The 138,898-nt window shown below is 39.3% G+C and overlaps 3 protein-coding genes and 1 long non-coding RNA gene across 14 annotated transcripts; 2 read left to right on the forward strand and 2 right to left on the reverse strand.

The window, feature by feature from the left end:
- Window positions 1–39,145: 39,145 nt before the first annotated feature.
- On the reverse strand, window positions 39,146–41,807 carry LOC115604401. Of its 3 annotated transcripts, none has more exons than XR_003990266.1 (2): window positions 41,719–41,807; window positions 39,146–40,466 (listed from the first exon to the last, which is right to left on the reverse strand). It is a non-coding gene; the product is annotated as an uncharacterized LOC115604401 (long non-coding RNA). The 3 variants fall into 3 exon arrangements; XR_003990265.1 differs by having other exon boundaries at window positions 39,146–40,480; window positions 41,560–41,796; XR_003990264.1 differs by having other exon boundaries at window positions 39,146–40,480; window positions 41,719–41,794.
- Window positions 41,808–58,535: 16,728 nt separating this feature from the next.
- Window positions 58,536–90,948, reverse strand: AASDHPPT (aminoadipate-semialdehyde dehydrogenase-phosphopantetheinyl transferase). Of its 3 annotated transcripts, none has more exons than XR_003990134.1 (7): window positions 90,705–90,913; window positions 89,525–89,750; window positions 73,610–73,731; window positions 72,919–73,080; window positions 66,419–66,496; window positions 65,138–65,387; window positions 61,362–62,327 (listed from the first exon to the last, which is right to left on the reverse strand). XR_003990134.1 is itself a non-coding variant. In XM_030476937.1 (7 exons), exons 1-7 carry the CDS (start codon window positions 90,846–90,848, stop codon window positions 62,308–62,310), a joined length of 759 nt encoding a protein of 252 aa, XP_030332797.1. In that variant the 5' UTR covers window positions 90,849–90,907; the 3' UTR covers window positions 62,214–62,307. The 3 variants fall into 3 exon arrangements, 2 of the variants coding, with proteins under 2 accessions (XP_030332795.1, XP_030332797.1); XM_030476937.1 differs by lacking the exon at window positions 65,138–65,387 and adding an exon at window positions 63,129–63,135 and having other exon boundaries at window positions 62,214–62,327; window positions 90,705–90,907; XM_030476935.1 differs by lacking the exon at window positions 65,138–65,387 and having other exon boundaries at window positions 58,536–62,327; window positions 90,705–90,948.
- Window positions 90,949–91,026: 78 nt separating this feature from the next.
- On the forward strand, window positions 91,027–108,250 carry KBTBD3 (kelch repeat and BTB domain containing 3). 5 transcript variants are annotated; one of them, XM_030475938.1, is made up of 4 exons: window positions 91,027–91,288; window positions 98,189–99,418; window positions 99,688–99,929; window positions 102,630–108,250. In XM_030475938.1, the coding sequence occupies exons 3-4, from the start codon at window positions 99,706–99,708 to the stop codon at window positions 104,248–104,250; spliced, it is 1,845 nt and encodes a 614-aa protein (XP_030331798.1). In that variant the 5' UTR covers window positions 91,027–91,288; window positions 98,189–99,418; window positions 99,688–99,705; the 3' UTR covers window positions 104,251–108,250. The 5 variants fall into 5 exon arrangements, with proteins under 5 accessions (XP_030331798.1, XP_030331797.1, XP_030331794.1 ...); XM_030475937.1 differs by lacking the exon at window positions 98,189–99,418; XM_030475934.1 differs by lacking the exons at window positions 91,027–91,288; window positions 98,189–99,418 and adding an exon at window positions 91,494–92,042.
- Window positions 108,251–110,814: 2,564 nt separating this feature from the next.
- Window positions 110,815–121,184, forward strand: MSANTD4 (Myb/SANT DNA binding domain containing 4 with coiled-coils). Of its 3 annotated transcripts, XM_030475942.1 has the most exons (4): window positions 110,815–111,032; window positions 112,897–113,031; window positions 117,053–117,682; window positions 119,353–121,184. In XM_030475942.1, exons 3-4 carry the CDS (start codon window positions 117,221–117,223, stop codon window positions 119,926–119,928), a joined length of 1,038 nt encoding a protein of 345 aa, XP_030331802.1. In that variant the 5' UTR covers window positions 110,815–111,032; window positions 112,897–113,031; window positions 117,053–117,220; the 3' UTR covers window positions 119,929–121,184. The 3 variants fall into 3 exon arrangements, with proteins under 3 accessions (XP_030331802.1, XP_030331800.1, XP_030331801.1); XM_030475940.1 differs by lacking the exon at window positions 112,897–113,031 and having other exon boundaries at window positions 110,827–111,032; XM_030475941.1 differs by lacking the exon at window positions 110,815–111,032 and having other exon boundaries at window positions 112,884–113,031.
- The last annotated feature ends 17,714 nt before the right edge of the window (window positions 121,185–138,898 follow it).

A 138,898-nucleotide genomic window follows, 5' to 3' on the forward strand; every position in this document is an offset into this window, starting at 1 on the left:
TCTTAGATTGTGGGGCCCAGAACTGCACACAGTATATCCAGGTGGGTCCATGCCAGCATTGAATACAGCGGGATAATCACTGCTTTTGACCTGCTGGTCATACCGTGTTTGGTGCACCCCAGGATGCAGTTTGCCCTCTTGGCTGCCAGAGCCCACTGCTGACTCCTGTTGAGGCTGTTGGTGACCAGCACCCCCAGATCCCTTTCTGCAGGGTTACTCTCCAGCCACTCCTCTCCCGGTCTGTACTTGTGCCTGGCATTATTCCATCCTAGGTGTAGGATCCGGCATTTTGACTTGTTAAATTGCAATGTTAATGCAGGAGGCACTAATCACCAAGGTTTCTCCAAACATCTCCATGAGCACTCAAAGCCCTTAAGCAGTCACAGGCAAGCAGAGATAGCCTTTGCCTTTTAAGTCAGGTCACATTTTTACATATATGTGTGTGTGTGTTATTATTATGAATATGTGATTTTGATGTATATATTGTATAATACATATCTTTATAATGCATAATAAATAAAACCATAAAATATTAAATATTAGCAGCAGTCTTAAAAGGCATTGATGACGCTAAATAAGAAACCTTTGTGTTGACAGAAAGAAGAGGGGAAAATAACATATTCTGTGAGTGCATTATCATTTACAGATTATTTTAATACACCAAATAGTAGAGTTAGCATAGCAGGTTGGTGCATCCAGAACAATCACTCAACAAGAGTTTTCCTGACAGTAAGTGGAAGTTTTTTGATTCAGGAATTGGTTTTAATGGGTATAATATGGCCAGAAGGCTACACACCATTTTGAAAATTGGGTGCTTGTTATCAATGGTGCACTTTGCAGATGGATGATACTGCCACAGTATGTCTGGTTTTCAAGGGGCAAAAGAAACTGAGTGGGGTGAAACATTAACCGGCAGAATGGACACAGCCTATTACCACAGTATACTTTTGAGTAAAGAGTGAAAAAGGAGGAAATTAAAAAGCTTTCAGACACGTTGCCATGGAATTTAGGGAACTGAGACATAAAATTGTTTTTTCTTACATAGTACATTGCTATTTAGGGGTGACTGGGAAGCAAGAAGCACTGGGGACTTCTGTGTCTCTGAAACTACCTGAGAGAAAAATGGAGCTGTAGAAAAGAAATTACACTTCAGTGGCACTTGGGCAAACAAACTGACTACTAATAAGGCCCTAGAATTAGACTTCTGAAACAGGGCAACAAATCTCTTTTCTTTATAAATAGCAATTAAAATATGACTGCATTGCTTTCATAGATCAGTTCTGAACACAGAGGACAACACAACTGCACACTTTATTCTTTATATAATTTATTTGAAAGTAAAACTAGTAGAACCGTTACAGAATTTTCACAGTTAGTAAACTGTGTATCTCTACAATGAGATGTCATTGAGAAAAAGAAACCAATCCAGAAACAAAAAACCTTAAAGAATTGAGAGCATGTACCAGTAGCTTCAGGTAAAAGACAGGCATCAAGAATATAGTAGTTTTCCTAAAACAATCATTTTTTAAATGAAAAACTGAACATGTTGAAGTGTATGGATTCATAACTGAGCAACTAAAGGAATTTAAGTATATCATCTAAAGTTATAACAAAGAAAACAAATTATAAAGAATTACAGTATCTCTCCTTAAAAAGTAGTTCAGTCTAATTTGGTATCACAAGCACTAAAGTCTGAAAAATTTTTTGTTATACAAGTATTTCAAATGTCACTGAAGTCTGAATTAAAGATAAATTAAAGAAAGCCTAATAGGTCCACACACTGCTTCCTCCACACTACTTGGCAGTCTTTTGGATGCTGCTTTACTACCACACCTTTTGCTGTGCTCCTGCTCTCTGCTTAAAAAACTAGTCCAACTGGGCCTATTATATTGTAAATGGAATGAAACAATTTATTTGTACTCCTCAACTCTGAGACCAGAAATGATTGTTCTAAATACCTTATCTGGTTTCTTTTATACATAATCCATGTACGTATATTTTTCCCAGAAGCCAAATTAGAGAGTTGTGTGCTCTTTTCAAGATACTTAATCTCATTTTGAAGACTCCAGTGCAAAGGAAAACGTATCTCTTCACTACATAATCTCTCCAATAGGAAATTAACTTTATTGCTAGAAAATTACATCTGATTTCAAGTTTGAATGTGTATGACTTCAGCTGTAAGATGCTGGTTCTTGTTATTCCTTTGCACATAAGGGAAAAGAAAAAAGCTAGCAACACTGTGAAGCTACCTTTTCCTTAATACTGGTACTTCTGTACTACAATAAAATAATTTCTTACCCTTCTCATCGATAAAAGATGTAATACATGGAAACTTCATTACTGCAACTGTATCTTTAGAATCCCAAGTGTTTGCACCCTTTGTGATCTATCCCATCTTTTCAGATAGGGGCCTCTAGAACTGAGGGAAACATTGCAGCAATGATCTTCCCTGTGTAATGAATAGACCTGCACAGCTATTAGACAACATGGGATGGTCCTGCTCCCTTTCTTGACCTGAGGGGAAAATGACTCCTTGCAGTGTAGAGCCATTTCGGCTATCTTGACTTTTTGACATTGATCTGCATTATGGACAGAACTGAAAAACCTTAGTTATCAAGAGGGAAAAAGAAACAGTGACTAAACCCTATCTAAAAATACCTTAATGGGCAAAAGCGAACAAAGGTTTGTGAGGGTTTCTGTCAAGTCTGTATAACCATTATGAGATTAAATAGCTAGGTGCTGTAGCTAGCGCATTTAGAGTGGAAACAGCATCTACGTCTTTAACAGAGACGATTGTTAACCTACATGGTGAAGGATTCTCTAGTGGATATTAATTACTTGAAGTCATTAAAACAAAGAGTGACTCAGACTTTCTCATGAATTATCCACCTAAATTAACAGGTAAAATATTATGAGCTGCTTTATAGAAAGGCCCCAAAATCACAATACTCCTTTCTGACCTTCAAAACTATAAATCAGGGGGAAAAGATGACTAATAAACCCTACCCAGCAGTCAGCATGGACCAATTTACTGATGAATTCACAATCAATAAGGTGGAACTTACCTGCTGCTTAACTTGTGGGAAATCACAAAGTAAAAATAAACTAACAATAAACATGCAAATATTTCACTTAAGGTATCTTAACATGCCAAAAAGCCCTGTCTGTAACAGGCCAGCAGCCTAAATTCAGATCAAAAACCTTTGTGTTAGGAAGATGTGGAGCTGAGAGATTTCTGTCATCATTAAGGGATCACAGATCACAGTTTAGCTGCTGCCACTTATCACAAGACACCAAATGAAAACAGACTCCTCAAAACAAGTGAGAAATGTTCATGAGACCAAGGAGAAATATCAAATGACTTTATCTGTGTAATCTGCCCTGTGTGGCTTCCCATTGACTGACAGCTTCAGAAACATTGAGCTACTGAGGCATGAAGGCTTGGACAGCTTTTGGGCACAAAGAGAAGTTCTGCTGAAACATGCTGCTTAATGGGACAAAGCACCTCCCACAAGGGCTGAAGTAGCTCCTAAAAGTATCCTTGGGTATAACTGGTGGCTTTTAGCTCTGAATTTCACTACTGCTTGGAGACCACAAAGCTGCATAACATCCTGGCTGTAAACCTGGAGGAATGAGTTAGAGCAAAATGGAGTTTATGCAGTTTCTTTCCTTTTGCTAAGTGAAGAAGTAAATGTAAACCTGGTCCCTAGAAGTTCGCACTAATACTGTAAAGTAGTAAGATTAACACAAATAAAAGAAGGTGAGAATTTGCTAAGGAGATGTAGTGGGTTAAGATTTCTTGCCTTTAAAACTAACTCATGGTTCTGGTGGCTTGGTATTTTTTTCTTTCTTGGGACTCAGATTTTCCACTGTTTAGGGTTGTGATTTTTCCATCAAAATTTATGCAAAAACACAAGTGGGTTACATTAGCTTTCTGAAAAGTTCCTCAGTGCTTGATGAATCCTCTAGGCATGAAATATGGCAGCTCAGTAGGTGGCTAGAACTGATTTATTTTTCCTTTTTAAATGGCATAAACTTTATTTCAGTAGGAATAAAAGACAGCTAAAGTAGCATACCGATTTAGCAAAGCAAGAAGCATGTTAGTATGAGATGATTCCTATGGTACTAATGAGGGCATCTGGAAGACAAACCAGAAGTAGAAGTACACTTCTATACACAGTTAAGAATACACAGAATACACAGTTAAGGCTAGCAAACCTACTGCAAACTGTGAGGGGGTCCACACATAGTTTGAAAGCTATGTGTGGACCGTGCAGGTGGCTAGTACAGCAACTCCCTGCAGAGTTTCCTCTGTGGCTCTGGAAGTGGGATCCTCTAGTACCAAGGGTTAGAGTACTTCTGAATTGCTCTTTCACAGGTCTTTCAGCTTCCTCAAGTCCAGGAATATAACGAAGGAGTCCTGCTTGCCCATGTACTGTGTACACAGCCCACTGTCTCCAATGAGATGGTCCCAGTAGTTTTTTGCTGTTCATGTTTTCTGTTATGCTACAGCACGGGAGGCATTACTAGCAAGAGTGAAAACAGGGTCTCGGTGATGGGTCTCTGCAGCTCTCTAGCTGAGGCTGCAGAGTGAGGGGGTAATCCCTGTGCAATACACAGATGTGTCCTGATGGTTCATTGCAGGGGACACATAAGCCTCCTCACAAGCCACTCTGGGAAAAAGAGCATGCAAGGGCACCCTTCACAGAATTGTAGCATCATGGAATGGTTTGGGTTGGAAGAGATCTTAAATCATTTAGTTCCAAGCCCCTGCCACAGGCAGGGACACCTTCCTCTAGACCAGGTTGCTCAAAGACCCATCCAACTTAGCCTTGAAAGACCCTTGCAGACCCCAGACAGCAATTCCTATACCATAAGTGTGCAGCAGATCAACCCTGGGTTGACCACACCACACAAGAGCATGTGCTGCAGACAAGGAGATCTATGGCTGAGCAGGATCTGCTCTTATATGTTGCTGCAAGGGTGTCCAGGTTCTTGTCTTTTCTCTCAATTCTTTGTCATTCTTTTTGATGTCTTATTCTTTCTCCAAGTTGTTACATTAGGACCTTCCTTTTTGATTATTTTACCTCCTTTCCCATCTTCGTTATATACCCCAAGCACTGTGCAGGAGTAATCTCTTAGTCCAACGAAGGCTTTGCCACATCAAGCCTTCCTTCTCACCTCCTGTGGTTGTGACTGTTACATCGCCTCTTTCCTCTTCTGTTGCTTTGAGGTTTTAAAACTCTCACAAGCACATATTAATAGTGGATTGAAGTGTATACAAGTCACATTCTTGATTAGAGAAACAACTTTCTCTGTAGCTCCTAAGCTGACAGCTATCACGCAAAGTTATTTTGAAGCCCACGTACCATAGAACATGCACCAGAGCATGCAAAGTTTTGAAAGATTCTTTCTCCAGGCCTCCAGATATACACAGGGGTGATACAGAGAAGAAGGGATTTTCTTTTAACTAATATGGTGGTGATTTAATAAAATTCACATAAAAGAGGAAAGGAATTTACTTTGAGTTTTTATTATTTTCAGTAACAGAACACTGGAAGTCTCTTCTTAAAACCTTTCTTGCCCTAATGCCAGGGACAAATCTTATAATGGTAAAACTGCTGCAGAAATTATTTTACTGCCACTAATGTTGATGGATGTTGTGTCACTGATTCCTTGTACTCTCCATCTGCCTCTTGTCTTGGATAGTAAAGTCTTGGAAAACAGAATTTCATTTTTATTCTTTGAATAGCACTCTGCATCTCCTATCATGCCCATTCTAGGAAGAAGAAGAAGAAAAAGAAAATGTAAAAACATTAGGACATTTGTATTGGGTCAAAACAAAGATCTATCTAAGCAATTTTCCTGCTCCAACAACAGCGAACAGAGGAGGAATAGAGCAGAACACAAAAGTAGATCTAGTGTTGGCATTCAGACTTGAGCAATCTGAAGCTTTGGGACTTTCTAAGCTAGAGGTCTTATTTTTATTTTTAATAACCCTGGGTTATGACATTTCCCAAACTAAACTAGAGGTGTTCACATTATCCTGTGAAAATGAGTCCCATGGCCTAATTAGGCCGTCTGTGAGAAAGTGCTTCTTTTGTTTATCTTATACCCTGTTGAACAATTTTGTTCATGCAAAAACTGTGGTCACAACAAGGTCAGTGGCAATATCATCTAAGCAAGGTGTTGAGTTTGCAGTGTATGCTACTGGCCCAGACTGTTGTGCTAACTGGAACCCACTAATTTTGGTGGAAATCTATGAAAGTACATGGCCCAATGAGGTAATATGTAGTATGAGTTCATGTTAAAAAAATGCTGAGAAAACATTTGTTGTTTTAAACTAACATGGTGATGATTGATTGGAAAAAAAATGGAAAATTTCACTCTTGTGACTAAGAAAAATTAACTTAATCTTTTTTGCTATGAATATAGGAGCTTTGCAGATAAGGATGAAAATACAAAATACACAAAATTAAATAGAATTCATAGTTTAGGAGTTTAGGATTTTTTTTTTTTTTTTTTTCTTTACTAGAGATACCTAAACAACCTGGAAGTCACATAAAAGAAAAATATCTTTGAAACAAGACTGATTTTAGGACAGTGTAATGGTGACGAAACATAATTTTTCAGGTAGTGTTCTTTCCCCAGACTGGTCACATTTCTCTGTGCTCACCTCACAGGAACAGAAACAACGGATGTGAGGTGGTGTTTGAGGAGCCACAATTCAGTATTTCCACTGCCGTGCAGCTTGTTTCACATTAGAGAGCATCAGACAGTGCCACTCACTTCAGCTCCATCACCCTCATGCACATGTGGGCACTGGCAGCCTCTCACACGTGGGCACATACCCAGCCTAGCATGCCTGGAAAGGCAGATAAGTAAAAAAAAATTGGATAATACCATTATCAGCTGAACTTTGGAGGTCTCAAAGCATTCTAATTACTCAGGGGTGTGGGGAAAAAGATCTTCAAGGGCAAGATAAAATACATCTGGATGTGTCAATTGTCAATGGTGTTAAAATGGTCTATATCTGAGAGCATGTTGGAATGACTTCACTGGCATATTGGCCAAGTGTTTTAAACATGCACCATCTGCCTTTCCCTGCATTCCTCTTTCTGTTGAGAGCAGGCAGTTTAGCAGAGACACATTATGCTCTCAAATACTGTCCTAAGAAGTATCCAGGGCCTTGTGTTCCTTTCCTTGAGGAACACATTCAGAAGCATTCCTGGTGGCAAGAATACCTAAAGCCATATTCTTCTAAAAAAACCCCAGAATAAATCCAAAATCATTGGCTTTAGGAATACTAGAGCCATTTGGAGGCAGAACCTTTGTTTAAATCTTGATGAGCAGAAATGTATAACTCTGTAGTGTGTGTTTTTATGTGACTCTCCTGCCCAGAACAGTAGATATTTCAGATGCAACATTATCATAGAGCAACGGAATCATAGAATAATTTGAGTTGGAAAGGACATTTAAAGGTCATCTAATCCACACACGCCTCTTCAATGAGGGTACTCAAAGCCACAGAAACACATTCTCTTCGAATGTGGTGTCTATTAGCAATTGCTCTGCCAAAAGTTGTGCCATGAGAACTGAGACTATAGTCAGCTTCTGGCTCAATTAATATTTAATCATTTGTGCAACATGAAACAGTTCCAGTTAAAGTGCAAGTGAGAGAGCACAGCTGAGGGAATGTTTATTTGCTTGTGGTAGGCATATGTGAATTAGTTCTGGCAATGCTCTGAGACAGCAGATTGTGATCAAACTCTGATGCAAAAGTCTTCTGACCATCCTGCATCTCACCTCCTTAGAACCAATAACAATATTCAAAGAGAAAGAAATGGGTAGTGGGAATTGGAAAAAAAATAAGATCTAAGGGTTGATAGGTTGCATTGGAAAAAATAATTGCAATATATCTGTATAAAAGAAACCGTAGACTGTATAAGAATAAAAGCAATTTCCAGAAGGCTCTTGAAAAATCAAAGGCTAACTACATATACTGGAATCAAAAACTGTGGGAAACATTGTTTGATGAAGTTGCTTAAAAAAGTACATTGAAATGTCCCTAGATGTAATAGAAAGAATGAGTGGACTTAAAATGCAAATAAACTTTCAGGGAAACAATACTTGACTGCAGGACAGACTCAAAAAATAGCCCTGGGAGTATTAGTTTTATGTTAAAGTTGAAAAAATTATAGACATTTTTGTTGTTATATGAATCAAAATGGAACAAGTCTAATTTCAAGTCTTTGAAAACATCAGAAATTCTGTTTTCTCACTAAAATTTTCCCATTATTTTGATGAAAAGCTTACTTTCCCCATCAATTAAGTTTAGGTGAGCATCGGAATTAAACATAACTTACATGGAAAATGTCAAAATGAAAAAATACATGAAACTATTATTTTTTTTTTATTAAATCTTAAAAGTACAAGTTGTGGAGTGAAGACAGTGCAAAATATATAATATTCTTTTTGGTGCACACAAACGAGATTCTGTATTTATACTTTTTATTTACCCAGTTACCAAAGACTATTTCAACCCTTAATTTCAGTCAGATTGTCTTTAGACATCTAGGCAAAGCACTAGAAAATTATCTACCTGACGCCATGATCAGAGACAGGAAAATCAATAGACAGCTCTTATTGCTCTTTTTCAGCTTGCTTTGTGAGGTGAATATAGAGAGAGACTAGTGTCTTTTATAGGCCACACACAGAGTATTCCAGCACCGGGGTTGGCAGAACAGACCTGACATAATCCTTACCTGCTGTTGCACCCCTTCATTGGTGTCTGTATCATTTTGCCCCAGCCTCAGCCCAGAGGTGCTGCGTGGTGATTTCTGCCCTCAGAACAGGCACGACCACTACAGCCAGATGCTGATTTATTACGTCTTTCCTCGGTTTTCTTCAAAGTCTTTCAGATCGTGTTCACTTATATTAACCAATTCTATGACCAAAATGTCAAACCTGAATGTCTCATTTCGGCTAAGTGAATATATGCCGTAGATGTGACCATGATTTACCGGCAGACCTTTCTGAGCTGGTCACTTCATACAAAGCGTGGTTTTGCTGCTCCCACTCTGCCTGGTTATCAGTGCTGCTCATACTCACCTGGAAGTGGTTCCTGGTGGAGGTTATGTAGCTCATTTCATCTTTTGGAGCAAACAACAGTTGGTACCATTGCTTCTTTCAGATATCTTCATTTGATCTTGTCATTGTGCTATGAAGTTTTTTTGGCTTTAAAATTATTAGTAAAAAGTTGTTCATGCACACAAGATCTTTGGGAGTCAACGAGCCTGCTTAGCTACTCCACTAAGCTAGTTTTATGAAGATATGAACCAGTTTTGTTTGGGGTTTTTTCAGCAAAGAAGAAACAAACCAAATCTGTGCAAGCCTGTGATGGTAGATAAATTACTTGACACAGCAGCAGACGCAGACCACTCACTCGCTGCCCAGGGAGGCCAGACCTGTTGGCCAGGCTTCAACACAACTTCCCCCAGTTTACATACTGAGCATGATGTTCTATGGTATGGAAGATCCCTTTGGCTAGTTCAGGTTAGTTGTCTTGGCAGTGCTCTCTCTTGTGCCCCTCCTCACTGGCAGAGCGTGGGAGACTGAAAAGTCTTGATTTAGAATAACCATTACTTAGCTACAACTAAACCATTGGTGTGTTGTCAGCATTATTCTCAGACTGAAGCCAAAACACAGCACTGTACCAGCTTGTAAGAAAAAAAATTTACTCTATTCCAGATGAAACAAGGACAGATTCTTCACACAAGCACCATTTACTTTTTCGTGATCTTGAAATTTTATAGGCAGAATTATAAATTCATAATAGTTTTCATTTTCTCTTTTGGAGTATGAGTGAAATGGAAGATGTTCACAATCACAATTAGCATTTTATATTCATAAGAATGGCTCAGAGAAGCAGCAGCATTTGCATACAAAAATCCAAGATATCTGTGTTTTCCATAAGTACAGAACTGATTTGGTGTCTCTATTCTGTATTCAAATGTATTGTAGTCTTGGCCGACCATTTCCACCACAAATTATACCCTATGCAATTTTTCTATTTTTGATTAAAGTTTGAAAACAAAATTATTAACTTAGATCTGTTTTTTAATAATAGGTATGGTGCCATTTAGATACAATCAAACATTTAAGGTAATATTAAAAGGAAAACAAGCAAAACACCTGACACAAAATCTGGATTGTATGTCACAAAAATGAGATATATTTAAGACCATGGGAAGCATAATGGGCTAAGAAGACAGTGGATTAAAGATATTATTCAGCTTTTAAGGGTAGGAATTGGTCTTTTTAACTGGTATTCCATGGTCTTTTACAACAGCCTCAGTTCTTTTCTTTGCAGTCAGTCATGGATGGGATACGCAACGTACTAGCTTGCTAGATGAGATTTCTCACCAATAACTAACACTACTTCTATGTGCTCTGAAGCCCAGAGGTACTGGAATTGTAAAAGGACATGTAACATTGAAAGAACTCATGCCATCTCCTGTCCGTGAATCAGTTTGTGTCCCACAATCTGCTACCTGCCTGGACCTGTCTTAAGCCTAACCCAGAATGATTAAATTCATGGTATGAGTACCACAGCGTAGTAAAAGACTATGGAGTGCAATATAAACAGCAGTACCAATCCCTTCCTGTCTCTAAAAGCCATCTAATGTTCTCAGTCATCTAGCTTCCTGCAGCATTAAATTGTTCAGCCATAACCATAGTCCCAGTCCTAATGTGATATGTTCAGAAACTTAGAACTCAGAAGATCAATCCCCATTGTAGAAGACAACAAACAAAAAACCCAAATCTTTCTATGCACACGGGACAATTAATATCCAGTAAGCTACTCCTTGTCAAGACTGTTACATTCTTTAGCCCTAACCTTCACGTCAAGCAAAGCTTGCAACCAGGACAGTAAATTTCATCTGTAGATAGGAAGGGGAATAGGATTTATTTATTTCTTTACTAGGTTTTCCAGGGCTTTTTATGGCAGAGGTACATTCTTTCTAGCAATACAGGTGGGTAATGGAATCTGGGATGTTTTATATCCCCCAGTAATGTTAGATGGGGTTTTTCAAAAAATTCTGTCTTTATTCCTTTGCAAACTATGTGCCATTTCTCAGAGACTGAGAAGGGGTTAAAGTCAAAGAAATGGATAATTAACATAATTGAAAATCCTGCAGTTGTATCCCCCTGTTGGGGGATACAACAACAGCTTATTGAAAGGATTTTATTACTATCTTGCTTGTTTTATGCATATTCAGGATTTTTGGTGACCTGATCCAAACTTCGTGTGTCAACAATATACATACTTTATATTTTATGTCTCATAAATATAGAGCTGATTTAAACAGTTCAGGCTACAGATTGATGCTTTGTTATTTTTGTAAATATTTTGCTTATAATCAGTAAAATGTATTAATTTCTAAACCTGGAAATTTGTCAAGGGTGAGAGCCGTCCAGCAGTGTATACATATATACCCTACTGGATAATCTCCTTTGTACTTGGCATCTTCTTGTTAACAAAGTAATAAAGTAATTTATCATGAAGTTCCATTTGTTTGGGTGAACAGAAATACTTTTATGTACGTCTGTCACTGAAACTGATTAAAAAGTCTATTAGAATGAACACAGTTTTGCAAACATAGATGAAACACCGAAACAGAGGCAATTACAATACAGCTAATCCGAATAGGCAGCACATCTGCACAACAAGTCCAGAGTAAATAACTTCTGTTCGGCTTGTGACTAATGTTTCTCTTTTCACTGTCAATTGAGAATGCTAAGGAAAACTTTTGAAAAATTAGTATTAGAACAGATTATTTGAATAATCCAAGTTCATCCTGCAAAAAAAAAAAAAATCCAGGGTCATGTTGACAAAGAAACTGTCACCATGGTCTAGGATGACTTTAAGGCCCCGTCTATCCTGTCTCTAGACCTCGGTATTTGGGGTTATCCAGGCTAGACACTCAGGTACCAGATGTGAGTCAGATGAGGGCATGTGTAGTTACTTGGTTTGCTCATGGGCAGGACCACACTGAGCATTAACTCAAGTTTCAAACCAAAATAACTTCAAGATTACACTTTCCCATGTGAACTGGTGAACTTGGGGCTCTGTTAATTTATTGCTTACAAAACCACACTCCATTTCACACCTGTAGGAATACCCTAGATGCAAATACGCAAAATTCTCAAGGAAACTGCCCTACTGTTTTATAGCAATCTCTGAAAGGGAAATTGCAGCAGTATGTATCTCTAACTATAACCACATCTAACCAGTTTCAACATGGAATTGTCTTCTGGGAAAGATGATAGAATGATGATACTATCCAAGCAGGGGACTGGCGTCACTGATTTAGGAGCTTCTTTCTTTCCAGTTAGATGTGTACTATGGTGCTAAAACACAGGGGTCTTCAAATACATTTAAAGTTTTAATCATAGAATCAGAAGCTTTTATGTAATTTACATCATAGAATCATAGAATAGTTTGGGTTGGAAGGGACCTTCAAAAGTCATCTAGTCCAACCCTTCTGCAATGAGCAGGGACGTCTTCAACTAGATCAGAACTACACATCATTAACTTGTTTTTCTTGTTTTTGTAATTCTTAAATCTGTATTGGCTTCATTTTTTCCGCATAATTTTCCCCTATGTAAGAGTGCAATTCATCTCAGCTAATCTTAATTGTCCAAAATATATATGTCTAGTGTAAGGCAGTGGTCCCAACTTTTCTCACTGTGAAAAGAAACCAAAGCTTCTCCGAATTAGCCTACCCTAAAGCATTGTTCAAAATAGGTGAGGTGAATTAAATTTGGCTGTAACATATTTCTGTCCACTGACTTCATAGGAAACTAGACAATTATCTTGAAATGAAATGCTTAAAGTTTAAATGGTTGAAGTTTTAAATGGTTTAAATGGCTGAAATTACACAAGATTAATTGCGCCTTCAAAGCTCATTTTTCCTTTTTATATTAGCAAGTGTTTTATCAAATCAACTTTTTTTTTTTTACTACCACAAATGTCTCTGAAGACCTTTTGTATTTGATCTCTGTCCTTCTCATTGATGTATCATTGTTCTATTTATCACTATGTTCTTTACCTGTGCTTTAGATTACTATTGATAGTAATAAGAATAACCCTAATATTAACACATATATTAAACTATCTGTGTTCATACTGGCTGTCCTCCTGTTCTTTGCTTTGACCACATTTCAGTCTTGCTTGATAAAAAAATTTGAATTATTTGTGTGCAACTGGATTTGGGTGGTTTAGTACACTTCGGCTGCACTCCAGGGCTGTAGCTACAGCTTCTGCAGAATTACAAAACAGGTCAGATCAATAGAAAAGTATTGTAAGTATTCAAAAATCATGATCAGGACTCAGGAAATCAACTGGTTTCTATTTAAAATTGAGAGATTAATAAATACATGTTGTAAGATCTATTTGCCTCATGTTTTTTAAGTCTTTGAGAATTGAAATTCAGTGACTTTCTCCACAGCCTTATGGAAAATGTGAAACATTCATAAGTGCCAAAAAGAAAGAAGGAGAGAGAAAGAGAGAGAGAAAGAGGCAGTAGAGATGCTGAAGAATAGCATGACTACCAATGCTATGGCTTTAAATCTCGTTTCAAGTTAAAACAGTGATGGCAACAGTGTTTGAGAATATTGTTACCTCTCAGTTTTCCCTAGCTCTTTCTGTGGATGATAATGTTGTCAAATAATGTACATATTTACGTGAGTTCTCAAAATATACCCTCTGAAAATCCCATTGAGGTTCAGGGCTTCATGATATTTTCATATGTGCCTCAACCTGTTGAACCTTTTCCGAATGCTGGAAACATGAAGGTATGCAGGCTGGGTAATGAAGACAGCTTTACCAAATTCTCTTTAAGTGTCTGTCTTAATCTAGGTGATTGTTACAAAAAGAAATCCTCAAGAATAACAAAAAATTGTTTGATAATAATATAAAATCATGGGTTCTCTATGAATGTAAGAAAAAAATAACCCAACCGGTAGGTTAAGAGGCACACATCTGTTCAGACAGGCGCACAGGAATGGATCAGCCTGGCAGACTCTGTAGACTTTTGAAGAGGTCTTTCATTAGAGATGTTAGTTCTTTTTATCTATTCATGCTACATAGCACTAGGAGCTTCCTGCTGAGTCTTCAGCACCGTTGTGGTAAACATGAGCACAGCGCAAGAGAGTTGCATTTCTCCTCATGTGAGCAGGGAGAGGAGGCACTCAAAGATGAAACAGCTTGCTCTGCAATTTGGCAAGGGTATCTGAAGTGGAGCCAAGCTTGGACTCACTGCTTAGGAGGTGCTGATCTGCCACAAGGACAGTCCCTCTTTCAAACTGTATCATGAGCCTGAATTTTAACTTTGTTTTTTATTATTATTCTGTTTATTCTATCTGGTACAGGGATATATGTGGCTTAGCCCTTGGAGAGTTAAATCTGGGTATTGCAGGAAGGACAAATGCTGTAAGCAGAGTATGATGTTTCAGAGAGGAGTTACACTGGGCCAGTTGCACAGCTTCTGATAGCCAAGACACTTTGGGTGTTCTTTCATAACATTGTCGTTGTGCTGTGTTGTAGCTGTGTTGCAGTTTCAGGTTCGGATTCTCAAAGACTCTCCAGTAAGAAAGATAATTTCCATGACTTTTCTTTAAATTCTGAGCTGAATATCTGGAGCAAGTGGTGTACGCAGTAACTGTGCCTGAAATAGTCATCTCAAAGTTCCAGCTCATGGAAAAACCTAATTGTCTTTCTTACTGGCATTTCACTTATATTTGTCTCTCATTTTAGCCTGTTATTAGAGACTTTTGGAGAAAAGGAATGTTTCCCAAAGAAAGACAAATGAGGTAAGTTATCAAATTAGTTCATTTCAGATGCTTTTTTTCAAGTGACAATTCGAAAGGTCAGCAGCCTAAATGACTCAGAAGCGTGAGAAGAATTTGAGTATGATTTATTATCTTGACACCCATTATATAATTTTAGTTTTGTGCTGTACTCCAGAAACTGCCTCATTAAATATATTTCCAAATGTATTTGTACATTTCATTATTTTTTTACTTAACCCTATTTTTAAGCAATTTCTTATTCAACTTGTGAAGGTTTATTTTTGACAGACATCTGAGGACAGTTCACAGGATTTTTATACACGTTACCATATGCTGCATACACAGCAAAGGCACCTGTTTCAGAGTTGCTGTTTTAATAGTTTTTGTCAGCTTCTGGCCCTTACTTTTTTTGAGATTTGAGCTCTGGTGGCAGTTTAGTGTGAAATGCATTTGCTGACATTTTTGTCTTTTGATTCAGGTTATCCCAGGTCCGGTAATGGGCATAATTTTTAGTTTCCCTTTTTTCTCCCTGTCAAGGTCAGATTTTGCGAGCCAGACTGGCAGAGCTGAGCAACAGCATGCTATTTCCCCATGCCTCTGCAGGTTGCAGGGTGTGCAGGAAAAAAATACATCAGAGCTGCCTATGAATGACAGGCCCACATCTGAGACTCTTCATGACTTTTATCTGTGCTGTTTGAACTGAATCAAATTAAGCATCAACTTTATCCACAATTAAGCAAGAAGCTGAGATTAATAAGATCACAAATGGAGACCGCAGTGATGGCCTAGCATAACAAGATATAGAACAAGCCATTACAAATATTGACAATAGGCACAGAGATCAGAAAGTTAAATATCTTAATGGTCTATATCTTTAACCAGATAAAAACCTACCATATGCTTTGTATAAATGTTTCCTCCTCAGTCTAATTTTTTTCACCTTTGTTAAAAAGAGCACGGAAAAGCGGAGCATGTGCAATGATACGATTGCTACTTCACCATTAATCAAGTAGGTGTGTTTATGCTTATTTTACATAAGAATGGCTACAGTGGGTCAAATCATCTGCTTCCCAGTAGCGGGCACTGAATGGGAGCAGGACAAACATACATGTTGTTTTATTGATGATTTTCCCAGCCCATTACTACTTGCAGCTGAGGCACTTCCTGAGCTGGGAGTGGTTTCTATGAAATGGTTGTGGCTGCCGCATCCCTGGCAGTGTTCAAGGCCAGGTTGGAAGGGGGTTTGAGCAACCTGGTTTAGTGGAAGGTGTCTCTGCCTGTGGCAGGGGGTTGGAACTAGATGAGCTTTAAGATTCCTTCCAACCCAGCCATTCTATGATTCTACGAAATTAGCAACTCTTGCTGTATTTCTCTTTTTTAACTTTTCCAGCCTGTCCTTGGAGCCACGTAAGCTTTTACTGTCCGTAACTTGTGGTGAAGAGTTCTGCCTCTCAATTGCAATACCACCCGCAAGAAAAGTCTCTCTTTTGTTTTGAGCTTAATTTCTGGAAGCCTCATTCAATATATCTACTTCCATAATAAGGTGTGTTAGAGAGCTACAGTGGGAAAAATTCTGGTAATGGAATGCAGCACTTTGTAGGAGGCTGCAAGTGTTTTGCAAAGTCAGGACCCTAGCAAGAACAAGTGAGAACTCCATCCATAAAAATATCTGAAGAACATGAAAGTGCAACTATGCTAGTGAGGGGAAGGAATTTTGTCTCCTGTGATCAGAACTATTATGGTTAAATAATACCTCTTCTGCTCTTTCTGCCAGGTTCAGTATGCCTCTGGTCTCCTAGTTTGGGAAACCAGATACTTGCAAGGATTGTTACATTTAAATAAACATTTTAATACCTGTAATAATTCTGCAGCTATGTCATAACCAGAAAATATGAATTTTAATAATAGTAAGATTCACAGTCTTGCTGCTGCAAGGAATAATACATATGGACTTACCTAGGGAAAAGGACAGTGAAAAGCACTGTGGACAGTGGGTCTGTAGCCATCTCACTGCCGCTCCATGATCCATAGGTATCCCCTACCTCTCTAAGCCTCTCTGCAGCCTCCCTCCATCAAGGGACTCATCCAACTGGATCACCAGCCTGAACTGCCTGGTCATAAGTTTTTAGGTCAACAGGAGATGGCAAAGTAGCACCACTAACGACCAAGGCTGGGAGCCAGGTCGTGCAGGGGCCAACCCTTCCCCACCTGCCTCACCAGCAAAGGCTCTGGGGTGCCTTGTGGAGTGGTGTCACCAGCCTTCTTAAATCCCAGCTATCTTTTGTGTTTGTTAGCCAATAAATAATTGCTTCATATTCATAGGTGTACCTCCTTATGTAGAGCTAAAGATGTCCAACAGGACTCAGAAGGGCAGTGATACCTGTTATGTGTCAGATAGTTTCATCTCAAGCTTCTCTTATTTTGTCAAAACTTGAGGAATGCTCATCACTTGGTAACTTGTAAATGTTATTAAAACATCACTGCAGTCTTACTCAATGAGAAAAGTCAGAAAATGAGATGAAGGTGTAGGTCACACAGCTTTTCTCCTTGACCACCAAGTACCAATATTTGGTCTATTTGCACCCTGCTTGTCCTTGTCTTTCTCACGGTGTACCTTCCACAGGTTAATCTGAGCTTTCTCAGAAGTAAAGATGGATGTTGCTGCTGTGCTTAGATCTAAACCAACACAGTGTTTTTCCTCCCATGCAAAAGATTTTCCTGCAGAGTTGAGCTTCTGCTTTGACTTTCAAAATCCACAAGACAACCTCCAAGCCAGCCATTTTAGCTGCAGCTCAGAGAATCACCACGGTACTGACAGGTAATGTATGGAATTATCCTGTATTACACCTTTTGGTTTTAGTCCAACAATTTCAAATATTATTTATAATGAATTCTTAACCTTATATTCTTATATATGTACAATTCAAATAGTGAAGACCTAAAATAGGGGAAGCTTTGTCGTACTCATTTTTCATTAGAACAGTGTTTTATTATAGAACTACAGATAACTACTTTTGCAAGGGAATTTAGCCCCTGGCAGGCTGGATAGTAGAGCTCTGAGTTATATCCCATCCTCTGCACCACAGAACTGCAATGATGTGAACATGCCATGGTGAGGTTCAGCATGTGTAGTCTGCAAAAAGATCAAGTTGTGGACTCTTGCACTGTATATAAGATTCTAAATTGTTGTTCCAATAAGCATATTGAAAGATTTAATGCTTAAATATATCTTTGATGGACAAAAAGAAGCATTAGGTATCAGGCTTTGACATGATACTTGTATCAGCAAAACATAGCAGCAAATCTCAAACTCAGTTCTCCAAACATCTACTTTGAAAGAATATCTGCACAACCTCTTGGGTCTCTTCTTGTTTATTAATTTTATTCAGTGTCTTCTGAAAAACTCTGGTTTTAGCAGTCATTTCAATGCATTCCAATACACAAGACTGATGAAAACTCCAGTAGTCATGCTTACTTACTGGTGTCCGTAAGAAACTGTTCTCAGTAGAATGACCAGCATGAATGAAAACTTAATGGTGAGCAAACAGACGTAAGGAATTCAGTTTTTAATTTACTGCACCAGAGACTGAGAGACGCCCTTTGGGAATCTTTGGTAGGCAAGTCATTAGTCTAGTCCTGCAGGCTTACATGATTTGCTATGCATAATTGCAGATAACTAGATTTTCCTAAAGGTTAAGAACGATACTGGTGCTTAACAACACATTGAAACAGCTCATTCCTTATTGGCCACTATTAAATTGCAGCGGTGTTTCACTTCCTTTACTGCTAAAGTAAGTAACATATTTTCTGGAAGAGTTCTTTAAAGGTGGTGATTAAAGAGAAAGAAAGGAAAGTCAAAAGTTATACTGAAAGTTTCTCTAGTAACTCGGTTTTGTTACCAGATAGTGGTGGTGGAGGGCAAAGTGCTTCCTAGTAGTGAACACTTACAAATTTTATGGCACTTAAAAATATATGCTGAGAAATTCAAAAATGACCAAGGATTTTGGACATTCAGTTTTCTAAAAATTCACTGGGATTTATATGGAGGGAGATCCGAAAACCTCCACCACAGAGTTTATTGTCTAGGTGGCTCCTCAGATGGTTTGTGATAGAATCATAGAATCATAGAAGAGTTAGGGTTGGAAAGGACCTTAAGGTCATCTAGTTCCAATCCCCCTGCCATGGGCAGGGGGGACACCACACACTAAGACATGTCACCTAACACTCCATCCAACCTAGCCTTGAATACCACCAGTGGTGGAGCATTCACAACTTCCTTGGGCAACCCATTCCAGTGCCTCACCACCCTCCCTGTAAAGAACTTCTTCCTTATATCTAACCTGAACTTCCCCTATTTAAGTTTGAACCCATTACCCTTTGTCCTATCGCTACAGTCCCTAATGAAGAGTCCCTCTCCAGCATCCTTGTAGGCCCCAAGCATGGTCCAGGCAAGCACAGCACAGTAATGTTTGCATTTGAAAGCACAAGAAAAGTGCTTCCAGACAGTGTCCTGTTTTTCCTAGGTCTGTTTGCACTGCTGGCTGTCTTCATCTCCATTGCATGTCTGCCTGAAAGACACATCCTTACAGGCCCCCTTCAGATACTGGAAGGCTGCTATGAGGTCTCCACGCAGCCTTCTCTTCTCGAGGCTGAACAGCCCCAACTTTCTCAGCCTGTCTTCATACGGGAGGTGCTCCAGCCCTCTTATCATCCTCGTGGCCCTCCTCTGGACTTGCTCCAACAGCTCCATGTCCCTTCTATGTTGAGGACACCAGAACTGTACACAGTACTCCAAGTGAGGTCTCACGAAAGCAGAGTAGAGGGGCAGGATCACCTCCTTCGACCTGCTGGTCACGCTTCTTTTGATGCAGCCCAGGACACGGTTGGCTTTCTGGGCTGCAGGCGCACACTGCTGGCTCATGTTCAGTTTCTCATCAACCAGCACCCCCAAGTCCTTCTCTGCAGGGCTGCTCTGAATCTCTTCTCCGCCCAACCTGTAGCAGTGCCTGGGATTGCCCCAACCCAGGTGTAGGACCTTGACTTGGCTTGGTTAAACTTCATAAGGTTGGCATCGGCCCACCTCACGAGTGTGTCAAGGTCCCTCTGGATGGCATTCCTTCCCTCCAGCATATCAACCAAACCACACAGCTTGGTGTCATCAGCAAACTTGCTGAAGGTGCACTCATTCCCCCTGTCTATGTTGCCGACAAAGATGTTGAACAAGGCAAGTCCCAACACCAATCCCTGAGGGACACCACTTGTTACTGTTTTCCAACTGGACATTGAGCCATTGATGACAGCTCTTTGCGTGTAGCCATCGAGCCAGTTCTTTATCCACTGAGTGGTCCATCTATCAAATTGATGTCTCTCCAATTTAGAGACAAGAATGTCTTGTGGGACAGTGTCAAATGCTTTGCACAAGTCCAGGTAGATGACGTCAACTGCTCTGCCCCTGTCCGTCAGTTCCGTAGCCCCATCATAGAAGGCCACCAAATTGGTCAGGCAGGATTTCCCCTTAGTGAAACCATGTTGGCTGTCACCAACCACCTCGTTGTTTTTCATGTGCCTTAGCATGCTTTCCAGGAGAATCTGCTCCAAGATTTTGCCAAGAACAGAAGTGAGACTGACTGGTCTGTAGTTCGCTGGGTCTTCTGTTTTCCCCTTCTTGAAAATGGGGGTTATATTACCCTTTTTCCAGTCATCAGGATCTTCACCTGACTGCCAGGATTTTTCAAATAGGTTGGACAGTGGTTTAGCAACTTCATTCACCAGCTCCTTCAGGACCCGTGGATGGATTTCATCAGGTCCCATGCACTTGTGCACATTCAGGTTCTTGAGATGGTCTCGAACCTGATCCTCTCCTATGGTGGGCTTAAGGTGATCAGGAATGGAAGGAAATTGTAAAGAGAAGGTCTGAGGGAGGCATCACTAATAATGTCTTGTGGAGATGTCAGAAAACAGTAATTTAAGTTCTAGCTACTGAAAGGGCAGATCATTTAGTGTGACACCCTGTAGAAGAGAGATCTGCTCTGAACTCACTACCGTGAAGCACAGCTTCCTGACAGACCATTGCATCGGTGGTGGAGAGGCACCAGGGATGCCTACCCTCCTTCTGGAAAATGGCACCTTATCTATAGCCTGAATTTATCTGATTTCACTTTCCAGTCGCCAGATCTAATCGTACTTCATTCATCAGATTCAAGAGCTCTTGTAACAAGCCAAGGAAAAATGGAAACAATGACCTCCTCCTTCCAAAGCTTTCTGACGCCACTCAGCACAAGTGTTGCTCCTCTGGCTCTGACCCCCCTGGGATGGATCCTGATGTCCTTCTCCCCATCCCAGGCTTTTACAGTTCCTCCTGTTCATTGCTGTGGTCCTCGCAGTAGGTCTGGTGTAGGGTCTCTGCTCTCACAGAACTAGCCAACCAGGCACCTAAAGACAGTATCCAATCTGTCCACAGAAACATACGAAAACCCTATTTGGTCTATGGAACAGCTTGTAAGTTATATTTACTAGTTATGTGCTTGATGTTATGGACCTGATTATTCCCTGGGTTTCTACAATTTGTCATACCCATTGCCAAATCTTTTATCCATGTGTTTTAATTCCCATTTTCTTTGTTTCCGTCTCACCGGTATGAAATGATTCAGAAAAGGATGTAGCAGAAGAGTATTTCATGCAGCTTAACAAAAGCGTAAGAACTACCATTGTCCCAAAAGGAAAGCATGGATGAATCAAAATTTATAGGGTTGACGAGGTGAAGGAAACAATAAATGGCCTGGACAGTAATGCAGACATATTGAACAGGATGCTCTGGCCAAACACCAGATTCAGAATGTGAGTTTGTGCCTCTCTAGAAAAATCCATGCCATGTAAAGGGATTAAATCATACCTAGCCCTCAAAGCCCTAAATCCTGCTTTACAGCACCAGCTAGCTCTCCAGGAACATGAGGAACTCACTGATTTATCCCTGATGTCTGAGTTACCCATGAATTTAATGCATGTGTTAGCTTAAAACCATCCAGAACTAGGGTGGAAAAATTTGCCTGTATATAAATTCTACATTACTTCCCAGGGAGGACAGAGAATTTAGACACATTAACTTCATGGCACTGCACTGATTTCAACGCAAAACATTGTCATACTACCTCCTTTTTTCATTATAACCTAATGCTTAATGCCTTGGGCTCCTCTTCTACTGCCATAGGATGAAAGCACAACACACAGGAGGCAAACTGACTGCACCCATGGCAAGCTCACCCAGCTAAGAAGCAGCAAACCCCAAGGATTTTTTTCCCAGGACTGTGACTTTCTCTTTGCTAGTAATGCACAAACATTTCCTAGAAAATAGCGTTTCAGATCTTGGACCATATTTATCTTGGGTGAGTACTTTCATTTGGAGATGACGTTTGCCACTGGCTGCTTTGGAGTGCTTCCTTGGCTCTGTAGCAGCAGCTAGAAGCTGACTTTTCCTACACAATCAGTGAAGACAGGTAGCTGTTTAGTTAATTGGTCTAAATTACCTTCTGAAGGCTTTCAGAGATGCCTGCAGTGATTATATGTGACATCTAGCCTTTCTCCAGGCTCTCACATTTAGATATTGCAATTCTTAATTTTGTGCTTCTGTCTTTGTCTAGATCTGACTTTTTCTGCAAGACGACTGAAAAGCTTTAATTAGCAAATGCAAAAGCATTTCAGAAACTAATGATTGAATCTCCTTGGGAAAAAAACCAAAACAAAATAAAACAAAAAAAGAAAAAACAAAAAAGCACACACACAAAAACCCCAATCAAGTTGTATTTCTTCACTGATCTAAATACCATGGCTAAACTCAGTCTGATGTCTTCCGGAGACATGCTTCATTGCAGGGTCCCACCAGTGAGATCGTGCTGCTGTCTGATAAACTTAACCTGTGCTTTCTTAGTTGTCCTGTCCTGTCCTGAAGGACTGTGTGGAGAGAGCCTCAGAGATGACTCAGTTCCATTCTGCAATCAGGAGCAAAGTACTAAGGGACAAGACTATGCTTTATGAAAGTTTCATTATGAAAGTTTGATAACTCTTCTTCTGTTGCTGTTGGCTTTACTGGTCCAGGAGGAGAATTCCTACGTGCTGTTCTCTTCGTGTAGGATAGTCCTAATTCAGGCCAGCATCCAGCTGTGTTTAAGAACCCTACAGAAAAAGTTCGAATGCAAAAGCATGACTAAGCTGAGTCCTGTATTGGGACCATTTTGGCATTATGATAAATTGAAAATCTGCACAGTGGAACTCTAATTTTTATAAAAATTCAGAAAGTGTATTTTCTTTTTGCACTTTTCATCTTCAAAGTGCTTTCAAAATATTAATTAATTAATCCCACAGTGATTCTGGCATTCAAACTTTTCCTACAATAATAATAAAAACTTTCTGTAAATGTTAATGTGCCACTGAACTTTGCAAATGTAGAGACTGTACTGGAAAAGGGATGGATTCTGTCAAAAAAGCCTTTGTCTGAAGCATAAAAAGTAAAGACTGAAAAATTATGCATAATAATGTTGTTCAAAGCTACTTAAAGGTCAGACTTTTAAAACTTTCCCCTTCTGAGGAGAAAATGTTCCCCTATGAATCATTGTTATCAAGCCCTTCTTAGGACTTTCTATGACAATGCCCTTCCATTTTTTCTCATTGTTATGAATATCATCCAGCTCCAAAAATTAATGTTCATTATACTGACCCGGTGTAAGTGAAATCCTTCTATAGCTAGAAAACACAAGCCAAACATAAATAACCACTTTTTCATTTTCATATCAAATTTAGTGTAATCAAAATGCTAATATGCTCAAAGTGAGCTACCAGAAGTTGTCTTAATCTTTATTCTTCAAAAGAGGTACAGTCTGGAGGAGCACTGAGAGCCCAGCTGAAGCTGGTTCAGGTACTCACCAGGATGTGCTTTTGCTCTCATGAAACTGATCTGTCAGCGGCTCCAGGAGAACGATATCAATGGGCATTTGCCAGTTGCTGGGTATTTAGGGTTGGAAAGGAATTTAGCACATCCCAGGTGGCAATGAACAGATGTCACCGGATTTTGTTTTCATCTGGAAGTTATTGGTGGTGGGCAGAACCTCACTCCATACCACAGATGTCTTCTCAGCAGACGATGCCCAGACATGATACTGAAAACAAGTAATGCTGTAGCAGAAGACTTGAAATTACAAAAGCAATCAATCGAAAATAAAAACAATGTCTATGTGAAACAAGGACTCTTCTCCAGGCAAGCTGAGTGACCTGGGGAAGCAGGAGGGGTTTCAGAAGTTCATTGAAGATGTTGTTTATGGAAGCTACTTGACACCCTATATCTTGGGCCTGTGTTAGTCCCTGAAAACAAAGATTTCAGAGCATTAAGTAGTATTAAAAAAAAATACAGTGAAAGACAGAGCATTACAGTAAGCAGTTACTGAGCTTTCTCTGACATCCTCTAGAGTAAATCAGGAGTAATCCCACCCAACTCCTGATTTCATGCTGTAATATTCCCAGTGGCATTATAAAAGGAGTGATACTATAAACAGTGTAAAACCACAGTGAGACCCTGAATCAAACCCTATCTCTGTACAATGGATGCCAAGTTGACTTCTTGATCTTTGAGCTCTTTTTCCTTCTCATGTAGCCAAACCGAACATAGGTAAAAAGCAGCCAAAAAATCTCTGCCATGCACATCTGCAGAAACAGAAGCTGAACATTGAACATTCTTAATGATCCCACTCCTTCAAGGAAGGATCAAACATGTGAAAACCCACAGTGTGTACTTGGGTCTCCACTCCACCTCTGCCCAGTGCTTTCCCAGCAGAAATATCTGTTTGCATCTATTTTATTTGACAGCATTGTATGTGTCCTGAGGCAACATTCTTCCTGTCTGACAAGGATTAATTGGGCTCTCAGCTGAATAAGACTGTGAAACCAAGGATTTGGCCTTGGTGTAAAGCAACTAGCATTGGTGAGCTGCTATTTTTACTTGCCATAAATCTGTCACAGAAAACACAAGAAATCTTTAAAAAAGAGGATAGCTGAGATCAGTGAGGTTTATAGCACTTCACAGAGAATTTAGTAGTGAGGGCATTGTCTGAGGAATACTTCCCAGCTGTTCTCTTCCCTTCCTGGCAAGCATGGCCAGCTGGCTACTTAGAAACATAGAATCATAGAATCATAGAAGAGTAAGGGTTGGAAAGGACCTTAAGATCATCTAGTTCCAACCCCCCTGCCATGGGCAGGGACACCTCGCACTAAACCATGTGGTCCAAGGCTCTGTCCAACCTGGCCTTGAACACCGGCAGGGATGGAGCACTCACAACCTCCCTGGGCAACCCATTCCAGTGCTTCACCACCCTCCGTGTAAATAACTTCTTCCTTTTATCTAACCTAAACTTCCCCTGTTTAAGTTTGAAGCCATTACCCCTTGTCCTACCACTACAGTCCCTAAGGAAGAGTCCAACTTAAGAGGTTGCAGTTCTCTGCAGGGCTCAGCGCTGCCTGAAAGGCTTCCATTTAAATATTCATTTATTGTTCAGCATACTTAATGACCATTGCAATTATTTACAATTTACACACAAAATTTCCAATGACTTTGTGCTGCCTTGAGATCATCAGCTTTAATGAAAGCAGAAACAGTGACAAGGCCGAGTAGTCAGTTCTCTATTGAAGCTTTTCAGTTCTGCAAAGAAATTTGGAGTCTGAATTTTAGCTTTTCCATACAATATAGGGGCATCTGTTCCAGGTTCAGGCACATTTCTGCAGTCTTCAAAGATGACTTGCTGCTTTTGGGGCTATTCAGTGTCGAGAAGAGAAGTGGGGGCAGCAATTGCTGAGGATTATTCTGCCCTAGTGGGCCCACACTCCTGCAGTGGCTCAGGAGGAGTCTGGGCACAATTGAGAGATGTTAGCTCTTACAACTGACCGCAGGCTGTTCCAGAGATAAAACTTCCCCCACAGTCCCAGAAACGTGAAGGAGAACCCATTTGCCCCGACTAACACCAGTCTTGGTCTCATCACTTGGATAAATTGGATCCTCAGCTGACAAGTTCACCATATGGAAGGCTCTGAGTGGTTTTCGACCAACTTAAGAGAAGTTAACAGATAGTATATGGTCTACATCCTTTAAGGGTGGCTACATTGCCTTCCCAAAATGAGAAACCAGGCAGCCTTCAGTATTAAGGTAGTTTAAGAGAAAAAGTACTCCCTTCCCTGACAGAAATTAAGAAGCATATCCAGAGTACAGGGTACATTTATTACACAGGTACGAAATAATCTCCTTCTGCTGTTGACCTAACTTGCTGAGGAAAATTTTGCAGCTGCTGAACAATGGAAGATTATTTTTTAGGGATAAAAAAGGACCTTTTCTTAATAATCTTGTTGAAATTCTGCTGTGGCATATTCCTGGAGACATGGGGACAAGGCAGCACAGCTCCCTCTAGAAGACACACCAACATATGAGTTAGATCCAAGAACAGAAAAAATGATGCAGTGCTCTCCCTCTCCGGGCTGTATGAGTTATTTGTTGTGGTTCCTTCTTTTGAATTTAGATGTTTTTTCCTCTTTGTCAAAGGGTTCTGAGCAGATGGTGTCTTCAACATTTTTTCAGGTTTGTTTATTTCTATTTATTCAATTAACGTACTGGATTCACGGGAGCTGTGAAGTACTGCTACAAGTCTGAAATATGTGCCATGTGATTAGTCATCCACGTCATGTGGACTTGTTATTTTGCCTGAAAAAACAGTAATTCAGGCAATGAAAATTCATCTTACAGGAAAAAAAAAAAACCAAAACCAAACCAACCAAACCAAACCAAACAAACAATCAAAAAGCCAAAACAAAAAAAAACCAAAAAACCACCAAACTCACAACCTATATTTAAAATCCTGTATTTTTAGTATCTTTGGAGAACTGGCAGATAATGCCAGTACAAAAAAAAAAGTGCAGGCTAGATGTGAGTCCTAAGAGAGAAGGTCTTTCCACAAATGATGGGATTTATAGTAATTTTTCTTGTGGGAAAGAGGGAAGACCACAACTATGCCAGACAAAGGTGAGGAAAAGGGCCTAACTAAGGTGTAAAGGCCAGCAGAAGGGCTGCTGAAGTTCATGCAACCCTTGGACTATAACCCCCATTGCTACTCCAAATGGACACAAACAATATGACCAGGAAGAGCTGGAGTGTCTCTGGAGTGACTACATGGCTCTGGGGGTGATGATCAAGACCATGAGATCCTGGGTGATTTTCATCTTGGTCCTGTCAGGGAGGGGGAAGGGCTTCGGGAGAAGGTGGTAGATCCTGCAGGTTCACAGCCAGTTCCACAGCTGGCATTGTCATAGGGATTGTTTTGTTGACAGGGCTTTTTAAAACGATAGGACCCTCTTTGAGGATATAGGATAAGTAGGAAGAGATGGGATCCACCTGGCCTGATGGCCTTCTTTATTAAAGTGACTGGGTTCCTGGATGAAAGGAGAGCAGTTTCTCCCTTAATATCCTTGTATCCATGCGAGGACATTATGGTCTGGAAGGGTCGACAAGCAGATGGGTAGAAAGCTGTTTTGACAGGTGAAGAGCAATGTTTAATGGGTTGTACTTGATCTAGAGGCCAAGAACAAGGGGAATAACACAGAAATCTGTCCTGGTAACTGCCCTGTTTAAAATGTCTGCCAATGACCTAAAGGAAAAGACAGAATGCTCCCCTCAGCAATTTGCCGGTAGTGCCAAACTTGGGGTGCATCTGGGATCCAGTACTACAGGGGAGCCTCTCCCTAGTCACGCTCTGCTGATGAACTGTTCCCTTGACCATTCTGCTGTGCTGGATGTTTGCATCTGTGTAGTTATAGACAGCAGATGTTTCTAGAAGTCTTCTATTCCTTCCTTTTTTTTGAATTCTCAGGAACAAAGAGACATGAAAATGATCTAAGTTTTAAAACCTTTCTTTGTCTTAGCTAACTTTCCTGCTTCTCCTCCTCTTAGTAGCTACGAGTATTCCTCATGGGGAAGATGAAAATGACAACTCTTTCTACATATGGAAAGTGAAGAGACAGATGATGAACTGTCATTTCCAAAAAGCTTTTGCTTTTGTTCTTGATGGCCTGAAGGAAGAACTGCGTCCTCTGGAAACCAGCAGAACTCCTTTAGCTAGAAGGTTTCCCATGCAGCCCTTCAAGTCCCCAGGATTCACTTGAGCTTCTTTTGCCTTGAGGTCTTTTTTGTTCTTTAGGGTTTTGGGGGGAGAGTTAGTTTTGTTTTATTTTTTCTTGCTTGCTATCTCCTCTTTTTTTTGCTTTCTTTCCTTCTCATTGTGAGTTTTGATGATTTATGCATACTGAAATGCAAGATGCTTCTGGGAATGCTGTTGCTATTCAGACGCCTGGAGGAAAAATCTTTTGTAGGGAGTTGCTGAAGTTACGACTAAAATCTTTTTAATATTATGTTCTTCTGCTTTCCAACTTTAATCATCTCTGATCCACTTGGAGGCATTATGCTGATCAAGAAGGCTTGTCTATTGCTTGGGTGATGTTTCAGTTGAATATACACTCTTATTTTTTTTAATCTTTTTGGAGATTCAGGGACTCGAGAAAAATAGGAAGATCAGTTGCCAGTGAAAACTGAGGCAACAAAAATGTTGAGAGCCTTGGCCTTCTCCATGTCAGTTCTTACCAGATCCCCCGTCTTATTTACCAGGAGGGGTAGAATTTCCTTTGTCTTCCTTTTCTGACTAATGTACCTTAAGAAGCCCTTATCATTCTTCACTTCCCTTGCAAATTTAGCTTCAGCTGTGCCTTTGCTTTCATGATAATTTCTCTTTCTTTTTTACAACCTTTGCAAAGAAAGCCACCATGACAGCCTTTGCATGCTTCTCAAAGCAAGGATGATTGCCTGCCTGTTTGCACAAGGACTCCAGGCAGTTCCAGAGAGACAGGGTGGAGGAAGCAGAGGAAGCTCCTCTGTGAAATCAACTGTAAATCAACTCTGTAAATCAACTACTTCAGGAGGGAGCTTGCATCAACCACACAGTATGTTGTACCCACCAGAAGCTCCCTTGACCATGGTGTTAGATCCTTGTGTAGCTCAAAGGCAGCAGAGCTATGCAAAAGTCCTTGGAGGTCTGTTATATGATGGCACCAGATGATACAGAAAAGAAAAATCTTGTTTTCTGGCACGCACATATGTCTTCATGCAGAGAGGAATATAGTGCAGAGCTGGAAGTAGTGCCATCTTTGCTTTAGAAATTAGAATCTATAGGAAGTTATTCTCAAATTTCCCTCAGTCATGGCCAAAACGCTTACAGTGTTCAATGCATGGAGGAAAGAAACTTCTTTGTGTTATTGCTTGGGGAAGGTACCCTTAAATGTCATTATACTCCGTTTCTGCACTGTAGAATAACATATTATTATGTGACTTCTAGAGAGGATGCTCCTGGGAAAATGACAAATATCTAATTAGAAGTCCAAACAGAAGTAACTGTGGACAGTATAGTCAGATTCTCTCAAGCCAGCCCTTCACAGCCTTGCAGGGGCCTGCAAGCCTCTGCAACAAGGTTCTAAGCAGTACATCTGACAGTGTGCAGTTGACAAAATAGCTTGCACCATGCTGCTCTTCGGTCCCAGGGGAAAACCAAGGGGACTATTTAAGCACAACAGAGTGACCCTCCCATGGCCATGTTGGGCAAGTGTATGCATTGGAGCTGACTACGGCAGGTCAGAGCAGCCTCTGAAGCTGTGCCAGCAGGTTAGACCAGACATCATCCAAATCTACCCCAGGAGGCCACATTTACAATTCAGCACTTTGTGCTGAGCTCTTTACTAACAGTGAATCTGGCTCTGATGAATGTTTGGACTTAAATACTTGTTAAATCTGCGGGTTTAGCATTCAGACTTCCAAAAATAGTAATTCAAGGCTGTGGTTTCTTATGTTCTTCTATATTAATCTTGCAGTGTTTGATGTTTTTAAGATTACATGGATGTGGAACCATGATTATCCCATGTGCCTTTGTCTGGTTTGATCTGTAACCGTTGTTAGGTGGGTACAAGCGCCACAGGTTCCCTTTGCCCTTTGGTAACGAGGGACTGCATGTTGTACTTCAGCCTTTTACCATCTGGCTCGGAGCAGAGTGAGCCAGAGACCTTTGATGTCTTCTCTGATTGTGTCAGCTATCCTTGTTAGGCTCACCAGAAAAGGGGGAAGTATTCATTCCTATGCAACAAAAGGCAGTGCACTTGAACACACTCAGGAGGAGGGAATCAGGCACAAATAATAATTCATTAAATTATCTAGCCGACCTTCTGAAACTACCCACAGACTGACTTGATAGTGCTAGGTTTTTTCCCCATCATTTGATTTTTGTGAGCATGGATTACCTTTTTGAAATGCTCAGTGGAGTCACAAGGTAACAGTCCCAGTCATGAGATCTGACAACATTTATGTTACATGCTGCTATTAAGCTACTGCAGGAGTGAGAAGTGATTTTTAGTATAAAGGTTGCTTCTTGGTGCTACAAGTCTTCACAGGCTGTCCCCGAAGCCTGATTTGTAAGCAACAATTTTTTCTGTGTAAGAAAAATTCTTACAGCCTAGAGAGTGTTCTGTTCTCTGAAAGGAAACATACTGATTCTTCCTGCAAAATTTAGTCATGGCACTTCTGATCCTGAGTTTTTTCTAAATAAGCCAAATCAAATTTAATTCTAAGAGCTGAAAATCAACAGTAGTTAAAACTGTGGTGTCTACACCAAAGCAATATATGTTTTAATGATAAACAAGCTCAAATGGTTGAATTAAGCAGCTGTATCTATCTAATCCTCTTTGATCTTCAAATTGGTTCTCTTGCTGCTTTTCTAGTACAGTAAACAAATACACTAGTGGACTCTTTAATCTGGCTGTTAAAAGCATAACAGTGTAAGATGGTTTGAAGTTGAAATAAATAAAATTCAAACTGGTACACAGTGAATATTTTTAATAGTGATTGCTGTATTTTTTTATCAGATTATCACTCATAAACTATATAAAAGTATCAAATTATATAGAGAAAATGATCCAATTTAGTTTTTAAAACATAAAATAGTGGCCAACCTTTCCTGTCCAGTATAGGTTACATGGCTAAAAAATGTTTTAATTGGGTTTAATCAGTGGCCACATGAGAAGAGTCTCAGAAGAGGAGGGCAGAAGAAAGGAGAGGAGAGGATTTCAACTAGAAGGAACCCATAATGGTCATCTGCCATCAGTCTAACTGCCTGACCAGTTCGGGGCTGACCAAAAGTTAAGGCATGTTGTTAAGGGCATTGTCCAAATGCCTTAAACACTGATATGGGACATCCACTACCTTTCTAGGAAGACTGTTTCAGTGTTTCACCACCCCCTCCATAAAGAAATGCTTCTCGATGTCCAGTCTGAATCTCCCCTGATGCATCTTTGCACCATTCCCACATGCGCTGTCACAGGATACCAGTGAGAAGAGATCAGCACCTCCCTCTCCACTTCCCTTCCTCAGGAAGCTGTTAAGAGAGCAATGAGGTCATCTCTCAGCCTCCTCTTCTCCTAACTAGACAAACATAAAGTCAGCACAAAAATATTCAGATCTTGGACATTTAGAGCTTTTCCAGCTTCTGTAATGAATAGAAGTGTTTATCAACAAGGAATATGTAGAGGTGGACATACACTGGCATCCATCCAAGGCAGAAGACATATTAGTAGCCCATGGGTGATGGTCACACACGTAATGATGGATGCAGAATTGCCCACTGTTGTGGCTTCTACAGAAGTTTTGCAAGAATGAACAGTTACAGATAAAGAATTGCAAAATTCTGTCTTCTAGGGAGCCCAGCCATTCAGCAAACACATTCCCCTTGTCAAATCCATCAGCAGCTCCCTGAGTGCTTATTCATGCTGAGAAACTGCCATCACTCCTAACAGTAGTCTGCTTTCTGTCTTCTTTATTCACAGAATAAAGAATTTCATCCATTTCTGCCACACCGATGAATACTGGTTGCAAGCTGACTGCAGACTGGCCAGTTTATAACCTGTTCAGCTGGTTCTGCTGAAGGGTCTTCATTTTGGATTGTAGGACTGCTGAATCTTTTGTTCCTGATGAGGAACATATTTCTCACCAACCTGACTCCAGGCTATCTGTGTTCAGACTTACACCACAGGGATTATTTCACACTGTGAAACTACAAGCATATTGGAAACATTTGCATGCAATGGCAGATGAACAAGAGCCTAGATCTTCCCTAATAGTTAATGAGTCGCACCCCTGTGATGAATACATATGCTTAACACCAGCAACTGTTAAGAGAAATATTTTCATGTGGCAAACAGAATGAAACATAACCACACTCCAATCAGATCTCTGTGACAAATGACATGAGATGAGCAGAGCTCTGCAGCTGAGTTGCAGATTGGGGAAGTATGTGAGCATGTGCAACCCAGGCTAAGCCAGCTAGTCAATACAAAAGTGTATTGCAAGCTTTAATTCTGGCATGTGTGCCTAAAGGCATGTATTTGATCTAGCTTCATACCAAAGAAGACTGAATGCAGCTCATGCTTTGGAATGTTATTTAAATGTTTGCACTGATTGCAAGTAGAAAGTCATTTTTTTTGACTCATTAGAAGATACCATTTTATGCAGTATTCAACCATCCTTGTCATGTCAGAATTCAAACTAGACCATGCTGGCAGACTGAGGCATCTGTTGTCAGTATTGGTGATCTTCTATGAGCAAAAAGGCAGTGGCTAATCAAAGTGCAGAAGGTTAATGTAAATGGCAGCACAGAGTGCACTAAAATGCTGTTGACTTAGCATCTTTTTACTGGTATTTGTTGTGTATTGCCAAAATAGCTTGTTATGAATAGGCAGCTCTGCAGCACTATTTTTGTAGAATCCTGGACACTTTAACCGAAACACCAGTGAGACAAATCAGATCTGTGGATGATGCAAAGCTGAGATATATACTCTTTGTTAAACAGTACAAGCAATTCGTACATCAATAGGATTTGTTTATAATTGCTATTTCTTCACTGAAACCTAGCTGGATTAGTTATCCAATTTTTCTTCATCTCTGTCTTATCTGCTGGAGGATGATTTGCTTTCATAGAATATTCCGATATTCAAAGCCTAACAATAAAGGGGATATCAGAAAATAATTTGACTCATTTCATGTGCTTGATAGCATAGAGAGTACAGACTGGGAAGGATCTTTGGAAGTCTCCAGGTCTCTGAAAGTTTCCAATTGCCATTAATCCAGGTCTTCAAATGGGTTATCCAAGAGTGAACAGTATCAGGGCCTTGACTGAGGCTCTGCAACTCTGTACTCTGCCTGTATTCAAAGCCTGCCCTGATGCAGTGCAGCTGTGTAACTAACCTTGGTTCAGAAGAGCTGTAATATTCACCTCTTCAACTGGGACCTGTATTAATGAACTGGCTCCTTGTCCAAGGTTTGTTACAGGGGTGCCTGCAACAAGTGTTATACCACACTTTTAATCCCAGCTTGATGACTTGACTTCCTAGCTTGGTCCTTTCTTGTCACTGCAAACTTGTCTGACAACAACTGGGCTGTGGCTGACCCTGGTTATGAACATGGGACCTACTGCGCTCTTCTTATTTGGGTACCATGGGATCCTGCACCTTGCCAGTGAGGTGACTGCCCTGCTACCCTGGCTGTGACCTTCAGCTCCTCATCTTCCATAGAGCAGCCCACGACAAGAAGATGATCCAAATAACTTCAAAGTCTGCAGAGGATTTTTGATTTCAAGTATGTAGAGCATTCAGAAATTAGAATTTCTACTGTCCTTGTATTTTCTGTTCTAAAATTGAAAAGTAAGTATTACTGAGCATGGCGCAGGTAGTGTATTTGACTTCCAAAACTGTTCAGCAGTTTGATGCAAAGATTCACATTAAATCCAGTTTTATCTGAATTGGGCATAATAGGGAGACATATTTTCTTCATGACTGTCTTATATACCAAAACTCCTAAAGTTTGAAATCAATATTGTGTTATTGTTATGACAATATGGCTGGTAGCTTGTTTCCTAGCTTTTTTACCTGTTCGCTGCACATGAAGTGCTTTTTAATCTAATACCTCTCTGTTGGAATTTAAGCTTGTTATTTTGGGACCTGACAATTGAAGATACACCATCATATTGTCCAAAGTTTCCCTGGCACACAAATGACATCATGACACCCAAGGCTTCTAGTGTGTAGAAGGAAGGAAGCATTGAAATCCAGCTGTTGAAGAGCACAATTCATCATCAGGAGGTCAAACTTATTCAGCATTTTCAAAACTTACTGTTTGCAACGTTAGACATTTCCAGAGGTTATTGTGGTACAATTCTGAATTGGAGCTGGTGTAAATGTCTCCTGTTGTGTTTTAAGCCCAGCTGGTAACCCAGAACCACACAGCCGCTCGCTCATTCCCCATACTCTGTGGATGGTTTTAATCCATATTTGGGAAGTCTTGTATTGAGCAGGTTAATAGACTTCTTGACTTAGAAATTATAAACAAGCCCAATCTTATTCTGTAATTGCTGGTTTTACATACATACAGTAAGAGGCTAACTAATGCAAACATTAGTTATAATTTTTTTAAATCAGAATTAGGAAATAGGTATTTCCCCAAATGTAGTATTTTTTAGTACTGTGATTTCAGAAGCACAGTTTAAATATTTAATGAGTAAAAATAAATAATAAACATCTATGTCAAACAGTATGTCTTCATGTAAAGGTCTGAAAAAACCCTGAACTGCTAGAGCAAAAAGAATGTACGTTGCTTTTCCAAGCCAACAGCAAAATGAAATTTGAAAGCAGAAAAAATAAACACTATATTTGACTGACAGAATGTGATAAACAACAAGGTCACCTAAACTGCTTGCGGCATATAAGCATGCGTATTAGAGGCTCACAGGGATCACAGCAAAGCCCAACGCTATTGAATGTTTTTTATCTAGTATCTCAAAGTATATAGTAAATATCTATTGGAGACAATACGCAGATGACAAATGGTGAAGCTTGATGTGAGCAATGAAATCATACAGACCAACAAAAAAATGAGGTATGAACAACAGTGGTGATTAAAAAAGCACCTGGGAAGGTGGTAGCTTTTCAATCATTTGATATCCTCAGCTGAAGATTTTATTTATCTTCAAATGAATACTTTGATGTCTTTCAGGGAAATATGCTATAGCTAAACAAGTCATGCTTTACTCAAATATAAGTTAGCTTGTTCAGGATGAAGGTAAATGGATAAAATTAAAGGAAACACCCTGAGATTTAGAGAAATCGAATTTACTTTAACATTATTGAAAACTGTCAGAATTGCTTGAAAACTCTGGATTTAATGTGTTAGTGATGCTTCCTTTTTTTTTTTTTTTTCCTCATACAAATAGCTTAAAACATCAAACCTGGCACCTTCTGAGATTTTCAAGAAGCATTTGTCTACTTCAGCTCTCATACATTAACACCAAAACCTAGAGAGAGGGGAGAAAATGATCTTCTGAGTTCCTGAATCTGGGTGCACACAAAGGCTCCACCATGGGAGTGAACCTGACGTGTGATTCATAATCTATTTTTCCCCGAAGTCCTTGTTTCCATGGAAAAGAAACCTTAGGGTGCTGAGCAGTTGGAGAGGCAGCATGCTTCACAGGGCCCCAGTCTAGGCAACCAGGAGACCAGAGTGTTCTCTGAACCAAATCCTCATCAATCTAAAGAGAGTCTGCGACTGACAAAGTACTTAAAATCTTCACTTCACTGTGTACATAACTGAGCCTCATACTTACCCTTTTTCTGAATAAAAACAAGACAAGCTCTTCCACTGATATCACTACTTCCTCTGACAGCTTGTCTTATCTTCAAACAGAATTTTTTTATTTTATTCTACTATAACATAGGTCTGGAGAACAGTTTATCCACCTCAAGTCTGTGTTGGAAATTGCTTTGCACTTTGCCACACCAAAGGACTTTCATTGATTAACTTGCAAGACCACAGTTTGAATTGCTCAATGGATCAGTGCTGGAATGAGTGAACAACATTGCCTTCAGCTTTGCCCTGCACATATTATTTAAATGAAGAAATTATTTATCCTTTTACGAAAATGTTTTTAAGATCTTTCTCCTGCCTTCCTTTCCTTTGAATTGGAAAGTGCAGGGCTGGAGTAGGAATGTAGCAATTCTCAAATATGTAAAGTGTATTTTCCATATGATTGCAGGGTCTGAAGATAACAGCATGGTTCAGATACTTGGAGAGATGAACTCTCCAATTCACATATTCTGATATAACCAAACCATGAATAAATTGTAGTTTAAAAACTAATAATTTGCATATACTGATAATCAAAAGAGTATTAGGAAGATGTATTGTGTACAATGAGGTCCAGATATTTCTGCCCAAGGGCAATCACTTCTGCTCAGTAATTCTTTCACCAGTGGCTTTCCAGTTTGGGAGCATATAAGAATTTTCCTCTACTCTTGTCATGCTTTATTTCAGGTTTACTTTGATATGTCAGTTTTCCTGGCTGATCTCCTTCCATACTGATCCATACTGTAAAACTCATGGTGGTACACAACTACATACTCAAAAGATTTCCATCTGAGGCAATGCTGAACCTGATGACAGCCTCTGTGTGCCCTGGAGCAGGGCAGGGACTGGGGCACTCTAATCAGAGGAGGATTACAACTTTAACCTTATGTTTTCCAAGGATAATTGCTTCAAATTGCTATTATGGAAAATCTTCAGAATCCACTGACTTAATTTAAATGCTCCAAACATGCTTGCACTTGTCTATATGATGAAAATAAGTACATTTTTGCTGGGATTTTGATACAAACCCAAGAAAACCAGACACTCAAATCACATTTTAATCGGAAAATAGATGGTTATCTGTCAGACTCCTTTGAAAAAGCCCTTTCTAAATATGCCTACTGGTGTTGTCATATTCAAATTTTTCCTGTAAAGAAAACAGTTTGCTTGTTTCTTTATGGGAAATTACTGTACTGATGTACTCAGACCATCACTTAGTGCTGGTATAACCTAGTCAGCTACACTTCGTTATCTACATTTTCATTTCTGCATAAATTCATTGAATGTCTGGACTGCTGTAATTTTAGACTACCTGCCCACCTTATACCTACTTATTATATTATAGAGGCTGCCCTTTTAATTTTCCTATGCGTTTTTCTGGAGTTGGTAATGTTCTGATGAATTTGCAGTTAATATTCCAAGAGTGCAGTTTGTGTTAGCTGAACAGAATGGTCTTGCATTGCTCCCATGAGCAGCTGACCTTTTCAATGAAAAATATACTTCTGCATATCTGAGCACTGGTTTTTTCCCAGAGTACTCAGTGCTAACAGTACTGATGTGTAAAGGTGCTTTGCTAAGAGAGGGTTCCTATTTCAAGCACTGGAGTTAAAACAGAAATGCTGGAATTGGGTTCTAAAATATTATACTGATTTCTCCTTAAAATCAAGGGCAAATGTGTGAAAGTTCCTGTTATTTTTACATTATCATTGATTATGTTTCATATCTGATTTATTTATACATAAAAGTCTGAGACAAATTGGAAGCCAGAAAGCACTGTTAAAAGAAAAAAATCTTGAAAAAAACCCAACTTTTTAAATCTTTTAAAATTAATTATTGCTTAAATGTTTTATTTGCAGCTTTCAAAACAAAAAGTGTTTTCTCAAAGCATAATCAAAACTTGTTTTGAAGAGGAATTATGTCCAAATTGAGTAAACATTTCAGTTTCACTCAAGTGGCACTTTCCAACAGAGAACTGTTTAACCAGAAAACCTTTGACAGCCTCTGGCCCTGAGGCAGAGCTGGAGAGACCTGCACAGCGATGCTGGCCCTGCCTGGGCAGGACATCAGGATGCTTGTGCCTGGGGACATCAGGGAGGAAATCTACCTTCATTCTTCAATGCAGCATGTTTGCAGAGCTCTGCTGAGCTTAGTCTCAGCTGTGCCTTTAATGAAACACTCTCTCCCTTATTTTTGTGGTCTGCTTCTCCTAAGTTGCTGCTCCCAAAGTCCCTTAACATATAATTGTGTTCAGGGAACTGAGGCAATAAGCTCTTTCTGAGACTATTTTCCATTATAAACAACATAACACATAAAACTGCTAATAAATTGCACCTCTCTCAGGGGGGAAAGTATTACCTCAGTATTATCCCATTTTCTGCTTATTGAAAGGGTGAGAATCTCCAGATCAAAGAAACTGAGGCCTCCCTTGAGGCAACGCTAATGCCAGACTGGCTGTGCATGCAGAGCTGCTGGCCCAAAGGTTATGCACTACAGGCTTTTTTCTATTTCTGTTTCTCCATTCTATTTACAGTTCTCCTGCACGGCATCACCTTCATATCAGGCTTATAAAAAAGTATTTTCTCCTCCTATTACATGAAAATTTTGAAACAGTAGCTACTGTTTGTAGGTGAAGAAGCAGGTTATACATGTTTATATACGCTATACACAAAAAGTGCAATACTATGCAATACTCTGACAAAAGCAAATTCAGGTTGGCAATTCTGTTCCAAACTTCAATTTTCATTTTTAATCTATATTACATTCAAAAAGACCTGTGAATATATTTGCATTAGGAAAGGCATATTCAGAGGTTTTAAAGCCATCTCTGTTCATAGAATGGGAGAGAATACTTAGGTCTGAGAGGACTGAGGTTTTCTTTCTCCTCCGTCTTCCCTTCATGTAAGAACTTCATGAGGTCACTAAGGGCAGGTGATGGAGGTTTCTGGCTTCCTACTGGGCCCTTAAAGAGATGTAGGTGGGAGACGAAGAGAAGTAGAAGGCAGATTCCTCTAAGCACCTCATGATTTGCACCAGAACTCTGTTGTTATTGAAATAAGTGAAGACCTTTTGCAACGTTGTCGTAGGGCTCCCTTACGGGGCTCTGCACTGGAGATGGACCTGAGCGTGAACACCTCTTCAAGGGTGGGCTGAAGATGAGAATTCAAACCAAACACATTAATTTCCCCTCACCCCGCTCTCCCGCTGGATGAGGACCAGAATAGCCTCATCCCTGTTCAAAACAAAAATTTGAGATTCAGAGAAAATGTTCGTAGGAAAAGGGACCGGATGAGCATCCTGCCTTTGTGAGAGAAAATTAAAATGCTTTATGTCATGACACAGAGCTGAAACACCACCATCAAGCGTGTACCAGCTGTTTGAGAGGTTTTACTCCTAAGGCTGATACAAACACTTTGCATGCTATACTACAGATGGAAGCGTAAGTTAGAAAATCCTTCACAGGCCCAGCATCTTTGAATAAATATTCACATTTCTACAGAGTTCAACTCAGTTCCAATTATATTTTTTATTCTCCCTCCATTCAAACAATGTATAATCTACTCACGGGATCAGATAATGTTACAAAGCTGTGGCGTATTGAGATATGGACTCAGGTCGGTGAGGATACTGAGACAAAGCTTTATTACAATCAAGCCCTTTTATTCCCTCATTCGGTACTTTCCCAACAAGCATGAGCATGCCACACTCAATCTCATTGGATTCTGTGAAAATCCCATAGGTTAAACATGTGCGCAACAGTCCAATCACAATGCTGATCACATGCTGTTCACGTGACGACAGTTCAGCCTTCTTGCTTCACATCTTGCCTCATTCCCTGATCTTCAACTGAAATTCTTTGTTACATTTCCTGTCTTTCAACATCCTGGCTTATCGGCCCAAGGCTTGTTCGGTATCAAGGCCTCAGAGCTTGTCTTCAGAGTGTTGCTCAAGCTCATCATGCAGATCCTGTCGCCTACACCTCCCACACAAAGCATCTGTCCTGGTTTCAGCAGGGATAGAGTTAATTTTCTTCTTAGTAGCTGGTGCAGTGCAGTGTTTTGGCTTTACTCTGAGAACGACGCTGATAACACACCAATGTTTTCGTTGTTGCTCAGTAGTGCTTACCCTGATGAAGGACTTTTGAGTCTCATGCCCTGCCAGTGAGGAGGCACACAAGAAGCTGGGAGAGAGCGCAGCCAGGACAGCTGACCTGAACTAGCCAAAGGGGTATTCCATACCACAGCACGTCATGCCCCATATATAACCTGGGGGGAGTCACCTGTAAGGGACTGATCATTGCTTGGGGATGGACTAGGTATTGGTCAGCAGGTGGTGAGCAGTTGTACTGTGCATCACTTGTCTTTTTTGGGGTTTGTTCCTCTCTATTTCCTATTATTATTGATGTTGTTATGATTATATTATTCTTTATTTCAATTATACTGCTCTTGTTGGAACCCATGGGTTTTTATCTTTTTATTCCCAGTTCTCTTCCCCATCCCACCAAGAAGGTGGGAGTAAGTGAGTGGCTGCATGGTACTTTAGTTGTTGGTTGTGCTTAAACCACGACAGTATGGGTTTCAGTCAGTGTCCAGTTTACTCAGACAGTTTCAGATCCAAAGTTTGAACAGCTGAGTTTGCTCTAATTCTCTGAGCAAATGTTGCATACTGCAAATGTTCGTATTTGTGTCAGAGGTGTTTACAGTTCTATACATGGAGAGAGCCTTCACCAACAGGGAAGTTACAACTGCTTTCAAGGATCAGAAAGATCTATTCCCTGGTAATCTTGAAAATCCACAGTAAAATACGCCCAAGTTCTTGGGGTCTGAAACTGAAAATTAAATACTGTGGAAGATTTAAGGAAAATGTTAAAGTATACAGAGAACATTGACAATAGCTCATTATGATTTCCTAAGTTTTGAGATATTTGAATTCAATTTGCTAAAGCAGATTACTTAGAATTCAGTATTTTATCCCATTTCTTGGTTTTGTCTGAAAATCAGCTGTTTCTATAATCAGATTTTGTACTGACACTTCAAGTATTCTTTAACTAATGCTCACAGCAGCCTTGAGAGTAAATGGAGTATATAATAAAGCAATAGGCTAGGATATAATAAAACAATAGATTTTTAAAACCTTTAATACATAAAGTGACTATATGTCAGATCCTAATCTTCAAAAAACCGTAATAAAGAGTAAGGTGATGGGACAGCACATCACACAGTATCCAATCAAGTGGACTGAAAACAATTCTGCAGATACTGATCTCCTCAGCACTCAAAGAGACAATCAAATACTGTCTTTCACAAAGATGGAAGGCTGACCATTTAACTGGGTGATTGTCACCAGGGTGACCTTTTTACAAACTGGAGACATTCTAAAAAGGAGACACTCCATCTGCACACCTGCAACTGGTTTTAAAACTTTGGCCTGCAAGTTGTTGCTAGGAGGAATTGTTTATTTGTACACAGTTTATGGGAAGTTTAATTCTTACTTCAACTGAATGATTTCTTTTAAAATATTAGTTGTAAGAGGAACCCGTAAGGGGATTTATAGGCTGCTGAACTATAGGCAATTCATGAAACACACACAATAACACACACAGATTATGGTCTGTGACCTCCACATTACCTATAGATGTTTACCATTGTTGTAAGGTATTCAATTATTTCCTCAGTGCCTTACGAGAAAAATAAGGTTTAGATTATTTCCTAATGGCAGCAGTGTCAGAAAAGATCCTCTAGCTGAATGTCTCAGACACAATCCATTTGACGAAGGACCATATTTTTCAGTATCATATGCGAAAAAACAACAAATGCTAATTCTTTGTCCAGGCTTAAATTTTGTGGGATTTGCTTCGTATGTTACCAATCAGAAATTACACATTCTGCTGTTAAAAAGGAGAATCAAAATAAAAAGGATACGAAGTTTTTAATTTGCTGCCTTTGTTACAAAACCCTCCCAGGTAAATAATAATTCTGTTCTGTAATTTTTCAACAATCATTTTTTCTCACTGCTGAATATCACAAGAGGCATATTCTGAAATGATAGTGTTGTGAAAAGAAAGAGTTGAGAAACCTTACCTCCAACAGCGATGCTTGCCTGTGCATTAGCTCCATCCCAGTCATCGTCCATTTGCAGCTGATGAGAGGAACAGTGGCCTCACTGTGCTCCTTGTCTACTGTTCAGAAGTCAGGGTCATGTGGCTGCTGCTTATGACCTCAGTGGCAGCCTGTGTCAAGACAGGCGTAATGGGAGAAAGCAAAGCTTGTCTGAAGTGCTCAGCTTCCTTTAATGGGTCCACTGTGGAGCTTGTCCCCCAGACTCCCCTGGTTAGTGGAGGCAAGTAGGCATGATTCTAGGTTTCTACTTTTAGCCAGCAATTCATCTCAGTATGTTAAACAAACACCTTTATTAAGCTGATAAGAATCATGCCCTAGAATAGCCCATATTCCTCCAGAGTTGGAGAAAGCTCTGTCTGTTGCAGACATCAGTACCTGCAGATATGCATTTCCTATCACTTGTCCCTTCAGTCAAGAGTTCAAATCAGTCAGAAAAGGTAAAGGATGCACCCATCTTCAATAGAGGTCAAAATGACAACCTGTGGAATTACAGGTCATTCAGCTTTATTGAAAACTTCCTCCCTGGGCACAATGCAGAGTGAGGACACTTGTAGAGCATTTCTGAGTGTAAGAAGCAGCTAACTGGGAACAGTTGGCACAGATTTATTGAGGATAAACCCTGCCTGATCAGCCTGATTGCCTTCTGTAATAAACTGACCAGATTTTTCAGGAGGAAAGCAGAACAGAGTGGTAAAATCAGCTTTTGAGACCATCTCCCACAGTATTCTTGTATTCAACATGTGGCTTGGAACAAAGGCTGGCAGGCTGGTTCCAGGGGAGCACGACAGGGGGCTCTGCTGGGACCCGTCTGCTTAAGATCTTTATCAGAGGGTGGAGGTGACTGTCCTTGCAGATGATGCCAAACTGAAGGGAGTCTTAATGAAAGGGCTGCCATCCAGAGGGACTGTGTCAGGCTGGAGGAATAAGCCATGAGACTTGACAAGCAGAAATGCTGAGTCCTGTCCTCAGGAATGAAAGACCCCTGTAACAACCCAGCCCAAACTGACTGCCAGGGAGTGCTCTGTGGCAAAGGCCCTGGAGGCCCCTTTGGGCAGCAAGCAGGACATGGGCCTGCAGCGAGTGCTGGCTGCAAAGATGGCCAGTGGTAACCTGGGTTGTATGAACAGGGACAGTTGAATATGGTGAGGATAAAGGATGTGAAAGGAAACATGAAGGGCTTTTAAAGCTGCCTCATCAATAAAAGGAAGGCAAGAAGAAATGTGGGTTACCTGCTGAGAACATGGAAAAGATACTCAATGACTTCTTCACCTCAGTTTTCACTGGTACAATACGCTATCAGGAATCCCAGACCCATGAGAGCCATGGGGAAGTCTGGAACAAGGACAACTTAGTCTCAGTAGAGAAAAATCCAGTTCAAATAATAGAATTTTTTAGGTTGGAAAAGACCCTTGATATCATCAACTCCAACCATTAACCCAGCACTGCCAAGTCCACCACTAAACCATATCCCTAAACTCTACATTTACACGTCTTTTGAATACCCATAGGAATGGTGACTCAAGCACTTCCCTGGGCAGCCAGTTCCAATGTTTGACAACCCTTTCTGGGAAGAAACTTTTCCTAATATCCAATCTAAACTTCCCCTGATGCAACTTGAGGTCATTTAGGGAGTATTTAAACAAACTAGACATACACAAGTTCATGGGACCTGATGGGATGCACCTACAAGGGTTGAGTGAGCTGGTCAATGTCATTCAAGGCCACTCGATTATCTCAGAGGGATTGTAGTGATCAGAAGAGGTTTCTGAGGACTGGAGGAAAGCAAATGTTACTCTTACCTTCAAGAAGGGTAAGAAAGAGGACGTGGAGTTCTACAGACTGGTCACCCTCACCTTAATGCCTGGGAAGGTAATGGAGCAAATCCTCCTGAAAAACACTTCTGGACCTATGAAACACAAGGTGGTGATAGGGAGTAGTAAGCATGGATTTACAAAGGGGAAATCCTGCCTGGCCAAACTGAGAGCCTTCTGCAACAAAAAGACAGGTGCAGTGGATGAGGGGAGTGCAGTGATGTTGTTTATCTCAATTTCAGCAAGGCTTTCAACACTGTCTCACATAAAGCAACATATGAAGTTTTACTAGATAAATGCACTGAGGTGGGTTGTGAAATTTGGCTGACAGATTTTTTGCCAGAAGCACAATGTCCAACTGGAGGCCGGTCACCAGTGGTGTGCCACAGAGGTCAATAGTGGGGCAAACACTGTTTAATATCTTCATTAAAGATATGGATGATGTGACTCTGTACCCTTACCAAGTTCACAGATAAGCGAAAATCAGGAAGAGTGGCTGATACACCAGGTCGGTGTGCTGCTATTCAGAGGGACCTGGACAGGTTGAAGAAATTGGCCAACAAGAACCTCATGAAGTTCTATGAAGTGAAATGCAAAGTAGAAAACTGAATTATCTGACTTGAATTGCTTCTGGCAGGCCCTCATGCATCCACATTTGTGGAAGGCAGATGGCAGAACAGTATAGATCCAGGATTGCTTCTGCAAGTCTTCTGCATTTCACGGACATCTGATTTATACATAAAAAACCTCCTTGTGTATCACACTCATTCATGATCAGGCAGTAATGCCTATGTACTGGAGTGCTTTTTCAAACTCCAACAAAAGGAGTATTTAACTGTTATCTCACCCTATAGGTGATTACCTGATAGCAAAAAAATTATATGCCACGATTTCCCTCAGATAAACTGAATTTGCCCGCTTAATTCTAAATATAATCTTGTTCTATGCCATAGAAACATAGACTCATAGAATGGTTAGGGTTGGAAAGGACCTTAAGATCATCTAGTTCCAACCCCATGCCATGGGCAGGGACACCCTCCATTAGACCAGGTCACCCCAGATTCCGTCCAACCTGGCCTTGAGCATTGCCAGGGATGGAGCATTTACAACATCCTTGGGCAACCTGTTCCAGTGCCTCACCAGCCTCATAGTGAAGGACTTCTTCCCCATATCTGCTACTACTTAGTAGCAAATGTTACTAGGAGAAGGTCTTCTCAGCAACCAAGGGATGAGCTGCTCAATACTGCGGAGCAGGAGCCTGGGCACTAGCACTGCACTGCACTTAAAGCTGTCAATACACATCTTTCCTTATTTTTATCCTTCGAAACATCATAGTGGGCCCATGCAGAAAATAAAACATCATTTCCATACATCTGCCCTTTTCCATTTTCTGTCTTTGGCTTGATGATTGGATTGTGTTTCTGCAAAGAGGTGGTCTTTTTCTTCTGTATGTGTATGGCATTTCATTACTTGATATTAAGTAGCATAAGCAGCTTTTTCATGAAAAATTTCAAAAACTTTGTAGCCTGGCTGCTGCACTTGCTTCATTTGGTCATTTTCAGGTTGTCACCGAACTCAAGCAACTGTCAGACTGCATCCTCTGGCTTGTCTTTTAGGCACTATCTCCCTGCTGACAACCGTTCTTCTCCAGATGGCAAAATTCACATCCAAGTGCACAGTTTTTTTTAATATTGGCAGTTTTTTTTGGATGTGTCATTGATTTCTTTTCTACATTTTTGAATTGGTACACAGAGCAAACTAGCAGCCTGCTCAATTTCAGATCTGGCAGAAAGTGCTGCAGAATTTCCGTGCTGATTCAAGTGGCACAGCCATTCATTTGTCACACTGTGAGTTGGAGTAGTTGTTTAACTCAGCAAATTCAGTTGGTTTCCATCTTATTTTCATAAGATTTCACACCTGAGTTTATTTTTTCCCTTTCCTTATTGTAATATATTTTATACTTTTTGAAGCAACCTTTTCTTCATTAGTAGAGGGAAAGTTATTTCTGAGCAACACGTAAATCTCTGGAGTGTCTTGATCCTTCTTTTTGGCTTTTATTGCTGGCACTCTCAGATGTTACTTAATTTTTTAGTGCTTGTTAGAAATTGTCAATAATGTTCAAGAAGTGGAAAATTCAGACTGCATACAGTAACTGTTTCATTTTTGATGGTGCACATTGTATCTAACAGCTTCCAAATAACCATCAAGAATTTTTTCACAAGCTCTATTTTAACAGCCCCTATTAACCTTTACAATTTCATCTAAAAATGCTGAATTGGAGTGGTTTATTAAAAAATTCCTCCAGTATTATCAGAAAGAAATAATCACTCCTTATCTACTTTGTACAATCATAGATGTTTTCTGTTCCAATAGGTTTAGCTCTATAAGGATTGAACAGTGAAAAGCAATGAGCCTCTAAGCTCTCTCTGTAGCTTGGGTCTGGGAAATCGAAGTAATTACATATGATGGCTTAAAAGTGAATGGAAAGCTGATAAGTAAGATTTTTATGAAACAGTATCTCCATAGCAACACTTGGTCATTGGGTTTAATCGTGACTTACAACAGCTTTAGCTGTTTAGACAAGCAGTTTTCCAAGGAGTGTTAATAATTATTAGTCTTTCTATTCCCCTTCTCCTGGCAAGGGCAAAGACAAACGAAGTTACTGTTCTGCTTTCCTCTCATTTTTAGTCAGACTTCTGAAATACTCTTAAGTTACAGAAACAAAGAAGAAAAATACTACAATTCCTCTGCGTAAGATGGAAGATTCCTCGGCTTCAGACCCCTCAAAACAGCAGTGCAGAATCCATTCGTGCCTCCTGCATTGTGTCTGCTCTGGGGACAGAGAGTAAAATAACCCCCTGCTCCCTCTGCCAGCACCTGCACTGCTGTGTTTAGCTGGCTGTAAGCTGGCATTCTCACTGAAGTCAGTGCACTCTTTCCAAAGCAATTGTCAATGACATCAATGGAATTGCATTCTTGAAGTAATTTTCTGAGCTGTCACCAATGCATTGTGCATTGTGCAAAGCGATACATCACCTCTTAAAATATCAATGATAATATAGTAACCTGACATCCATTGCCCAAGCTGTTACTAATTTTTTTTAAGAATGTATAATATGAGGTAATAGATTTTAACGTACTGAAAGCCACTTAAACACTTCCATTTAAAATTGATTTTAAAATAAGTGTTTTCCCAATTTGTTGGTGATATTAAAGCTTTTACATGTTCAAAATGCTGTGCTAGCTCTGAATCATTAATTGCTCAGAAGAGAAGACACTACCCTGTTTAGGTAAGTCATTATTGAATTTTTCACCCAGGAGGCTGGATGAAGACTGTTGAAGCCAAAAATATCAGCATTCACCTTTTATTCAGAGTAATATCAAAAGCAGCAAAGTATCTCAAAGAAATGAGAGGAGCCTTTGCCCAAATCACATGTTGCATGTTAATGTGGTTAGAAACTGAGCTGCATGAAAATGGCAGGGTAACCTGAGGAGTCATGTTGCTCTGAGGCTGATCAATAGCTGAGTGTAAAGGGAGAGTGTGGGATTTTTGGGTGGGGAATGGGAAATACTCTGGAAATTCCCAGATATTGCTCGACCCCTGTGGAAACAGAAAGTGGTGCATCTCTTAGGAAACCTAATGGAGTTTTATGACACAAGTCTTTGCATACTCATTCAGCCCCAAATACTGGTAACTCAGGCCAAATAATTAACCTTCTTCCACTGTATTTATGAGAAAAGCAGACAGCAAGTTACAGCCACTGCTATCACGCTGGATACCAAAGACTACAGCATTTAAAGCCCAACCGAGCAGTTAGGGCTCCCAGTGCTGAGCACCAATAGAATCCATTTAATAGTATATGTCCTCCCCCAAAGACTTCCATGTATTCAGCACTGCTGAACAAAAGGGCACATCACTTACATTACAACACATGGTTAAAACCTTCCTCCTCTCTAGGGTTTGTACCCAGGGCCAAGAAAAGCCAAATCCACTGCCAGGGAAGTACCATGTAGTTTGAGTGTACAACTAATAACAGTGAAAGCACGGGCTTAATCTCTCATCTTTAGGTGTGGCTGACCTTTTCCCACAAGCCACAGTGGTACCCAGAGGCACGGGTAAGAGCCAGAGATAGTTCACCATTGCTTTGTGCTGAAATAAACTTTGTGCTTTAAAAATAGCCCTTTTTGCCACATGACAGCTTGCACAAGATAAATGAAGAAGCAGTGAGAGGCTGTGATTGAGACTGTTACCTAGAGAGGAATTGAAGGTCCTCAGAAGGAAGATCATAGCCTGAATCAGACATGTGTGATCCCACAGAGCTGGGGAAGACACTGCTGAGCTGTAGAGAAGCGGGAGCCACCTGGTTCCTCTGCAGAGCGAGATCATCTCATCCTGCCCTTACTCACATGCCCTGTCCTCTGTCGTTGAACCTCCCTCTTCCTTTGCACCAGCACTGCCACTGGTCAGCCAGTTAAGGGAACTGAGCTAGATGAAAACTGTGTCCTCAGAAGTCCACAGGCTTCTTCTCACTGTCTGATTAAGTTCATCTTGTGTTGTTAAGCAATATCTGTCAGGGTAGCATCTCAGTGTACTTCTGGTCTTTTGAATTATTACAAATATAACCTTTCGATTGCTGAACCTCACTACTGACATGAGGGCACTAGTGCAAGTGTATGAATCATGAATATGCCGAAGGTGGACATTCTTTTATAGCAAAGAGAAGCAAACTGGATGAATATATATTGATTCAGCTTTATTTATTATTTCACAATATCAAAGGACTGGCCTTCATCTAAACATCTAATTGAGATAATATTTACTGAAAACTTCAGTAGGTTTTTTAAGCTAACATTTTTCATTTAAAAAAAAAAAACAACACCAAAACTTATGTTTCTTTCATTGATTGAAGTTTTATTTTAGAAAGGTTTAAGTATTTTATCACAAAGCTTATGAAGGCGTTTTCCCTGACCAACTACTTGAAAAAAAAAAGGACGAACATACATATAAACAGCAATGTTCTCATTTGTATTTAGACAAACATTATAAACACAGCTTAAGTGGTAGTGATTCTCAGAATTCCTAAATGGCTTCTAGTAGTAAAAGCAATGCTCTGTTTAGCTTAAGTAGTTATTTTCTATGCATCATTAGATTTGCAAAGACATCCTGTACTTCTACACCCAAATCAAGGCCAGCCTTGAAAACATCAGGCAGGGTGTGGATTTTGAATGGGATCATTATTTCAAGTATATTAGGCCAAAATATAAATTGGTTTTAGTCTGCAAAGTTCCTTTCACCTTAGTAGAATGAAACTGATTTGGGCCTGCTAAGTCTGGCCCATAATATTTATTTATTTGGAAAAGAAAAATAAAACCAGCCAGGTTTATAACAAGCCCCCATATCAGGGGAGAAGCCCTAAAGCACAAAGCAGAATGTCTGATTGTACCACAAAACTGTGAATATTAAATGTTACCTGATGGCAAGGAGACAAGGAAAATATAAAGCATTTAATTTGATGCTTTGACAGTTTTTTAGCTGTTATTATTTAAGTAAAAATATCAATTTTTTTTTTAAGAAGTGAAATGAGTAGCATCAGAAATCAGTCAGTTTATAGCCACAGCACAGAAATATACAACTACCAACTCAACAGCTTAGCAAGCTCAAGGTAATGGCTCAGCTCCTGAGAGTTCCTCTGAGGGCTAACGGCAATAAGCCAGAAGATTTTGACATGATTTTTCTTGTACAAAATATCTGATTTGAAGGTAAATTCAAATCACAGAGTTAAATCCAGCATACAACAGACCTATACAGAGCTTCCAACAGTGAGTGGATAAGGCCCTGCTCTTCCTGGGCTTAGCTCCAAATCCTTCGGAAACCAGAATCCAGGAGAGATCCCAGTACTCCCACTCGCAGCCTCTGAGCTTGGTGGACCTTAGCAGCAGAGAGAGGTTTGTCCATATAGCTGTCCTTGCTGATCCAGGGTAAATCAATCCTCATTTACATGCATCAAAATTAGCAAGCTCTCTGGCAATAGCACTGCAAATGTGTTCTCCTGCAAGAATTTGAGTAATAACTGCATTATAGAAACAATCTAAAAGTAAATTTATATTGGCAATAGGATCATATGAATGGCTGCCCAGCACAGGCTGAGCTACATGAGCAATGATCGTATTCCTTTACCCTATCCTGTAGGTTGTTTCAAATTCAAGAGTATAAAATATGTGATATCAAAGTGCTGAAAGTTAGAGAAGATAATCGGTCTGTTCAAACTTAAAGGACATCATTTTTGTAATTAAAAAACAAAAAAAATCTGGATAAAAAGTAAATTGAAGAGTAATCAGAAACCCAGTGTATGGAATAAAGAAAAGAAATTGGGAAACATTCTTCTCCAGTAAGTATTCTGAAACACTATTTGAACTTCTCTAACATTTTTATGATTATATCTGACATGAGAGAGAGGATAGGCCCGTGTGAGTACAAAACAAAAATTAGAGCAAAAGCCTAGGTTCAGTTTTAAAATTGTTTCTCCATTTTTCAGCTGCGAAAAGTCACAAATGGGGTTAAGAAAGAAGCTTATGAGTGAACTCTGGTTTCTGATTATTTGCTGAAGCTTTCCTGTGCTTGGAATAAAAAGTCATTTACTCCCATATATCACGACAGCTCATGCACTTGGGTCTGACTCTTTCCTGGCTCATCTGTCAATCAGATGCTGTTGTGCAAAAGACTACAGGACACCTTTAGGCACCAATTACAAAGGCTCTGCTGATTCTTCCACATCACTCTGCCTGCTCTACCTAATTCTTTCCTGCATTCAGGTAGGAGTAAAAAACAAACCACAGGCTAACCTGATCCTTTAAATGTAGGCCAGTAAGGCATTTGCAGAAATGGTCCAGCATCAATTGCCAACAGAGTCTCTCAATTCCATGTGCGTAGCGAGTTTTCCACTTGCTCCTGCCTGCCTGGCTGTAGCACTGCTCTTTGATCACCCAAAGCCCAGTTGCCTTTAGGCACAGGTAGGTGAGCCAGCTGTCACTAACATACAACAGGGGTAGACACCACTTTAGTGTGATTCTGTCTGAACAACCTCCCCAGTCCCAGGGAGAGCTGGGGCCATGCTGCTGCATATATAGCTCACCCCATGCCCAGCAAGTGCCTGTGTCCCATCCCTTAAAGAGAGGGAGAAGGTAGAGAAGTGTCTTTATATTAGACATATAGCAGAATAAACGGGAGGGAAACAGAGGGTAATCATATTCCCTCCATCCCACCTTCCCCAGCTGGCAATGAAGTATTTTCTGGCAGAACCAGTGCATTCCAATTCTTTTGTTTTCATCTTCTTTGTGGCAAAATCCAATTTTGCCTCCATCACTGGGAGAGGCCTTGAACCATTCCAAGGAGTCAGAAGTCTTTTCTTACAAGTTACCACCACATAACATGGTCTCTGGATAACACACCGGCCAGCTTTTACCAGAGCTCAGTAAAGGCAGAGCTTATTACATCTTCCTTCCCTCATCCAACATAACGTTAAGAATTTAAAAAAACATAATACAAAAATTATCAAAATAAAAAATGTCAAAAACATTATCCTGTTAACTAAAATAGTTAATGAGATTCAGTGGGTACCCAGCATGCCCTGGAATTGTCTTGCCTCTACTGCTCCTACTTGTCAAATGGTTGCAGGCATAAGAGATCTAGGGTCACTGCCTGTTGGGCTTTGCCACCTATAATGTTGGTATTTCAGCTGATCCACTGCCCTGTTGTCCATCCTACAGGGATGAAAAGATACTGCTTCTTCTTTCACAGCTTACGTCCATCTGGGCCCAAAATGTCTGCTATTGAGAACATTATTTAAAGGACATAACGCTCACTGCTCAGTGTAAAGGTAATTCACGCACCTGCTTCCAGGTTGTAGATTCCCTTAACAGGCTCATGCATCCACCTTTTGGATGTGGCAGCTCTGAGGGACATAGCTCCTGAGATCTTTTTGAAGGTGTCCCAAGATATTTAAAACCCATCAAAATGACTAATAATGAAACAGCTCAAAGGTATTTGTCCTGGGTTCAGCTATAGCAGTCATTTTTCTCCTTCTTAGTAGCTGGTGCAGTGCTGTGTTTTTGCCTTTCAGCCTGGGAACAACACTGATAACACTGATGGTTTTAGTTGTTGCTAAGTAATGTTTACCCCAACCAAGGACTTTCTCAGTCTCATGCTCTGCCAGGAAGGAGGAGTAGTTGGGAGGAAGCAGAGACGGGACACCTGACCCAAACTAGCCAAAGGGGTATTCCATACCACAGCACGTCATGCCCAGTTTATACTGGGGGGAGTTACCCGGAAGGCCCAGATCACTGCTTGCGTCAGGCTGGGTATCGGTCGGCGGGTGGTGAGCAATTGTATCCTCTCCCCTTGTTACTTCCCTTATCATTATTATTATTGGTGGTAGCAGTAGTGGTTTTGTATTATACCTTAGTTACTGGACTGTTCTTATCTCAACCCATGGGAGCTACATTCTTTAGATTCGCCTCCCCATCCCTCTGGGAGGGGGGGAGGAAGAAGGCAGGGAGTGAGCGAGCAGCTGTGTGGTTCTGAGTTACCGGCTGGGCTTAAACCGTGACAGTATTCTAGATTGCTTTCTTCCCATTCCCACAATCATAACCATTTTCATTGCTTATGACTTCCATGCAGATCTTACACATGCACTGGAAGAGGAAGAGTAAACTGGCTATATGTCAAGAGATTGTGGCTTTTGAACTTAAAAACAATCTCTTAAATTTGGCTTTGATTACACCCTTGTTCTTGTCCAGTGGAAGTCAGTTGCCAGAAGGTCAGTATCCTGATACACAATCCTCTGTCACAGATGACATAATGAGTGATTTGGACCTAATAATTCTGTTGGACAAAGACGGAAGAGAAGCAAAGGCTCAGTTTATATTTACTGAAGAGCATACTCTCATGGGGAAATAACAGAAAACTTTACTGCAGAATAGAAATCATAGAAAATTCTTTACTGCAGAAAATAAAATCACAAGTGTTTTACTTTTTATGCATAATTAAGCTAGTCACTGTTTTTGTTCCTGTTGTGTATATCATAAATCATTGATAAGCAATTACAATATAAAACAATTTCTTGAAAGCATTAAGCAAACATGAAACTATTAATTTGTCACATTAAATGAACATTTATCCAAGTACTACAGCTTAGTCGTGTGGCCTCTAGCTATTTAATACATTTTGATATCTCTGAAAAATTACTCTATCCTGACAAACTTCGAAATAGCTTAAGAATAAAAATTACACTGTATGCTCCCCTTACGCAAAATAATCTTGATAAAAGCTCCAGTTGCAATCAGACTGTTCACACATACCTTGGGAAACAGCTCTCCTTTTTGACTGACCACAATGTTGGGTTACTTTTTTTTGCAATCTTTTGGCTAGCATCAACTATCTCAATAAGGAGGTTTAACTGTCTTGTGTGCGATTTCACCATTTCCATGAAACTGATAATTTGAACGTTTTTGTTTTAATCGATTCAGTGCAAGACTGACTTCAATGTTATCTGGTGACAGAAGTTACAGTTATAGACTTTATCAAACCCAGGAACTGCCTTATTTACTCACAGCTAATTTTAAGAACTGGACATATAGAGACCTGCCTGGAAGGTTCAAAAAGACAGAGCCATAACACACCAGAGAGGGCTCACAGCATCTCTGTAGTTGACTCCTTTGCTCTACCTGAGCTGCTAGAAGTAAGGAAAGCAGAAGGCTGGCATGTAAATCCATTCAGGCATAGTCTATATATAAAAGCTATTCTGCTGGCAGTAAGTATGTGTGGATGTACTCAGGAACCTTCACAGTGGATTATGCTGATTTCTGCTTGAACATTAAGCTACTAAAGCCTCCAAAATCCATTGATGTCTTTCCAAAACCCATAGACCCAAGTGGACTAGCAATTTTTCAGTATTTTTCATCTCTGTAAAAGCTTGAACCCAAGGGCTTTCAGGCACTAAACAAGGCAAACCACTGGATAATAGAAATGTATTACCCCATTTTACAAGCAAGAAAGCAAATGGACTGACGACTTGCTGAAGGTCCTATGTAAAGGGGAAAACAATGCCAGTGAGACCTATGTGACCCAAAATCAGACACTTTTCTTGTCTTTTTATAAGGTCAGTTCCTGTACACAGCAGTGTGAGATGTAAGGGCTATGTAGCAGGAAAGAAGAGGAGGAGGGTGCAACCTGGGAAGTAAAATGTGGATTTACTGTATCAGGAAAACAAGAAAAAAAGAAGGGTTAGAGAATAGGAAAGTGTATCAGGAGAAAAAAGGAACTGAGAAGGAGAAAGGGGAAATGATAAAAGTGTGTGGGGAGAAATGTGCAGAACTGTGTAATATGGGAGTCCACTGCACTCAGTGGCTTTGCAGACAGGGAAAGGGCAATCTCCCCTACAAGAGGGACTCAGACTTAATTTCCCCATATAGAGGGTAATAAACTGGAAGGGGTAAAAGAACACGAACAGGAGGAGGAGAAGAGTGTGCTCTGATCACAGAGTATTTGTGAACTGGCTTGGGATGTAATCAGCATCACAAAATAGACCTTGGCCTGCAGAAGATAGATAAAAATATTGTGGCCAAGAAGTTGTAGGTTAAGCAGGAAAGCATGGCAAGCAGAAGCCATATACCCCAACTGAATTATCTTTTAATTCATACATAGACTCACATTTCATTAAGTTATGATATTGTCAAGCCTTTGGCACACTGCCTCCTGTATAAACATTACTGGCATAGATATTATGTAATTCTATTACAGACTTGTTAATTCAAATGGAGGAGCAGGCAGGCATGAAATCAGCCAGAAATTTCAGCTGAAAACCACGTATAGGTTAGACAGAGAAAAGCAACATGCCAAGGTGGAAGAGTCGCACAGCAACATCTCTTCTCACAGGAGCCACCTAAGGTCTGTGTCCAACTCTTTAGTGTATTAGCAGTCAAACAGCCAAGTCTGCCTTGTATCAGCACGACCCATGATTATCCCCCATGTACAAGAACAACATCAACTGAGCTCGAAGGAGCTGCTCTTGGATTATTAGGTTTGTCATTGTTGGGATTCAATTATTCCTGTATTATTTGTCTAAGACTAATGCAAAGAGGCTCCAACTAAGACCAGGACTCCATTTTATGAAGTATTGGGAGACAGTTTCTTTCTCAAAAGGGGCTTGCAGTTTCAGCTGACAATATGCAGACAGAGGGGAAACAGAGGCATCAAGAAGTGATTTTATTACGGTTGCACGGAAATACAGCCAACAGGCAGAGACTAATTCTAAATGCCATGTTTATATTAAGGAATATGCAGTTAAAATGTAACTACGTGCCTTTTCTTGATTAAAATAGAAGCAAGGCCATTTTAGACCTATAACATAAACAAAGAGTCATATAAAATTACAAGAAAACATATGTTAGAGATACAGAAATGTTACACTTTGGAAGCTGAGGAATGGAGAAAAGTATTTTACCACCAGAACTGGAAGACTCCTTAATTCATACCCCTCAACTGTGTCATTGTCCTGTACCATTTCTAACTGAAAGTGCATGCTTTGATTTCCATTAAGAAAAAAAAGTCAGACTGGAATCTTATTTTAGAATCTATAAACCTACAGAATTTATAAAAAAGTTCACAAGAGTTTAGACTCAGCTTTTTGTTAAAATTTATGCTCTTGAAAACTATTTTACCAATAACGCCCTTTTATTGACACCAAGACTGAGTTTGTGTAAGTCCTACTTACACTGTACTAAGTGGTGGAGAAGATGTAGGCAGTGTTTCTGATACTGTGCCTTATACTAAGACCAGGAAATCACCTCTTCAAAGAAGGATACAGTAGCTATTTGGCTATGATATGCCCATCAGATTTTCTAATTAGAAGTGTTTTTCTACCTGCCAACCCACAATGTCAAGAGTCTTTTTCAGAAGCATTTGTTTTCTGAAACATTTGCATCAGGACTATTTTGAAGACCTGTTAGAAACTCAAACATATATCAAGCATATACTGTAAAGATACCATGGATTTTCCTCTGTCACACTGGATGTTGAACTAGAAAATCCCTTAAGACCTACGGGATGAAGCAGAATAAATTAATGCAGTCTTGTTTCTCGGGTTTCTGTTGTTAACATTCCTCATACAAAGTACTAATCATTAAACAACACAGAAAAAAAAAATTAACTATCTTTACTCCTTTTCACATTTTTTAATTAATGTATTTTTAATAAAAGCTTCCAAGAGATAAAGAAAAATTACGTCTTAATCTGTTTCTCCTATTTGTTCAAGGCACTGTTCTAAATCTCCCCACTGCTTGGCCTTAAATCGTCTCTTCCATCTGCCAAATGCATTTGTACCATTCATATTACTTACTGTTGAAGCTCTTTTCTTAAACTTCCTGGTTACTGAGTTCATAAAGATGAGATTAGTTTCTAGTTCTTTTAAAGCTGATTATATGTATATCATACATATACATATAATGCTCATATATGTATATGTATGTGTAAATGCTACATACCTGTAGAAACTCTGATACATTCATCAGTGATGAACTGTCTGGAGTCTGAATAAATGAGTTAAAACATATTGTGTAGCTGAAACAGCTATATTTGCATTAACACATTTAAATTTTAATGAAACTGCATTTTTATTTCCCTTTTAAAAGCTTGTTTATACGAATTCAACAACCCAGTCAATGTTGCACTCAAACTGCTGTCGCACAAAAAAAACCAAACAAAAAACCATAATCATTCTATCACATTGTTTCAGAAGTCACCAAATTGTTTTTTATAAGTAAATCCAATATATTTTAAAATTCCTGGCACATACAAGGTTCATTCACTATTTCAGCAGCCCTTTACTCTGGGAAAAATTATTGCCTTCGAGATTACTTTCTTCCCTTTTTTAACCGAAGGCTCGTCTCAGCAGATAAATGCATTTTCTGATTACTTAAAAAGATTTACGTGACTGATGTTACACAGTTCTATGGCCAGCATACCTGACTTTACCCAAGCCAACAGAAACCAATATGCATGCACTGCAATGAGCAGTTTGCTATTCTCTCTTTTTATCCTGCAAGGTGAGAGAATGGTTTCTGCAAGTAGAAGCTGTCTGGCTGCCCCAGTTTAAATGTAAATAAAGATCCTACTGCACTTTAGGGAAAACATTCTAAATTGACAAGGCAAATCATCTAAACATCCTAATAAGCAATTAAGCCAAAACAGTGATATCAGGAGTATCAGTTCTTTGTAATATACTGTTTTCACTCACATGAGAATATTAATTATGCTATAAGCAAGTAAAAAAGTACACACTTAAGTACAGACTTTACCCACACACAATTTTACCATACAAAATAATCCAATGTATTTTCCTAATGTTGTGCAGGTAGCTAATCAATTGTAGATCACACAACTGTCACAAGATTAACAAAATTCTCTTATGTAGGTAGCAACCACCGCTTGCCGAGAATATTACTCTATTCAGTAAACAGCGTTTGAACTTAATACATGCAGGAAAATTCCATTTCTCTTACAAAGAGCCCAGTGACCTCACTGAATAAGCAGTTCACTGTACCTTTCACAAAAGCTCTCGATGAGGGTAAGGATGAGGAGCACATTGTACAATCAGCTGATACGCAGGCTGAAAATCCACTCACCTGATGGCAGCAGTGATAAATTACAGAAAGCTATGCTGCTGAAGCTGAGAAAAGACAAAATATTCACTTTAAATGCAAAATATTTTCAAGATTATATTTTCAGATTTTTGCCTGTATGCTGTTTCAAATGCAAATTTGTATTGGGTCTGGCTGAGGTGGAGTTAATATTCCCTATAGTATCCCTCCTAGCACTGTGCTTTGTACTGGTAGCTAGAAAGGTGTTGGTAACACACCAGTGCTTTGGCTACTGCTGAGCAGTGCTCGCACAGCATCAAGGCTGTCCCTCCAACATTCCCTCTCACCAGTAGGCTGGGGGTGGGCGAGATCCTGGGAGGAGACACAGCCAGGACAGCTGACCCAAGCTGACCAAAGGGATATTCCACACCGTACGACATCTGCTCAGCAATAAAAGCTAAGAGAAAGGAGGGAGGTGGGAGAGCATTTGTTATTTCGTTTGAATTCTGGAGACACCAAAAACTTCCTGGAAAGCGGCTGGACATTGCCTGATGATGGGAAGTAGAAAATAAATCTTTTGTTTTCCTTTGCTTCCACATGCAACCTTTTCCTGTGTGAACAAGCTCCTTCTACAACACGAAGTTCGTGTTCTACAACACAGTGCCAAAAAAAAAAATTGACAGAAATTTTCTTGCATATAAGTAATGCTGTGCAACACTGTAACCTTGCATTTGAGAAGTCCTATCTTCCTGCAAACATTAAACCCCACATCATTGCAATTTAGACCAAGCGATGAGGGACTCTAACACAGACTATGCACCAATATTACATCACAGTTATGTCAAGAAAGTAGGTTGCACATATTATTACATTGAAATTGCAGGAAGAAACAAGGGAGTGCCTTTGTCTGGGAAGCAAGACTTGAACACACCTAATCTTGCAAGAATACCAGAGAGAGGACAGCTGGTCCAGACCTCTGTTTCACAACTCATCTAAAGGATGTCAGTAGAAGTATACAGTCTTGTGTTCCCATAAATTGCTTCCAAAAATAACCAAGAAATGTTAGACAAGTGTTTCAGAAATCCCACTTATGTCTGGATCTAAATAATAGTGAGATTAAAAAATAACTGAGAAAGGTAGAACCATAGACAATACAAAATCAGAACACAAACACAAAATAACCCACTTTTTATTTCAATAATGAAATGAAACTCAACAGAAATAGGATTCATATGCAGTATCTGGCCATAAAAAAACCTGCATGTACAGCACAAGAAAATCCCATCGTACATAAAGTGACTTTTTGAAAAAAAAATTAAAACATTGGCATTCTTGAGAAGAATTCAGATTTATTTCCGTGCTTACATCATCTGGGCAATGTACAGCAACCCAAAATATCCATATCCTGGAGGAACATAATGCACAAATTAGCATGTCTAGCCACCTGCAGAACTGGGCAGCAGTTAAAGAGGGAAGTCTGAATTACGTTTTTAGACTTGGTTATATCAGTTCTGCCCAAGAACCACTTTCTCTTCTTTGTAGAATGTAGCACTATGATCTTGTAAAGCTCCAACAAAGAGATAGTCTCTGCTCACTTGAATAGCTATCTTTGCCTTCCTATCCTGATTTTCTTTGCATATCGTGACTTTATTGCAATGTCTTGGGTAAAGATGATTGTTTAGAGGTGAGCTGTTGCTTGAATATTTCCAAGAACGTATAAATTACAACCACATTTACACTGCTTCTGCTGTTACATCTACTATTTCTTTTCTAAGGTGAGTACATTTGATTAACATCAGTGCATTTGATTCCATAATATAGTAACAATATACATCTTGCATAGGTTTACAGACTTTGTGAAAGGCTTGAGTGAATTCGCACAATCCACTTCTCAAAGCTATGGATTTTCACATTACATGGCACTAGTCTTTTGTCACACAGATACAAATTGCTTTGAACAGTTTTACCCTCTGAGGTTCCTAATCTACTCTGTTTCTTATGTGAGATACAAAAAGATTTAAACATTATAATATGTCCAAACTAAACCACATTTATTCACTTCTAACAATATTTTCACTGAAGAACAAAACTTTTTAAAACTTTTTTTATTTTTAGGTCAGCAGACCTATTCTAAATCCACATTTTGAGAAACTGGGAGACTGGTCAATCTTGTTCCATATGGAAAATAGCTACCTACCCACAGCCCCTGCTAGGAAAAGCTCATGTGAAGTAAAGCTTGTCTTTTTGCAGCTTCTTATCCTCTAGGATCCAGGTACCTGGTATGGCCATGTCTAGGGCAGCATACAGAAAACAAAAGAGATAAAAGAATGAAGCTTTGGAGAAGGAACCTGAAGGCCGGAGGGCTTCTACACATAACTGGGAAATTTCTTGCAGATAGAAGAGTGATGGGAGACCAGCCAAGATCAGCTTATCTGCACCAGGCCAACAACTTGAACTAGTGAGGGAAGCTGAAGCCATGCTGGACCAGTATTGCTAAAAACAGCAGAGATACTCTATGGACATTAAGACCGTATTCTGAGGAAATGAAAGGAAGGCAGTTCTATTGCCATTTGTGGATACAGGGCTCAATTTTTTATATAAGGGAATGTGTGATGGTGAAGCAATAATAAAAAAAATAAAAAATCCTAGAATTGATTCAAATTTTCAAACTGATTTGAAAATCAAATTCTAGTGAGATTACATGAATTTATCTGTACATGCCAGCTACATTTATTTGTAGTATGTGCCTCCACACCACACAGATGCCCAGAAAAACATTCAGATGGCTTTCAGAAGGATCATTCACATTCATAAAGACTCAAGAGTGTCCTGCTGGCCTTTAGCAGCATGCTTTTAGCTGGTAATTAATGGCTGCTCTCTCCCATGGTGGTAAAAGCAAGTGTAAAAATTCTGTCCTTCTGCAGTGACACTGAACAACCTGACTCAAGTGGCTCTTCACCAGGTATTACCATCTCCTAGTCCTATTGCTACCTAAGATTAAAAAATGCTACTTAAGATTAATAAAAAATCATAATGTGAGGAACTGCACTCTTCTAGATGATTCTGTCTGGGCCATTAGAAACTATGATTTTATTTCATGGAAAGCTAACCAAACAAACTCCTTTGGTTTTGTAACCTTTCTAATTAGATATAGCCCTGAAAATTACCATATTGCTGGCAAGCAAACCAAATATAATTTTCTAATTTAACAAAAACAGTTTGTCCTTTACTGACATGCAAACACAGTATTATAATACCATGAGTATTTTCTAAAGTCTTTCCAATGAGAGAAAAATCCTGTTTTGAGATGCTGTCACCATGTAGAAGTAACTCATCTCTAATATGAAACTAATTCCTTTATCCCCAGAAATCTAGATCTGAAAAATCTTTATTCATCTCACCCTGTATCTACTTTTAATTTCATTATCCCAGCAAAAAAAAGTTTTAAATTTAAACTCGCTGGTACAGATGCAATTGATGGGTCCTCAGTGACTGCTGAGGATTGGCATATACTTGATCAGTTAACAGCCAGCTAGCCATGGAGTCCTTCACTCTCCAGTCCCTTGTACTCTGAATAGGCCTCCTTATTCTGCACACTTCCAAAAGCTGTGGCAGAACATATCCTTTCTTTCTTTCAGCATGGGAATGCTTCTAGTTATCTCAGCGTAGAACAGAGTAAGCCAGAGTCAATGACTCAGTTTAAAATATCCTACCCTAGTGACACCATTACATATCCAGTGACTAGCCTTCTCTGGCCTCCATAAAGTGCCATTTATTTATTGCGAGTTGTATTTAATTAAAAACAAAACAAAACAAAAAAAAAAAAAAAAAACAACAAAAAAACCCCACACAACAACAAAAAAAAAAAAAAAAAAAGTCTCCAATATTTGACTTAAAATTTGTATTTAAATTATTCTGTATTTCTGTTAACTTCAAAATTTGACACCTGTGAAGTCCGGAGAGAAGAGTCACTGTTTCAGTGATTTTCAGTTTTGGAGGAAAAAAGCCAAACACCAAAAAGTATGATTTGCATGCCAGATGAGGGTGTAATTAAAATGGAAACAAAAATATTAAGCAGAACCGGTAGAAGTAGGAAAATTTAACAGCATATTTGAATTATCTACAGCAAAACTCCCCAAGTTTGTATAATACTGTAAAGCTCGTATCCTTCTCCCTCTAAACCTTTTATTTATCTCTGTAATAAGGCACGGCTCCAATGGTTACACTACAAGTAGATTCTTCTTTAGTCAGAATACAGAGTGCAACCAAGTTGTACACAAACCCAGACTCACTGAAGATCTATGTTTAACTCTAGGACAGAAATGAACTGGCTTTAGTTGTGAAAACCATTACATTCAGTATGACTCATTCTGTTCAGTACATTTCCTTGTATTTGATGGACCATATTGTATCTATGACTTCTAGAAAGAAAACTGGGAGGTAATGGTACAAAATAGGATTTATTTTGAAAAAGAATACAAAATATTCGGAAGATGCACTCAAGATCTACCTATCTTCTCCAGAAATTTTAACTCACTGTAAGACAATAAAATATTCTGTCTTCAGATGTGAAAAAAGACAGTATCATAATATAAACTTCAGCATAAATGAAGTATAGAAACATTTTTGTATCTTAAACACTTGTTGACTTATCAACAACAACATTATTGTAGCTCTGCTCCCTCTTCTTTGCATGGGCAATTATTGAAGTGTAAGAACCACAAAGATGGAGAAGCAAAAAAGTATGTGGCCAGCTTAGACTTTTCACCCAGAATTCCTTCAGCAAGGAAACATCCTCCTTAAGATATTGATAAAGAATGTAAATTTTAAAATGGTGAAAAATCAGACTTTTAGTTTAAATAAAGAAAAACATGCTTAATTTGTACATGTGCACTTATTCCCACACTCTGAATTATGTAGAGTAACAGCACGATAACTTTGACAATTTACTTCTTATAAGCAGTCTTGTCTTGAAAGTGAATTCTGTTTCACTGGACTCTCCTGCTTAGAACAAAAATTATCCCAATATGCAGAATCCTCAGGTGCGACTGGAATACCAGATGCAACTAAATCTTCAAAAGTCAATAATGTGAACTGCGGCTGGTTAGGCTCCACGGAACACACCTACAGAAAATACACATTAGTATTACATGAATCAATACAGCTCAATTTTCTTCCTGCAATATTCCCTGTCCAGTTTAAACTGTACATTGCTTACTGAAAAAGAAAATATTCCAGTTGAGACCAATGTCACTGTCCCTAATTTAGGCTATATAGTAACTAAGGGAAGTATGCAACAGGCCACACAGAAAAAGCAAGTTTTTCTTAGAAACTCAATTCAGAAAACAGAAAGACAAGGGATAGAGAATGCTGCAAATACCACAGAATGAGTATTTAAGTCCAGAAAAAAGGAAGAAAACCACCAACAAACAAACTCTACTTGCATTCTCCAGCAGACATGATTATTTGGACTCTTCCTTAGGGACTGTAGTGGTAGGACAAGGGGTAATGGCTTCAAACTTAAACAGGGGAAGTTTAGATTAGATATAAGGAAGAAGTTCTTTACAGTGAGGGTGGTGAGGCACTGGAATGGGTTGCCCAGGGAGGTTGTGGATGCTCCATCCCTGGCGGTGTTCAAGGCCAGGTTGGACAGAGCCTTGGTCCACATGGTTTAGTGCAAAGTGTCCCTGCCCATGGCAAGGGGGGTTGGAACTAGATGATCTTAAGGTCCTTTCCAACCCTTACTATTCTATGATTCTATTTGAGATAATAGCATGAGGATTTATTCCACAAGAGTGTGCCTATACGTACTCTTTTTAATACCAGCAGTCACTGGGGTTGTGCATACTTCTCTCAAACTCTTGCTATTTAAGGACAAAAGTGGTCACAATCAACACATAATTCCCTCTGTTAAATTCAGATTACATGCAGACTAGATATGAGAAATAAGTGTGTCATGGCCCCTGTGTTAATTCCATCACTACAAGAGAAATAACATTTCAAAGAAAAAAGGGTTTGGTTTTTGTGAGCACATGTTACTGTGCTGCCTGCTGTATGCTATCTGTAAGCATAATTCTTTCAAGACAGCTGGGCAAGTTGTACAGCTCCACAAATCCAACATGCATATAGCTGATCCTTCAGTCCAGGGTTCTGAGCCCTCCTCCCTGCCCTCAGGATCCATCCCACGTTCACTGTAGCCAATGCTGCCTTTGACTTTCACATCCTCAACATCCCCACTGTTGGTGAGTAGGAAGCCTGGCAAAGCACCTCTCCTAGTTGGCTCAGAGGAAGTTGTTGTCAAAGGACCACCAGAGCCTCCTAGATTGCTTATGCCTTGCTGTGTGTCTCCAGCAGATATTGGGGTGAAGTCCCCCATGAGGAGCAGGGCCTGCAAGCAGGAAGCTGCTTCTATCTGTCTGTAGTGGAAATGATCCACTTCTTCCTGGTCAGGTGGCATATAGCACACTCACTATCAAATGGCTCCTCATCCACCCCCAGGCAGAGCTCTATGTACTTCAGCTATTCCCTCACATAAAGGGCAACTCCCCTTCCTTATCTTCCCTGCTTGCCCTTCCTGAAGAGCCTGTACCCCTTGATTGCAACACTCCAACCATGGGAGCCATCCCACCATGTCTCCATGATCCCAACAAGATCAGAACCCTGCATCGTGTTTATTGCTCACACTATATGCACTTACAGGCACTTCGGAGAGGTGCCCCCTGCTGCATTCTGAGCTCCTGGAGAGGGTTTGGAATACTTGTCTATAATACTGCCTTGTAGGCACTTGCTTGCTTACATGTGAGTGCTGGAGGTTTGTTATCTGTTGCTGTCACATCAATGAAGGTAGGTCAGTAAATACGTAAAAGAGCAAAAAAGTCTATTCTCCAATTCAGTGTTTGAGCAGTAAGCTACTGTCAGGAATAACTGCAGATACATCAAAATGGTCTGTGTTTGTTGTAACAGCACAGCAAAACTCAAAGTTGTCCAATGCAGACTGAAAACTAAAGTTAATTGAGCTGCCTGTCACTTTATATCTTCACACAAGTGACATGGTGTTGAGACATTCTTGTTCATCTGGCATTTTGGAGATGAGGTAAAGCTGCAGGAACTGTGCCTAAAGCCATGCAAGTGACATCACAGATGCACACCGAATGCAAACCAGGCCTCGGAGCTATGCAGATTGTTAACAGAGGTAATCTGAATTTCTGCACGTTCGACTGAAGGCAAGTATGTTCTGACTGAATTAATCACAAGTCCTGTGAAATGTAGCAAGTGATAGACAAAAAGGGAGTCCTGTAGCCTACATAGGAATTATAAAGAATTATAAACTCAGCTATGTTTCATTGAGACTTGCTCGCGTAACTGTCTAGATCTAGGTTAAGAGTGCAGATAAATGTTCCATCTCTTCAAGAATGTAGCAGTCAGCAGCAGACATTTTGCTAAGATTCTTGACATTAGATAAGTTAAATTATAGTATGTTAACGTAACGATCTTTCATGTGACTTGTAGGTACTTGCTATCAGGTTGGGAAGAAAGATCACTAAAGGTACATAAACAGGACATCATGAGTTATTCCTGTGATAGTGCAGAGGGAACAGAAACAAGCACTGACATCATGGAACAGTTGCATAATGTCTACACACTTCATTTTTTTCAACTAAGATGAACACCTTTTCCTCTCAACACATCTAGCAATACAGAGAACCCTTTCTTACCATTCCGCAAAATTTAGAAAGAGAGAAGGCCACTTTTAATTTCCTCCACATTCATGTCAGAGTCCTGAAAATGCACATTGCAGTAGTACAGAAATTTTCACTTTATTTCCATATTGGGAATTACAGAATGATCACTTGTCCTATTTAAAATGACCTTTTTTCAGGGAATTGAGCTAATGAAATCTAGGTCATCACAAATTTGTCAGTGGACAAGTATACCTTTGAGACTTTTCTTGATTCAAAGACTTCTCATTGTAACTCTTGATAGCATGCCTGTTCTTTCTTTGATAATTTTAAGGTGTGTAACAGTGATGGTGAAGGTCAATAATTAAAAATCCTGGATTTTTGTAGTATACTTAGGTAGTTGTCTTTAGAAATAATGGCCACCTTCTTTTCACCTCAGAGAGACATTTATCAATATTCCTGTTGAAAGGATGATATGCAGCACCACTGGGACCTTAAATATGTCCTGTCAAACAAAATACACATATTTTCTTAAAGAATATTTCAGCACTGATACACCACAATAAATCCTCAAAGGTAGTTTGTATCTGGTTTTTTCAACCTAACCAATACTTAAAAGGTCTGCCTGCCTCTCTGTACTACCCATAAACACAGACTCAGACTTTATGACCACGACAGATGTGTACATGACCACTTTCTTTCTTTCATCCATGCATATACTAATTATTGTTTTCGAGTTTCTGACAAAACTTTTGTATGTAAATAACACAAAAACAACTAACCAGTTTTCTTGTGAGCAACTAGAACACTACAGACAAATCTGGCAGTTTGACACACTTTGCTTTGCTGACTGCCTGGCTATTTCAGCTACAACTTGCCAGTCTGCTTCAAATTTGACTTTTATTGCTGTTTTCATGACCCACATCTTTGTTAAATTACACAGAAAATCCCAAAAAGCTTTTAAGTAGCTTTGTTGCTTCTCTCAATAGACACACACATGGAATGAAGACCAACACTGCTGTTCCTCCCATCTATTGGTTGTTGCTTGTCTCAAGGGTTACCTTGTCATAACGGTGTTTGAAAGATGGATCTGCTCTGGGATACATCTACTAACAAGTCTCCTGTTAAAACCAACTTGGTGAGGTGCTGTGACAGGTTAGCTGCCCAGATTGGTTCACTGTCTTCATTTCCCCCTGCAAAAACCATCTTTCCCACATAAGTACTATCATGCTGTGACAAAAATCACTTAATTTTCTGTTGAATGAACACACTGAACACTGTAACACATACATTCCAGATTTGACATTATCTGTCACTGTCCTCTGAAACCATTTCTCCTTCCCATACCTGTCCTGAAAAAAGGCACAACAGAACTAGAGGTAACAGTTCAGTAACACTCTGGTTAACACTATGCTTAAGATAAGTTTTCTCCTTGGCCCTACATCTGAGATAACACACTTTTAGCTACAGCATCAGATTAAGTTTATGTTCGAGTGATTAGTTATCAACAACTGAAAACATTTTGTAATTTCTTACATCAGAATGCTTCTGTACAAATCCCTCCTGTTTCCCAAGAGCCACTGCAACATGATGATGGTCATCTAACCGGGTTTCCTAGTAAAGATGAAAAATAGCAACGTAAATATATTTTCTTTACTCTGTTTCCAGCAAAAACTATAAATGTTTAGCATACGATTCATAAAAAAGCAGAACATAATTTAAAATACTACAAAATAATTACGTTCAAATAGCAATAGTCCTTTTTAGCAGTGTATTTACTATGAAGTATTTTACTTGGTTTTCCGTTCCTTTACCAGGGTAGAAGACGGAAAATAAAGAATGCTACCGCAGGTTTGATGAAATCTTACCACTTGCACCCATCACGCACATTTGTAGAACTTCCTCAAAAACAGAACATGAAAATTAGATGTTTGATCAAATGTTCCTGAACAATTTACATAGTTCTAAGGTGCAGTGTTTTGTGTTTGTCTAGATGGAAAAATGACCACATCCAGTTTTTAGTCATGTATTTCCTCCTCCCCTTTCATTTTTTGCATGTCCAAGACTTTAAAGACTGATCAGAACAGAACATACAAAACAGCACATTCAGCAGTATCCTACACTTGTAGTCAGAAGTCTGCATTAAGCTTTAAACTAAACGCACATAAATTTTTTTGTGATGTGAACTTATGTATTACTTCTTGTTTATGCAGCTAAAAAATACTATAAAGTCTTTTACATATTTATAATAAAATAATTTTGTCAGCTCAAAGCCTCATTTAACAGGCAGTGACTCTTTAGAGACATCCTTATCTCTAAATTGGAAAGACATCAATTTGATGGATGAACCACTCAGTGGATAAAGAACTGGCTCAATGGCTGCACGCAAAGAGCTGTCATCAATGGCTCAATGTCCAGTTGGAAATCAGTAACAAGTGGTGTCCCTCAGGGATCGGTGTTGGGACCGGTCCTGTTCAACATCTTTGTCGGTGACATGGACAGTGGGATTGAGTGCACCCTCAGCAAGTTTGCTGACGACACCAAGCTGTGTGGTTCAGTTGATACGCTGGAGGGAAGGGATGCCATCCAGAGGGACCTTTACACACTTGTGAGGTGGGCCAATGCCAACCTTATGAAGTTTAACCAAGCCAAGTGTAAGGTCCTACACCTGGGTCAGGGCAATCCCAGGCACAGCTACAGGTTGGATGGAGAAGAGATTCAGAGCAGCCCTGCAGAGAAGGACTTGGGGGTGCTGGTTGATGAGAAGCTTAACATGAGCCGGCAGTGTGCACTTGCAGCCCAGAAAGCCAACCGTATCCTGGGCTGCATCAAAAGAAGCATGACCATCAGGTTGAATGAGGTGATCCTGCCCCTCTACTCTGCTCTCATGAGACCTCACTTGGAGTACTGCGTACAGTTCTGGTGTCCTCAACATAAAAAGGACATGGAACTATTGGAACAGGTCCAGAGGAGGGCCACAAGGATAAGGGGGCTGAAGCACCTCCCATATGAAGACAGGCTGAGAATATTGGGGCTGTTCTGCCTGGAGAAGAGAAGGCTTCGTGGAGACCTCACAGCAGCCTTCCAGAATCTGAAGGGGGCCTATAAGGATGCTGGGGAGGGACTCTTCCTTAGGGACTGTAGTGGTAGGACAAGGGGTAATGGCTTCAAACTTAAACAGGGGAAGTTTAGATTAGGTATAAGGAAGAAGTTCTTCACCGTGAGGGTGGTGAAGCACTGGAATGGGTTGCCCAGGGAGGTTGTGGATGCTCCACCCCTGGCAGTGTTCAAGGCCAGGCTGGACAGAGCCTTGGGCAACATGGTTTAGGGCAAGGTGTCCCTGCCCATGGCAGGGGGGTTGGAACTAGATGATCTTAAGGTCCTTTCCAACCCTAATTATTCTATGATTCTATAATGGGAACCACTGCCCTGCAGAGACCTTGCCCAATTCACGACAACAAATTCAGAAGGTTCCACCTCATTCACTTCACATATCCTTTGTGATCATAAAGGAGTTTTCTGCATCTTACAATAAAACATAACAAACTATGCTCTTCATCTTATCTTTGCTGCTTCAGAGAAATAAATGTAAAGCCAAACCAAATACAGGAGGGAAGGAGATTTCTCCTGGCCCCCACCAGCAGCCAGCAAAATCCTTAAGGTATAGAGTTAATGAAACATACTGAAACCACAAATACCAGCAAATCAGCTTGCTTACCTATTCATCTGGGGATGCTGCTGTACCAACTTACACAATAAATCCAACTTCTAAATGGAAATAGATGATTAAACAAAATAAGAGGACAATCATACAGAATTCCTCTGAGGTAAAAAGTTTGTTTTGTCAAGATTCATCTCTATAAACCAGCAAACACATAATTGATTAAAATTTGTTCTGCTCTGCACAGAACCAAAGTGTTACCAGAGCTGTTCAAGCTATAGGCACATTGAGACATATGACCTCATTTCAAAGGCTCAGCAGAGTGATGTGTCTGGGATTCAAATCGTTCTGGATTCGCTCAACAACAGACAGCTTATGTAGAAGCTGTACCTTCCCAGCCAGCAGAATTGATTGCTGTGTGAATCCAGCTGGATTAAACGGTCTTAGAAGTAAAAGTTTTCATTCATATTCCTGGCAATACAACAGGATTAACTTCTCTTACTAAGACTGAAAGACTCTGTTATAGTTGCACACCAACAGCAATTACTAAATATGTTTCAAACTGATCCAGGTAATCTCAGTCTGAAATTCATATTCTGAAAGTAATGTATTTGATACAAACAAAACAAATATTTGTTGTGGAAAAATACAATTACTTGTGTAGCAGCAGTGATGCCAGGTGATTCTTAAAACCGAATGAAGTTTGGGATAAATTAGGTGATTATAAACTGGCTATATCCAAAATTGAGGCAGGAACTCAAACACAAGGGTCTTACATCTCATTTAAGATTCTTCTTTAATATAGGTTCCAGTAAGTGTTATCCAGTCATTCTTCCTGACTAATGGCACAAAAGTGGGACCAATAAGGAAAAAAATCATGAATGCTTTTTTTTTCCTGCAAATCAATAATTAGGATCCCTTCCTCCCCCCCTCCCCCAATAGATCTGCTACAGAACCTATCTTTCACCTTTGTTAAAATTAACTTGTACTTCCTTCTTGTTGCGGTTTAACCTAGTGGGTCACTAAACACCACAGAGCCTTCCCTCTGGCAGGGCAGTATGAGAAGTGAAGTCCTTGACTTGGTACAACTACTAAAACATCAGTGTGTTATCAACATTATTCTCACCCTAAATCCTAAACACAGCACTGTACCAGCTACTGGGAAGAAAATTAAATCTACCCCAACCAAAACCAGGGCAATTCTATAAGTTTATTTTCTTCAAAGGAAGTAAATGGAGCATACGGAATTACCTCAAATCTACATCATCATCATAGCTCCATCCTAAACTAACACCCTGACACAAATACTGTATCACTCTTCACTGGGCTAGCAAGCTTTCAATTACTAAACAAATTCACCTTAATAAAATGAGGAAAGTGCACACTGCCTATGTGACTAAAACATATTCAACACAACATACCTTAAAATTAGGTTTATGCTTTTAAATGAAGTTTTACTGTATTTTTTCTCCTCCTTTCAAAAACAGTTGCAGAGAATCTGCCTAGCAATCTCTAGAGTACTACATGAAAACAAGTGCCTAAAGCTAAACTGATCCAACAAGATCAAACAGCAAGAAGCTGTTTCTGAGCTGCTGTTGTCTATCCAAGCTCAAAAATATGTGAGGACTGGAGGAGCGGAAAGACACTTCGAACAAAACTTGGTAAAAAAATCCCCTTGGTAAAGGGGTCGCAAACAGTCAACTACACAACAAGGTAGTTCATTTGATATTTACAATGAAAGAACAGAAAATTATTATTTCGATGCTCACAGAAAATTCTATCTCTGATATGAACAAGCTTTGCTCTTGTGAACAGTTTAGGGTGTCTGAACAGTGTCAACTTTGTTTGCTTCGATTCACTAGTACTTCTCTTGACCTTTTAGTATGACAAGTATAATGTAGTAGATCTTTTTCTAGTCTTACTGGTTTTAAGTTGCTTTTTTCACATTGCATAGTACTTTCTGAAGGAGATTTCAGAATATTTTGTGCAATTTTAATGGGTAAAATCCCCTTTGCTTCCCTCTTCTGTTTTTAGTAAATTAGATTTTTAAAACTCAAATAAGACAATCCAGAACCATGTGTTAACTGGCTTTTAAATAGCCTTGCTCTCTTTGATCATCTCCTATCATAAAGATATAGGAAGATCTGAAAACTAAGAGTGAGGTCATTATATTATTTTGTTTGATAGAAAATGTTCACTCAAGCAAACTCGGCACAACAGAGAACACAAGGAAAATACTATACCAGTAATATGGAGTCTTACAGACGATTCTTACAGATTTCTCCTAGTGACTCTTCAGATTTCTCAAAATTAGTAAATTAGTGTTTTCAGTTAACAAGTTGTTTCATGAGCAAATGATGAAATAAAAATAAAAAAAAGAAAAAGACCTTCGTCTCTGATGCACACAAAACTAAAAGAAACTTGGGAGAAGACAGAAAAAGTAAAGTGACGCTTAATTTTAGGTTGGGGATTGGTAACTGAAAAACTAATTATTTTTTTCCAATTTCAGCTTAATAAATGTTGATATTTAAATGAAATTATATTTCAATTGAGCTTGTATTAAATGAAACTTGATAATAAATCCATTATTGTAACACTGCAAACTGCCTTGTTATAAGGCTGCACTCTTGGGAAGCAGAAGGGCAAGCACGGTAGAGGAGACATCCCTCAGACAAAAATTAAATTAAACTTCTAGCAGTAATTACAAAGTAATATGGAAAAATCAAATAATTACAAAGGATTTGAGTAATACAGGGAGCTATCTACATCATCATCTTCAGGCTATTTTAGTCAACCAGCCACAGACATGTCATCAAAGACCAAAATTAGGATTTCTAGAACTCAAGTGATAGAAGCAGATGTTTCCTTGACAATGGCACACTGTTAGCGGTAATACAGAAAGCATTCTACTAAAATACATGTCACAGTCTTTCCCAAGATTTTCTTTTGCCAGTCTACAATTCCTCATTAGTAAATTTCATGACATACTAATATTGCCATACTCTCTAGGAACTGAGTAAGAGGGCTGATTTAATATGGGTAGGTTTTTAAAATAGCATAAAACCAGATGTGGCTAAGAAATACTGAAAGGAATGAACTGTGAAGAGGACAACTTATGCTGTAAGTTAAATGTTATTGGTACATTAATTCTTTTTACTACATGCATATCATACATGTATTTTGTATCCTACATAAAACAAGCATACAGTAGAAATTCGTCATTTAGACAAGCTCTGCTAGAACTGTTGTCTCCAAGAGTGTAGATATTTTGAAAGTATAAACAGGTATTGTAAACTACTCTTACTGAAAAGTACACTTGGCTACATACCAGCTACACAAACTTATAGCAGACTGGAACAAGGTGCCTTTTACAGACAATTTTAAGCCAATGTCTTTTGCATTTCAACCTTGTTTTAAGTAGTTGGATGAAAATGCCCCTGGGATGTAGAGAAATAGTATTATGATTAATTTTTTTAAAGCTCGGTTTCTTAGGGTAATTAAGTAATTTGAGGTCATTGTATAGAATCACAGAATCATGAGGCTGGAAAAGAGTCTCAAGATCATCAAGTCTAACTACTAACCAACGCTATCAAGTCCACCACTAAAACAAGTTCCTATTAGTTCTTTCTCTCTCTAATCTTTAAACTAAACTAGATGGTATTGATCATTTCTTACCAAATCTAACAGGATAGATGTTTAAGTGGTAAGTCTTAGTAACTTTCAAGAATAAAAAAAGAAAAACCAACCAAACAAAAAACTAAACCCGATGTTCAGATAAAAGGCTCAGCCCAAACCAATGTTCCAACTAAGCAAAGGCAAGATTTTTGCATCTCTCCATTCCCAGCAACAGCAGCTTATCAGCACACTGTAACTTCATACCCACAAAAGCACGTTTCTACCAGTTTGCATGGACAAGTAGCAAGAAACCCAAATGAGTTGAAGACATCTCCTCCATTTCAAACATTTAACATGAACATTAACTAATGGGGTTAGTTACTCATTAGTCCCATTCTAGACCAACTTTGAAGAACTTGAAAATCTTAGACACTGTTCACAAATCAGGTCTGAAAATCCTTCAGTGAGCTTCCTGCACCCCTACGATGAATTTCATTGAGTGCAAGAAATATACTTGTGGAACAGAAAAAATAAAACCCCATTATAACAAATAGATCTTTGGGGTGGTTTTGCAATCATCAAAAATATTTAAAAATGCTGTGGATTTATATCCTAATTTTTGATTGATATATGTTCAATGTGGTTATACAGAATAAAGGTGTCAAGTTGCAATTAAAAAAAAAATAAAATGTGCAATACAACCATATGAGTGTTGAGACTGTTCACCACTATTGAAAAAATAAATTTGAATATTTCTTACTTCAAATGTCCACTCCTCTTCTTCATCTCCATCCAGAAGCATTTTTGTCTCCTTATACACATTCCCTATTTCCAGTTGCAGTGGGGAGACATTAAATTCAATTCTTTGCAAGTTAAAGCCAATTCCTACTCCAATAGCCTTTAAGAAGCTTTCCTTTAAGGCCTAGAACACAGAATAAATGTATTTTATTCATACTGGGTGTTCTCAAACTTTTATAAATATTAGTTCTGCGCAGCGCTAAAGACCAAATAAATTTAAGACTTATACTACTGTAAACATGAAGGTAGAATGATGCAATTACCAAGAGAAAAAGTTATCAGCGTTATTAATATCTAGCCTAACTTTGCTGCATTATAATGAATATGCAAGCAAAATTACTAAATGGCATACACAGATATGAACCCTTTACCTTGCTCTGGGTATATGTTTAAAACTAGTCATGTATCTTTCCAGAAATGACAGCTGTACTATCGTTCTCAAAGTTATTCTGACATTAAAAAAAAAAAAAAAACCCCAACAAAAACAAACCAAAAAAACCCTAAGATCTAAACCCCATTAAAATAGCATCTCCAGAAGAACAACTATAAAAATATACAGTTTTATTATAATGAAAATAGTAACAAAACATATCAAAAGAAAATATGCAGGTTACAGCACTACAGGCTTAAAATAGAGAAAAAAAAAGTATTACCCAGTGCCGATGAAACATATCCAGCTGCATCCATTCATTACTCATAGACTTGATTACACCCCACTCTGTTTCAGTAAACTGTCTCTTCATGATGTGAAAGAAATTTGGAATTGAGCTAGTACCTGTAAATTTTGCAGAGATAAGTTTACAGAAAGAGATATTTACAGACATTTTAACAGAGTAGTAACGAAAAGCAAATTAATTACCTTATGTTATTGCTCTAGAAAAACTCAGAAAAAGATTATGAACAATCTGAATTTATACAGCCTCAAAGCAGTGATCCTGATGATTGTTCAGAACACTACAAAAAAAACCAAAACCCATTCCTATAACAGAATTACTGCATTAAAATGTGAAATGAAAATAAAACTTATTACGTATTTTCAGCATTCTCTAAAAAGCATTTAACCAGTACGATAATATATTAAAAAATCATATTCCGCTATAAAGCAGCATATACAGTCATTGACATCTGACAGCTTGATCTAGTAAAATTTTATAAAACAGCAGGCTGTTTGTTGGAATTCATCAAGCTATTCTGCCTCCTGCCCTTGGATGCTGAGATATGTAAGAAACTTTTTTAAGCACATGCAGAAATACAATATCCCATACTTATCACATGATGTTAAGTCTTTTGGATTTATTCTGCAAGAAAAATGGGGGTAGGGAGATGCCTATAATTACAGTAAGAAAGATATCAAGGAAAACAAACACAGAACACCAAACCTTCAGATCCTTGGATTAAATTTAAGCCTCCTCTAAAAATAAACACAGCTGTGTGGCACTGCAGCAGCTCTTCAGCAGCTACACCACTTTTTCCACCACTAGTCTAAATTTACTTTGCAGAAGACACTACAGACTGTGGTTATATTGATGCATGGTATTTCTACAACACACCGGAATCTATGCACCTTGTTACACACTTGGCTAATCACCCATGGCCTATATCATTAATCAGCATACCATGCAATCTGTCCAAAAGGGCTTACAGCTGGCTAAACAGTGGCAGAAAGCCATCTATTTTCTTTAGTAGGGATAATAAAAATCTGGATAGAGACAATTCCACATATTGAGACAAAATTTTTCATATGTTATGCAATGTTCTTATTAAAATGTTAGGTGTATTCAATCCAAAACATAGTCTCCCCTTCCAATACCACACTACTCTTAAAACCCCACCATTAAACAATTGCTTAACAAAGATGCAGATTTTAACCCTAGCTTCACTGCTGATTCTGTGTGTGACTATGGGCAAAGAACTTTCCCTCTTCACACTAATGTTCCCCATCTTAAAACAGGGATAAGGGTATTAACCCTGCTCTGCAATGTGGTTGTCTTCTACAGATATCTAAGCACTATATAAAAAACAGGCATTTGCAGCAGTAATAATTGATCTGAACAAACTAATGTCACACTAAAGCACACATTCAGGTTTTTCTGACAATTTCTATATCATACTGCAAAGCGTAACCTGACATACACAGCGCACAAGACACGGCAGTGACATTTCAGAGATGTCCTTGACTTCATTTATAGACTAAAGTGAAGAAAACATCTTAAGAAAGGTTTTTTGTTGGTAGTTGCAGTAGCCAGCTAATGGAATGATCCAGAACAATCTAAGGACAGAACTAACCTTCCTCTCTGAAGAAAATGATGATACTAAAAAAGAAAAGCAACCACAATGTCAAGCATGTTTTGATAGATTACAAAGGCAAATGAAATATCCATCTGCTTAGTCAATCCAACTTCCCTGAAACAATGAAAAATAACAAAAAAATTATTCAACTTGGAGAAGGGTTATTGTCTTTCATCTCTGAGTTTATATGGCCCATTTTATGACCAAATAACTATGCTGAGACCTGCTCCAAACAACCCACTTATTTTTTTTCTTTCTCAAGTATTTAAGACAGCAGTGGTGAGCCACCAGCCTCTCCAAGGGATTCAAACTACAGAACATTCAAGAATGTCCTGATGTACCCTTTCTCCTCCATTATTTTCAGAGTTCTCTGTCTTTCAATAACCCAAAGAAGATTATCCAAACTACATTACCTTCAGCACCTAGAAGCTCTTGCATTATCAGTCCTTCGGCCATCCGAACCTTATCCCATGCAGTGAACACACTCAATACTTAAACTGTTTAGTATACCAAATGTGTATCAAAATCATTCTGCCTTTTCACTCCTTACTTACCTCCTTTTTGTCCTAGGTTTCTTCAACCGTCCAGCTACCCTCCTTGATACTTATGTTCAAATTTGCACAGTACTTTTTGCCTGAACTCCAACCATCCGTTATGTCCCTCTTCTGAAAAACTCAGACACAACTTTCTCCAGAAGTGCCCTCCCCTTGCGTTTTCTTCTTAATACAGCACAGTTACTTCTCTCTGAAGAATGGATGAGAGGAGCTAGGACTACTATTCTCCACAAATTTCAAGCAGTGCAGCAGCCTGCCTGGTCCATTTCCTCGTCTTTGCTTTGGTATCAGAGAAAGACAGATTCACAAAATCATGGAAAAATTTAGGTTGGAAAGGATGTCTGGAGACGACCTGGTCCAACCTTTTGTTGAAATCAGAGCCTTATATCAGGTTACTCAGGGGCCTGACAAGCAGAGTTTTCACCCCTTCTTTGGGCAACTTATTGCTGTGTTTTACTGTTCTCACAGTCACAGATTGTTCTAATGTGGATTACACACAGTATACAGATGATCATTTGTATGTAAGATGAACTAAGCTTCCTATTCTGACGATAACTTTCCAAGACCTTTTAAACAATTTTTCCTCCTGTTTATTGCCTACTCTGTAAAATTTAAGCAAAGAAAGAAAAAATACACCTCAATATTTTAATGATTTTTGTGAAGCCACAATGTTTTCTACAAGGAACATACAAAGATCATGTAACAGAATACAGAAGAAACTGGAACGCAAGTTGGAGTTCTGATAGGAAATAAAGGCAAGACAAAGAAGTATTTATAAGGATTATCAACCAGACAAATTCTTCTTCAAAAGTACTTTTAAAAGGTTCAGATTATCTTCCAAGACTTGCAAAGTATTCACCACAAAAATAACATAACATGATAAACATAGTCAGGTTTCGGCTTTACCTTCAGACTTTTGTTAACTAACTAAAAATGAACTTATTATCTGCCCTTCACAGTTCACAGTGTGGCGTTTTCTTCTTCTCTACAAGATGACACCTTTTTTCTAAGAAATTTGGCTGCAGTGTACATGTATGCAGGTAGAGTTCTGGTATATAAATGCTCTAAGAGCAAATTCAAAGAAAAATCTCAAAAAAAAAAAAAATGAATAGGAGAAGCATGATAAAAATTAATTCAGTAAAAACATGAAAAACAGATTCTCTGAAGGAACAAATGCTTTTACTGTAATGAACACACATAATCCAAATGCTTCCAGAAATACTTTGTCTTTACATTTTCAATGATCCATGATAAAGCCACGAACTCATGGAAACTTACGCAATTGTACTACTGCTTCTTCTTTAACTCGCAGTGGTAAAGAAAAAAAGATTCCTTTAACATATGCCTACGCAGGTTGTAGAAAACTGCACATCTGATCTGTCTGTGCTTCTGAACATCCACATGCTAACAAGCTCCAAAACAGATGCCACACAGCTGGGTACACACAGTACCAATCCAGCACTTCTTTCCCAATGTTCAGGGTTATTCCAAGAAACACTTAAATGCTGAGCCAAAAAATTAGCAGGGGATACAACTACATGGTAAAATTTAATTGAAACACTCAAAACTGCATTTCAAATATTCCTTCTTGTAAGCCATTTTACAACTTCTGAAGAATCGGAATTTAGATTCTCATTCCAATAAATCCATTATACTTACAGTAATCTTGCCCATCTCAGTGGCAAAGTGAGATTCCTGTAATACACTGTGAGTACTTTAGAAAAAAAATATTGATGTATGTAAATTACTCATTTAAATTGGTGAGCATCAGGAAATTGCACAATATTTATCTGACTGAGCATCTGACTAGGCGGGGGTTTATCACTGAAATGGAATAAATCAAATTTTGTGATTTTGGGAATACATAAGAGATAAGACATGTTTTCATATGAGATTTCAAATATCAGTGGAGTTGGTAGCACAGAAAAACAGGAAGCTTGTTCCACAAATGGCTTATGATTAATGGGAAAAGATACATACCCCCATCAACTATTAAAACTCTTTGAAATAATAGTCACTCACCTTTTGCTTCTTTCTTTAAGGGAAGAAAAATTGTGATGGCAGTAGATGTATGAAAATACTGGATAAATCATTTAAAAAAAAGAAATGAGAAAAAAGTTGATTTAGATTCTATAGGGAATTGAGACAGTGCATTTCAGCACACCGAGAAAACAAGCCAACGGCATGGAAGTTATTAATGTGACAAAGGGTAGGAGGGTAGGGATGAGATTTTTGAATTAAACATGAAATCAAACTTGCCTGGGTTGAGAGGATTAAAGAAAATAAGCTCCATGGTGACTGAGAGTTTTCTTGCTTTCAAAGTTATTGTATTGACTACTGTAAGTATTCTGTCAAAAATATAACAATATCTCTTTTCACAATTACCCTCTATTAATACCTTAAAAATAAGATTTTTATTTAGTATAGAAGCCTAATCATAAAAATTTTTTTTTTTAATAAAGACACTTTTTCTTTTCGGAAATTCATGTATCTGTTCAGTCATCAAAGAAATAACTTTACTATAAACCTTATGAAAATCTAAGTTAACAACTACAAATTTTGAATGTGGCAATTCCTGCCACTGTAAATGGCAGGAATGCCAATGCTTTGTATAGATGCTTTTTACTTGCCTATGCCACTTAATTTCCTAACTTACAGTTAATATACTGTTCAAAATGTGAATAGCTTCTTTTAAAGAGAAACTGGGAAACTAACTTTATTTCTTTTTAATGCTCAGCAGAACTATATTGCCCTTTCTCTCATTGGAAAATACATCTTCATTTGTGTACAGTTTTATAGTTCACTCCTCACCTTTACACAAACTCTTATGCATTCTTTCTTCTTGTGTTTGTTCGTACTAGATAATATTCTGGAAGCATTTCTCTAGTCTACTGTAAACTCCACACTTGAAAATTCTTTGTTAAAGAGCATGACATCCTTTAAATATTGGAGGCAGTTTTTGTTTTTACATTGGATCATCTTGCTGAAAAGCAAGACAGTCAACTAGAAAACTCCAGTAAATTTAACCAAAACGTACTGCAGCTTCTTTCTGTAACAGCCAATTAACTGACAACAATTTGTCCCAGTATCTGACTGCCTAACAAATACAAACCTGTATGTTCATTTGCATTAGAACAAAATTGACTGGATGGTTTTGTTAGTCAATGGCCTAACTTTAAAAGTCCTTTTTCCCTAGAATATGTAGAGCTCTGCCACCTTCCCGTAACATTCAATAACTTGCTTTTTATGGAATAGCAGCCATAGCGGAAAGGCATCCAGCAAATCTCTGACTGGTTAGTTTATAAATTAGTTTGATATTCACAAGACAGACTAGAGGTTTTATCCTTGAGACCAGGATACATTTTCATTGATTATTCTTTAATGTACAGACACTTATGCCTCACACCCCATCACACCATAATGCAGATTTGAAACCAGAGTAGTTCACAGAAAAAAATAAATGTAAAATTAACACAGTTGTGAAGGCAATTGATTTCTTACCTATATAGTGGTACTATTTCCTGCTAATATCTTCATACTGGTGTTTTGTTTACAGTGTTACAAACATCAAGTCAATCATAAGTCAGCTTTGGTAATACAACGTACACTTAACAAAGGTAGTAATTTTTCTGTTGTACCTGAATTTATTAAAACCATTCTATACCTTCTCAAATATAGTGAGAAGAGTACACAACTGACCTTCCTCACTTAGTTTTTATCAGTTTTACAGTCTTCAAATTGTTTTGGTCAGATACAAACTAACAAGTTTATATTGTGTCATACATCTAAAACTATGGATATGGAAAGCTAAAAGCTACTACTGGCAGCTCATTGATCAACTAATCCCCTGGAAAATAAGAAACCCAAATCCCAGAATGTTAACAGACTCTGACTACTTGAACTGCATGAAAACAGGTCAGTGATCAAGAAGTAATACCTAGTCAATACATATCAATTTACTTTCAGATGGCAAACTGGTGACGTGACAATGTGAAATGTGCCACCTAGCAAAATGAGCTACTGAAGTATGAACAGATCAATCTACTTAATGATGTGAAACATGGGCTAGCTATAAATCCTGCAAACTAACAAAACTGTACAGGATTAATATGTTTTGAGTCCCAGACTCTTGGGCTGACAGTCCTTTTGGTGTAGGACACAAGCTATATTTTATCATGTTTTACTATCTCTAAGGGAAACCAAAGTAAACTAATACAGAGAAAACATTTTTTCTGCAACAGATGCCCAAATCCTAATTGTTTATTAATACCAACTAACCCTTGTACAGATGTTTAGAAACTGACAAGACAAACAATTAGCTAGACAAATTACTATCTTAGAAGAACCAGAAAGAACATTAACAAAGCACGTTTTTTAAATCTATTAGCTCACACAGCTTTAGTGTGAATTGGAAATTGGATTTTCATTCTGTGACCCCTCCACTTCCTGCCAGTACCCCACAACTCTCCCAACATCCATCCTTGCCATTTAACTACTGATGATACATTCTATCTTGGCACACCTCAGAGAAGCAGCATTAACTTTAAAACGTCAGAAAATTTGAGGCTGCCTCCTCTGAATTACTCAACATTTCCCAGACTGTAAAAATGAAAAGTCATAAAGAGACTGACATAATTTGATAATGTTTGATATTTAATCTGCAGTTAGAATTGTTAAACCTTTGCAATGCTAGAGAAACTGCTAAGGTTTCACTCACAGTACTGTAATTGGGTCCAACAGCAGTGATGCATATTTATGCAAGCTGCCCTGATAGTCAATGTTAAACAAAAGAAAGTAAAGAATCAGAATGGATTAGACAGCTCTACCTCCAAAACTGCATTAGAGAAATCACAATTTTGACAAAGAGGAAGTAAAGTCACAAGCTATTAACTGGATACCTCACACCTGATTAAGTTACAGACAGGTAGTATACGGTCTGAAATAGATATTTTTTGTCAGTGTTCTGAAAATCTAAAAAAATGCCAGATCCTCTCAAATTTTGTTCAGACTCCAGCATACTTTTACATGTTCTATCCCAAACATTTAACTGTAATATATACTTGCCATTAAAGAGCTTACTGACATCATCACACCCAGGTGCAAGGGCATGGGTTTAGCTTGCTTTAGAGTAGAAAAAAGAAGTATTTAAAACACAGGGGGTCTTAATCACCAAGATGATTCAGGAACCCCAAGTCCTTTTAATGAAATGTACTTAGCTATAACTAAACAGTAATAGCAAAAAATATAATGAGCAGTAACAAAATAAGAAACCTTTTCTTAAATTGTCTACATTAACGGCTATACCTTTTACTTGCTTAAGCTCTTTCCAAGACATTGTATGACCACAGCTAGCAGAGCTTAAAGTAGCCACAGCATTTCAGCAAAGAGGTAAATTACCTCATGAAAATGGTATTTTTATCAGTTTTCCATTACAGAATATATGAAACAGTTAAAGCATGTCATTTTGTTAGAGCAGCAGGATCTCCAATTCCTTTCAACATTCATCGAGTTTACAATGCATCACACTAAACACAAAACCCGAAAATCTAACTAAATGTAAAAAAAGACTTTCTTTTATAAAGCCATTATGGTTGTGAGTTGTAAGGACACAACTACAGATGTAAAAAAGTGTAAAAAGGTCAAACATGCTCAGATCTCTTTAAAGGTAACAGATATTTAGGAACACAACATGTTTTAACAGAGCTAAATGATCTTCTGTTGCTCTTAAAAATGACAACAAAAACTTCAAAATGTTGCTACAGCAACAGCACCTACATATAAGCTGCGTGCCTGACCATCTATAGCCTTATACTACAGTAGCACTATCAAGCTACCAGATCTCAAACATTTTATGAAATAATGTACTAGAGGACCTTTCTACAAAGAAAGGTTAAGACTGAAACCTCTGACAATTAATTCTTTGCTTAAAAGTGAACATTTTAAAGAAAATCTACCACTTAATATCATCTACTATTCCCAGAAAACAGACAAGCAAAACCCCACTACTATAAGGATGACCACCCAATGTCAAAACTGGATCACTTCGTGAACTTCGTTCAATTAACCCTCACACTATACAATATATAACATACGTGCATGTACATATACACATGTATATATACATGTGATCTGCATATATATATGTATACATATATTCGGTGTTGCTGTGAGATGCATAGTCAGAAATTCCAGCAGAAGGGGGATGACACCCAGCTTCTATCTTTGCATTGAACCAGATACACTGCAACTAACATTATCCTCATGGTATCACTAATAGTTGCTACTGAACAACAAAAGTATTAAGATAATAGTAGGAGGAAAGGGTAGGTACTTTAGTGAAAATGTGATTATAGGAGAGTATTCCCATCTCTAAGAAACTAGTACCACTGCAGAACCCAGGGGTGCATGGGGATCTGCTTGGTGCTTGGTATATATACTTACATTGGACAAAGCGGGGGGGAAATGCCAATTCTCAGTAACTAAGTCATCTTTATCTTCCACATGAATTTGACTACGTGATTCACACTTCCTAACACCTCCTTGATTTGACTAATGCAATTTCCCTACCCTCCTCCCCCCCAGGAAGTTCTGTGACCTTAGAAAACACAAGCTGATTCAAGCTGAGATGGTTTCTCTGAAAGTGTCCAATGATAGATCTCTCTTCCAAATTAGGTGTTTGGTGTGGAACTGGTCCTCAGTATTGAGACACCCATGCTCTGAGGCTATGCTCTTCCACATCATGATATCCCACTTCAGTAACGAAGCCGATGAACAACTGAGCATCTTGTGATGGCCAATGTCAGGACACTGTTCAGAAGTCTGTCCCAGAATATGAATCTCACAGCCAGATGCAGTAAAAATGTCCTTTATTCTCACACTTAAAACATCCCCGCTTCTGTGTATAGACTGCCCCTCCTTTCCCCTTCAAAATGAAGTCCAAAACACTCTGCAAGATAACGGAAGTATCAGCGTCCTATGTAACAATGACAGTAACCATTTAAGAACATGCTTTATAAAAACCCTTGTAAAGCTATTTGTTTGGCTTGTCAGCAGCTCAAAGACCCACAGAGAAGAGACAGCAGTCAGCTAGCCATTCAGCATGTTGTCCCCACACATCCTTCCCGCCACAAATCAACTGTTGAATAGCTCCAGACCAGCTACTGCAAGAGCTTTTACCCAGGTAACAGGCTATACAAGAAAAAATGTCAGAGGAAGATTAATGTATTGTAACTGACAAAACCAAAGCATGGCCCAGAACTGAAAAACTGATGAACTTCAACTGTCCATTCACCTGTATCAGTTTTATGTACTTTTGTAGACACCATCTTCAAGTGTTTGTTATGTTTGCACTAAGTTCTATTAAATTGGGTTTTGCTAGGAAGAAGATCTACATATTTAATACAAATCCCAACAATTTTAATGGACAGGAAAACTATACAGGGCAAGAACCAATATTTTAATGCACTAGAAGATTGGATTTTCCATCAAAATGCAATGCAGCACATAACTCCTAAAAATTACAGCACCAACCAGATACAAGGCAAGAAAACAGCTACTTACAGAAATAGCAAAAGTCTCCTGGTCCTAAACTTTCCTGAAAACCTAACATGACAACAGCAACCTGTCACCTTAAGTAAGGAAAATATAAAAATACTTGCTGCCTTAAAAATCAGAATTTCTCTTGGAAAGGAAATCCAGCTGAGGGCATTTTTTTTTTTAATTTTTTTTTTTAGAGGGTTTTTTTTTTTTTTTTTTTTTTTACAGTTTGCAAGGGGAGATACACTTCTACCATTTCATAAGGCAGTCTAAAACTCTGCAAATCTCTAAAACATTGTCTTTCAATGAAGAAACTAAGAGCTCCAACCCGTAATTCTTGCACAGACAACATCCAAACAAGCTTCTGACAACACAAAGTAAAGGCAGCTTCTATTTTCCAACTTTCGCAACAACTATGTCTATCTGTAGAGCTGAAGCTACTGGAAATGGGCAGTGTTATCAAAAAACTCCTCAAAAAGCAAATTCTTAATACCTACAGAAAAATTACTTAACTTTGGCCCTCCTGACACATCTTTCTGCTAGATTTCCTTAATTTGGAAAGTCAAAGCTGACTGTAATTAGTGTGGGCTCAGAAGTACTTTTAGTTCTGTTAAAAAAAACCCAAAAACCCCAAAAAACCCAAACCAAAAACCCAACTCAAAAAACCTCCTAAACTTAATCCTCTTTTGCCTCTCATTCTGAATGTTTAACTTCATTTCACAGAAGACCAATTAAGGAATAAATTCCGATTATTGTAAATTCAGCGTGCAGAAGGATATTTCAGGAAAGCAAACCAGCAACAAAACCACCCCCACCCAACCAAAAGAAATCCCAAACCCAGAGAAGCATTCTTATAGTTTTCCTTTTTTCTACTTCTTATTTTCTAAAAGCAACTTGTTTAAGGTTCTTTGCTTTATTGTTAATTTATCCCTCATTTTAAGCATATCTATTCACCAGTTCTTGTTTACTGTTCTACATTTTGCTATCAGTTTCTATTTTAATATCAATGAGTTTATGTTCTGCTATTAAAAAACAGTCATCAATCATTAAGATTTTTTCTTTCTAAACAGCCTATTTTACCTCAAAGAGGAGATTCAATCACAGTATCAAATTTTCCTTTCACAGTCTACCAAGCATTGATATTTAATCAATTATCAGAATGTGCAAGTGTTTTTACAAATGTGATGCAATTCCAGGTTAAAAGAGTGTTAGAACTGTGACTAAATAAAGCGCAATAATGAAACTGCTATATAATACGTATTCTTTAAGAGCATTTTTAAGATGGCTGTTTCTCCCCATTTTCAAGTAGAACAAGACAAAGAAATTCCTCCGTTTACTCAGTGTAAGGGCATATAACCACTGTGATTTGTTAGTTCAACAAGGAAATTAGTTAGCTGTTCTAACACTACTTAACATCTAAAAATGATGTGTTTTCATCTTCATAAATTCTGACTTCCATAATTAATTAGAAGTAACATTTAACCTAAATCCTTTGTTAATTTCTTCACCCCAAACACTGCATCTACATATCTAAAACTGTACCATTAGCTAATAATTTGGTAATTATCTCTTGCAGTAGAAGATTAGATGCTGATTGCTGCTGAGAGGATCACTGAAATACAACAATAAAACCAAAACCAATTAAAACTTTGCTTAAGGTGAAGTTAAGGCAATATAAGGACAAAAGCACCACAAAGAACAATCTCTTTCAGCATTTCTTTCTAGCTCAAGAAATTCTTATTGCAAAAGCTGAAAAGCATCAATTAAAAAAGCATTACAAGTTCAAAAAAGCTTGAACGTGGCTGCTAGATGAAAGAAATGCCAAATATCTTGACTATGATGTAGGTGTGCCAAAGTCTCAAGTTTAGTTTATGACTACCAAAAAGAAACGCACAAAGTTTATAGCTACCCAGAGAGAGCTTTCCTCCAGTAGCTAGACTGAAACATAGTATTTAGCTTCTTCGCATGGGACTTGGATACTCTGATTCATGTGTGACGTCTCTCTGAAGATCTCTATTATCTTTTATTATCTCACCTCAATGATGAAATAATGAGAATAAAAACAGAAAAATGAATCAAGTTCTGTTTATATATCTTTGCCTCAGAAAAAAAACAAACAAACAAACCCCGTAAACAAAACCCAAAACAAAATCCTCTCAGACAAGCCAGTGTTTGTATTCAATAACCTACTTTCCTAAAAAAGCACTTGGGAACTTTAGATCAAATTAATTTTCTGTAAAATTCACAGAATTTTACAGAAACTCTACCCTTTTGTGTCTTTTAATAAGCAAACCTAGCATAAACCCAAAAGATTAATGAGAAAAGTTAATTTTATTGCATGTCAAGTATTTAATTCTGGAATTACATTGAGATTGGAGATGACTGGATCAAAGTAACTGTAATGCAATAGGTAAGAGATTGCAGGCTGATTATGAAAGATCAGGAATGAACTGTTGATTTATTTGCTTTTCTAATTCCATCTAAGTTAAAAAAATGCATTACTGTAATGAAATTCACTCTTGAACTTAAGACCTAAACTTTTCTTTTTTTTCCAGATTGTCACAGCAATCTTTATTAAGCTATAATTATTTCCCAAGTCTCTAAAAATGTCCTACTTTACAGAGTTTAAGTGACTGGTAAATCAGCATCCCACACACCATTCAGACCAAGTTGACAGGTTGCAAAATTGCTTGTCCATAAGTTAGAAGTCAAATACATTATCACAAGCTGAGTTTTCTCTACTGGAATTAGTAGTACTATGAGAATCCTTCTCATCTCCTTTGTGAATGGGTTAAAATAATTTCATATGCATTGTCTCCTGCCAAATTACATCCACAACTTCCATTAACAGATTTACAGTACAGTGTGCATTTTCCCAAATGACTCAAGAGTTCACCTTAACTGACCTAAAGAAAAAAAATCATTTATCTCAGTAATTCTTCAAAACCAAGTAAATTGAAAGCCTGATTTAAACCTATAAAACTAACCTGCCAGATAACCAAAACACAACATCCAATAGCTAAAGAAGACATTTTCCTTTTCTACCATCACTACATTATTTAGTTCAATATCTGAATAGAGGAAAAAAAGGTGATAAACTGTTACACACCTGTGGAACTTTTGTAGAACTGTATCTATCTGCACTGCTAAGAATAGCTTCTTGTGTGGCCTTGCCTTCACCTACTAGGAAGACTATGTCTTATAGTAATTTCATTTTTCAGATTTTAATAATGCAACAAAAGTTATATGGAAAGAGATGGCTTCTTATTGCTTGCAAGTACAACAAAAATAGGTAGCACAGGTTAAGAAGTGGTGCAAAATCTTTATGTGCCAGGTCTCCTTGTTACTTGCTAGCACACAATTTAATAGCCTATTTCTCAAAACTTCCAGCTGCATGATACTGTCTTGTATATTCGCACTGCATATTTTGTTCACTGGTTGAATGATAAAGGAGTATAAGAAGTAGAATATTGGAAGCCTCAATCAAGATTCTGTTGGAAAACATCACAAGATGAAGTGTATTTAAACAAGCATTTGAAAACAAAACAAAACAAGCCTACTGTACTCTGTGCTTAGGGAACTCTATGTCCTTGTAGCTATTCCAGAGAAAGATTTATAATGGACTCACTCCCAAAAATATAATGTACTTAGCAACTGCAGAGCAAGAGCACCACTCAGTGGAACTATAAGATAAAACAATACTGGTGAAGTCAAAGTCATATATCCACAGCACAGCAGTAAAGAGTTCCAGGTAATTCTAAGACAAACATCTTTCTCAGAAAAAAAAATAGGTGAAAATACTGCTAGTTTTAGTTCATATCACAAAGACTAATTTAAAATTCTATCTTTAATATTGTTTATTTGCTGGCTCACTTTCCCACATAAAGTTACTAAATTTTATTACTATCCTATTTCTTTTCCAAAAATACAAATTATAATTCCAAAAAGGAATACATATAGACATAAACAAAACCTCTTTAAAATTTGGAACCTGGAAATTTTTAATCTATACATATTTATTTAAAATACTTAATGTGGAAAAGAAGTGCATGACCAGATGCTGACACACTTATGACAGTTTTTTCTTCATACCCATGTAGTTATTTGGAAACCCTAGCACAGGCAATTAAAAAGCTACCTGACAGAAGCAGAATAGCAACCAAAACTCGATTGATAGGATGAACTCAAGACAGTTTTTCCTAAACTTTAGCCTGCTAAAGTTGACATATATACTGACAGCCTAACTTTGATTCTACACCTCCTACAACAGCAGTGACTATGGACACTGAATGAAAAGTAGACACAGACACAAGGTGGAAGAACCGCGATCTGTTCTGATGCTGCCTGCAGAATAAGCAGTAGATCAATGGATATTTAAGTTGTCCACTACTTAATCTCACATGAGAGAAATGAGAAAGGAATAATGAATAAATAAGTAAAAAAATACAAGGAAAAGGAAGAAGTAGAAATGAGTTTTTTAATAAAGCCAGCTAATATTGAAGTTAAAAGATTTTTTTTTCTATTAACTGGCAAAGAACTAAGAATATGTCCCCTTACACAGTTGAATGTGTTATGGAATGGAGAGGAATACAAGAGAAAAGAGAGAAGAATGGAAAAGCAATACAAAAGCAGATTTCTAAACCTAAACGTAAAATTAAACCTCTACTGAAACAGGAAAGCTTTTTAAATTGAGTAATTAGGGAGTCTTGGAGTAAGACCCTTGGCAAGCCCAAAGTGTTTCCAGGCTACTGGGTCTGGGTGTTAACTTTTAACATGGCAGCCTGCATGGCACTGTGTTTTAAATCTTTGCCTAGAACAATGCTGATACCACACAAATATCAGAAACGCTTGCATGGCGTCAAGGCCTTCTCTGTCAGCAAATAGGCTGAGGGTGTGCAAGACACTGGGAGGAGAAACAGCTGGGACATCACTTTGTTTTGTTTTGCCTGGGAGCAGTATGATAAGCACCAGCCTTGAGCTTAATCTGGTATATGGACCCTAAATTACTGCAATCCCTTCAGCTGTGTACCTGTTCCAGCACAGCCTTACCCACAGGCCATAGTTCCTGCTACGAAATATGCAATTGCTCTGGTCTGGGGTCCTCCACTGGCTGCAGTGGCCCCACATGCTGACCACCACCTTTAGACTGAGGGTCTACAGCAGACGGAAGTGAGTCACAGAAGATTAGTAGTTTCTGTGCATCTTAGCTGAACATGCCAATCCAAAAATGTACACTTGTAATAATCATTAAAAAGGCGTAAAGCAATCAGAAGGAAGTTATCCAGTCAGGGTTAATTTGAATCTTTACCTTACTACACAAATTATTCCATAGCATAAAATGCTGGGCAAATTGAATATTGTGAAGAGAGATTTTCTAAGAACACAGCTATTATGATCATATCTGGTTAAACATTTGTGGAAGATTCTCAAAAACTAAAATTCCAGTAAATTATAAATCCCAGTATGTTTCTTCTTTAACCCAGCCATACCTCAATGAACATTTGTTAACTAAATGATCTCCATAAAACTGTACTTAAAAATACACTTTGCTACAACTCTGATTTACAATTTTGGTCCCAAAGTTCACTAATAAAGTCAGGTTAGTGCAACATTTCATACAAATAAATAGGCTAACAGCTAAAGTTTGTGAAATCTGGTCTTTTACCAGCACCTCAAATGTTCCCTCCTTATGATCTTGTCTCACTAGGGAACACTATACACACTCACAACAAATCTCTGATGCCGGTTTGCTAACAGTACCGGGCCTTGTTGCTGACGTCCATGCTTATGCGACAAAGAAGTAACTCTGAGATATTATAAGAGTTTTCATGGGGATGGATCCCACTGCCCCTAGTTGGAAAGCTGTCCCTGCTTCTACCTAACAGACAGCAAACCTGTAATTAAAATAGCTGTGGATGCCAATCTTGCCAGTATCATAGCAGGATACATGACCTTATTTTTCCAGGGTTCTGCTTGCCTAAACTGGAAATATATCCATATCTGGCACAACAGAAAACCCAAAATAATCTATAAGGAGTGCATTTAATAATTAAAATAGCAAATATACAATACGTTCATACTCTTCTAATTACACTACATTTGTAGGACACAGATTGGTTCTTTGGGAAACGTTAAAATATTCAGCACTTAAACACCAGAGAATCCACTTTGGTCACCATAGTGCATTACCTGGTAAATTAGTCTTCATAATATCAATGCCAACTTGAAGCTCAGGCTCAGCTGCAAGAACTGCATAATCTCCTTGATGAGAGACATTGAAGTTGTAATTCGAATAGATACTGAGTACATTATTTGCCAGGAAAGGTTTTCCTTTTGATGTCCTTTGCAAGTGTATTTCATTCCAAGGTATGCACAACTTCTCCGCAATTAATTTCCGTATCAGCAGGCGACCAGCCTATGAAATAAAATGGAAGTGATGCATACGAAACTATTATGCTATGTGCAAAATATCTGTGGTTGCTAAAAAACACCTTATTTTAAAAAGTGGCTTTATTATTGCTGACATAAGAGTATATTTTAGCCCAAACATTTAGATTTCTCCCTTTTATAAAAGCCTGCACCAAGTAAATTTAACCAAAAGAGTTCACAAGACCAAGTACACAATACATTTGTTATCACTATTAGGACAGAGACAACCCAATACAAAAGCTAGCCCAGCCTAGAAGAATCACATAAAATAGTTCCTTCTAAACCTTATTTAGGATACTTCATTGCAGAGATGAATACTTTTTATACCACACTGAACAGTAAAACTGTCTCAACAGCCTTCTTTTCAGTACATTAAGTTACTTTGGCACTAAATGAAATGCTCAACAGCTGAAAGTGATAAGGAATTTCTTACATACAATTAGCATTAGTCTGTATTACTGTCAGTTATCTGAGATTTAAAACCTGAATTATGTAAAACAGCTCTACTTTCAAACACATTACACTACCGCCTTCATGTATAGTCTACTGTACATCAGTTTTGCCTCCTAACTTGACGTCACGACATAAACCTTGTTAAGTCTTTCAGAATAACTACTCATAGCAGACTGCAAACGTCCCCTTTTCCTCCTACGTGAAAGTGTAAGTAAAGCTGACGATTAATTCTTTGTAACACATTTACTTCTCTGAAATGACCTCGCAGGGTGTATTTTCCTACGAGAAGTACTGAATCCTCTGAGCGATGCCAGAGGCGGCTGCAAGCGCCGGGCATCCTCCACCACGGCCCCGCAGGCAGCGCCCGCAACAGCGGGGACGAACGAAGCGGAGGGCTCCGGTCGCTCTGCGTCCCGCCTGTGGACGAACGCCACCAGCCCTGACGAGGGGAACCCGCCCCGCGCCGTATCCCCCCGCCAGCATGTACCAAGGCGGCTTTGGCATCGCGGGCAAAGACAAACTGGCCGATGCGCTCCTTCTCCTCAGGCTGCACGAGCCGCGCCGCCAGCAGCCACTCCTGGCGGCAAGGGCGCCAGGCAGCGCAGGGGAAGGCCCAGCGCACACTGCCCATAGGCCCTGCAACGCGATAGGGCCCGGCAGGCCTCGCTCCCCAGCGCCGTCCGACGGCAGCACGGCCCTCCCCTCAGCCCGCCTCTCATCCGCCGTGACCGACCGACCCAAACCGTGCGTGCGCGCGTCGGCGGGGGGCGGGACCCGCTGCCGAGGGACGGCGGCCAATGCGGCATCAGAGTGCCCCGTGAGTGACAGGGGAATGTGCCAGGTACCGGCGTATCAGGGGAAAGGCGGAGCCTGCGGCTGAGCTGCACCCGTACTGCCGTCAGAGAGGAACCCGCTCCGGAGGATGGGCGGGCTTTCACCCGGATTGACGGCCGGGGAAACCATTCCGAGCACAAGGAGCTGGAGAATGACACCTGAAGGAGCCAATCTGCTGGCGCTGCTGCTGCGGAGGGTGGGCCAGAGTGGTCGGTGAGCTGCTGGTGTTGGCTGCAGGTGGGTGCGCGCTGCTCGGAGGGAGCGCTAAGCGGGGACTTGCTCGGTTGCGGACAGGCAGCAGCGCTGGGCACCGCCACGTCCCGTGCCCGGGCGCTGCGGGAGGAGGGCGGCCCGTTGCCCCGTCCTGCCTGCCCCGCCAGCATTAGTCCTCCCTTAGAATAAACGGAGCCGCCGCAGTGCGCACGCGCGGGCGGGCCGGGCATGCGCAGTAGCGGCGCTGAGGCCGCGGCCTCCCTGTGGAGGGCGGGGCGAGGGCCGGAGGTGATGGCGGCCGCCGCTGTCTTTGTGACTGGTGCTGCCGGGTGGAACCGGCACCGCCGGGGCCCTAGCCATGGCGAAATTGATGATTCCCCTGTCACTTCTGCCTGTCCCCGGCTTTGTGCGAGTCAGGGCCGCATTTATGCCTTTGGTGATAGCGTCCGTCGGGGTTTCTTCGTAGCACCGTTACCGGTTAACGGCTGGTGATGCCCCCGGTGCCGCCGGCCCCATCGTTGCCATGAGTACATCCGTGCTTCCGCAGAACCGCCAAGGGGCGGCCTCTGCCCTTCCTGCGCTTATGCTGGGTGTTGACTAGAGGAGCCGACACAGCAGATGCGGTGCATCACCCCAGCGTGGTTCTGGCTTCTAAAGTGTGTGTCCACACAAAAGCCTTCTATATCCTGTGCTTTTGGTTCTGCTAAGGGCTGTAATGGTTGTCAGAACTGGGTTCCCTTGTGCCCTCACTGGCAGGTCATCTGTAAGTCATCAAAAGGTAGTAATTTTGTTTACCCTTTGGTTTTGAAGTTGGGCCACCGCTAAAAAATTAGGGTCTGTTTGAAATTTTATGACGCTCCTTTCTGTTGCTTGCCTTTAGAAATACTTAACGTTTTAAGCCTTCTATATTGACGATGTGCAGATAACTCAAAAATACTGAAAATTACATCATTTCAGTTATTTCTTAGAATCTTTGTGGGGTTTTTTTGTTTTTTTGTTTTTTGTTTTGTTTTGTTTTGTTTTTTTGTTGTTGTTTAGCATTCCCAGCTCCTTAATGTTGAAAAAGTACTTTTTCCACAGAGGCCAGAACTGCTGTCTTTGAGCCTAAAATACGTCTCAGTTATAACTGAGCACAGGTTGGTGTTTGCAAAATATTTTAAACACAAAAGTAACATTTGGGGGGGGGGAGGGAAGTTTCTGCAAGGAATCAGTAGTGTAATTCGCTTATTTTTAAATATGGTTCACATTTTTCTTTGTGACTTAGTCAAGCAAGGGATGTATACATCCTCTCTTACGTATAACCCAGAGACTAAGTAAACTGGCAGCAGGAGAGGATTTGGCATAGTCAACACATAATCTCCAAAAAACCCATCCAACAAACCCCCAGGAAAATGGTGTTCGCCACTATCAAACTGTAGCTGGGGCTTACATTTCAAGCATTGTATTCTGCACACTTTGAAGAGGAAACTGGCCATACATATATTTAGTTACTGATATGTGATAATGGAACGTGGATCTTACCTAGTTCCAGAAGAACCCCCAGGTTTGATTAATAGATTTGACTTGTCCATTCTGTTTACTTAGAGAGACTGTAAACATGTAGTTTACGGTTTTTTTCACTAGCAGATTTTTTTTTAAATATACATCATGTGTAAGTGCAAACTGAGATTCAAGATGCCCTGTATAATAATAAAATTATGAATATACTCAAGATAAAATAATGTTTTTATTGCAAGTAAAACATGCTATGATAATAAGCTATGCTAAATTATAAGTATGCTCAATATTGCATGTGTGTTTTGAAAAAAACACATTTTAATCACAAACAGAAATGAGAGACTAAAGAACTCAGTAAAAGCAGTAATTTACTCTTCCCATATGGGCAGTTATTATTTTTGCCAGAATTAGAAGTACAGCATGATGGTCTAATTCTTTTTCTCCTGAAAAATAAGATTACAGTTCTTGAACTTTTTTAGCTAAGAAAATAATTTCCAAAGGAACTTGATGAATTCGAGAAATACAGCCTTAGGATAAAATCCAGTCAATTTGAGTTCTCCTAAATGATTATTTTCTTTATCTTAATGGATTCATGTGTTTGTGAGAGGATATACAGGTAAAGATCACTGCTTGCAAATAGGAAATCTTTCACTTTTGGAATGCCTTCAGGAATCAGAGCAGTTTCACTGCTTCCTACTGGTACCATGCAGGGGTTTTTTTCCATGCTGTTTGGTTTTGGTTTTCTTTTTCAATTACTTCTAAAGAACCCAAAGCTTTAAAGTCGCTCTGTCACCTTTCCTTCTTAGAATACTGTCTCAACATGTATTATTGATAAATGCCACTTTAGTGGATTAAATGTCTCAAAATGTCAAATGCATATTTTTTGATTGTCTAAAGATGACTGACTGAATATTAATTTTCTTTGAAGTTCAGTTATTTACGAAAAAGCTTCAGGACTCAGTTGCATTGAAATTTCCAGACAGGAACTTGGAATTCTGTTGCTGTCTGTCTCCAATCTTAAGATAGTATTTATATTTTAATTACATTTCAATCCACTCTCATCTTTTTAGTCAGCAATTAAAAGTCACCAAATTAAAACTGTCACCAAACCACTTAGGTATCTGTTCCACTTATATTCATATTTCTGAATATTAAATTAGGTGTTTTTAAATTAGATGTGTAGTGGAGAGTGGTGGCTTTAAAAATTATTAATAAATTACTAATTTTTCCTCTATTTGAATAGAGTGGAAATAGCAAATCATCTTGTCAGCTATATAGTTGACTTTAATTCTATAGTAATTAGTTTTAATATTAGACTTTTAAAATGCTGACCTTGACCTTTTCAAAATTTGCATTAACTGTACAGTTACATTTTGTATGAAAAAAAACCTTAAAACTTCTCTAGAGAAATGTGTTCAATTTCTCTATCTTCGTTGGGCTTTCTTCCTTTCTTCTTAATTCTTTCCTAGGTACATAAAGCATACTGTAAAATATCAACATTTAAGATTTCTCTTTTTTTTTTAAATCCTGCTACCTCATAAGTTACATTATTCAAGTTGGGAGAAGGTTGAGTTACAAAGGTAATATTCTCTTGAAGAACAGTTTGTTTCTCATAAGCATTTGTTTCTCATAATTTGTTTCTCATGCTTGCTAAGAAGAATTAATATTCTTTTTTTTCTAATTGGTGAGTTATATTGTGTTTTGAGGTAAACCAGATAGATTGCCTTGCAATTGTAAAGTACCAAATAAAGGTTGAGTTTAGACTGGTTTTGCCAGCTGTGTTGGTAGAGGAGAGAACATGTGCACACAGAATGTTATTTGTGCTGTTTGAATGCATACATACTTCATGTGAGATTGTTGTCTGTTGTGCTGGGAACACTCCAGGCTTCAGTCCCATTAAAAGGGTTTGGTCATGTTTATTGTCAGGCAGGCATGGCCCTAACATGCTTTTGCTGACAAAATCCTAATTTACCTACACACAATGCTAAGGTACGCTCAATACTTTCACAAAACAACATCCCTATGGATATTACAAAGTCGCACATGTTTGTATATACATTCTTATTGCTATTACAAAATGATCAAAACAGTTTGGTGTCTTTTCCATTCTGTACCCTGTGTCCTCATCTGGGTGTTCGTGCTCCATTCTTATTACACAGGCTCTTCCCGCCCTTGTTTAGTAAATTTTCCTCTGTTATTCACTTAGAATTAATTGCACATCTTATACCATTTTCAACTTCATTAGCACATTTAAACTTCCATAACCATTTTATCTGTCAGATGTTGCAGCATCTAGAGCTATTTTGACTTTTGGTTTATCAAAATCTTTTCAGCAAAAGTGTTTAGGAATATATGTACTTTATATGAGTATGTTTTGATTGATGCTCTGGTGAGAACTACAGTAGACCCTGCACAAACAGAAGTTTGTGCTCAAAGTTCACTCTGCAATTCTGTTTGCTTTGCTGTCTCAAATTTGGTAGAATGGATGTGAACACCATTTGTAGGAGGCATATTGCAGTGGTTATGATTTTAGAGTGTGCCTGTTGAGATACTCTGAAAATGGCTGTCCTGGATGTTGTTGCATTCCTGTATGTTTAACAGTATGTTGTGTTTACAGTCTTTTAGTATAGTATCTAAGATTCAACAAATATGAATTTGATACTCGAAAGGGCCGCTGGACTTTCTGAAGGATAAGGATAACTGCAAACAAATAAAGTACACATTTCAAGTTCTTCCACACACAGAATTATATGTACATCTAAGAAGGACTGTTTATAGTGCCAACTGTTGATGGTGCCAAAAGAAAATCTTTATAAATACATTGTGTCTTGTAACTATCTTTGGAAAGGGAATATTAGCATTGGTGAAGTAAAAGAATTCCTCTAGAAATACAGTGAGTGTTTTTGGCAGCTCTTTGTTTGGTATATAAGTATTAAGGTCAGTTAAACATTTTTTTGTAGCTTTTTACTAATAGCGTAGTTACTACTAAAAGGAATGCGTGTCTATCTCATATTTCAACTATGCGCTTATCAGACTTCTCAGGGTGGTTACCTGGCATCTAGGTCAACGAGCTCATTACGTTCTAGGCTGCTCCATCCCTTATTGTCTAGGGAAAAGGACAGTGTTAAAACACAGGAGTCTTGTGAGCACCAGAACTAATGAGGTCTGGGTCCTTATTAATGAACTTTGTGATAGACGAGAAGAATGCTCTTACCCTCAGAGAGAGCTCCCAGGTGGTCCCCTGCTCATCCCCCGTAATGACAAAAATTAGCTTACCATCCCCAAGCTCCTTCTCTTCAACTGCTAGCTGCTTTATCGCCATACATAGGCTGGCCATTTCTTGCCACTTAACTGTCAGGGGTGTGAAATGCCTTGCCCCTCAAATGGATATCTGTACAGATAGCTATGAGAGGTATGCGTATCTTGCCAAGCATGTATTATGTGGGGTGTACCTTATTACTTTGAAGTCTGTATCAAATTTCACTATAATGGGGCTAACAGGCCGCTTGTTTCGATACTTTCAAGCAGAAAAATAGGGGAAATGCATTAACTTTAAGGGGGGGTGGGTTTGGAGATTTGTGTTGGTTTGGGTTTTTTTTAAACCAGGCTATTAGTTAACCAGGCATCTGGCAGTATAAACATTTGGTATGTGAACAGAAAAGTTTTGTCAAGTGGTAGGATTGCTTGAATTTGGTCACATCACAGAACACATTTGATGTCACACAGGAAATACCCAGTACTCAGGGTCTGATGCGTCATGTTACAGGAGATGCTTGAAGGTTAGTTGTGTGACAAGTGCCCAATGGGTCAGATGATGGACAAGGGCTTAGGAATACAGCCTTTGCCTGACATGATGAGAAGCTGTATGGCACACAGCCATATGTTATGAAACAAAAGTAAGAAATCCCAACTCTAATGAGCTATCCACTGGAGTTTGGTTCTTGGTAATCCACACAAAAGACAGACTGTAACTGGAATCTTGTGGGAGTAAGTGGAGCAAATACTAGGAGGGTCATTCCCCAGCTTTCCTGAACTCCAGACCTACACAACACATGTGTGCACCCACTGTGTTTTCTACCCTTTTGTCAATAACTTGATCAAATATTTATAAATATAACTATTGATTAATTCATTTGGCTTTCTAGAAGAAAAATTAAAACAATTAGCATGAAATAATTATAAATGCTTGTTAGCCTTGTTTAACATACCAAGTTTTCACCGAATTGTTAAGATATTTTGGAGGGCTCTAAAATCATCAACAGATCCAGTAAAGTGATAAATTAGTACCAAAAATATCAAATAAAGCAGGGGTTGGCTAGAAGAGAGAGGAGAATTGAATTTTTTAGTATATATATTTTTTATTTGAGTGGAGGGTAAATTAGGCTAAGCCATAGCACAGTATTCATTAGTATCTCCCTTAATGATGGACAAAAACAGTAGAGGTACACTGCTGAAATTTGCTTTTAATAAAAAATAAGGAGACACTGCTATTACAGATTAGGATTAGGATGCACTGGATGACCTGCAAACTGGAGTAGTGAGACAGTCCTGGGATCTTAACTGTAATGCTGTACAAAAAATTTGATATCAGTGAAAGAAAAATGAGATCAATCTGGAGTGGATGAAGAGAAAACTGCAAGAAATAATAGGAAAACAAAAATTCAGTCTTATAAATGGACCTTAGAAAGTCTGACAATTGTTCATCTTAATAAAAGTTGAGAGAGGATATCAACACTGGATAATTATAAAAGTGACTAAATATACAAAGGAAAATTAAGTCAAATGACAATTTTGACAGAAGAACAGAGATATGTAAGCATTAATAAATTGATTGTATAATTTAAAAGTTTGCAGTCTTGGCACTGACGTACTAGGATGGTCTTTCTGTGGAAATAGTGGCAATACAAGAAAACTCGCTGAAACATAGATTGCTTTTAATAAAGTGATTATATGATGTCTTTGCCTGAAATAGCAGAGATGGACTTGATGACATTTTTCTGTGTTTATTGTTCAAAGATGAATATTACTGAAATTCGTAATTTTACCAATAAAAAGCAAGTTGTAGCTTGGAGCTTGCTAAATAAATCACACTTAAAAGGAGAAAAACATCTACCATCTATTATCAGTTCCAGAATTTTGTGAAAAGGTTTAGATTTCCTTTAGAAGAAGTGTTACTTTACATGATGCCAAATAAACTTTGAAATTCACTCACTTTTTTTAAAGTTCATTCAAATACAGGAAACTAATTGTACTGAAACAACTCTGCTTATGAAGATTCATCCTTTCAAGGAACAGGCTTTCAAGTTCACAAGAAAAGGGTATTCTATAGAATTCTGACATACAGAAAAGCTTTGATTTATGGAGTTGCATTTATGAGGCCATACATTATCAGAATAAATGGTGGTCTTGTTCTTCTGTATTTCCTAGTTCCTCAGGCTTAGAATGGAAGGAGTGAATACGTGAGATTGTCTGGCCATGGGAAGGAGAAGATGCCTGCTCCAAGGGTGCCAATGCTGGCAGCAAGATCAATGGATCTCTTCTATTCCAGGAGACATGGAGGTCTATTTGTGTTTGGAGCTACCTGACTAGATAAAGTATAGATCAGTCTACTTATGAAAGTACTTCCCATGAAGAAGACGGCCTGATGGCTTAGTTTACCTCTGAATGAGTCATGTTATCAGATAAGCCTTTTCATGAAATTAAAAAACAAAACCAGTATTTTTCTGGTTTCTGGACTTCCTTGGAATTTTTTGTCCCCTTCTTTGTCGATTCAGGTGGGCCGTTATCTCTTCCTAATTTTAATTGGAACTGTGGAAGCAAGATCCTGCAATAGAAAAACCTTCGAGTGTTTCCTTAAGCTTTAAAATAGGCAAGCTTGAAATTTGCAATAAGGGCAGTTAATGCATCTGTAGCAGTATAAATACCTCTTTAAATAGGTGTAAATAAAATATACTCATGTTTGAAGGGAGTTTTTTATGTTGGCAAAGTGGAGTAAAATATTTTTATTGTAAAAAAATAGAGAAGGCCAACTTACCATACAAACAATACACTTCCGTATAGGGATTTTCACCAGAAAAACTTGTCTGCTGAAAGGGAGATTGCACTGTCTTAAATCTGTTCTGAAGCCAGCTAGTTTATGCCACTGTAAATGAAATTCACTGTGTGCAGCATAAACTTTAGGCAAACGTACAGCTTCCTAGCAAGCCTAGAGGTACAAGATAAAATCAGTACCAGTTGACTGAACACTCAAAGTTCTTCTGTCACCAAAGCATCTTTAAATGAGCCTGTTTCAGCCCTAGCAATGATTAGGCCAGGCTGTCAGTGTTTGTTTGTATTCTGTTATTTTGGTCTGGAGACCCTAATGGGAATTCACTTAGCAAACAGTATAGTAGATTGTATCTCCCTTCCTCTATAAACTGTAGAAGGACCATTGGTCTGCTTTGAGTCTGGGGGTTTGTAGTATGCAGATGAGCCTTTTGGAATCTAAAAATATGTAACAAATTTTTCATTTCCATCTTCTTTTTACATGAAACTGTAAGAGTTTGGGGTTTTTTTGAGGGTAGGCCTAGGAATAGTCTTTCTCTTAAATAACCATTAAGAGCTTTAACACATTCCTGGGTGTGCTTCCTGTGGACTTTATTGAAGAAATTCCTACAGGTGGGTACTATTTGTAGAGTTGTTCTTTGATGTATGTCAGATATTTTACTTTTCAAAGTATGCTATGTGTACATATTTTGCAAAGTAGAAGTATTATTATCAAATCTAATTAAGTGTAAAAGTAACATAACACAAATTTATAACTGTGCATAGCACTTACAAACCAAATTCAGTGCTGGGAATGTGTTTGTTTTATGGTATATTGATTTTTAATTTTTATTTTTTAAATAGTAAGAGTGCAGAATCAATTACTTATTTTTCCGTTTCAGGAACAGGTTGAAGAAACCATGGCCAATCAACGGGATTACATTAGCAGACCTATTTGCAATGGAATTTCTGTTCCTGAAAATAAAATCAATTCCTTAGTGGCTGAAGGTCATGGACAGCAGATTCTAAAAGTACTACAAAAGTTCAGAGAACAAAATATATTTTTTGACTTTAAAATTCTTGTGAAAGATGAAATAATTCCTTGTCATCGTTGTGTACTGGCAGCGTGCAGTGATTTTTTCAGGTAAACCTAATTTTGGCCTGAATTTTCAGAAAATGGATTGTAAATTCTCTGGGAGGGAAGGAAGGAATATAATTACAAAAATTAAAAAAGAAATCACAACTGAATATATGTCTGCAGAGTTTTGAGGAAAATATTCAAACATGATAAGGATAGCAAAAAAAAAAAAAAACCCAAAACAAAAAAGTGTTAGATGCCTAACCATACCCCAAATACATATGTTTGTATTTCCAAAGTGACACAGGGACTCTATGAATCTGAGATTCAGATGTATTTCAGACTCTGGAATACAAATGTCAAACCATAAGTTCATGGTTATGCTGTTAGGTAGAATTGACACAAGTTGTATACCTTTAAGACATACCTGTTGACTGTATCTGTACTTAAAGATCTGCAAGGGTATTGCTAGAGTTCATATGTGACAGTCTACGTACTTCAACACATTTATACTGTGAAACATAACAGGTTGATTACAAATACATCTTGCATTGAGCAGCTGTAGATAAATGGTATGTGATTTTGGAATGGTGCTGTGTTTTGTTTGCCTAAGATGAGTAGTCAGCACAATATTTTGTTCATAGTTTGTCTTCAGAGGTATTTAAACACATATTTTTTCTAAACTACAGGTTTAGCCTTTCAGTATGAAATGGATCTGTGATCTTCCTTCTGGTGCTTAAAGCTATACATTTTTAAGGGACAGACAGACCATTCACATACAGAATATTAATTTACGAAGAACCTTAGTAAGACTCAAACTTGTGATTTCACTCTGCAAGTTCGTTTCCAAATACACTGTTTACTAAAACACAAAGCTAAGATGCTCTAACAATAAAAAAATGGGCTCCTGGAAATAAATTAATGACCTTGATTTAAGTTGCCCATATGTAGGTGACAAGTGCTATTTTCAAATGTCCTAGAGCATCCCATGATCTGTGGGAGTCTGCTATATATGGCAGAGGATACAGGCCAGACGTGTTCTTAGGACTACTGAAAAAAGAAGAAATGCCAATGAAATAAGCTATTTCTCCGCTGTAGCGGCAGATTTGTTTTTTCTCTGACACACAGAACTTCTTGCATTTCAAGTGTTTACAGCTTGATAGCACAGAGATGCTCTGGTAGAAAGGAAGAAATTTTCTGGTAGAAAGGTAGAAATTCATGAATTCTCCTAGAATACAAGGCCCCTCATATTACGTTCAAGGAATAAAAGTACTTAAGTCCACTAGATAAATTTTCAAATGAAACACCTTTGTTTTCTGTGGTCTTTGAACTTCTCCTAGTTTTGCTTTCATTGTGTAAATCCAAGATTCAGCAACATTTTGCTCCGTCCTTGTTAGCTTTTGGAATCAAAGCCTCTGCCCAGATTGCTCTCCTTCTACTAGTACTGGTCAGTTGCTATTTTACACTGTAATTAGAGATGTGTATCATAGCTCTTGGGTTAATAAGGAAAGGATTCTAAGGATTGTCATTTAGTACACACAGAGATCTTCGGGACAAAAGTGTCTTATCGTAATTCTATGTTCTTGTTCAGGTGGTCAGACAAGTTCATGCTTTACCTAATGGTAACTTCCCAAAAAGTATGCTATACACAGGGATTTTTTTTTTTTTTTTCTCTTTGGCTTCATAAAAGTATGGGATTTTAAAAATCACATACTATGCAAATACTACTTGTATACCTGAACTATGATATAATACTATTTTTTTAAATAGGAACTATCTATGAAATATTAATAATCCAGATTATATACTTAGTATTTGGTGATTTATCTAAATCTTTCTCCACTATCATTCTTTGTCAAACTCAGAAGCTGTTGCTATTGCAGTGTGATGCTTAGGCTCTGGGAGGGTAGGGCAAGTGATGTTGCAACATGATTCTGTTGCCAGCGCTTACTGGCTTGAAAAACTAATTATCTTGCCATGTTAGATTGTGTAAAATATTTAAATGTTATTACATATTTAGTAATAAAGTAATCAAAGTTGTAATAAAATTTGCACAAATCTATTGATCAATAGCTTGTTCCACTATTTCAACCATCGTTTCTGTATTCAGTCACAATCTACTTTCTGCACAAGTTTCATTGTGTCATGAAATCCTATGTCAAAACCTCATTTTTTTCCTGACATCTCCCTGTATCCATACATCTATCTGTCAACTCTAAAGCAAGAATTAAGTTTCATTATATTTTTTCTCCTCCTTCACCCACACCTACTTTTTATTACTGAGGAATGCACCCATCATCCATCCTGCCATTTGCTCAGCCTGCAATCTGGAAGGCCTTTTTTCGCTTAATTTTCTGTATTCATCCACAGTGCATGACCTAAATCATGGAGCTTTTCTACTATATATTTTTTAAATCAGCCTTTCTTTCTCAAGCTGTTGAAACTGATGCTGCCCCAAACAATTCCACATTTTCTCTCACAGAGAGCTGCAGACTTCATTGCGCTCTGTGAAAATCCATACAAAACACAGGTGCTGCTATCATTTTTCTGAGCAATCACTTTGAGTATGTTCTTATCATCACTCCTTTTTATTTCAACCATAACAAGCAAATGCATTGCTCTCACTTACGAGAACCGCCACATTTTAGACCTGTACAGCCTGCCCACCTTATACACCCTTGATTGTCTCCTTACTCTCACACCAGTGTTCTCTGCTGTTTGCTCAATCTTTAATTTGTGTGTATATCTTCTGTATTTTATCCACAGAGCCATGTTTGAAGTTAATATGAAAGAACGAGATGATGGCAATGTTACTATTAGTAATCTATCACCCAAGGCAGTGAAAGCTTTTCTTGATTATGCTTACACAGGAAAAACAGAGATAACAAATGATAATGTGGAAATGCTCTTCCAACTGTCGTCATTTCTTCAGGTTTCACTCCTTTCCAAAGCTTGCAGTGACTTTCTAATAAAAAGTATCGATCTTGTGAATTGCTTACAGTTGCTTTCTCTATCAGAAAGTTATGGTTCCGTCCGCTTATTTGATCATGCGCTAGATTTTGTACAGCACCACTTTTCCTTGCTGCTGAGATCAAGTGATTTTTTGGAGATGAATTTTGAGATATTACAAAAATGTCTCGAGGCTGACGAACTAAATGTCCCCGAGGAAGAATCAGTGTTGAAAGCTGTCCTTCAGTGGACCAAACACAACGTAGAAACACGACAGAAATATCTGCCTAATTTGATTAAAAAAGTGAGACTGCACCAGTTACCTGAAAAGACTTTGCAGGACTTTCTACATTCTGAAGAACACCTACTTAAGAGTGCTGATTGCTCAGTAATAATCAATGATGCGGTTAAAAGTGTGCAAAACTTTAGCGGACTGTTTCCAGATGCACGTCCTTCAACAACAGAAAAATACATATTTGTTCATAAAACTGATGAAGATGGAGAAAACAGACATACATTCTGCTACAACATCAAAACAGATAAATGGAAAGAACTACCACATACGCACATGATTGATCTTCCAGGGTCAAGCTTATCTAGTTATGGAGAAAAAATATTTATAACTGGAGGATGCAAAGGGAATTGTTATAGGACTGTCAGGCTTCATATTGCTGAACCATTTCATGATGCCACTGACCAAACGTGGTGCTACTGCCCAGTCAGTAATGAATTCTCCATAGTGTCAGCTATGAAAAAACCAAGGACGATGCACACATCTGTTGTAACCTTAAATCAGCTGTTTGTAATAGGTGGAAAGACCAGGGGAGCTCAAGAAACTCGAAGCCTTTTGGATGTAGAATCCTATAACCCTCTTTCCAAAGACTGGAAATCTGTAAGCCAATTACCAAGAGGTATCTACTATCCAGAAGCAAGCGCATGTCAGAATATAATTTATGTCCTTGGCTCAGAAGTAGAGATTACTGATGCCTTCAATCCGTCTCTTGACTGTTTCTTCAAGTATAATGCTATGACTGATCAGTGGTCTGAGCTTGTAGCAGAATTTGGGCAGTTTTTCCATGCAACTCTAATCAAAGCTGTTCCAGTGAACTGTACATTGTACATATGTGATCTCTCCACCTACAAGGTCTACAGCTTTTGCCCAGAAACTTGTGTTTGGAAAGGGGAAGGATCTTTTGAATGCGCTGGCTTTAATGCAGGAGCAGTTGGGACAGAAGACAAAATTTACATATTAGGTGGTGATTATGCTCCAGAAGAAATCACAGATGAAGTTCAAGTCTACCACAGTAGTAGGTCTGAGTGGGAAGAAGTTTCACCAATGCCAAGAGCCTTAACTGAGTTTTACTGTCAGGTCATTCAGTTTAATAAATACAGGGACCCCTGGTCATCTGTACTAACAATTTGCTCTGGAGAATTTTGAAACTCCTGAGTCAAAAGAATCTATTTAAATGCACAAGTTTTAGAACAGATTTTTAGGTATTAATTTACAGATGGAAAAATATGTACTATTTTATTTAAATCTTCAGTTTAAACTGTATGCTATAGAATTGCTTTTGGAAGAGTCCATTAAATTGTCATTCATGCTACTCATTATATAGAAAGTATTAATTTTATATGCAAGTCTTCTCTGTAATTATCTGAATAATTTGCAAAATTATATTACTTCTCAAAAAAGCATAGTCATGAGGAATTCATTGTGTAATATGTGCCATTATTTCTGTAATATTCACAGTCGTCCCAGTAGACAAATTGCTGAGTAAGAAAACTGACTGTGATACTGTTTTCCCTATGTAACTGAAGTTTAAAAGAAGTTTACATTAGTGGTGTTTTAGTTAGGGTTTTTATATTCATGAATATATTCATATTCAGGAATTCATTGTCAGCTTTATCTTATCAGAATGACCTTAGCAAGGTCAAGAGCCAAAGTGACCTTCACAGCATTAAACCCAGGTATCTAACTTGAAGAGACTGATAATTCCTGTCATCTTACTTCAGCTCTTCGGTTTTACCACTTTTTCTCCATCCTTGTGCCTTAGTAGTAGCTGTACTTTCTGTTTTCATCTCACCAAGTGTGGCAAGATAAACTTTGATAACATACTGCACAGTGAGCAAGATTTCTACAGGATGAATGATTCATGTGGTATCTTTGCGTCAGTCATACTGTTAACTAAAGAAAAAACACTTCAGGATATTTTCTAACAGCAGTCTTCCACCTCTGAAGTCTCCAGTGCTACCTACTAAGCAGCCACTAAGCTGCTTACAGCAGCAAGCTGTATATAAACTTCAGTTAGTTGCTTTGGTTAACTATGGGAAAAGTTTGTATCTTGTCATACATCAAATACAAAGTTAGTTACAAAAACAAAAAAAATCCCCCTATTTAAAGTCAAAGTAAATAGTATTTCTGAGGTGAAAGAATGCCTTTTTTTTTTTTTTTTTTTTTTAAACTTCTATAGTGGTTTAAATGAATTAAAATATTTTATCTTGTACTCCATGGCAAATTTAAGTGTTAAATTAATACTTGGTAAACACTACACAATATATTGCTTGATAAACTTTCAGTACTTATCTATTATAACGTTAAAATCGTAATGGACTTTTAGGATTAATACTAGTCTAGGCATACATTATGAAGTAAGTTTGCATACAGAGTGGGACCTATGTCTGACAGGAGGACACTGAAATTAGCTAAGTTTCTTCAATTCATCTGTAATCTCCACAGCCTGAGAATTTTGTTTCTTACCAGCTATTTGAATAAGATATCAGGAGCAAGTACTGTTTAAGCAGTAAGGTAATCTTATTCCAACAGAGTAGTTCTAAACATCTAAGCATATCATTTCCAAGCAGTTTAAAAATGAACAAAATCTAGTGAGGTATCTAAAACATCTTTCATATGGTTTGAGATGACTGTGGTAAGTTCATCATCATATCACTACTGCATGTACTTTTTGCAAAACTCTAGCTCAGTATTAATGCTTAAAGCTTAATATTGCCTAGCAATATACCTCTTTTAAACAGTAAACAATGGAAAGTTCCAATTCTGTGATAGACTCTATAATTTGTTATCAGATACCTTTATAAACTTAGAAAACTTTCACTAAGCATTTTCATAAGGATGAAAATGAAAACGATGCACATTTTGAGAACATATTAATAGAGTGGAGTCCTCTCACTCAATAATTTATTTGCATTAAGATGTCTGTCAGTTTTGTAGAAGTAAATAGCTGCTTGTTACAGTATTTCAGGCAACTTCCACATTTATTTTGCTCTTTTCGTAGTGAGTTTCCAAATCATAACTACAGTTAGCTAAGTAACCTTTACAATCACCATACTGAAATGCAAGGTTTTTTTATATTGGAACATGACTACTTTTTGTTAGTGCAAAGCAAATGTATTGAATAGTTTAGGAGAGATGGAGAATACTATTCCTGCTTGCTGAAACAGTAGGAAAAAAATAGACCTAGGGGACAATAGTTTTAGCATTAATAAAGCTACTCAAAGCAGCAGAGACTTCATTACCATTAATTATTGCGACATGTCACTTCATTGCAGTACAAAGCCCAATTCTTCTTTGCTTATGTTTTTGTGTTGTTTTTAGACCTGAGTAATAGGAGAGTACAATTTATGCAACGAGTAACATATTATGCCCATAGCACAGGGGTATAAATAGCTATGCAAATTGGAAGAGGCAAGAGAATTGTGAGGTTTTTTTAATTGCCATTATCATGACCAAATTGCTGGGCCATGTAAACAACAAATCAGTCAGAAATTCAGGTGATCCTCTTTCCTCTAAGTTTTTCCTTAGAGCAATTTTTTTTGGCAGTCTTCCGTCTACACTTGCTATGTGTAGAAGCCTCTGGCACATGACATCAGGCATATTTATGACATGGTAAATTACTCAGTATATATAGTGAAAAATAAATGAAGCTTAATTTGGAAAATAGGCATGGTTCTTTAATATCCTATGCTACATTTGCACAGGAACTAATGTCAGTTCCCTATCTGACAAATCGTTCATGGATTTCAAATAGAGTTGACCTCTCTTACTCAGTAATCGGGAAATAACGCTGTAGTGTCAGTCACTTTATACCGTTGCTTACAGAAAAGTTACTGGGAAATAGTACTAATTTTCTTCAGTTACGTAGGTAAGCCTGTATTACAACTCTCACAGAGGAAAAAAGGTCATTTGCCACAATTCCACATACAGAGAGTTAAATCTCATAGCAGTACAGAGTGCAGAAGAAGCTGTGTCAGACAGTCATGGTTAAAAACAAGCTTTATGATAGAATTAAGGGCCTATGTTCCAAATTCTGTGCTTAATTGCTAATGATGTGAGAAATCTCAGCAAAGTCAACTACACTACTCAGAAGAATATGGATTACTTGCAATGAGTAACTGCTGTAAGTCTGGATCAGATAGATTTTTCAGTCTATGCAGCTGTTATGCAGTTCAAAAAATGTCACAAAATTAGTGCAAAGCAAGTTCTACATCTTTTCTGACTTTTCAAAGCTCACATTATTTTATGAAAGGTATCTTCCTCTAAAAATAGTCCAGGACTAGGTTAATGATTACCTATGTTCTCAATGAAGTATAGTTAGATGTTTAAAACATACAAATTGCATGCAAAGTTATAATCCACTATTTGCACTTAAACAATGTAACCAAAACATTTCTAATAGTATTCTATGTCACAGGACACATTATAAGCATGACCAGTATAATATACATGAAGATAATATATATTGTATGTGGTATTTTAATATCCGGTAATGATTATATTGGATAATCTTAATTTTTAAAGAATGCTATGAAAATCCTATGGCACTTTGGTAATGTTATCACACTGGTTTAGTTGTTATAATAAATATCAATTATTCAGGTGTTTATATTGATTATGTTTGCACAGACCTGATGATTACTCTATTATTTATGTACTAATGAATTTATTTTCTATATTCTAAATACATCTGTAGTAGTAACTCAGTTTACTGCAGTTAAAAATTCATTATATTCACAAAATGGAGTAGATTTACTGGGTCAGGTTTATTTCTGGTATTACTCCATGAAGAAAGCTGTATACCTCCTCTGATTAGTAGTAGATAGTAGGTAAGGTAGAGGCTATAGAATGTGCTGTCTGCAAGTTCATAATGTGGAGCCTAATTTTAGATGTTTCTGTCTGTAGGTGACCAACAGGAGGCAGCATATGATCTATTTTAATTAAAACAGGCTGAAACCAGGGATGTATTTGACTATAGCTGAACATTATGCTCAATTTACATTTTTTCCCTTTTAACATCCAATAAAGCATAGAGATCAGTAACATGTTGCTGCTGCCTGGGCTCTGCTGGTATGTGGAAAGTACGATGCTACATGTTTGCCGAGATGTTCATTCTTTTGCGAAATAAAAGCACTGAGCAACTGAATCCTTCTCAGGTCTGATTTTTATTTCCTTTTTTGTCTGTTTCAAAATACAGAGAACCTACTGTGCTTCCAGTGAGGTTAACTACTTGGTTTTTCTCTCTTTTTACAACTGCAGAACATTTTGAATGTTAGATTATAAGCAAGAATGCAGTTAGCATGCATGAAAATTGCAGAGAGAGAAGATTTTTTTCAGTGATCCCTGGACCTTGTATTTGTATATCCTTTGTATATCAATTTGCTGTTCCCATGCTAAATTTTATTTAGTCTGCTGAAAAGTTGTAAGTTTACTATTATAAAGTACTCATTTAAATTGTTTTTGTTTTTTTTAATTGAATCCTCTAGCTCAGATTGATATACAGAGAGTTTTATTAACAGTTTAAGGTTTGCAAATTATTACATATTTATTTATGACTAAAATGGGCTTCCATACTACCTAAAAGTGGCTTCAAATAAAAGGAGATATAAATTACTTAGTCTAAAATTCCTGTGCAAATGGTGCAGAAATGGCATTAATACAAAGTAAGGGAGCCCTGCGTTGTCCTGTGTTCTTCCAGAACTTAAAATTCCGTGACCTTCAAACCTCTGTTTAGATAAAACAGATTTACAGCAGTAAAAATTAACCCTCCAACACTCCAAGACCTTTGTCCCACAGCTAGCAAAAGCCATTTGGAGACATGTACAAAGCGTCCCAACAGTGTTCGCAATGCTAAAAGCTTATACTGAACAATGAAGGGATTCACAGACCAAATTTGAGAGCTGTGTCTGCGTAACCCTGTGCACAATCGGAAGAAAATTGCATATGTATGTTATACAGATCTAGGGAATTCACCACGGACTTGCAGTTTGTATCCAAAGCAGACCATATGGTGGGGCTTTTCTCAGTGTTATCAAAAGCAAGGAAGCAGAGTCTGGATTTAATGAATAAAATACACATTAATTACACATAAATTCAAGACAGTTCACATGAATGAAGTAGGTCCAAGGATCTTTGTTGGAGGAAGCTGGTATATACCAAGATTCTTCACCTGTGATCAACAGCCTCTGTAATAGTGGAATAACACAAGAGGGACAAAGTAGAGCTGTTTAGAATTACATGCACAGGTACCCTAGGACATCATATGCTTCCTAGTTCAAATAATCCTAATGGACACCAATCTTATTTAGTGGTTTTGTGTTTCACAAAGGAAGGATATTCAGTGAGGTGTAATTAGCACTAGTTATTTTTGCAGACTGGAAGAGGTTCAGACTGTTGATGACTTTTACTCTCCATCATTTTTCTACCTACTTGCACCTGAACCTAGTGTGAACTAGCCTGCAAGACCTTTGGGGCACACTTGCATCTTATTTCTGAGCACTGTAAAAATACTGGTAGTAAGGTAAATTGAAGCCTTGTTCATACATGCGACTTAGTAAGAAATATGCCCGTATAGTATTTTGCCAGCAATGCGGCATAGTCTTGCTACCCTACTCCTTTTTTCATTTTTAAATTTTTATGATACACAATAGGCAAGTGTGGCAGCAAAACAGTCATTCCGTGTAAGTAATAAATTCGGAGCCTTTCCACATTTCGCAGCTATAGATATTTTCAGGAAGTTTACTGCAGGAATTGTCGGCTGAAACTGGAAAATACCGTTTTAAAGCAGATTTGTAATTTCATCATCACAATTGTGGTCACTAGGAGCTGTATTAACCAAGTAACCTACCCATCCAGTGAAAATGCTTCAGTCCAAAATACTGAATGCAGTGGATTTAAAAGGATTGAGCAAATATTTAATAAATATGCAAAATAATACATGCACGTATGAGGTTAGCCAGCATAGAGGTAGCAACTTCAGGGGGGAAAAAAAAGGCATCTGAATTATGTACCTGCAAGCACTGCCTTAAGCCTGAACAAAGGTTACGTCACCAAGGCAACGGGATGCAATACAAAGAGTACGTATCAGACACTTCACCTACCCCTGAAGAGACAAAAACAAAGAGCCCAAGAACAGAAAGCCCCACAAAACTGTTCGGCCTGTGTGCTAGTGACATTAGTGACACGGTGGCTTACATAGGCAAGCACTTGCCCGAAGATAATGATTTTTTTTATTACAGTATCACCACAGACATTTTTTCACACTTTTAATCACAAACCTCACAGTACACTCAAACCACGCAGTCTGGGAAGCAATGCGAACTGTGCGTTAGCTCAGCCACCACAGGCCTGCGGGCCGCACCGGCTGCTGAGTTCAGTTCGCCCCAGCGCAGCTGTGGAAAAGCCCACCCGCGCCATCAGGCGCACCACAGCGGGAGCACCGAGACGCAGAGCTCCCCGCTCCCTCGCGGGCATCCGCAGACAAGAACCAACCCTCCCCACCGCCACCGGGCGCCTCCCCCTCAGACAAAGCAGGCGGAACAGCAGCACCGGGACCGCCCTGTCTGGCTCCGCCGGAACCCGGCGGGCTCCATGCCGCCGGAAGCTCATTGAGCAGGGAGGCGGGCCTTGACAGCCACTAGCCAATCACCTGCAGGCTTCGGGAGGACAAGCAGCGACTGTAGCCAATGCTGACTAGGGGCTGCGCGCGGCGGCGGCCTCGCTGGGAGAGGAGTTGCTGCGCCTCGAGCTTATGTGGGGGATTCCGGCCCGCTTGGCGCGGCGGGGCGGTGAGAGGCGGGGCGGGCGAGAAGGGGCGGTGGTGGACCGCCAATAGACGTGCGGGAAGGGCTGACAGGCACCTCGCTCGCCCAATGGGAGGGCGGTGGCTGTTAAAGGTTCGGCGACCCGAAGGGGAGAGTTGGGTGCAGGTGAGTAGTTCGTGCGGTTCCCTGGGGGTCTGAATGGGGTCTGGGCTGTGGTGGGGCTCAGGCGGCAGCTTTCCCCCATGGGGCTGCTGCTTGCGGCTTCAGGCAGCCTCCGGTCCCTTTGGAGGGAGAGCGGTGGGGCTTCGCCACCCTCGGCCCCGGGGGGGGCGAGGCGGTTGCCCGCCGTTTTCTGCGGCCCCGTAGGGAGGCCTTCCTCCTCGTTCCGAGAGAGGCGCAGGCCGCCCGCCCGCTGGTCCCTTGCCACGGGGGCGCTGGTCTGCGGGCCGGGGGTGGGGCGCGGTCCACCCCGCTCTCCGGGGCTCAGCGGAGCGGGCCGGGGTCGGGGGCGTGCGGCCGGGCCGACCGCCGGGCCCTCGCCGTTCTTTGTTGCATTCCCTGGTCCGCAGCGGGGCTTCGTGCGCCTCCTGGCGGGACCCGCCTGGCTGGGCCGCCGGGACTGTGCCCCCCCCTCACCTCTCCTCACTTTAGACTGATAAATCTCTGGATTCAGCAGCCTGACTCCAGAGCGGCTTTCCATCCTCCGTACCCCCTCTTTGCTTCGTTAAATTATCCTTTAGATGTTATTTTTTCCCTTTATTGCTTGCCTTTTCATGTTCTCAAACCGCAAGCTTCTTGCAGGAAGGACTGTCCATGGGGTGACATGCTCGGCAGCACCCAGATCCTCCTGTACTGAAGCCTCTCTTAGTACAAAAGCAGAAGTTGTTCCAAGCCAAGTAGCCATTCATCATGAATCAGAGTTTTCCAGAAAGCTGTGAGCTTTAGTATCATGCAAAGGTCATCAGAATCTCAGTTTTCATTTGAGAGAAATAGAGGTAGCAGATTGTCCTGTTTCAAAGTTTTTTTCTCTTCAATCATAAGCTTCAAAAGGTTTGGGGGACTTTGGGGAGGGGGGGATTGGGACTTTTTAAAGAAAAAGGAAAGCCATCAAGACATTCTTCTAAAAAACAAAAGTAATGATTTTTCTAGAGAATAATTCCAGTTTAATGCTAGCAACATCTAGTCTTGGTGAATGCATAGATTTGCTTGCTTGTTTTGTGTTGGTTTGTTGGTGTTTTGTTGGTGCAGGATGTGGTCATACAAGAAGACATAGGGACAGAATGTGGATGCCTCTGTCATTAAGTATGTCAAAGCTGTTCAGTGTATGTGTGTTCTTTGTGTTTATGGAGTGTTCAGTTCAGTTCTGCAATACTTGTTTCAATGCTGACAAATAGTTTGTGGTTTTTCAGTGCTGAGGACCTTCTTGACCACAGATTGCTTCTGGCCTGGCAGGGCAGCATCAAGCTCATAGCTGCATGTTACTGTCTTTCCTGGAAGACCCTTGAAATCTTTGTTATCATATGATCAAAATTGTTTCTTTTTTCCTTGCCAGCACTTTGTATCTCTACCCAAACTCTAAAAACAAGCATTTTACATTTGCAGCTAGTGCTGTGCCATGTGGTGGGTGCATGGCTGGTCATGTAACGGGCTGTTTGCATCCTGCTATTTCCCAGGGATTTGTCTGTCACTTGACCAGACTGTAGCTTTTCCTTGTTGGGTAACTGATGTGTTGGTTGTGTACCAGAAGTAATTTTGGTTGTATAGGTGATAAGGAATCTTTTTCTTCCAGGTATCTTCTCTTGCTTTCATAATGGTGTAAGTTGCTCGATGTGACCATAAGATTTTTTTTTTTGCACCTCTGCTCTTATCTCCACATATGTTTTCTGAGTGAACTGCCCATCTTCCCAATTGGTGTACTCAGCAAATATTATTTGCCGTGGAATCTCCTGCTAAAGACACTAAATTGTAGAGCAGTTATGATTCTGAGTTCAGAAAACCAGTAATGTCTGTCTACTATGTTTTTTCCCAGCTGTATGCATTTCATGTTTTAGACTTCATATCAAAGCCAAACTTGAATATGCTGTCATGGTTTAACCTGCAACTGAGTACCATGCAGCTGCTTGCTTACTCACCCTGGTGGATTGGGAAGAAGAATCAGAAAAAGGTAAAACCCATGGCTTAAGATCAGAACTTTTTAATAATTGAAAAGCAAAAAAAAAAAAAAAACAAACCCAGTAATGGAAGGGGGAATAACAAAAAGAGGGAGATGAATAAAACAAGAGATGCACAATACAGTTGCTCACCACCCACTGACTGATACCCAGCCTGACCCGAGCAGCGATCTGGGCCTTCCACGTGACTCCCCCCAGTTTATATACTGGGCATGACATGCTGTGGTATGGAATACCCCTTTGGCCAGTTTGGGTCAGGCATCCTGTCTTTGCTTCCTCCCAGCTTCTTGTGCCCCTCCTCACTGGCAGTGCTTGACTTAGGGTAAAAACATCGGTGTGATATCAGCATTATTCTTAAATCCAAAACACAGCATTGTACCATCTACTAGGAAGAAAATTAAGTCTATCCCAGCCAAGTTCAGAACAGTGCTCTATGTCATGTTTTTTAAATCACAGCTTGAAAAATGGTAATAGTTTGTTTTGTTGTTTCAGGGTTGCTGGTTTTTGATTGGTTTTGGTCCCCCCCCCCCGCCCCCCCGTAACTTACTTAGAATGTGTACAAATTCTAGCTTATTACCATTTCTGTCCCCTTATATACTTTGTACATGTAAGGAGTAATATCCTGGAGACCATCTAGCAATGTCAGAAAACAGAATACTGCAAACCTCAGCTTTAGTAAGATAATAATGCTTTTCAGTTAATATATTAGAAAGGCAAACAGTCCCACAGTGGAGTTGATCTAACGAAGAGTCAATATACTGTTAAGGCATTCATTAACACCTGTTTGTGTTAATAAGAAAGGAATTGTCTTTAATGAGGCAATATGCTTTCAAAAAGGAAAGAATTAGAAAAGGTAAGATGTCCTTACCAATTGGAAGTTAGTCATGAATTTCAAAATAGGAAGATTTCACTGCCCATTTACTGGGAAATTCAGGGGCTTGTATTAAACATGTTCGGGGTGGGGGGGGGGGGGAGTCAAAACTTCACATAATGAAGGGATTGGACTCCAGTAGTTTCCAAGTTAGCATTAGAATTCTTAAAGGTTATGTGCTTGGCTTATAGCATAAAATCCAAACCAAGATTTGGCACTTCACAGAGAGAGCCTGGGGAGATCAGACAGGTGATGCACAACACCTGTGCAAGGAGCAGCGAGACTGACCCACAGGGTGACCTGACATTTGTGTGGTTTAACTCTGAACCTTCTCTGGAGCCAAGGTGAAAGCTTGGCTGGCTGGGTCTCCTGCATTCATGTAGAATTGTATTTAGAAAATAATGCTCTCAACAGTTTGATTTGAAAACACTTAGTTTTGTGTTTGTGCCCACTTTATCGTGCTGTGTTAGCACTGAGAACTTTAGGGAGGGCCAGGCCAAACAGAGATACCATATGAGTCTCTCAAATCCTGTGGTTCCCTGTTACTGGAGAATGACCAGAGCCTTGTTAATCACAGCAGGGGCTAAGTAAAGGACTTAGCCAGTGTATCTCTTGAGATGAAAATGGCTGCGATTCAGCAAAAGTCTGACATTTGGGTACCTTAAGAGGCAATTAAGTATCTACTAGTATCTTCAGGAGTTTGATATATCCAACTGGCAAGTACTTTGGAAAGTCTTACCCATTTTTCCATATTAGCAAAGTGCTTGAATGTTCACTTAAGTACATGGCTTCAAATCAAATATGAAATACTACTGTTTTCAGTAAAAGTAAGTGTGACCTTATAAATGGAGGTTCAGTGTCTTGGTAGTGAGAAGTCAAAAATACTGTAATTCTTCTGAAACTTACGATGCAAGAACTCTATGTAATTCTTTTTACCTGTTGCTGGTTAAGACAAAATGGATACCTCTGACTCTTTCACACACACTCCCCACCCTGAAAACAGGTGGGTGCAAATGTGTGTGTTTTCTAAAGTCATCGTGAAGATAGGAATACTTCATCATTCCCCAGTAACCAGGAGTCGTGGCTTAAATCTGTACGTTTATAGTCCAGAATAATTGCCTTATTAACAGTGAAGCTTCTGAAAGTGCTCTTAATTCGTTCTGTGTGCAGGTGACTTCTCCAAAGAATTTACCGGCTTGGTGACTTCTTCGAATTTTATTTTATTTTTTTAAAAGTAATTGGTACATAGGTCAAGCAATTCAGTTGCCACAATAGTAGAAAAGCGCTAATGCTGTAATTTGCATTTGAAAAGAACAGCAAGTACCAAATAAATTTGTTTAGTGCCAGACCAGTAAATATGATGCCGCTTTCTTGATAGACCAAGTATCTTTTCGTGGTAAACTTATAATAATGAGGGTTAAGAGAGACATATAAAGATCAGATTAAAGGTCTCTAGAAAAATTTGGTGTTAATTCCAGCAGATACAGTGCTGTGTTCTGGCATGAATCTGATTTCTTAAACGGCAGCTTTGGTTTTTTCCAGTTCTGGTCATGCCAATGGTCTACATTAAAACAGTAGGTTATATTATTTTTTTTAATACTTCCCTTTTCTCAAGACTGATTGGTATTTTATTTTCGAAAGGGCAGGAAGTTTCACCCGTCTTAAACAGCAACATCCAGCTTCCAACTTGTATCTGAGGAGTCAGAAGTGCATGGGAGCATGTAGAGTGGTCCATGCTGATACAGGCTCATGCAACACTTTATGCAGTTGACATCTGGGGATTAGGTTTTGCAAATTTGCAAGCTGGTAGCCATCAGAAGTAAATGGATTCACAGTGAGGACAATATTTTAACAAGGAAAAGTAGTAAAACAGTTTCCTAAGCATCACTTTTAAAAAATACTTAATGCCAATATGCTTATGTGTTATGTGTGAAAGAATGTTGCCTGATATGGGAAACTTTGCAAGTGAACCACTTAGTTACAGTCCGTAGCAAATAGGAGATCAAGAACTATGTCTGAACTATTATGTGCATTAGCCCCCGAATGGGTGTATGTGTTTTAACCAAGTTTAGGAGAATATCAGGAGAAAAAAAAATACCTAGTAATTTAAGAATCCTGTATAGCTGGGGAGGAGTTAAGGATTAAGTCCATTAGTTGGTAGCAATTGAGTATGTAATCTTCAAGCCATTTGCTTCAGGTGGACAAAAAGTCTATACTAGATTAATAGTGAACAAATATAACAGCTTGAAACTTTTAAGTACTGTATAGTGAATGGTTGGCCTACTTTATTTAAAGCCTTTTGAACCTACCTAAACTGGTACGTAATGTGGTACAAAAGAAAGTGCAAAATAAATGCTAAGATGGACCATTATGGGGTTTATCTTTCTCTTCAGCATCAGGCACAGCGCCAGCTGTTGCTGGGGGTAGAGGACTGGATGAACTTTCAATTTGCCATCGCATCTGATGTGAGGTGTTCCGTAGTGTGAGAAGGATAGAGGAGAGCTTTACCATGGATGTTGAGTGATTTATTCCTAAATCTGTTTCTCTAATGTATGACATTTGTTTGAACTAGTAGTTATTTTCTGACAGTTAATAGAATTGCTCCAGTTCTTTTTTTGTGATTAAGATGAGTTAGAAGAGTCTTCAGGACAACTCTTCATATTAATCTACTTTTTTTTTTTTTTTTTTTTAAATGGAAATGGTGTCTCATTTAAAATGTATCCCGAAAATTTCAGCCCCATAACGTTTCACATTTCTGAAATAATAGTAGTTTCAGTTTATTTTGGAAATAATTTAGCATTCAAACTGGAATGTGTATGTCAAATTCCAGCCTTAAGCAAATCCTGACTGGCAAAACTGTAAGAGTTGAAGGAAAATAGCTGTATTTTTGTAATGGAAATATCAACTCAACCTTAACGGTTTGGTACATGGATAAATTAATGGATTTATAATTCATAAGAGATTACAGAAGGTATCTATAGCTACTTTATATCCAGAGTTTAACAAAATGGTTTGTTTCTGTTGAATAAATGATCAGTTTGTAATATGCATTCCTTAAATGATGACTTGGGAGTCAAGTTCATTAAATGAAGATATACAGTGTATACCTTGGAGATTTATGTTGTTTGCTCTTTTTCTCTTAGGAAGCCTGACAAATAGGAAAACACTACAAAGTGAAGAGAAAATTCACTTCACGAGAACTGAGCTCTGCTTTCATTGGCTTTTAAATTTTATTTGTATTAATAACTGATTAGTGTCAGATCATCTCTGTACTCTACTGTGGTGAAGTTATTAGGTTAAAGCTGGAAAAAATGAAACAATTAAAAAGAAAAAGGAAAAGCAATTTTAGCGTTCAGGAAACTCAAACTCTCCTTAAGGAAATCAGGAAAAGGAGAGAAGTACTCTTTTCAAAGCAACTTAATACGACAATTAATGAGTTGAAACGAAAAGCTTGGGAGGAAATAGCAGAGTGTGTAAATGCTGTAGGTGAAGGAGAGCAAAGAACAGGGACAGAAGTGAAAAGGCGATACCTTGACTGGAGAGCACTCATGAAGAGAAAACGTCTGAATGCAAACATCAAAGTAGTAGGTGCTGGGTTTCACCTTCCTTCATCCAATTTAGATGACTCTCTCAATGAAGACATGGATGAGAAAATGGGATTTGCAATTGAATCTAGTTTTGAATGGCAAAATATCACTGACTTCAGAGAAGCCGGTGGATCTTTAACAGAAATCAAAGTAGAAGAGGAAGAGGAGGATCCGCAGAATTTCGAAGTGAGTGACTGGCATGCATTAGCTATATGCAGTAGGGCCTTCATTTCATTTCAGCAGAAGGCTTTTTGCTGTGTTTCTTCATAGCATCTGTTTCTGTTTTTTCTGAATGTGTGAATTAAACTGTAGAAACAAATATGTTTCAGAGAGATGGTATTCAAATCTAGCAACTTGCAATTGTGTGTAAGGTCTTGGATGTTGATAATTAAATTGATATCCCTCAACTTTGAGTATGTATTTGCACATATATTTTCCATTTGTATGTGCCATATATAAGAATTAATTCAGTCAGTAGAAGGAAAATACGCTGTTGAAGGAAACCAGTTATTTTAATACTTAGGTTGTCTGGATGGGTGAACAGAGAAAAGAAATGCACCTCCTTAACAAATGAAAGTATATGATACCTGCAAGTACAGAAAGAAATAGAATACAGAAAGACATAGAATACTGTTTACGTTTTTTAAAATGAACCAACAGGAAATGAAAACATTACTTGAATAGGTCACACTAAAATCCTCCCTCTCAGATTTTAGTGTGAACTTGACAACCAGCTGTGGATCATGTAGACAGGTTGTTACTTCTAGTAGTATCATGAATCCTGAGGTAGGCAACCAGCTAGAGTGAAGTCGAATGTTTGGATAGTACCTGTACCCATATGCAGGTCTCACTTGAAAAAGTGATGCTCAAACAGTTTGGGTTTTGTTGCAGGGCGGGGGAGGGAGCAGGGACACGACACATCAGGAAGGGGGAAATAGCAATTACTGTGAGCTCAGTTGAGATATGTGCTGGGAAGAAACCAGCATAAGCTGTTAAATGGCAGTGAGACTACTGACTGACAACTGCTGAAAAACAGTGTCTGCTGTAATGCTAGAGGACTGGCAGTGCCTCTCATTATCTTAAGATTTTCTGAACTATCTTCCTCAGTTTACCTTTCCTTTGCAGCATTTTTCGTGGGAGACAATAATTTCTTGTGTACTATGGATTTGTAGTACATAAGGGCTGTAATTCTGCACAAGTTGTTACAGTCTGCCAAGAGCAATGGTCCTAACCACCTAGTCACCTGCATCATAAATAGCTTTATAGGAAATGTGATAATACAAAATTGGTTAAACATGTCCTGTTTATTGACCCGCATAATACAGTTGGGGGGCTTAGGAGCCTGTGAAAAATGTCAGTGTTGAATGTTTTTTAGAAATGGAATCCTCAAATTAGTGAAGGCTGGGCTAGCTTACACAGCACATAGCTTATGGATCCAGCTGCTCTTATAAATAATTAGTCACAACAAATTCCTAGTGGCTTACATAAATGCCATTCAGTTATATGAAAAATAAGAGCAACATACGCGTTTTTAGATCCAGTTTTCTATCAGTGGTTCTGAATGTTCTGTAATATCTATTGTGCAGTATTTTCTGTATGTTCTAGCATGTCCACTAACAAGCTGATTTACCATTTTTCATTATCAGATACTAACTTGTAGTGGGTTTCTCTACCTGTGTAATGGTAGAAAACTGTCATTTAATCTAACATGGTTATTTCACAGCATGTGAGTTAAACGGTTCTGAGTAGCTTTTAAGATGGAAAAAAACAGTATGTTCTTTTCAGTTGTGTGTAAGAAATTTATTCTGGCATGAAGACTGTAATATAATTCTTACCTATTGCATTCCTCTCTGCAGTTTCCTATTGAGGAAGAAGAAGAAATTTTGTCATCAGTTTTGCCAGATTCAAAAAAGGAAAATGACCTACCAGAGTTCCCCCAGATTGAAGAGTTTGGAAGTCTAACCTCTGTTCAAGCTAGGCTAGCCTATGAAGATTCTCACTTGCTTATAAATCTGGAGAAGCAGAAGGTGGAGCTGGAGAAGCAGCGACTAGATATTGAAGCCGAAAGGTTGCAAGTGGAGAAGGAGCGCCTGCAAATCGAAAAAGAACGGTTGCGGCATGTTGACGTGGAGCGCGAGAGACTTCAGATTGAGAAGGAGCGGCTTCAGATCGAATGGGAGAAACTCAGGCTAGAGAGACTGCATGCTGAAAAACCTGCCCTGGAAAATGACCTCACCCAAACAGAAAAACCCATCATGCAGCCACTGGATCTAGAAACTGAGAAGTTAAAACTTGAAAAAGAACGTTTGCAGTTAGAGAAAGAGAGGCTGCAGTTCCTAAAGTTTGAGTCAGAGAAGCTGCAGATTGAGAAGGAACGCTTGCAAGTGGAGAAGGAGCGCCTTCGAATTCAGAGAGAGGGTCACTTGCAGTGAACTTCTCAATGGAAGTGTCAACGTTAGCGTTTTGATGTTTATAAAATAGAGGTAGTTCTTTTCTTAATGCTGAGGTTGTCCTAGAGGCGAAACATTCTTCTGTTCAGAGTTGAATGTTGATGTTAAAATGAAAAAGAAAAAGAAAAAAAAAAAAGGAAAAAGAATGGTGCTCAATATGTCTGTGTGCCTACATAAATGAGCTTATGTGTGAAGTTGCTTTTCAGTGTATCAGAACTAAGTGTTATGTTCTCTTGTCTTCAGTATTGTGTTGTATTAGTTTGATGTCTTCCTCTCATAGACACGTTGAGAAAAAGCAAGGCTGAACATTGTACTTTTTTCACTGTACTAACAGTAAGTTAGACACAATAACAGAGTTGTGGTGCAATTGATTCGTTAAACTTAATTTCCCCATTTTGTTTTTTTCCAGCCCCACAATTGGAAAAAGAGTTAAAAAGTTATCTAAAAGTTAAAGTACAAGATAAATTCACTGCACTCGTGTTTACCGTTGTTCCATGGCTTGAACTGAATTGGAGTGCAGAAAACAGTATTCTTCCTTCTGCATGAAGTACTCATACTGGATAAAGTTACATATCCACCATACCTACTGTAAGCTGGACTGTTGGTTGCACCAGGCTGGAACGCAGCATCTGTCTTGGTGCAGCATAGGGACTCACTGACTGATCAGGCATGCTGTCTGATGTCTGTGATGACCCCCTGGAGTAAATTGCTAGACCTGGTTTGTTCCTTGGAAGACAGTACCCAGTGATGGGAGTCCTGGGAGTGGAGAGACAGAACACTTGTTCTGCCTAGCCAGCACTGAGGTCATATCTGTGAGGCAGCTAGAAGACGCTTCTGTGGCTGACACCATATAGTATGCTTTAATTAGGCAGATGGAAATGGTCAGTGCTGAAGGCTGTCAGGATTTTTTTTTTTTTCCATAAGCAATATAGTCATTTAATAATTCTAAAAAATGAAGCTATTATTATTTCATACATGTTCAAATCCCAACTGAGCCAGACTTCACATTTCTTAGCTTTCTGCAAGGTGCTATGTTTTGTTGACTTCATTTGAAACTTAGGACTATGAGAATACTAAATCTGAATATATGTTGAGTGACTTATGTGGATTCTTGTGCAAGTAAATATATTTATACCACTACAGGATTACTTTTATTCTGCAAAGAAAATGTTATTTTTTTATTACTGAAACAAGTGTGCTTCTACAGTGGAAATAAATTTGACTACTACAATCCAAAATTGCTCTTGATATTGTTTGTTTACAGGGAAACTGGGCTGCCTGGGAAGACAAACCTGGATACTCAATGCTGCAGCACCCTGAAGTTGCTGATGCCTGTATTCCCTGTGTAGTAAATGGGGAGATGAGGCACTTCAGAGTAGGGCTTAAACCAACCAGTACTTGAGAAAGGTAAAAGGAAGGAGACACAAACCACCTGGACAGAAGTGGCCCAAGGGAAGGTATATCAGAGATTCTTTTGAAGGTGGTGGGTTGACCCTGCCTAGAACGCCAGGTGCCCACAAAAGCTGCTCTGTCACTCCCCTCCTCAGTTGAACAGGGGAGAGAAAATACAACCAAAGGCTCATGGGTCAAGATAAGGACAGGGAGAGATCACTCAGCAATTACCATCAGGGGCAAAACAGACTCAGCTTGGAGAAACACTTATTGCCAGTCAAAATTGGAGTAGGATAATGAGAAATAAAACCAAATCTTATAAGACCTTCCCCCCACCCCTCCCATCTTCCTGGGCTCAGCTTGACTCACCACTCACTGCCCTAAGTGGTGCAGGGGATGGGGAATGGAGCTGTGGTCTGTTCATCACCCCTTATCTCTGCCACTCGTTCCTCCTCAGGGGAGGACTTCCCACACTCTTTGCCTGCTCCAGTGTGGGGTCCCTCCCATTGGAGACAGTTCTCCATCCACTTCTTGTGGGAGTTTCCCATGGGCTGCAGTTCTTCATGAACTGCTCCAGCATGGGTCCCTTCCATGGGCTGCAGTCTCTCAAGAGCAGACTGCTCCAGGGTGAGTCCCTTCCATGGGCTGCAGTCCCTCAGGAACAGACTGCTCCAGTGTGGGTCCCCTGCAGGATCACAAGTTCTGGAGCAAACCCCCTCCAGTGTGGGCTCCTTTCTCCATGGGGCCACAGGTCCTGCCAGGACCCTGCCCACAGGGTCACAGGCTCATTCAGGCATCTGCCTGCTCCAGTGTGGGGTCCTCCCTGGGCTGCAGGTGGATATCTGCTCCACCATGGACCTCCCTCGGCTGCAGGGCACATCCTGCCTCTCCATGGGCTGCACCACAGGCTACAGAGGAATCTCTGCTCCAGCACCTGGAGCACCTCCTGCCTCCTTCTGCACTGACCTCAGTGTCTGCAGTTGTTGCTCTCACATACGCTCACTCGTCTCTTCTCTAGCTGCAGTTGCTGTTGCACAGCTTTCCCCCCGCTTCTTACCTGTGTTATGCCAAAGGCACTACCACTATAACCAATGGGCTCAGCTTTGGCCAGTGGTGGGTCCATTTTGGAGCTGGTTGGCTCTATCGGACATGGGGGAAGCTTCCACCAGGTTCTCACAGAAGCCACCCCTGTAGCCCCCCGCTAACAAAACCTTGCAATGTTAACCCAATACACTGAAATACAGTGACAAATTTTCAGTTCCCTGATACATACAAAAAATTATTAAAAATTGCTTTCTGTGATTTAGAGAAATTCTCTTTCCCTTTTAAAACATGAGAGTCAAAACTGAGGTAGTTCATCAGGATTGCCTAGTGCATACAGCATTTGCCCATAATGGGATAACCTGGATTTCGTAATCTCTGTATCCTGAGGTGACCAACCTTATAGATAACTATTCTGTCTGCCAAACAGGGTGAGTAGCAACAACATAGCCAGCTTTGCAAGAAGTAGTGACCAGAAGGACCGAGCCAGGTCAGAGAATCTTCCTATGGTCTTGTCTGTAAGAAGTGCTTGGCCAGAAAGGAGCAAGTGTAGAGTCTGGTTACTGTTTTGACAGGTAGTTACACTGCTGCTTGATACCAGCATTTCTGTCATCATATTTTACTCCAGTTAAATGACTTAACCATTAGGATAATGGTTTGTATTTTACATTGTATATATTGGGAATTATGCCCCAAGAGCATAAATGTTTTGGGAAAAATAAATAGATAAATCTGAACCATTTCTGAATTCTGATTTGTTTTAGAAATTTGAATGCTTCTCCAAATGTGAATAGAGCAGCATGTAAGTAATTATTTCTTCTAACAGCTATTCAGCCTCCTGGGGAAATGATGCATCCTTCGCTTATACAAAACCTTTTGGAAAATGCTGAATGATTAAATTAAGTATCGTCATAAATCATTGAAAATACAGTTTCAACATAAAATTTAGAGAAAATTACAGAGTTTAATACATCAATTTTATAGCTTGCTTTTTTCATACCAAAATTGCAGTCATTTCGTGGTAATTTGAATTTAAATGTCATATCTTTAAATACTAATCTGCAATCTCTTAAACTTTAATTGCTTGATTTACCAACCTGGGATCAGGACAGCAAAGCCTAAGGGCAAGATCTCAACCATGTAAATGTCACAAAGTCACGACGTATGCATGAACTCAGTCCTTCTGTAAGAGAGGGCGAGATTTTGGACTCCTGCTTAAAAGAACAGCCTGTGATTATAAGTAATGAGTGACATTTCCAGACTGAGAAGAGCTTTAAGACAAGGGGGAAACACACATGTGGAGAAAGAGGCAAGTATTTGCAGGAAAAAAAAGAGAGGGGTGAAGAGCAAACATTTAGCCAGGTGTTTTCACAATGCAGCTTGGAGACAGACTGGCTAATGCTTAACAGTCTCCTAACCACTCAGAGAAGGCCATAGGGTAAGGTTGCCAATGTGGTCGCCAAGAACAGCCCAGGACTCCTATCTCACAGGTTGTCATTCCTCCCTTGCTGCGTTAGGACACTGGGCTGTGTCTTACCAGAGTTAGTAACCCCAAGCCTGGCCCCTGCTCCTCCCATGCTCAAAGCGCTTTGAAATGTTATACAGGTCAGATCAGAGCTCCCAGTGTCCCATTCAGGAGAGGAAGTGCTGGGCCCTTACCTCATTGCTCAGGAGTCAAAGAAAGGCTGCTTTTTGCCTGCTCCACTCTCCCACAGGCTGTCACCCTGCCTCCTTACCTTCCTGGTATTTGCTTCACTTTGTGTCTTTCACTTCTCTGTCTTCATCTAGCTCAGAAGTTTCTGAGGTGCTTGTCGCTTTGATGTCCATACATCCACATGACACTGATTTGCTCTCTATTCAATTTTCGTTTCTATCAATTTCCATGACACTGACTTGTGTCTCTGTTAAAGTAGAGCATGAGAAGAGAACAGTCCCTGGTCACTGCCTGACCTCCACTGACTTTCCAGAGAGACCTGGTGGCGATATATTCTCCCTTTTCTCCTTCTGTGGAGAAGTAAAGATAAGGCTTTCTGTTTTCCCACCCCATCTGAGCAAGAAGAATCACAGGTTTTAATTCATCACCCATGAGAATGGGTGAAAGAACTGATGTTACCCAGTCAAAAACAGGGATTGAGGGGAGACATAACAGCCTTCAAATACAAGAAAACCTGAAGGAAATAATCTGCTTTTTCTGCTTGCTGTCAATGAGACAATAAGCCTAAACTGCAGCCATGAGTAAAAAGGCTGGCCAGGACATGAAGGACTGGTTTCAGTGCCCAGGGAGCCTCTATGGTCTCCATCATTCAGCAATTTTAAAAATACGTTTGGCAAACATGAAGGGTGATACAGGTGCTGTTCTCCACCAGTAGTATCCACAATGTCAATAGGAGCAACAAGAGCATTTACATCTTTTCCTGATTGTCTTTCCTATGCCGCCAGGTTGCAGGCTGGCTTCCCTTAAACTTTTGTCTTGTGAGAAGACGCCAGCTATGCAGAGTGGACATGAGATACTGCCTTTACTTTTCTGACCTGCATTTATCTCCTAGGCACATTAGTCGAGCATATCCCTGTGGGTGGGGAGGACTGTTCCCTGGAGGCCATGAGTGAGGCAGCATGGCCATTTGGCTCAGGCATTTTGCATCAGGAGGCCTGGTCCTGCTCAGCATGACATGGACCATGACATGGTCCTGGTCATTTGTGTGGCACAGGGTGGCAGTTTAGCCAAGCCCCAGGCAGCTTCTCACCTCTGAAAACATCCAGTAGCTCTTCCACAGCTCAGCATTTCTCTAGGAAGTTTGTACCATCTCCTGTGTTTGTGAACACCATGAACTTCCAGACTGGAAAACCTTCATTTCAAGGTCACGAGCAGTCACACGCCCCACAACAGGCAAGAAGATGATCAGTCCTGGGCTCAGTTCTCAACAACACAGAGTGCTGTAAATATTTCAAGTAGCACCTCATGCTACAAGCTGTGGTCTGGCACTCTACTTTTCACCCATCTTTCCCATCACTAGGGCTAGCACGCAGTCTGAATGTTGGGCTTTTTGTGGCAATATTCCTTTCCAGAGGCTAAAAATGATGGAGAAGCAGACCATCCAGTGGCACAGCTATAGCAAGGGGTGATTTCCCACATGTGCTTATCTCGCCATGTCTCTCGAAGGGGAGCTGTGCAAGCTGCTGCCCCCAGCTGTGACCGATCACCCGCAGTTGGCAGAAGGGGCTTGGTGGGCTCGTGCTCTGACACAGGAAAGGCTGGAGCTGCTTGCTTTAGATATGTATTTGTCTTCATGAATCTCTTATTTGGCATTAGGCTTTTGGTCTGTGAAGAGCTACGTTATCCAGTAACCACACTATCCAGAAAACAGAGGAAGAACCAGTGGCCTTCAAGTAGCCCAAAGTGCCAAGGAGGCAAGTAGCTACGTATGAGGCAGATAAACCTGATTTAGAAAGCAAGCAGAGTGAGAGCAGCAGCAGGTACGGCCTCCAGCAAACCTGGGTTTCACTGGGAGTCTAAATCCCCAGATCACTCAGGCACTGTTGAAGTTTGCAGCTAACATAAAAATAAAATGTAAGTGGGCCAGATTCCACCATATGTTAGCGGGTTTGTTTTGCATCAGTGACTCAGAATATTTGTAGCTGGTACTAGGACTACAGAAAAATTTTAATCCAGACTTAAAAAAAAAATAAAAATTAAAATTGCATTTTAAATAAATGCCCAACATTTTTGGTTTCTAGATAATCAACTTATTTGAAGAACCATGCTCCAGGCATATAAGAAGAGGAGAGCAGGGAAGAAAACCTTCAGTACTGACTTGGGGCAACTTACAGTACTTCTTCATTTCCTCTCATTCTTTTTTTGGCTAATTTATACCAAAACGATGATTTTTCCAAACCACTGGTTATGCCAGCAGTGCTTTTGGCTCTGGTGTCACCAGGTGATCTTGCAGTAACGCTGTGATCTGGCAACTGCAGCGGCTCTCACCCCCAACTCATCTGTTTTCCTTTCTGGTCTCCTAAAGCAAAATCTCCTGATGTCGGGTCACAGTTACTATGCCAATGAATGTAACAATTCTCAGCCATTAGAAAACATGTTAGAAAAACAATAGGTCCACTGACACTAGACCAGAAGAAGCTCTTTTCATGCACTGCACGTAATCCTTTTAAACTTGATCTGCTTTAGAGGACCCTTACATCCTCCCCTTTCACAGTTTATTAAGAATACCATTGTTATTTTCTGTTACAGTTTTACTGTTCTTAATTTCCCTGCTTCACACTATCAGTACTTTTATTCTGTACATTAGCAGACCGTGGAATACCTTGCCTTGTTACTTTCATATTTTCTAATTGCAACACTCCATCATTAGTCAACTGGTTCATAATGTGGAAGGCAAAGTTGCTATTTCATTTCACGCTATATAATACAATGCTTCTCGTTCAGTAATTATGTTGTGCCAGACTTGTGATCAATCCTGAGATAGCTCACTCTTGATGGATAGCCCCATCACAGAGTGTATAAGAGTTAAAGGAAGAAGCAAATTTTTAATTTTGCTCCTCTGTCAATTCAGCTGCATTCAACTCCTTTTCAGACCAGTATTTATCTCACTGAGATAGGAAGAGATTACAGAAATGAGAAGTTAAAAGAGAGAACTGAACTTTGAAAAGCATTTTCTAAAGTTTTGGTTTGCAAAACAGGAAGGATATAAATTAGACATTCTTCCATGGAAAGCTATTGTATATTACTGTGTTAATGGAGTGCAAATCTTTTAGTCACCTGTTTAATGTACTGGAGAAAACCATTACCTGCTTCTCATAACTATTCCAAGGATTATGTGAAATGAGCTGATGATCTTACTGCTACTGCTCAGTACTGGGCCTGTGGAAAAAAATATTTCCAGAGGTTTTCTGCTCAGTCACAGGAGTGTTCGTGAGTCAAACACCTTCCTGAAGTGGCAGCCAAATTTTGAACAGTTGTATGATATAGGAAGTGCGTTTTCCTACTGGGAAGAATTGCAATTATGGAGTCAAAGAGTGCAACAAGGACAACCACCCCAACTGAGCAGAGTGGAGAGGGCTATAGCCTTCATGCACAAATGACATCTTGGTGCCCTGAGGTTACAGCAGAGGAAAGTTTGATCCTTGTGGGCCATGTTTACACTTTTCTGACAAGCACCTGCTGGGAGCCAATTTCAGGGACATAATTTCTGGCCAGATGGACTATTGCTTTGGTTCAGTAAAGCAATGCTTATGTTCTTGCACATCTTTATAGAATTGCATGATGTGAAGGGAAAACCTGTAAGTGAAATGTTCCTATTTCTGTAACAAAATTCTCTTGTCTTCATTGCTCTTTGACTTTTGTACAAGGCTATACCTCCGACTTTTCTGTCTTACCTCCTATCTGCCATCCTTTTAGTATATCAATCATTCTTCCTCAAAGGAAAAAGTGAGAAAATTTAATACACAAAGACGAAAAGGTGAATTGTTAATTTTCCCAGGTGTGGGTTCAGATATGTTGAACAAGAAAAATGTTTTAGCCCACTGGCATATTGAGTGCCTGCAGAGCAAAGGGTCTCTTGATGGTCCCTCCCTGGGGAATATGCCATGGGATTTCTGGAGAGAACTTGAGATTCCAGGATGTGAAGGCAGGATGGTGGCTGGCAGCAGCACAGAGATGCAGTGAGGGTAAGGGTCCTTAACCCTGGGATCACAGGGGCCAGTCTGTGTTTGAGCCTGAGCAGCTGCAGAGGAGGAGAGAGAGATCAGTCTCCCCCGGAGCTGTGACTGTCCACTTCCAAGTGCCCAAATCTTTAAAGCATCACACAAAAGAAAGAAGGGGACAAAAAACCACAAACAAACAACAAAAAAACCTCAAACCAAACCAAACCCCATCAAAACAGGGATAAGAGGCATTATTCTTTCATATTGGTTTTAGCTGAGGAAAAAAAAAAATCTCAGAGCTAAGGTCAGGAGACAAAACCTGTCCAATCTAATGACAGCATTGGAAAAAATCTGGTTTTGTTTTTTTATTTTATGGGTGTTTCTGCTGCTTTTCAAGACCTGCACAGGGAATGGGCAAGAGTACAGTTGCTTTTAGACATGTGCAGATCTCCCTGCAGGTATGTCCCAGTGCACTGGCACATGGTCTGCTTTAGGGCTGGTGGCTGGTGAACTAATGGCTAAGTCATTCAGAGCACACTACAGCTAAAAGAACTAACACTGTTTCTTTTACAAGTTGGGGCTGGAGAGACCTTTTAGCTCAGAAATATAGAGTAAAAATTGTGAGCTAATCCAAAGAAAGCTCTTACTTTTAATGGACAAGCTTAGGATTATCACCAACCTTTGAGCTGTCTCAGGCTGAAAAATCAGCATTTCTGTCTAGGCAAATATGCATTGTCATATAATTTTCTTAGAACTGATTTGTATTTGACCCTATATATAAGATCTAGGTAATCTAATTTTTTAGCCATAGATTATCTCAATAACAAAATATTTTCTGAAAGCAGTTCTTTCAGAGGGAGAAGTGAACACAGATACTTGCCCTACTTCATTTCTATCACAAAAGGACCCTTCCTGTGAGTCAAAGCGCACATGCCAGCTCCTCCTGAAGCCCGCCAGCTTTCCTTCCATCAAATTGTTTCCCCATCTGCAGTATTTATAATAGTTTCAATGTTTCTGCAAGAAGGAGACAAGGCTGTTTATTTAGGAGGCTGTACTCAGAAGCTTGTCAGTTTTGCTAGAAAAGAAAATTCAGCCTATTAGAAAGTGCCAGCTTTTATTCAGGATGAGCAAACCCATTCAGAAGATAAGTTCTTGCACCCTCTTCACACTGTCCCTTTTGATATGTGAGTATTGTTAAGTCTGAGGAGTTTATGTTCATTCTTTTTGTAGAAAGAGTTATTTCCTGTAGAACAAAAGTCTTTGTGGGAAAGAGAGAAATCAAGCTCTGTGAGCTTCAAGTTCACAGCTTCTCATCCAAGAGTTCAGAAAGAGGTTAGGGCAAACACAAAAATAGTGCAAGTGGAGCAGACTTTGAAAAGCATCCTCCCAAACACCCTCTGCCACTACCAAAGGGAAAGGAGCAACTTCCAGGCAGAGTTGATCAGCCGCAGCCCCTTGGGGTCAGCAGAACCCTCTACATGCACACATGGTGGAAGAGGCACTGGCCCTTCTCCTGACCAACACTTGTTGTCCAAGTCTGAGACCAGGACTAGCTCCAACCACACCTAGGCTCCATCAGGAGTTTAGAAAGCAAGGGAGTCTAGTCTGAACCTCATGACTCAGTAGGAGGGTCTCCCTTATTCCTTTGTACCTTTGGTTTCTGTACACACTATTTTAATTCCACTCTGTATAAACCACTTCAATCCTGTGTAAATCATTATTTCTTTTTGTATGTAACAGTGAACCTTGCCATCGAATTCTGTTGAATCACACATTTATAAATTTCCATTAAAATTACTTTTACCAGTATCTTTGACAGTGATTCTTTTAACAATGCTGAACACTTAGTTTCATGACAGTTGTATGCACATTTCTCTGCCATAATATTTCTTGTCAAAGGCCTGGCACATGTGACTGTACTGGGATGCGTGCCTGAGATATGTGAGCAGGTCTAGAACTGTAGAAGATACAGTTTATGTGGCTTCAGAAAGAGAAGAGGCAAAAGTTCGGAGAAAAGGTCGAAATGATGCTTATGCAAGTTCCCAACCTCTATTGTACAGATTAGAAAGTTAATTGTATCCACTGAAGACTAGGATGGACACATCTGGGGTGATTGCAGTGATAACAACCAGAGAGTAAATAATTCCTCATCCCTTTTAAATTAAAATTCCCCCGCATATGTCAGGCCAGACCTGTAATAAAACCAGAAGGAACACCAGAAGGGCCTCGGGGTGAAGCAGGATTCATTCAATAGATATTTTTGAAAGAGGAGAACCTCTTTTTACACTCATTAGATCCCTAAATGAGATCTCCACAGCTGTTATAAAAACTGCCTGTATTCAGGCCATGCATGAGCATGAACCCACTGATGTTCCCATATCGGCAACTGTAGATTAAGACATGTTAAAGCTGTTAATTAAGGGAGCTCCTGCTGCTTTCAAACCTTATTTTATTTCAAGACAAGATGAAATTAAGATAGATAGATTCAGACTTTAATGCCTTATGACCATAAGAAATATTGCTGACTATGATCAAGAAGCCCTGATGTGCAGAGCTCTCCCTACCTGGGCAACATTGATGCATGACATTACAAATCATGGGCAAGAAATGGGATGGGACGATTTACCTAATAAAACCAAACACTCAGGTCATAACAACCCACAAATCAAAGTCATCCCAAAATAGTTCCCAGGGATGGAAACCTGCTAGTCGCCAGAGCTGGAGAGAACTATATAACCAAGCACTGGCATTAGGTATTGCAAAAGCAGCAATTCAAAGACAATCTATCAGCATTCTACAGAGCCTAATTGATGTATATCAGGGGAATGCTCAGAGAGATAACACTTCAAATGCTCAAACACTCTCACCAGCCCCGAAAGGGAATGTTATCCCTTTCCCTCCCCAAAATGCAAGATCAAAAACCTAATAGTGCCCGGACGGAAGTTGGGTCTATCCGTCCGGGAAGGAGAATCTTCTCAGTGGATAAGTGAAAACGTCCCATATATTTTGATCCCAGTCGGTCCTCGACAACAATTAATAAAATTTCTAATAGATAAGGGAGCACAAATCTCAATATTAACACAACAGGATGCCGAGAAACTGAGTATACCACCCGTACGGCAAAGAGTTAAAATTACAGGAGTAAACGGAGCGAGCACTATATGTCAAACTGCGAATGTTAGTTTATGTCTCCCGGGTGAAAAACGTATGTTATCTACTCTATTCACAGTAAAAAAATGAAAGTATGTTGGGTTTTGATGTTTTGAACGGACGAACCTGGTGCCTGCCGGACTGCAGCGAGTAGTCCTTCGGTTCCAAAGCCGCCGGCTCTAGCCCTAGCGGATACGTCAGACTGCAGCTTGTGTACTCCAGGCTGCACCCGCGCTCCCTCTGCTTCAAAGGTCACTAATGTACCGCAATACCCAATTTCTGCGGCAGCACGAAAGGGAATGTCTGAAGTCACAGCTGATTCGGAAAAGCGAAAAATCACCTCCAGAACTCACTCCCTGTGTATTTGCCAGTCTGGCAAGCCAGAAGAACCGGGTAGAAGGTGGCGATTAACAACTGATTACCGGCGTTTAAATGCTAATACAGCTCCCTTAACAGCTGCCGTACCAAACATTGCAAACTTAACAGTTACTTTTCAAGCAGCTGCACACCCATGGATGGCAGCATTTGATGTAAAGGATATGTTCTTTATGGTTACTTTACAAGAGGAGGATGAAGAAAAATTTGCTTTTACTTGGAAAGGTATACAATATACCTTTAACAGGCTCCCACAGAGGTATAAACACTCACCCACAATTGCTCGTGCTGCACTTGCTGAACTTCTACAGCCTCACTTCCTCGGAATGTGAAAATGTACCAATATATAGACGATATCTTAATCGGAGGTAGGGGAAGCAGCGACAGCAGTGTGGCAAGCACAATTGTCGAAGTTCCACCTGAGAAATGTCAGAAACCGAGTAGAGAGGTAAAATTTCTGGGTACTTGGTGGATAGCAGGCAGTGCAGTGATTCCTCCAGACACCTTAAGAAAAATAGAACAACTGCAGATGCCCAAATCTAGGAAGGAATTGCAACAGTTTATGGGTACTCTAGGATATTGGAGGCAATGTACCTGGATTCTCTATCATTGCTCACCCACTATACTCACTTTTATTAAATGAAAAACTGTGGGAGTGGAATCCTAAACACGAGGAATCAGTAGATACCTTAATACAAGAATTAAAAACATATCAATCACTGGGGCCTGTACACCCCGGGACCCTCTCATAGTAGAACAGGGTTTTGCTGAACATGGTACTTCCTGTACCCTATTCTGAACTGGCCCTAACGGACCAAAAAGACCTTTAATATTCAGCTCAAATGCTTTTAAAGAAACCAAACAGAGAGATTCTGAGTGGGAAAGGGCACTTTTTGTCTTTAGTTCGAGCAGTAAAACAAGCTGAGAAAATTCACCAAGAACTGGTACAAACCAAAGGTCCATTCAATTTAATTGAAAATATTCTAAAGGGAACAGCTCCTCCGGATGGAGTTGCACAAAAAACCACTGTCAGAAACTGGTATGCCTACCTAACTGGGGTTGCAAAAGAAATGAAATTAACTGAAGGGCGCACTAAAGTTTCAAAACTACAGATGCCTACAAATACAGACCGATTAGCTTTACAACTCTTTAAACCCTCACCAATTTTAGAAGCACCTCCCTTCACCGAGAGGACACCTCAGCAAAAAGGATAAATGGTAAATAGCAACGTAAGGCTGTGGCATTGGAGATTGCTACTGGTAAACAAATAGCAGAAGAGAGTGAAGGTAGTGCAGAAGTAAAAATTAAGAGCAGGTGTCTTGGCATTTCACCCTGATCTTTTTAATCCTGCATTTTCATTAGAAATATTTGTTCTAGCTTTATCTCTGTCCTTTGCCATTGTTATAAAAAGTTCAATCAACTAGGGAGTTTAAACTGAAGGTTTAAATTCTTGTTTAAATCAGTGTAGTGAGACAGGGAGTAAAAGTGTAGAATCCTGTTCAGATTTCCTCAGTTACAATGATGGTCTGGATAATTTCTGCCAAATATACAGATTTTTTTTTACACTGGGTAAGGAAGTGAAATAATAGTGACAAGCAAAAGGAGGAGAAATGGTAGGAACTTGTTTTAAACAAAGGAATTATTTAAATTAAAGGAAAAAATAACAAGGGATTTGTGAGAACTAAACCCAAATGCCTTAAAAGTCTGGATATTTAAATGTAGCATTTTTGGCTTGTTCCTTATTGAAATCTGACTGCCAACAGCACTACTGTGAACCTCTGCCACTCTGTGAGATGTTGTTCGATAGGTAGAGGGAATCTTCAGGGCCAAACAGGTTTGCAAGAGCTAAGCATATTTACGTCAACAACAGAAAGAATGGCTCAAATCAGTTCTGAGCACACTTGCCTTCAGTGGCTTCCTATACATCTGCACCCAAGTTTGACAACATCGCCAAGCTAACTCAATAGGGTTGCAAATGGACAGACAACATCATCCAACAATACCAGTTCATCTCTGGAAGCACAACAGAGGATGCAAAGACTGAAGGAGAATGATAACCCGAATGTGGTTTTCTCTGTAAATAAAGGCTGATGTGAAGACTTAATGCTGTGATCTCATGGTAGCCAGTACTGCTGTTGACATTCACTATTTTTCGCAGTTACACAAGAAATTTCTGTTTCAAAGGGAGTGAGATAAGTTTTATCAGCTCTCATGTATTCTGAGAGCAAAAGAAAATACCAACCTCTGTGTACTATGCTACTGGTATATACAAAGTACAGGAGCCAAAAAACTTTTTGTTCTTTCTCTTTGATGTATGTGTGGGTATATAGGAAATCATCCAAAATAAATCAAACTAAGAAATGCGTCACCAATTATCAAATATATATAAATTAATCTTTTCTGCCTGAAATACCAATTCAGAGACATATTCACCTACTCATCACATTTCCCACTCAAATTAACAGAATAAGGTCATAGGCCCACGAGGAGTAGGCAGGGAAAAAGCCACCACATGTTCATTGCAGCATATGATAGTAACTCACTGCCAAGCGTGGTTGGGTTCTCATCCCACCTTGTCGTCCCTCCAACAGTCTGTGGATTTGGGTGGCTGTGTTGTTCCAGGATCATCTCTGGGGAGAAAACCTGCCCCAGGGTTCCCACCTGGGAACTTGGCTTCATCCTTCTCTTCCCTGAATGTCTACTGAAGGCTAGTGGCCATGGTAGGGCCTGGGGCATGCCCTCACTAACTGCTTGCTGAGGGAGAGGTAGCAGCAGATGGGAGCATCCCTTTGCTTGGGTTACAGGTGGGAAAGCAAGAGAGACATGAAGAGAGAAACAGGCAGATCTACAGCTGAATAAAGGCAAGGCAGATGAGTTCTCTACCTTCACCTGAACACATCTGAATGGATCTCACAGGGCTGTGATGAGGTTTCCCTCCTTCATGCCAAAGTGGTCTTAGCTTGACGAAGCTTTCAGGAGTATGAAATATGACTGACTAAAGATTGTGCTGTCACAGCCCAAGGATACATGTATCAGGAGTGACTCCAGGTTGGAAAAACTGTTGTACAATGATATATTTAAATAATAAATCAATTTATCTAAGAGAACAGGTCATGGCGACATAACTTGATTAAGGTATAGAAATATCTACATGGGAGATTTCCAAGGGTAGAGTGTTATAGCAGATAAAGGCAAAACAACAAAATCAAATTCCTGGATGCAGAAAATAGCTGCACTTAACCTTGAAAAAAGACACTTTTTGCCCCTGAGGGCTTGCAACAAAACACTTACTTAGGCATCTAGGTTTTCTTTCATCCAGCACCTTTAAGTCAGTTCTGAGCGGTGTTTGAAAGTCCAGCACCAGCATGGGAAGTGCTGTGGGCCACAGCATATGTGTCTTCCGATGAGATGCTTGTAATTTTCCCTTCCGGACTGTAGACCTGTGAGTCTCTAAAAAGAGCAAGGAATTGCCCAAATTGTCTGTGCTAATGAATTATCACAGTCTGAGTTCCTCAATAAGATAAAGAGTCCAGGTGGTAGGTGGGTATCGTGAGATGGGAATCAGTAAGCACTACATAAAGATCCGTGAAACCAAATGACCAGCCCACACCCCAGAGTAGGTGTACCCATTATCATCAGTGTTTTCTCTATCACTTTTATATGATATAAATTATATCATATGCTGATAGATGCTCCTTGTCTCCTCATAGTCCTTCCATTGTTTTGTCTTTTTCCAAAATAAATACCAGAAACCAGCAATCCCTTGGCCTTCATGGTTTAGTGGTGGACATGGCAGTGTTAGATTTACGATTGGACTCAATAATCTTTTCCAATCTTAAAGTCTTTTCCAACCTAATGATTCTATGATTCATTTGCAACAGTTTGCATTTATTCTGCACTCCCACCAGCAAAGATAACACCCCAGCACTGCCTCTGTCCATATCTCCCTTTCTCTGCCATGACTTTGCTATAGCTGCTCTCCCCATTCTTATGTTCTTTTTCCTATAATCTTTTTTAGTGATGAAAATATCCCTCATTCCCATATATATGGAACTGTGTGCCTACAGACAGTAGAAGTTCAGACAACTACACGTGGATCTTGCAAAATGGTGAGTCTCCTAGTGGAGAGGATTCGGGAAGTATGTGGTACCTGGTCATGAAAGGAGCAGCAAGGAGGCTGTGGGGAAGCAGGGCATTATGAGGAGCAAGAGTTTAATGGATGGTCTCATCTTTTTAATAGTATTCATTAGCCAGACATGAACAATTCTTGGTGAGGATGCCAGGTCCCCATTGAGATGGATGAGTCAGGATCTGCAGGTGTGCAGGTAACTGTTAAATTTTGTGCATGTTTAGCACCTTAAATCGCACCCTTCACATTATCTCCCAGCACATACTGCTGCACCATGTGCTTATCCTGAACCTTCTGCTTAGCAACCTGTTCCTTCTGTCCCGGGAAACTTGTTGCTTCCCTCATATTTCTGACTCATTGCTACCACATTGGCCACAAAGGATTTGAAAGTCAGAAAATCGCACTCATCAAATGTGCTTTTAGAGTCGCCCCAGTGTCTCATACTGGACAGTTTTGCTTCCTTATTCCCTTTAGGTCACTGTGTTGAACTTGGCTTGGCTGCCAAACAACTGTTTCTCTTTCTCTAGGTTGTCCGGTGTAGGAACAATACTGTTGAGCCACTGTCAGGCAGGAAACAGTCCTCCACTGGGTAATATTTTCAGAATAGTGTTTAACTTGCATGAAGCTCAAGGCCATTGCAAGTTTCTGTACCAACCCCTACTTGAAGCAGGGACATCCCACCTCAGCGTTAGATCCATTTGCTCATGACCATGCCCAGCAACTTTTAAATATTTCTGAGAATGGAGGCTCCACAGCCCCTCTGAGCTCTGTGTTTGACCAGCCTCTCTGTGAAAATGTTGTTTACAAATGTCTAACTTGAATTTCTGCTGATGCAAGTTCTGTCCACTGCGTCTTGTCCTTTCACTGCCTGTATGTTCCCTTCAAACCTTTGTAGGCAACCCTTGATGTTTCCGGAGATGCTCTATATTTCCTTGGAATGGTCATACATTGGATTTCTGCTTGACCACTATGAACAGCTCAGTGCAAAAGATTTGTCTTTTTTATCTCATTCCAAGGACTTTCTCCAAGTACTGTCCACTTCTGTGAATACTGCTGTAGTTCTTTCTTTGTTTCTGTTTTATTTGCGCATCTTTCTGTTTGACATTAATGGTAGCTGGAACTGTGGAGTTTGGCAATTTTTCATTATTTTTATTGTGGGCTGACACCAGTCTTCACATTGACTGAAGTGTTGCTCAGTGGCATTTATTCATGTGCTGATGCCCTGGATTATTTTCAATACCACAGTTGGAAAATGTACAAATCTTTTTCTTTCCCCTTCTTTCTTCTGACAAAGAACATAAGAAAGGATGTTCTAGAAAGGGACATCTCTTGTCTTAGCATTATTTTACTGAATAAGTTTTTTTAAAGTTAATTTTAGCATTTATCCAAGAGGGCTGATTTAAAAACAGAAGAGAAATTTTTCTGATGACTTCATACCTAAACAGAAAAGAAAAACATTTTCTCCTGCCTAGAAATTACTTCTGCTTTCTACCTGCTGGAAAACCCTTCAGATATATCACCTTTGCTGAACTCTAGAGTTTATCCCCTATTACAAACTTAATGTATGGGCATAAATCTTATTTTCCTAATGGATATTGAAGTAAATGGGCCTGAGGAAGTACTATTGAAATATTTATCTTCTTTCAGCTGTAGATTTAGTCAGACGGAAGTTAGGATATTTGGCATTTTATACACAGAAAATATACAGAGAAGCTTTAGATTTACAAATCTTCATCAGTCTTTTTTCTTCAAAGCCAAGCTCATAAATGAAGCAACTATTCCCAAACTGTCACTATAATGTCACTCACTTCCATGAAGTCATCACATCACTTCTGTCACTATAACAACCTAGCAATGGCTGTTGCTAATGTCAGAAAAACATTGCATTGCCATAATTTTGAAAATAACCCTGAAGTGATGACTTTAAGTGCAGCCTTTCTGCAATACATTTTACAGGAAATCACCATTTAACAAGACAACTTTTGAAAATGAATCATCCGTATTAAATATTAATCACACTGCAGCTTGTAATTAGTCATAAGGAAATAATATTTCTCACTATTAAAACATGCTCTTTCCTTTCTTTTTCCCTTATTATCTTTCATATAGTTTGAACTAAGAACTGAGAAAGTTGGGGCTGTTCAGCCTGGAGAAGACAAGGCTGCATGGAGACCTCATAGCAGCCTTCCAGTATCTGAAGGGGGCCTATAAGGATGCTGGAGAGGGACTCTTCATTAGGGACTGTAGTGGTAGGACAAAGGGTAACGGGTTCAAGCTTAAACAGGGGAAGTTTAGGTTAGATATAAGGAAGAAGTTCTTTGCAGTGAGGGTGGTGAGGCACTGGAATGGGTTGCCCAAGGAAGTTGTGAATGCTCCATCCCTGACAGTGTTCAAGGCCAGGTTGGACAGTCTTGGGTGACATGGTCTAGGGTGAGGCATCCCTGCCCATGGCAGAGGGATTGGAACTAGATGATTTTAAGGTCTTTTCCAACCCTAACTATTCTATGAGTCTATGATTCTATGAACTGTCGAAAAGTTTTATTTGAAGCTAACACTTTGGATAAATAGTATGGAAAAAATCTAACACAATTTAAGATGGGCAAAGGTAAACCTGTATACTTAAGTAGGAGTAATCTACTACAGAAATGCAGAATGAAGGATGAATGGCTCTGCAGCTTTACTGCAAAAAATCGTGATGAAAATACACCAACATCTTCATATTCCTGCAGAGAAAATAAATACCAAATTTAGGAATAGTGTCAGCAATGTACTTGAAAGAATCCTTGTGCTTTAAACCCTCATCAGGCCTGATCTGGAGGCAGCTTTCAATACAGGACTTCATGATGGATCTGGTTCAGCTGTGATGAGTCCTGGGGACAACAGTGCAACCAGCCTGAGGTTTAGAAGTTAGTTTGAAGTTAGCCATCTCAGAGGACTGGAGATACTATATTGCCTTGAAAGAGTGGGCTGGGTGGTGAAGAGATCACAAACTTCATTAGGGATGAGTCAAGGCACCTTGGCACAAGGAAAAACTGAAACAGTGGAAGAAACCCCAGTGGGCAGGATAAAGCCTTGGGGTTTGGTGGTGGTGAGCAAAGGTGGAAAAACCTGGTGCAGGGAAGAAGATTCATGACCAAGGGGTAAACTAGGCTTTGATGGAGGGAGCTCTGATGGGAAAATGCTAGAGACCAGAACTGTTATGGGGCTTGA

The sequence above is a fragment of the Strigops habroptila genome, chromosome 2, assembly GCF_004027225.2.
Source record: "Strigops habroptila isolate Jane chromosome 2, bStrHab1.2.pri, whole genome shotgun sequence".
NCBI lineage: Eukaryota > Metazoa > Chordata > Aves > Psittaciformes > Psittacidae > Strigops > Strigops habroptila.

What these genes read in the sequence shown, in the direction of transcription:
- AASDHPPT (XM_030476935.1), bottom strand. Translation starts at nt 90,848, where the DNA reads ATGGGCAGTGTGCGCTGGGCCTTCCCCTGCGCTGCCTGGCGCCCTTGC. An exon ending in TATGAAGACTAATTTACCAG is followed by an intron (nt 73,732 to 89,524) that starts GTAATGCACTAT and finishes CAAAATTTACAG; the next exon opens with GTACTAGCTCAATTCCAAAT. An exon ending in ATATGTTTCATCGGCACTGG is followed by an intron (nt 73,081 to 73,609) that starts GTAATACTTTTT and finishes TCTGTGTTCTAG; the next exon opens with GCCTTAAAGGAAAGCTTCTT.
- KBTBD3 (XM_030475934.1), top strand. Translation starts at nt 91,980, where the DNA reads ATGGTTGTCAGAACTGGGTTCCCTTGTGCCCTCACTGGCAGGTCATCT. An exon ending in CATCTGTAAGTCATCAAAAG is followed by an intron (nt 92,043 to 99,687) that starts GTAGTAATTTTG and finishes TTTCCGTTTCAG; the next exon opens with GAACAGGTTGAAGAAACCAT. An exon ending in GCGTGCAGTGATTTTTTCAG is followed by an intron (nt 99,930 to 102,629) that starts GTAAACCTAATT and finishes TTTTATCCACAG; the next exon opens with AGCCATGTTTGAAGTTAATA.
- MSANTD4 (XM_030475942.1), top strand. Translation starts at nt 117,221, where the DNA reads ATGAAACAATTAAAAAGAAAAAGGAAAAGCAATTTTAGCGTTCAGGAA. An exon ending in AGGATCCGCAGAATTTCGAA is followed by an intron (nt 117,683 to 119,352) that starts GTGAGTGACTGG and finishes TCCTCTCTGCAG; the next exon opens with TTTCCTATTGAGGAAGAAGA.